The following is a 104,405-nucleotide window of genomic DNA, read 5'->3' on the forward strand; positions in this document are numbered from 1 at the left end:
TCTAATTTAGTTACCATAACAACTATTTTTTCTTTGGTTTCTAAAATTGGTTTTTATTTCATGTTTTTCTTGTAGTGACCATCTTCATGTAAAATTGGTTTTCGTTCTTAGTTCAAACTTTAAATATCCTGAATACTTGTGGTAAGAAAATTACTGGAATAAATCATTATCAACTTATGTTTACGAGTTATTGTAAACTTATTTTTATGATAGAAAAAAATCAATTTTACGTTACATATTTAATTTTTTTTCAGATAATTTTATTCGTGGTTGAACTAATAAAATGTTAGATTTAGAAAAAAAGAAATATTTGAAAAAAAATTAATTTATTCTTTTCAGTTTAGAGTTGAGTACACTAGTTTTAGTACTTTTTCTATTAAAACTCAAATTTTTGACATGCATAATGAGAACTCAAACATGAAAATTTAGGTTAAATTATAATAAATACCATAAATTGATGTAGATGTTAAACTTTATAGTCACATGTTATGAGAACAGTTCATGCAAGTGTATTCAGTTGTTATTAATTATGTGGCAGAACTAGTTAGATCAGTAACAATCATAATATTAATAAACAAAATTAATCTCTAATAGGTGAATTAGAATAAACTGAAAAGAAGAAAATTAAATTATAATAACTCTGCAAGTTTATCTACCCATTTAGGATGGTGCAAGTGTGATTCTTAACTTTTAAATTTGCATTTATTTTCTTCTTCTGTTTGATCTTTTAATATCAAACATTTAGTTCAAATACTCAATAGTTATGTAACTGCTCAAAAAATTTAAGTAGAAGTTTTTATTAAAAGCATTAAAATATGAAATGCATTTTGTCTGTGAATTATTAATCAAATAATTAGTAAAATTATTAATTAAATAATTATAATTTAATTATTAATATTTATGAATTATTATTATAATATTTACTAATTACATAATTGGTAAAATTAATATCATTTATTATTAAAAAAATAAATAGTTATACTTTTACAAATTTAATTACAAAAAAATATTAAATTATTTATTTGATAAGCATAATTTAAATAACTAAAAAATTAACATAATATAATTTTTTTAAATAAATTAAAAACTAACAAAAGGAAAATATGACAAGAAAAAAAGAAATATTTTGTTTTGTTTTTTTGGTTATATTAAAAAATTAGCCTCCTAAAATATTGTTCCATAACCTTTTAATTAATTTTTTTTTCATTTGGTTCTATAACCAGCTTTTAAAACTTGATATCATTTTTTATAGCTTTGGAAAGTGATAAATTTTTTAAATATAGTATAATTAGAAGTCTGAAGTTTATAATATGAATATTTCTGAATAGGAAAGTACATAAACATTCATGTCTTGAATTTATATAAATAATTTCCTTATTCTCCAAAACTCTCATCAATTTCCAATCAGAGTAATCAATGACTCACCCATTAAATTCTTCATTTTTCCATACAGAAAGTATTCAAAATTCAGATTTTTCACAATCTTTTAGATGTTAAAGTTTAACTTTTGTTTAATATTGCATATTATTCTGCACTTTGAATTTGACATTACTGATTAAATTAACACCATCAACACTAAATGACATACAATATTTTGAATTAAAAAAAAAAAAAAAATGAATAGAATACTAATTTATTGGAATGTAAACTTTATGTTTTCACTGTTGACAGTGTCAAACATATCAGCATCCTTAAACCTTAAACTAGTTTCAGCTAATCTTGCATGTTAAACTGGTTTAAGGTCAATGGAAACATAACAACATACTTTAGCAGCACAAAATGTTTGATAGTTGGTAAACAAGCACAAAAGCACCTGAAAATAACGAACTCAACTTTGATTTTTTCTTCAACAAAGATGCATTGATTCAAAATTCTGGTAACACCCCAGTATTCATTTCGTATCAGTCTCTACCATTCTGCATCTTTCTTACAATCAATGCCAATTTTTCTCTTTCTGCAAAGCCACTTCTAACTCCCCTTTAAATATAACTCTTCCTTTGCCATTTATCACACCACAAATCTCTCTACAATCCTCACAACCTTTTCTTCTCTTTTTTGTTTTGTCATAAAAAGTGCAGACACATGAGAATGTCTCCACAAAGTGGTGTGATTCATTCACTTTTCATCACCATGTTTCTCTCATTTGGGGTGTGTTTTGGTTCTTTCCTAGAAGACACTTATCATCTAACTAACTACCAACATTACTCTATCAAACCAAATAATGAACATTTTGGTAGCATCATGAAAAGGGCCTATGGATCCACCCCTTCTGCAAGGCCTCAAAGAAGGATCAGTGTTGATGACTTTGGAGCCAAAGCTAATGATGGAAGAGATGACACTGAGGTAATTAATGAACGTTACAGTCTAACAAATGTGCTCAATTCTATTCAGTTATGAATCTTTCTTCTTCCTTAGGCATTTGAGAAGGCATGGAATGAGGCATGTTCTAGAGGGGGTGTTCTTGTAGTCCCAGAAGCAAAAATCTACCATTTGAAGCCAATAACTTTTTCAGGACCATGCCATCCCAACACTGCTTTCAGGGTGAGATTAACATTTTCAACCAGTTATTAGTTAGAGATTAGGTGATTTTACTTTCTCTCACAATTTGCTTCTTCATGTTGATTAGGTCTATGGAACAATCAGAGCATGGCCTGTAATATCAGCATATGGAAAACAAAGACTACTATGGATTATGTTTCAGAATCTCACCAATCTTAGAGTTGATGGTGGTGGCACCATCAATGGCAATGGGAGAAAATGGTGGGAGAACTCTTGCAAAACCAATGAAAACCTTGTAAGTTATTCAATTTTACTATAAATGACTCAAACTCTTGAACCATTCTCATTGTTCTTTACATTAGTAACAATTGTGATTACAATCTTTCCCTTTAGGAGAAATCTTGTACTATTCCACAAGCTTCCATCATTTGAATATTACTATAAAACTGTGGGAGATCCAAAATCGATTAAAAATAACATTTCATAATATATATATATATATATATATATATATATATAAAAGTAATTGAAATCTATTCTTGAATCTATTCACTGTATTATGCAAAACTGATACATTATACCAGAATCAAACTCAGATTGGTCCTATAAATTCAGGGTAATGTTAATTAACTGAGTCACATTTGTTAATTTTTTTACATTACATTTTAAATCAATGAATAGTGCATATCTGTTTGATGTTATTTAAGTCAAATTTCTTGTGATTTTCAATTCTGAACATTTTTTTTGTCTCTTTGTGTTCCACAGCCATGCAAACATGCCCCAACTGTAAGTTCATGTTCTTCTCTGTAACATGATGTTTCACTTTACGTGCAACAATTTGACACGTTGATGCACATTTCTCTGTTTCTATACAAAAAAATTTCCTTAAATTTGGTTGAAATTTGTTGCACAGGCTGTGACATTCTTTGGATGCAACAACTTGATAGTGACAAACCTGAGGTTAAAAAATGCACAGCAAATGCATGTAAGGTTTCAAAAGTGCAACAATGTCACAGCTTCGAATTTGATCCTGAGAGCACCAGGGAACAGCCCCAACACTGATGGAATTCACGTCACAGAGACAAAAAATATAATGATTAGCAATAGTTCCATTGGGACAGGTGAAAACCAAAATCAACACAAAATTAGAAAAAAAATTAAGACTTTTAAATTTTCTAACTTCGTTTTTTCACTGTTTTGTTGAAGGTGATGACTGTATTTCAATAGTGAGCGGGTCCCAGAATGTTCGAGTCACAGATGTTACATGTGGACCAGGGCATGGAATCAGGTTTGTAGTAATACAACAATCATGCTAGAACAAATTATAAAATAGTATATATGCATCAAGAATAGGGATTTTCCCCCAAGTGGAATTTCACACTATAATGAAAAAAATAGATAAAGTTTTTAAAAATTACAAAATAATAAGTTGTGTTAAGTACAATTCAATTGATTATATTGAAGTCGTGTTATGTTAATACGATTTTAATTTAAATACAATGAAGTTGTATAACTTTAATATGATCTATTTGTAATGAAGTTGTATCATATTGACACGATTTATTTATTTTAATAATTTTTAAAATTTTATTTATTTTGATAATTATTAAATAAATTTCAGAAAAAAATCTTCATAAATTTAATAAAGATCAAATAGTAGTTAATAATAATAATATTATAACAAAATTCAATTAAAAAACAAACATTTTTTTCTTTTTAGTAATAAAAAATTATAATTGGATAAATATTAAAATAAATACAAATAAATGAATATTAATTTAGGAATTTAAAACAATATGGTATCACATGAAATAAGGATGGAAAATATTTAAGTTTGAACAATACCTATAACTACAAGTTTTTCCATTCCTAATCATAGTGTTAGTGTAATAATTTATATGATGAAAAATTTAAAATTGATCTTATTGTGTTCAAAAACTCGTTAGACTAGTTACAAAGTAAAATATGTTGTAAGAAAAAAGGAATTGAAGCATGTTATAATATTTTCTCCTATATTTATACACCTTGTATACATTTGAATTTTAATAAGTAATAGCAATAAAATTAGTCTATTTTAGTAGATAAAAGAAAGTGTCAGGAAAAAAAATACAATTATAAATTATTATTATTATTATATCGAAAGTTCCGTGAATGTTTCGTAATCGATGAACACTTTTCTTTATTAATGTGGGAAAATAAGATTTGGAGTTATTCATATTTTTCGTAAAGGGAATACATGTGCGGATAAACTAGCTAACTTAGAATTTACTCATAGAGACTCATTTCATTTGTTATAATAGGTTTTCATTTAGTCTATTATTAAAGTTCTTTATGAATAAGTATAATTTACCTATAAATCGTTTTTGTTAACCTATGAATTTTGGTCTAATCTTCCATATTTTTTTAATAATACTTTTTCATGTGATAACAAATGATTGTTGTTATTTAGAGTGTCAGTATAATTGAGATGAAAACTTTATTAAAAAAATTATATTAATAATAGTGTTAGAAAAGTTAATGGTGTATTATTGTGTTGCAGCATTGGAAGCTTAGGGGCTGGTAACTCAAAAGCTCAAGTGTCGAATGTGTTAGTGAACAGAGCCACCATAACAGGAACCACTAATGGAGTTAGAATCAAGACTTGGCAGGTATACAGCTTTTTAAATTTCCTTCTAAAAACTGCAATTCAACTTACCCACTTCAATTTATTTTGGATTTTTACAAAGTTCAAAGAAGTTCTTCAAGAAAAATTGGTAATTCTTGACAATTTAGAACATGCACAATGCCAAATTTTGTGCACAATAAGACTATTACTTTAGGAAGTTGACATGAAATGCTTCAACTAACCAAGTTTGGCAAGTTTACACACACTCCACCAATTCCTAACCATCTTCTCACAAGTCAACATTTTTTTTCTCTTAAAAAGTTGTGTAGTTCAACTTTCTTGTATCCTTCCTCTTAACTAATCTCAACCAACTTTTCTTTTTTGTTTTCATTTGGGTTTGTGGAATGACATGGCAACTACTTTTTGGAAGTTCTTTATGCTAGTAATGCATGAAAAGACATATAACATTTTTCTAAACTTTAACTGAATTTAACTGATTAACTGAATTTAATGATTGCTAGCTAGTGAGTAAGGTCTAATTCAAAGAGGAAAAATAAATAGTATTTAAGAAAACCTCAAAATTAAAGGTACTTTCAAATTAAAAAAAAATATGGTTTGAAAACTCCAAGACTTATATACCATTCTTGAAGGGATGAATTTGGAAATAAATATATAATAAATGGTAAATTTTTAATTAAATGATATAAAAAATATTAAAATAATAGTATTGGGAGTTGTAGTGTGACTGTATAAAAATTGTGGGTTATCAGTGTATCATTACCCTTACAAAAATTGAGATTTTTTTTTCAGGAAATTATATATTTATGGTTAATTCGATAACGCATTCTCTAATAAATCCAATAAATTTTCACTATAAACATATTAAAAAGTAAACTTTAAGTTAAACTCAATCTTACTAAGATATGTGTCCAACTGTCATTATTTCTAGACGATGCGGATTTGCCAATATAATTAGTCACAATTAAAAAAGTTTATCTTCAGATTATGAGAGGTGTTTAATCAATGATCTTACATAATTTCTCTATGACAACACAGGGAGGTTCTGGATATGCAAAAAACATAAAATTTGAGAATATAGCAATGAGAAATGTGACAAATCCCATAATTGTAGATCAAAACTACTGTGACCAGGAGAAGCCATGCAAAGAGAAGGTGAGTTCTGAAGCTCTGAATCAGCAAAGAGAGAAACTGTTTGCATTGCATTAAGATTGAATAAGATTTCACAATCACAACCATTTTGGTAAAATTTCAGGTCTCAGCAGTGCAAGTGAGCAACATTGTGTACCAAAACATCAGAGGAACAAGTGCTTCAGAAGTGGCAATAAAATTTGAGTGCAGCAAAAGTTTCCCATGCAAAGGAATACACTTTGAAGATGTGGTCTTAACACCACATGGCCATGCTGCCTCTAAAACCATTGCTACATGTCAAAATGTTAGATATGTTAATAGGGGAAAGTTTCTTCCTCCATGCTCTAATTCATGATCACTATACTTATAAGAATTGTAAATGAGTATATACATCTTAGTCCAAAAGTTAATCATTGGTTTAATAAAATTTAGCACTTAGTTTCAATCAGTATTAGACATTTCATATTGTTTTGACATGTTATTAGTTGATCTGGAGTTTATCCGATATCGAGTGACCTTAGTTGATGTGGAGTTTATCCGATATCGAGTGACCTGATAAGATTAATTTTTTTTTTAGGATAGACTCAAAATAATTTTGATAATATATTAAGAAATAGAAACTTAACTCAATCTTATAAAACCGATTCATATAATAAAGTTTACACTCATTTATAAATTTTGAAATGTCCTTATTTTGAGTTCATGTTGAGATCTTAAAAAATTAATAATAAAATAAATAAATAAAATAATGTAAAAAAATACACACCTAAGAGACATCACCTCAACTTAAAATGTATTAATAATTATTATATATTATTAATAGATAATTTTTAAATTAGTATTTAAAATTGAATTTTTAGAGCATTGGAAGTGAAAACCTTTATATTAATTCAATTTATTTTTCTTTTACTTTTTATCGTTATTTTTATATTCTTTTAAAGGTAACATTATTTGTTTTAATTTTTATGTTTTATTGTTTCATTATCTTTCTTTAAAAAATATTTTTATTTTTATTTTTGAGTGTAATGTTTTTATTTATAGTATTAGAAAATTGAAATAAAAAATATGAATTTGATCTAAAAGAAAAATTAAATTAATTTCAATGACTTGCTCTTCATATAGGTTAATTATCGTTTGTAAAAAGATATAAAAACAGGTTCAATTCATGAAAAAAGTTATTCAACAATTAATTATCTGTGTAAATAGTGTTTTGGATAGTTTTTTAGAGGATAATGTAGTTTTATAAAGAATTTGATATGTTTTATGATAAAAATGTTTTATTTGAATAGTTTTTTTTTTAAATGTTACAGCTTTAAAAGAACATATTAACTAATTAAAATTAGATAATTTAAAATTCATCTAAAAAATTAAATTTTTGAATTCTTTATATTTCTCTATTACACGTGTTTTTTTTTATCTTTGTATTTTCTTATATATTTTAGAAATAATAGGAATTATTTTTCAATTAATAGATTATTACATATGTTTAATATTAAAATAATTTTTTTTATTGGATGGTATTTTAAATAATTTATTCAAATAAAAATTAATATCTAATAAAGTTAAATTTGTTTTGTAAATGACGTGTTAGGAATCGTTAATAAAAAATCACAAAAAATATAAAAATACCATCACATCTTTTGTGACAACCATTGTGAATGACAATAATAAATTGAGATATAATCTTTTACATAATTTTTAACCTTTAATTTTTTTGTTTTGTTAACACTATGAATAGTAAATAAAGTAATTTTACTCTGTGTATAATAATATAATAATATTTTTAAATTAAAAAAATAAAATATTAATTTATTAAGGTGTGAAGTATATGTTTTTATTATTGAAGGTGTTAATATATCAACACCATTACTTAATTATTTATTATATTTTGAAAAAAAAACAAAAATTAAAGTGAGGAGCTGAATTTGAATTATAAATTACCCACCAAAACTTCTTTCTTTCACTTGCTTTCTCTGCATTCTCTCTGCTTTCTCTGCATTCTCTGGTTTCTCTGGTTTCTCTGCTTTCTCTGCTTTCTCTGGTTTCTCTGCTTTCTCTGCATTCTCCATTCTCCATTCTTTGCATTCCATGATGGAAATTTCTCCAGTGCTTAATGTCTTTGTCATTGACAATGACCTCAGTGTTTTAGAATACGTCAAGAAAACATGCCCCCCCTCTCGCTATCACGGTAATATTCTACTCATAATTATTTCTCAAAAACAAAGATTCATTCTTTTTTGTTATGGTAATATTCTAGTCATAATAATTTCTGAAAAACAAAGATTCATTCTTGTTTTGTTTTGAGTTTTGTGCAGTTATACCCTGCTTTGAATCTGCGCTTGCTGCCTATTTTTTGGGGCAAACAAAGGAGCCTATTGATTTGATACTCATTGAGGTTCACATGCCATTGATCAATGGCTTTGAATTCATGGAATTTCTCAACAAAAAAAAAATTAATATTCCTCTCATCAGTATGTAACAGTTGTTTATACTTTTACTCAACTTTTCATTGATAAAGAATAATTTGAATTTGAAGTGTTTTATAAGTTGCAGTGATGTCCGCGGATGGTAGCTGGCCTTCCATAATGAAGTCCATTGAAGTTGGAGCTTGTGATTATTGGGTCAAACCCTTGTCTGAGCAACGGCTGGTGAATATGTGGATAGATGTTGTGAAGAACAACATAAAAGATGAGGAGCAAAAAGATATTGGTAGCCAGAAAGATGATGACAGAACAAGAGTGGTTGATGATTGTGATGATGACAGAACAAGAGTGACTGATGATTCTGATGATGATGACTCAGACAGTGCTGATAGTGTACAATGGTCAACAGAACTTAATTTTTTGTTTCACCAGGCTCTCATAAAAATTGGATTGGAAAGTATGATTCTTCCACAATTTTTTCTCTCTATGTTCATCAATATCTGTATTTCTTTCTTTGGTTTATTTTTCTTGCTTGATTATTTTCTTTTAGTATCCAAGCCCGAGGATATTCTTGAAGCTATGAACGTGCCAGGTTTGGAACTAGAAGATGTTGAAAGTCATCTAGAGGTTAGTTTCTACCTTCAATTGATGTTCTAGTTTCATAATAACCTTTCCTAACCTTGCCATTACTGCGAATTCTCCACAGTTCATGAGAAATCTATATGGTGTGAAAGCTTCTGATGCAACTGAGATTAGCAGCCAATCTTCTGATGAAACAATGGATGATGAAACCATCACAAAGCCTGCGCCTTAATCTTCTCATTGTTCACTCAATTCAATATTAGGACACTTTGTAACTCACTTGTGACAATCTACAATACTTTTCTTTATGAATGTGATTAGTTCATCTCACTCTTCACCTTTCATTTACATATCATAACAGTATTTTATCTTTGATTCTGCTTGAGAATATATTATTAATTTAATAGGATTCTGTCTAGCAAAGGGGAGATTCAATGATGAATTTTGTTTGGTAAAAGTGGATTTTATATAATCATTAATTTTGTTTAGGATGTTACTTCAAACATTCTCACTGTCTCCCTTTCTCATATCAAACTTGTCTCATGTTTTTCTTTTTAAATAACATATAAAAAGGTGATATAATTACCCTTGCAACTTTGAAACAAATATAAATATAAATATATATATTTATATAATCAAACCTCATGCCCCACCAAGTTCAAATGGAATAACTCACAGGTTTAGACTTTTCATTCTCTCAAGTTCAAAAAAATTCATTCCTATATATATGTGTGTAAAGATGGGGATAGTTGCAGTTCCAAGTTCTTTCTTCTCTAGCAGATAAAACTGTTACGTTTTTGAGTAAGGGTGTGTTCTTTTGGTCTTTGGTTTTTCTCTTTCACACACACTTGTACTTTTGTTGTATGATTACATTGTAAGAATGGAAGGAGAGGGAAAGGTATCAGCAGAAAATGAGCAACAAAGCAGGTTCAAAAGAATATGTGTTTTCTGTGGTAGTAGAGCTGGATACAAGTCTGCATTCAGTGATGCAGCTCTTGAGCTTGGCAAATTCATGGTATTCTCTATACTACTTATGCATACCAATTCATCAAAGAATATTGGGTTGTTTCCCTTTTGTGCAATTATTCTACTTTCATGAGTTTTGCATGCTCTTGTTTACTTGTTTTTTTGATTTGTGATGATGAAGGTTGAAAGGAGAATTGATCTGGTTTATGGAGGAGGAAGCTTAGGACTAATGGGTTTGATCTCTCAGACTGTGCTAAATGGAGGTTGCCATGTTGTTGGGTATATATATTTTTTTCTTCATAAATATATTACATTAGATGCTAATATTATTAATTCACATATAGACCTTAAACTGTTTATGTTCTATTTGCTAGAGTGATTCCAGAAACTCTTTTGCCTCGTGAGGTACCATTTTTATCTTCAATTTTATGATCATATATGTGTCTATTTGAATCTGAATTCTTCCACACCAGAGGCTAACTCTAGCCAAATCCCACTTTTAGGTGTCTGGAGAGACCTTTGGAGAAGTGAAAAGAGTTGCAGACATGCATGAAAGAAAATCAACCATGTTTGAACATGGTGATGCATTCATAGCACTTCCTGGTATGTTAAAACCATAAAATTGCAGTGTGATGTTTACCATCAAAGTTGAAGTTTTCAGGAGGCTATGGAACCATGGAAGAGCTGCTAGAAGTCATAGCCTGGTCTCAACTAGGAATACATGACAAACCAGTATGATTACTGTGCTCATCTTCAATCAGAAAACATATATAAAAACTTTTTGTTATATATTGTTGTATATTGTGTTAGTGGTGTTTGATTTGTATAAACAGGTGGGGTTGCTGAATGTGGAAGGATATTTCAATGGATTGTTGGAGGTATTTGATAAGGGAGTGGAAGATGGTTTCATAGACAAGTCTGCAAGGCATATTATGCTCATAGGAGACACACCAGAAGAACTCATAAACAAAATGGAGGTAATTAATTAGTGTGGTTTGGAGATTATTGGAGTGAATGAAGATAAGAAAGAAGAGAGGAATGATGATTTTTGTTTGTTTGTTTGACAGGAATATGTTGCAAATAAAGTTGGAAGAGTGGAGCAATTATGATCCAAAATCTTCATCATCAGACCAAAATCACTCAAGATCCTCTGAACTACCCTTTCTTCAGCATGAAAATTGTATGAATATATTTTCATCATCATCAACTTTTGAATGTCATCCAACATAATTATCTCCTTTTGTGATATAAAAACTGCTATGTTTATGGAACCATTTTTTTAGTACTGGTCTAAAAAAAGTAAACATATTTTATAATTATTTCAAGACATTTTACGTGGGTTATTTTTCTCAATTAATTAAAAAACAACACTTAATTCAATGCAGTTATTTAAAGTGAGTCAATTATAGCTTGTTTTAAAATTATTATAATTCTTATCAATTTTTATGCTACGCTAATTTTTTTTTTCAAAATAAGCAGTTCAGCTATTTCTAATCTTATTCTTATTTAATTACAAGGAATTTCCCTTCAAATTCTCAAAGAAAGATATTAAGATATTATTTTTATAAAACTTCCAATAATATTCAATAATTATAACAATAATTTTCTGTTACTATACGATAAAATTATGGAAGAACTATATCAAAACTATATGGAATATGTAATTTATTATTATTATCTTAAATTTAAAATACGAAAAGAAATTATGAAGCATTTGGAATCATCCTGTAAAAAGGTTGAAGTTCGAGTTTAGTCATGTAAAATTCTTATTCTTTTTTATTTTTCCAATTTTGAAATACATCAAATTTTCTCATTCAAGTATTATTTAAATCTTTTGAAATACATCAATTATAAAGTATTATCGAAACAAATTAAAAGTATTATATTTCAAAAATGGGATAAAATTAATTGGGGGTAAAATTTATCTATTTTTTTTAAGGTTTTAATTTATGATAGTGTAAATTTTAGATACTAAGATTACTGGTCCTCTCCTCCCATTTTGTACCATCTATATATTAAATCAAATTAAATGCGAAATCCAGATTTACGTTTAAATTGAAACCACTTTTACTAATTTTCGTGCTTAAAATTTAAAAAGTGAATTTGAAACTAATTTATTAAGTGAACTTTAAGTTATAAAATCGGTTTTATAAAGTGAAGTTTATACTCTAGTCTTATACACTATGAAATGTCTTTGGACTTTAGTCTAACTCAACCTTATAAAACCACCACATAAAATGAGATTTGCATCCACGAAAAAAAATCAAACAATTTCACACACGAACGAACCTTCCTTTCAGCTCTGACAATGATCAATAAAAAATTTATTGCCAATCTTGTGGGACGAATCTGGGGCTCAAATCTTAGCCAAAACTCAATAGACACAGTGACTAACGTTTGGTAAAAATTTCAAACAAAAACACCCAAGGAGTAAGGCGTAGTAAGTCCCTGACCAAGAGTGAAGAACACTGGTTTTCCGAAAACAAAATGTCCTGACTTTTCTTCCCCGTATCTTCTAATTGTGATTCGTTTATGGATGTGCCTCTTTACATGGGTGCAAACAACATATGAAAGTACTTGTGTGAATTTTTTTCAGCGCAATACGGACGCAGAATAAAAATTGCAGAAAGTAGGGTGAAATTTCACAAGTTTTGGAAGAGGATGATAGCCTTGGGTTGAGCGAAAATTTCTAAAAAATTCTCCCAAAATAGTTTTTTCCTGAAACTCCACGTAAGAATCTCCATTGAATTCGAGACAAAACGTGACAAATTTCAAGTCAAACAGATAAGTATTCACCAACGAAAAAAATCAAACAGTCTCACGCAGAACGAACCTCTCTTTTAGCCCTGGCAGTGATGAATACAAAATTTATTGCCAATCTTGTGGGACGAATCTGAGGCTCAAATCTAAGCCAAAACTCAATAGACACAGTGACGAACGTCTGGTAAAATTTTTACACCAAAACACCCAAGGAGTAAGGCGTAGTAAGGTTCACAAGTTGTAAAAAGTAGGGCGGAATTTCACGAGTTTTTGTAGTGGATAGCCTTGGTTTGAGTGAAAATTTCTGAAAAATTCTCCCAAAATAGTTTTTTCCTGAAATTCCACGTTAGAATCTCCACGGAATTCGGGACAAAACGCGACAAATTTCAGGTGAAACGGATGAGTATTGACCCACGAAAAAAAATCAAACAGTTTTACACACGAACGAACCTTCCTTTCAGCCCTGATAATGATCAATAAAAAATTTATTGTCAATCTTGTGGGACGAATCTGGGGCTCAATTCTCATCAAAAACTCAATAGACACAGTGACGAACGTCTGGTAAAAATTTCAGACAAAAACACCCAAGGAGTAAGGCGTACTAAGTCCCAGACCGAGTGAAGAAAACTGTTTTTCCGAAAACAAAATGTCCTGGCTTTTCTTCCCCGTATCTTTTTTTTGTGATTCGTTTATGGATGCCTCCTTACCTGGGTGCAAACAACATATGAAAGTACTTGTGTGAATTTTTTTCAGCGCAATACAGATGCAGAATAAAAATTGCAGAATGTAGGGCGAAATTTCACAAATTTTGGTAGAGGATAGCTGAGGGAAAATTTCTGAAAAATTCTCCCGAAATAGTTTTTTCCTGAAATTCCACGTAAAAATCCCCACTGAATTCGGGACAAAACACGACAAATTTCAGGTCAAAGGGATGAATATTGACCCACACAAAAAATCAAACAATTTCACACAGGAACGAACCTTCCTTTCAGCCCTGGCAGTGATCAATAAAAAATTCATTGCCAATCTTGTGGGACGAATCTGAGGCTCAAATCTAAGCCAAAACTCAATAGACACAGTGACGAACGTCTGGTAAAAATTTCAGACCAAAACACCTAAGGAGTAAGACGTAGTAAGTCCCAGACCGAGAGTGAACAAAACTGGTTTTCCGAAAACAAAACGTCCTGGCTTTTCTTTCCCATATCTTCTTTTTGTGATTCGTTTATGGACGTGCCTCCTTACCTGGGTGAAAACAACATATGAAAGTACTTGTGTGAATTTTTTCAGCGCTATACGGACGCAGAATAAAAATTGCAGAATTTCTCCCTAAATAGTTTTTTCCTGAAATTCCACATTAGAATCTCCACTGAATTCAGGACAAAACGTGGCAAATTCATGTCAAACGGATGAGTATTGACCCACGAAAAAAAATCAAACAGTTTCACACAGGAACAAACCTTCCTTTCAGCGTGACAGTGATCAAAAGAAAATTTATTGTCAATCTTGTGGGACGTATTTGGGGCTCAAATTTCAGCAAAAACTCAATAGACACAGTGACAAACATCTGGTAAAAATTTCAGACAAAAACACCCAAGGAGTAAGTGGTAGTAAGTCCCAGACCGAGAGTGAAGAAAACTGGTTTTCCGAAAAAAATGTCCTGGCTTTTCTTCCCCGTATCTTCTTTTTGTGATTCGTTTATGGATGTACCTCCATACCTGGTTGCAAACAACATATGAAAGTACTTGTGTGAATTTTTTTCAGCGCAATACGGACGCAGAATAAAAATTGCAGAAAGTAAGTCGAAATTTGACAACTTTTGGTAGATTATAGCCTTGGTTTGAGCGAAAATTTGTGAAAAATTCTCCCGAAATAGTTTTTTCCTAAAATTCCACGTAAGAATCTCCACTGAATTCGGGACAGAAAGCGACAAATTTCAAGTCAAACGGATGAGTATTGACCCCCGAAAAAAAAATCAAACAGTTTCACACGCAAACGAACCTTCATTTCAGCCGTGACAGAGATCAATAAATAATTTATTGTCAATCTTGTGGGACGAATCTAGGGCTCAAATCTCAGCCAAAACTCCATAGACACAGTGACGAACGTCTGGTAAAAATTTCAGCCAAACACACCCAAGGAGTAAGGCGTAGGTAGTCCCAGACAGAGAGTGAAGAAAACTGGTTTTCCAAAAACAAAATGTCCTGACTTTTCTTCCCCATATCTTCTTTTTGTGATTCGTTTATGGATGTGCCTCCTTACCTGGGTACAAACAACATATGAAAGTACTTGTGTGAATTTTTTTCAGCGCCATACGGACGTAGAATAAAAATTGCAGAAAGTAGGGCGAAATTTCACAAGTTTTGGTAGAGGATAGCCTTGGTTTGAGCGAAAATTTCTGAAAAATTCTCCCGAAATAGTTTTTTCCTGAAATTCCATATAAGAATCTCCTCTGAATTTGGGACAAAACGCGACAACTTTCAGGTCAAACGGATGAGTATTGACCCACGAAAAAAATCAAACAGTTTCACACAGGAGCGAACCGTCCTTTCAGCTCTAGCATTGATCAATAAAAAATTTATTGTCAATCTTGTGGGATAAATATGGTGCTCAAATCTCACTCAAAACTCAATAGACACAGTGACGAACGTCTGGTAAAAATTGCACACCAAAACACCCAAGGAGTAAGACGTAGTAAGTCCCAGACCGAGAGTGAACAAAACTGGTTTTCCGAAAACAAAACGTCCTGGCTTTTCTTCCCCGTATCTTCTTTTTGTGATTCATTTATGGACGTGCCTCCTTAACTGGGTGCAAACAACTTATGAAAGTACTTGTGTGAATTTTTTCAGCGCAATACGGACGCAGAATAAAAATTGCAGAAAGTAGGGCGAAATTTCACTAGCCTTAGTTTGAGCGAAAATTTCTGAAAAATTCTCCCAAAATAGTTTTTTCCTGAAATTCTGCGTAAGAATCTCCATTGAATTTGGGACAAAACGCGACAAGTTTCAGGTCAAACGGATGAGTATTGACCCACGAAAAAAATCAAACAGTTTCACACAGGAACGAAGGTTCCTTTCAGCCTTGACAATGATCAATAAAAAATTGATTTCCCATATTGTGGGACGAATCTGGGGCTCAAATCTCAGCCAAAACTCAATAGACACAGTGACGAACGTCTGGTAAAAATTTCACACCAAAACATCCAAGGAGTAAGGCGTAGTTAGGTTCACAAGTTGCAGAAAGTAGGGCGAAATTTCGCAAGTTTTGGTAGAGGATAGCCTTGGTTTGAGCGAAAATTTCTGAAAAATTCTCCCGAAATAATTTTTTCCTGAACTTCCACGTAAGAATCTCCACTGAATTCGGGACAAAACGCGACAAATTTTAGGTCAAACGGATGAGTATTGACCCACGAAAAATATCAAACAGTTTCACACACGAACGAACCTTCCTTTCAGCTCTGACACTGATCAATAAAAAATTTATTGCCAATCTTGTGAGACAAATCTGGTGCTCAAATCTCAGCCAAAATTCAATAGACACAGTGACGAACGTCTGGTAAAAATTTCAGACCAAAACACCAAGGAGTAAGGCGTAGTAAGTCCCAGACCGAGTGGGAACAAAACTAGTTTTCCGAAAACAAAACGTTCTAGCTTTTCTTCCTCGTATCTTCTTTTTGTGATTCGTTTATGGACGCGCCTCCTTACCTGGGCGCAAACAACATATGAAAGTACTTGTGTGATTTTTTTCAGCGCAATACGGACACAGAATAAAAATTGCAGAAAGTATGGCGAAATTTCACAAGTTTTGGTGGAGGATAGGTTTGGTGTGAGCGAAAATTTCTAAAAAATTCTCCCGAAATAGTTTTTTCCTGAATAGTTACAAGTTGAAGAAATAAAATAATGTTAAAGTTAAGAAAATAATGATATTTTAGCAAGTTGAAGGAAGTGGTGCATGCATAGCTTAATAATGCTACTCTAATATAAAATACTCAATACCTATATACTGACCCATTTGAAGTGGAGTTGTCTACCAAATATCACTATATATAACTCAAAAGTTACACTTATTTAATCATAGACATTCTTAGATATCTAATTAATAAGAAACTAAGAAATAAGAGTTGAGCTAACCATAAAACTACACATAAAATATCAAATCATGTGATTCAATACGATTCAAGTGGTCGACATCCTTTTATTATAAAAAAAATCTATTATAAAGTATAGTAAAATATGTTATAATCTTTATAAATGCAAATATCTAATAAACATGCATAGCTTAATTCCCAGCCTCCTGGTATATTTAATTAAACTTTGGATGGTTTTGTTGAGTCCATTTGACATGCTAATTAAAATTCTTAGCGTTATGAAAGTTATTGCATAATATAATTCCTTCCAATGAGAAGTGTAATGTTATGCAATTTTTTAAGACAGTAGGTAATCCTCTAGTTGGAGAAGATTCCTCTAAGTGGAGAAAGAGAGATTTTGCAAAGTATTTGTCAAAAATTTTCCTCACCTCAATTTGTAGCTTGGGCTCTTATTATAGGAATATGGATGAAGTGCATTAAAAGTTGTGATGATATATAAAATAAATCTTTGCTGATGTTCAAATCTAGAGATTAATAATAGAGTTGATTTTAAGTGGATTAGTGTCATTCTTCTTACTATTAATTTTTAGATTTTTTTCCCAAATAAGTATCAATTTTCGTTTTTATTAAATATATTCTTTGAGAACTTATTTTTAAGTATGAGTTTAGTTAGGTTTCTAATGTTTTTGTACAACTTTTCATGTGATGACATGATTGTTGAATATTGGAGTTCGAGCCTCATTGGGATGTCCAAATTTGTTAATAAAAAAATATCTAATAACTTAATCATAAAAGACTTTAATGTTATTCTACTAACAAACTTTAACATAGCTGGTACATCTCATGTTCCTAGAGTTATATTGAATAGGTGCTTCAACATGTCTGTTAGTATATATTTATGTTTTATTTATGGATTATAAATCTTACAATTAGTGATTTGGAAAATGAGCCTTCCAACTCATTATTTGGCATGCATGCTAGAGGGCATAGGTTTCACAAGACTAGTAGTATTAAATACACTAAACTTATTATGACTATAGTTCTAATTTTATTGGCTGTCCTCATTGGTAAAGTTGAGATACAATTATTCTTCACTCTTGCATACTCACTGCTTCTTATACCTGTACAGCTTTTTAATTTATTATTTCATTGTTAAGTATTTTAAAATGAGTTATTAACTTTCACATAACTGTTTTAAAAATGGTATTCAAGGAAAGAACATTACAAGCAAACCTGCAAAATAATTAGTTTGCTCAAAGATATGCAAGCAGCTACTGCTGCGATATACATGATTTTGGCAGAGCCGGGTTTTACTGAAGACACCTAAAAACGGAAATATGATTAAAGAATATCCACTACATTATCTAAAGTCAAAATGAGGGCCTATCCACATGTGCTAATACAAGTGTAAAAAAGGAACTGGCTGTTTGAGAAGATTGTGCAGTTGAATCCCATCAAAAGCATTTCCTGTGAACAATGGAAGGCCCAGTTTCATCATAGTCTGCCTTGGTTACATGTTGATTTTGAGGAAAAACTACTTTGGCAAGTATGGCACCTCCCACCCATGCCGAATATACGGTTAAATTTTCTGGCATGTATTCTGGAGGCTGCAATATGCCAGAGATTACCCATCAGAGGAAACATAAATTGGAACATGAATAACGATATTGAAGTTTATGGACAAAACTAAGGGATAACAACGAACTATTATAAAGATTAGCCAGCAACTATTTATCCCCAGAAAGAGAGGGAGCAGGGGATTGCTGCGGAGAACTGTTTATTGGTCTAAGCATGTGAATTGCAAAGGGATGGAAAGAAAACCAAGGATAGCTAGCAACACATGGATCCCATATTTCATTACGCACCAGATTTCAAGAATTAGTGACCACAAAAGTTAAACAAACTATTTCAATGATTAAATACTCAAGTTAACATAAATATGATGTCAATGAGATGTGCTTGTCAGATTATTTACTTGACAAAAGAATTACCTTTACTAGGGTAGGTCGAATGGCAGATGAACTTAGGCTAGATTCCTTCTGAAATCTTTCCTCAAAACCTACAGTAAGAAGCAACATTGGCAGTTAGCTTTCTCATAAAAAGCGATCAGATTACTGAGATAACCCTCCTCTTGTCATGAACATACTGAACAAATTGATGTCTAACATGACATTGATTTCCTTGTTAATTAGAGAAAACCTAAATTCCATACGCAACTATATGAAAGAAGTTATTGAACAATGCAATAGAAACTGCATTTTGTGCACATCAAGGAACCACACATACAGAACTGCACAAGAAGAGCGAGTTGCAAGATAAGTTTTTGTTCTGTCTACTATTTGGTTATGAATGCACAATATGAGAAATTGTGTTCATCGTTTCATACACATCAGCAGTATAGGAAAGAACAAGATAAATTTTATGTATAAATATGTTTTGTCTCAAATTTGTGATAAGTTTAGTTTTAGTTCCCCAAATTTAGAGTTGATCTTTTTAACTCCAATAATTTGGAAAAAACTTCTTTTACTCCTTTTCGCCTCGAATATCGCTAAGTGTTTCACTTATATAATTAATAAATTATAAGTTGTTTACATGATAACCTACTGCATGATTAACTTCCTGTCAAAGTTCATTGTAATGACATTTTGGTAGAAACCACTAGACAAAAAGACAAAAAACAAGTTTTTTTATAAGAATTAAAAATATCAATTTTAAATTTCAACAAGCAACAACAAACTCCCCATAAGTTTGAGACTAAGATTATAATTAAACTAAAATTTTATTATTATAGTTCTGTTGTACTCATATTAACGAAAAAGAAAACACAGGATCTTGTATACTAGATTCAGCAGAGCTAATGAAATAATTGTTTACCAGTCATAGCAGAAGTGCCACCACAAACCACAGTATTTTCAAGAAGTTGGCGATGATTATCAGATGACACATTTGAAATAGTACGAACAAGCTGGTCAATAATACCATGAGCCTCTAAACCCAATAGACATGGCTGGAATAAAGCTTCACCAATGGTATATCTTTCTCTTCCAATTGTAATGACCTAGACAAATTAAAAAATCAGGATTCCAACAAGTCATAAAATATAGAAGATCTAAAGTAAGAATGAGAGAGTGTACACAGTAAGGTAGAGAAACATGGCAATCATAGGTAGTACAGGTGAGCAAAATAAACCAGAAAGGAAAACAAACTACTAAACTGAACCCAAAAACACTGTATCTGGCAACCAATTTCATACCATGGACTTGGAGAGAGTTATATTTGTAGGTCAGCAAGAAGAAAGACCTGCTATTTGGAGAGATTATTCTAGACAAAATAGGCAGGACATAGGGTGGTCAATTAGAGGTGGTGTTCCTGTGAATTTGTTCCGAGGAGATTTTGCTCAGATTATTGATTTGTATATGTACTTGTGCTCTTTGTTTCTCATTCAATAATACTTATTGAGGCTAGACTCCTTATTCTGGTATCTATCAGCTAACCAAATTGCATTCAGTTGAATATTTCAGAAAACATATCTTCTTCCTAGTTCCTGCATTTAACTAAACAGCTCCTAACTTTTAACTCTTCTTTTATTCTTAGTATGATGAGCTTCTGCTATGTGGTATAAAGTCATTGTTCCCATTCAGATCTGCCACCACCACATTCAACAGTTTGAAGCCCCTGCCACCACCACATTCAACAGTTATCCCACATAATGAACTAGTCTTCTGGGTTGGACTCACCTCTTAAGCTTAAGCCCTAACACAAACAATTCTTCAACCCACCTTTCAATTTTGCTTTCCATTAGTACTAAGATTGTCAGATCTAAAGTAAAACAAACTTGGTTGAAGAACTGATCAAATATATCAGAAACAGGAATAAGTAAATGAAAAAACATTGAGTAAAAAACATCAGAAACAAAGAGACATGCCTGTCCGTCAGGCAAGGTATGTGTCTCCGCAGGGCAAGAATCTTGAGTCTGCTGATAAGCTAATTCATCTTCAGCGCAGCATGAGTATAGCTGTTTTATTTTTTCAACATCAGAGATGCTGATATTCACTCGTGGATTGGATTTGCCAAGTTCTTGAGCAAGGAAATTAGTTAGATCAATACCTCCAAACTCAAATCTTCTTGAAGCAATGTGGTTAACAGCACCCTCAATCACTGGTGCAATATCTGATCAGGCAAGCCAAAAAGATCAAGTTGTGGACAATTAGTAAGCTCAGATTTTGAAAGAGAAACATTCAGATTTCTACTCATGCTCTTAGATAGCACATACAATAGTTATTAGATCACCAAAGATGGCACGTAGAATAGGCAGGGTAAAATGAATACGCAATTGCAGGCAATAGTTCAATTTTTAAGTTATCCTTTTGACACTTTTTGGCTTTCAAGAGCTGACAGACAAAGTCCCAAGTGATTTATATTTGACCACTGACATGATATGCAACTATACATTATTTTTATTTTACTGCATTGCAATACTGAGATTTGACTACAACAGGTTTCTAGTCACCCACCATAGAGCTGTTGGGGCACAAATATCACATGAATATGCGATAGAGATAATACATACAACCACATTCAAATTAGACAACTTGATGTACAGCAAGAAAATCAAATAAACCATCTTTCTTTATAATTTTTACTTATACAATTCAAACAAAACTTGAAATCCCATTCTTTCAGATATGATACCTATTTTTCCATGACCAATGTCAACTGTGCATCCAGAGATACGTCCTACAGAATATAGTGACAACACTGCTTGTTCAGAAGCATAAAACCCTGATATGTTGAATGTTTCAAACATTAGTTGCACTAACTGTTCCTTGTTAGCCTGGAAAACAATAATATATATTTATTAAAGTGTAATATATACATCTGTTAAAGAAAACATTGAAGAAAAGTTAAATTAAAGAGAACTACAAACTTGTAACCCTCAATTTGGATTTCAAGGAAAGTACAACGAATTACAGGCATGTTTGGATAAACCTTTCTATAAAAACTTTTAGGAGAAGAAAAAAAAATGAAATAAGCTTCTCTATATGTTAAAATTATTTTATGAATAATATCAAGGTTGAGAGATAGAAAGAATGAGATTTGAAATTCATGTAAAATGAATTTTTAACCCAAGTGCAATTTAGTACAATCAAGTATATATAGCTAAATAATCTGTAACAAAGCTAACTGAATACAATCAAGTATATAGAGAGCTCTAACTAACCTGTAACCTAACCTATATACTTAGAAGGTTATAAGAGACAGCTGTACTGCTTCGGTGACAGTAATACCTACTGCTTTACAGAAATAGAAAAGAAAACTTCTATATATATTGTAGAGTAATTACAGTTGAAAACATGAGCTAAAAATCATCTTTTACTCAAGAAAATATAAGGGATCTTCTATAAATTAACTTATACATAAACTGATTTAGCTTAAGGAGAAACTCGCTTCATTTTTTTCTAATTCTCCTCTTGTAGAGAAGTGCTTTTGGAGGAGTTTATCCCAACAGATGCTATATCATATAGAAAGCTTATTATGTAGTTGAACAAAATCACAAACTAGAAACGCAATTGTTTCCTAATAACGTAAATATACACACAATAACAAATATACACGCATACACTCCAGAGACACATTAAGACCCTATTAGGATAAAAAAGGCATATGTAGGTACTTGTTGAAATTAAGCTTGTTAAATAAGCTCCACTGTCAAACCTACGACAGGTCTAAAATAAGCAAAATAGTAATACACACTACAAGAAATGCTGTTGTACGAATGGAGTTTGCACGATTCTATACAGTAAATTCAAAAAAAAAACTATCATAGAAACAGCTGCCGCAATCTATTGTTTTCATAAGCTTTAATTCCTAACTGTGTCAAAAATTAAATCATCCAAACAGGGCCAAAAATAGTTAGCAAGTGCTCAATGCGGCATATAGTCCCAAACAAGCTAAAAATAGGGTCAACAAAACGGGACATATTTAAATCAGTAATATTTTTTTAATGACAATTAAATGCATAAACTTCTAAAGTCAAACCTTCGGATTACAAAGTGGATCTGTGAACAGTATCTGCCCTTCATTGCCAATTTCCCATCCAAGGCCAGTATACAATACATAATGCAGCAAATCCTCCATGGCATCCCAATCTCTGACATAACCTCGGCAAACCGGATCCACGGCAACCTCGTCGAATGTTGGGTTATCGGTCACTGACCCATCATCGAGCATTGACTTCATTTGAGAGGGAATTATCTGAACCAAAAGAGCCACAATTAGGGACCCACATTGGCGGAGGACACAAAATTAACACAAATTCCATAACTTTTGTTGAGAAATGAAAATAGAAGCAAAGGGGAAAACGTATTTTCAGGTGAGAATTCACGCCATACCATGGGGGGAGTTTGATCGGGAATTGCAAAACCGGCTTTGAGGAGGCTGGAACCGGGGTCTACCACTGCGGCTTCCATGGCTCTGCACTAAAACGAAAACCCTAACCCTAACCCTAACCCTAGAATTCGGTTTTGTAGAAGAAAGCTTTGAGCACTGAGCTGAAACTGAATAGAGAGAAATTGCAGAAGAAGAAGAAAGAAACAAATATAGTTATTAGCGCGTTTTAATTTGAATATGAATATGATTTTACCATTTTTTATTTTTTATTTTCTTACAGCGGAAGAGTTATATCACTATATTTTTTTATTTATTATTCTAAGATTTCAAATAATTTTAATATATTTAAGCAAATTTTAAACAATGTAAAAAAAATATTTTTATTTATAGAAAGGGGAGTAACTGGCATTTATGGAATTAGTGGGATGGTCAAGCTATTTAAGTTGAAAGATAAGAAAGTAAAAAAACATGTGTAAACTAAAAGGTATATCGATTTTATTAAATTTATACTTATATATTATAAATATGGGTATTGATATTTTAGGATATAAATTGCGTAATTAAAACATAATAAATAAATAGCTTTACAAGAAATAAAATATATAATAATGTAAATAAAAATGTTATAAATTTATATTATCATCAAATTATTAACAATTATACATGACAAATTTTTTAATTAGTATAATAATTATCTTAAAAGTTATAGTGAAGAATATTTATAATAAGTTAACAGTGTTAAATTGTTAGTGGACACCAATTGAATTCATAATGCATCCTCATATTTTTCTTCCTGCACCCCACAATTTTGTAAATCTTAAAATTGATATTTACTTTTTATTTGAAATAAGGATCTGAGAGTGTGCTACGAATTCATCAATCCATAAGTGAATTATATTGCTTTTCGGATGAGAGGGTATTCCAAAAATAAAGTTTGCATAAATTGTTGATTTCCAAATTGTTGAATCTGGAAACCTAATTTCTATTACGAATTGGTGGATCTGGAATAATTTCAGTTATGGATTTCTGAATCCGAAATGCATATTTTGTAACATTACCATTCATGTACTACCAGAAGCACCAATCCAAAAGGTTACCAGAAGCATCAATCCGAGAGATTACCGGACGTGCCAATCCAAAATTTTAGTGGAAGCGTCAATCCAAAAATTTACCGGATTTTATAATCCGAAATGCAAAATAATAAATGTACAGTTTTTATATAGGGACAATTTTGTCTTTGCACAACATTGTGAGGGTGCAGGAAGAAAAATGTGGGGGTGCAGGAAGAAACTGCCTTCATATAAATGTATTTAAATTGAGATGTAAGATATTTTTTAGTTATTGATCATTTAAAAAATATTAAAGCTCAATATAGGGATAGAGATAATGGAGAGTGTATTGAAAAATAATCCATTAAGAATATAAAATATTAACATAATGATAAAAGGATGGTCACTTGAAATGGTTGACATGCAAATATTCTTTGCTAAATGTAAACCTTGTGTAAGAAAACTTGTGTTAAACACATGTATAATGTGTTATCTTATATTGTGTCTCATAAGTCTATCTCATAAAGACACAATTCTAAGCTTTTGTATTGGACATTTCGGTTGAACTTAATATGCATATTGTGCCTTTTGTCTAAACTTTATAAATTAGATTACATTTAAAACTTGTTTTCATACTCAAACTTTTGATACATCAAAACATGATATTGTTTGTTATTATAAAAAATAGTGTCTTAAACATGACATAAAATAAGAGTCTATATGCCTCAACAACACCATGATTATAAGAATAGAGTACAAAAGCTCAAAAGAGATAATTACATGAATGATTAACAATGAATTACATACACACATCAATCTACACACCTTCAAATTAATTAGACTTATGTATATATGTAAAGTAGCTACAACCGTAACTAAAAACATAAAATAAAAACCTAATAACCAAACAAATCATCTAATAACAGTTTCTAATAATAGTTTTAAACAAAGGCTAACGCTTAAGAAAATAGACTATGTTCACTAGACAATCTCTATCAAACACTAACTAGATAATTTACCAAAAAGAGATGAAAAGACAAGATAAAACTCCACAAATATTATAAAAAACATTTTAAAGGAAATATGCTGATTTATTAGAACTTAAAATACAGAAGAATTTAAAGATAATAACATGCTACTAATATTAATTAATACAGTTTAATATACATTTGAAAATAATAATAATAATGTTTTGAGTCCTAGAAAAAAATTCTAAATTTTAGTTCTTGCTCTTACTTTTAAATTTTAAAACCAATTATTTTAGTCAATTTTTTAAATACTCCAACTTTTTCCGGTCCAAAGTTTTTCTATTTAAAAAGAAATAGGAACTAAAATCAATGCTTTAAAAGATAGGACCTGAATTTAAGAAAAAATTCAGGAACTAAAATATCATTAACCAATAGTAATTCTTATAGTTTAAAATGAAATAATTTAATTTCAATTTGAACATGTAGATAGTAATATACATGTAATAACAAATTTATATTTGGCAAAAAGTAGAATCTTCAAAAATAATCTGTCTCAAAATTATGTAGATATCACTATTTGAGTAGTGACATGACAAGAGATAGAAAATAAAAGAGTGAGTTGATTGAGAGAAGAAACACTTAGCAAAAAATGAATCTGACTCATCTAAGACATCCATGTATAGCTATTGTTCTAAAAAAACTTTTATAACAGATCTAAATCATCTAAAGTGAACAATTTACTTCAGAGAATAAAATAAATAATCTCAATCAATAATAAGAAGATCAATAATTGATGTCATATAAATGTACAAAGCAGATAATACATGTGTTAGCTAGCTTTGTTTATTTCAGAAGAGTCAAATCCAACACATGTAAGGCAAATGAATAACATCCATAATAAAGCTCTCGATTCTGAGAGAAGAAATAATGGAGATAAAAGTTCCTTCGAAAGAGAGGGTAACCCTTTGTCATGACAGAAATCAAAAGAAAACACAGGAAAGAACAAGGGAAGTTCTATTTAGAAAAACATACAATGTACCTTTCCTACCATTTTGATCCTCTAATTGGAGAATACAACTTTCACAGTCTTGTGAGGAATCGTGCTATGGCAGCAATGATAGCCAGAGGATTCTCCAAATGAGCAGCATGGCCAGAGTTGGGAATCTCAACAACCTCGTGTATAGCATTCCCATTTTCATGCTTACTCCCCAAGCCAGAACACAATGCTTTCATCATTTTCTGAGCAATATTTCTAAATTTTGTATCCTTTTCTCCATGAATGATAACAAGAGGTACTCTACAATTTGGCAAATCTTCCCACATTGACCTGCTCTCTCAGGTAACGAGAAATTGTTAGTTAAATGATGGCCGTATATCACTCAAATATATAAATTAAGTGGTGCAGATAATACAAATTACTGATTCTTATAATTGGCTTTATCTCACAACCTTAGATATCTTCAATCCTCTTAAGTTTGAAAAAGAATAAATTCTTTCTTATTTCACATTACATACATTGGATATAAATACAAAATAGAAGTCCACTTTGGACCCGTAGCAAATAGAGTCATTTGAACTATAGGTATCCCATCTATCCCATTTCTCAATTTCTTTGTATTGATATTAGAGATATAAATGTAAACATTCAGTTATTAAGCTGGTTTAGTTAGTTAGTTATCTGTTTTTCTGCCATCATTAGTATATTACTGCAACAACCTCGTCTTGAGCCAATATATGCTCAACTCGAATCTTCTTTCTCATTCAATGCAATAATAATTCTTTTTCTTTTTGTTAATCTTTTCTCTGTTTTCTCTCATACCAATTCAAGGTCCCTCCGTTCCGCATCCAAATATTTTCCCAATTCTATAGCTGAAAAACTTGATACTTCCAATTATTTTCATTGGAAATAACAAGTTGAATCTATCAGATTTGTTGTGTAAACCCAGTGATTTCTCCACGCTTTCTTTCAGATGATGATGACCCTGCTTCTGGACTTATAAACCCAACCTATGAAGAATGGGAAGTGCAAGATCAAATCTTGCTTAGTTGGTTTCAATCGACGCTTTCAAAGTCGATCTTGTCTCACGTTCTTTGATTTGTCCACTTGTACTAGGTATGGGAACAAATTCATGATAACTTCTTTGCCCAACCCAAGGCACATGCTAGACAAATTTGCTCCGATCTATGTGCCACCTCTCTGGGATATATTAAATCAATTGCTGATGAACTTGCCCAAATTAGAAGTCTCGTCCATCATGAGGAATATGTTGACGCTATTCTAGAAGGTCTCCCGTAGGAATATGCTTGGTGATTTTTGTAATTGAAAGTAAGTTTGAAACAGTTCCAACAACGGAAGTTGAATACTTGAATGTTTTCATTTATATCTCTAATAAATGACCGTCTCTCTTTTCAACATAGAAACTTTATTGAAACCACTAATGCAATCAAAGCACCTGCATCAGTTTAGGACGTTATAAATGACAAAATTTGGGTTCAGGCCTTGAAGTAAGAAATGGAGGTAATAGAAAGGAACTCAACTTGAAATGTTGTTGATAAACTCAGACAAAATAGTTGTAGGATGTAGATTGATATACATAGTGAAATATCACTAATGAGAAATAAAAGTGATTCAAGGCAAGACTAGTGGTAAAGTGATACTCATAAACTTATGGGATTGGCTATGAGGAGAACTATGTCTTTGTGTGGCAAACAATGAGTACACTATAGTATGAATCACTTTCATCCTAACCGCCTACTTTGGATAGAACCTTCACTAGTTTGATTTTGAAATGCTTTCCTGCATAGAGACCTAAAAGAGGAAGTCTGAATGGAGATACATCCACCCAAGATTTGACTTTCAGTGAAGAAAATGAGATGTGTAGTTGAAGAAGGCTTTGAATGACTTGTGCTTTATTTTCAACCACTGACCATAATTTGCGGACATTGTTTTCAGCCAACAGTCTGTTCATGCATTCAAACACAGCTCTTTATTCTCAGTTTTGTTCTGTACATGTGTAGTAGTGTTCCTTTTTAACATGTACTCCACTCCCCTAATAGCTCTTTAGTTTGTTCTAACTCCATTTGTTTTCTGCTTGCGTTTGTAGTATGTTATGTCTTTTTTATTAATTCCATCATCGTATCCGGATGGAGGGTACATTTTTTAATGGTGATCGGCATGTATAAAGTATGATGTATATACTACATATTTCATGTTTTTATTAATTTCTCTGTACAAAATTGAAGAAATTGGGTCAATGAATATGGTTTTGTTGCTCCAAACATCCTAAAGATATTCAACTGGATGGGGAAGAAGACACTGATAGAGATAAATGAAGCAAAGGAAGAAAAAAATAGTTAAGCTTAATTTGCTTACAGATGCCTTCCTATGCTTAATCCAGACAACATTTGTGCAAGACTCTGCACATCATCATGCTGCAAGCGACTAGCAATGATTCGATTGGAGTGGGGATGACTTCTTAAGCTGTTTGATGATACAAAAGTTGACTGAGATACTAATAGAAGGATTACATCACAATAGGATGAACTTAAATCCCACATAGTCTAAAGATTAGAAAAAAAGGGTTACCTTTTCCACAGCTCTCCAGCATACCAGGAACTGACAAAAAGTTGTAAGCCATGTGTAATGAATGTGCATGCTCTAGAATCATCTTTAGCCGCACGAATTTTTCTTGATAATTTATCATTTAATCCAGGGCTTCCAGATATTAATATGACACCCTTTATCTGCATCATATATGCTCAAATTGTTTATCAACGGTCTTGAAAACATTAAAACGAAGTAATAACATTGAATATAACCGCTATACCTTGGTGCCAAATTTGAGAGCCATAAACAATGCAATCCTGGCGCCCATTGAATACCCGACTAGTGTAACCTTTGCTGGAGCTATGTGGTGAATTAATTTATGCAATATATCAGCAATTGTCTCCAGCGACAGCCATGGCTCCTCACCAACACCCTCTAAGCCATGTAGTATTGATTTTCCATGACCAGGAAGGTCAACAGAAATGCACTTTGCTGATCCAGAAAAGGTCTTCATGATATTAATCCAGTCTTCACCAGTTCCAAGAAATCCATGAAGAAATACCAGCACGTTATCCTAAATTTGCTAAATAAATTAAATCAGATCTATATGAGGGAGTAAAATTTTACTTTCATGAATATACATACAAAGACGGAGCATGTTACCCATATATACAATAGATTTGCTTGTAAAGTCATGGAGACTTCATCTAAAATCTAGCCATAATACTCTTCATTACTGTAATCATAACATTGGGCTTGTATACTTACATTTGCTATATGGCCAGTCTCACGAACTTCAAAAGAACAAGATACATTGTTAAGCTCTACTCTACATTGGTACCGACGAACTTGCTCCTGAACAATAACATATGAGACAACTTTCTTGTCGACTTGAAAATCACGTACATATCGACTAGCACTTGCCACAGACGCTTCAACAAAACCACTTTGTGGATTACGACAAATAGATAGAGGATTTGGTGTTACATCTTCCTTAAGCCAACGGTAGGTTCCAAGACCATGTGCTATAGTAGGTGCTGGCACATTATCTAACACTTTGAGTTTACCTAAACTCAGTATTTCAAGATAACTAGAAAACTGAGTATATGCAGAAAGACTAAGACTGCTTTCAAATGCAGAACTTACAACAACCATCTTCCCCATATGGTAGGCCCATTGAGCAATTAATGCTGCATTCTCAAATCCACCAACAACACTTGGTTTAATAACCTGAAAATTCATTGCAAAATTCTTAATAAAACAAAGAGTTATCATTTCATATTGACAAGGACACAAACTATTATGCAATTCTGATAAGAATATTTTGTTTCATCTAATTGGAGTCATAATGATTGAACATATCAACATAAAAAGAAAATGTCACCACTCTAGCTTGTTTTAGAGTAAAACTTTATTTTCTCCATTGACAATCATCAGAAGGAATTACACATAGGGCTGAAAAATAGGAAATCCAATAAATATGAAATTTCCTCAATTAGAAGTTTTCTAGGCTAGAAAGAAGGAAAAATATGTCAATAACAAAATCTGATATAATAATTTCAGATCTTTCCTATTTATAATTATTATTTCCTACAATCAAGAACAGTGGATATTCATCCTAAAAACAATTGCATCAAAAATTTAATGCAGTCCTACTTGACCTCAATAATAATTAAGCAATTTTTCTAGTTTGTTCTAATCCTATAGCTTGAATAAAACGGAAAGAGTATTGCATACACGTAAATAATAAAATATCTTTGAAGATCCAAAAGGGTAGTGTACTTTCTTTATTCCCTATTTCTCACAATTTCCTTTTTTTCTGTTATAGGGACAACTTTTCTCAATAATAGAAAGATGGGAAAATGTAATTAGTGTTGCAGAAATTAATAAAAGATAGTCCTCTTTCAACTATACCATAGCAGAATTACTTTGTTAATTTATATTGAATAAATAGGATAAAATTCTCTCAATTCCTTAGAAAAACAATATTGCAGTTTGTTAATATAATTATATTTTTTTATTTTGTTAAGACACAACAACAAACAATACCTACATGATGTAAACCTAGTCTGCCCATAATATCTTACAGAAATTTTTATTTACTTACAACAGCAGATATTGCTGGATGAGTAAACTTCACTAGCTTTTCCATGGGATTTTCTTGCATGCTATCTATGGTTTCATCTAGGGCAATAGATAAGCCACTTTCTTCACAAAACTTGAGAATATTATCTTCATCCTGAACAGGCTCCTGTAAAGGGGATATTTTAATCAAGTTATAAACAAACATGCACCAACATATAAATTGGTGGAAACCATATAAAGAAAAGCTGAAGAGTGAATGCATAAACTAAAAAAAAATGTCTACTTTCTTAGTCTACCTCAATATACTGTAGGTTGCAATCCTTAACCAAAGAGCTGAATTTCATAGCTTCTTCATAAGTCCAGTTTCGATTAGCATCTGCACGGATAATAATCTGGCAACCCACTTTCTTTCTCACTTCTTGTATTATTGCTGCATCAAGCATTGGATCACCCCTGCGAGCAACCTGCATATCAAGAGCATTATAAACCTTTGTCCTTCTCTAGATACCCTAACAGTTGGTATATATAAAACATAGTTGAGGGCTTATATGTGTAAGCAGATGAACTAAAGAATGAATACTAGATCACCTTCAGCTTAATTGCAGAAAATCCTTCCTCAATTAGTTTGGCGGCCACATTAGCAACTTCAGCTGGAGATCCATTTGAATCAATCAATGCACAAATCTGAACATTTAATGACCTTTCACATTTGTTGTTCTCATTTATTGAGGGATGGAGTACGTTCAGCATGTTGGAGCCTTTTGCATCAGCAATGGCATTGAGGATAGCCATTTCCAAACCACATCTAACACTTGGAAAAATTGAAGATGGCTGCATCACAACAGCAGGATCTTAAATCTGTTCGTCACAAATTGATATCTTAATGTCATGAAAGAAGTTCCCCTAACATTTTAGCTGAAACGTTACAAGGCACAATATGGAAAGATTTTATTTGTATATTTATTCTATAATCAAACTCTTCATACAAAATCGCTTTGTTAGAGAAGAATTTGATACAACATGAAAAAACTCATTAACAAAACATCTAAACTTTTAGGTGTAGCCCCAATAGTGGTTTTTATTTGTATAATATATTTAGCTGTTCCTAAACAACATAGATTAGACAGCTTACCATGATGCCCAACTCATGCCATATCCAATATGAAAATGAACCCTTCAATAGAGAGAGGAAGCAACTAACATCAACATGTTCCATAACATGGATAAGAAACCTAAGTTGATATTCGGCATCTACCAGATTTTCCCTGTGGATGTGAATTGGTGCAACCTGTTTGGTGTCAGTAACACAAGAATTTGTTCAAGAAAGTTTAAGAGAAATTAAGAAAACTGAAAAAGGAATTAGATAAAATAACAATAAAATGGAGGTGTACAAAAAATTGAAAATTGAGGACTCACAAACCACTCATTTGGTTAACATAGATGAGGTTCAATTGTGAATAACAGTCACTCTTGACCTGAGTGAACCACATGGTTAATAGATCTTGCAACTGTAGATGTATATTTAGGACTGTTCATATCACACTTGATAGATTAAGTAAATTTGAAAGAAACTTTACTCAAAATGAATATGTTTGTTGAGAAGGAGAACATAGTTGCAAAATTTTGAGTTACACTATATTGTTTAGGCCAATAACATAAATATAGAATCAATCTAATTTTAGTTGATCCTAACATCATAAATTACTATATTTATAGGATTTGAACATATCAACAAGATTCTAACATTCTCCCTCAAGCTCAAGTATATCAAGAAGGTCATATTCACCAAGCATGTGAAATATGTAGTTAATATGAGGACGCCTTAGTGATTTTGTGAATATATTGTCTAGTTAATCATGGGAATTAGCAAACTAGGAGATACTTCCCCAAACATCACTTTCTCTCTACCAAAGTGACAATCAACTTCAATATGCTTCATCCTTTCATGGAATATTGAATGAGGCAATATGCATGCTGGCCAATTTATCAAGTATAGAACAAGATATATGAAGAGTATTAAAATATGAAAAGAACAATAGGATAAATCCCTTGTGTATATTGAACACATAGGGTTATGTTTATATAGAAAAATGAACATATGGGCTAGTCCATTACATAAATAAAAATATCTAACAATATATGATAATATCTCATAATATTTCATAATATCTAATACTCCCCTCAAGCTGGTGCATATAAACCATATGTACCCAGCATGTTACAAATGTAATAAATCCTAGGTTCTTGTAAGGGTTTAGTAAAAATAGTTGTTAATTGATCATTTGAATTAACAAACTCGGTCTTAATATCTCCCGATATAATCTTTTCTCGAATGAAATGACAATCAATCTCAATATGTTTGGTCCTTTCATGAAAAAATGGATTTGAGCTAATATGAAGAGCAGCCTGATTATCACATATAAAAGTCATTTGAGTCACCTCTCCAAATTGAAATTCTTAAGTAATTGTTTAAGCCAAATAAGCTCACAAGTAGCAAAGACCATAGCTCTATATTCTTCTTCTGGACTAGATCTCGCTACAACACTTGTTTCTTGCTCTTCCAAGAGATCAAGTTATCACCAATGGAAACAGCATAACTGGAAGTTAATGAGAGTCATCCGAGAGAACTAAGGAAAAAGGGGATGAAGCACGTTGTGAGACACTACTATAAAAAGAACTGCGACTTTGTTTACCTAAATGACATGACTCACAAGACAAAATAGAGACTTTGGAGAAACTTGGAACAAGGTGTTGCATCTTGGCAAGACTAGGATGACCTAGCAGAGCATAAATGAGAGATGGAGAATCCATAATCGTGCCAACATGTGTAGATGTTCATAGGTGGTAAAGACTAAGAGACTCACATCCGGTGCCAATCATCCGTCCCGAACTCTAGTCCTGTAAACAAATAGAAGCTTTGGTAAAAGAAATAACACAATCAAGGGAACGAGTTAGACGATTAATGGATAAAAAGTTAAAGGGAGACCTAGGAACATAAAGAAAACATTGTCAATGGATAAAGAAGGAAGAAGATGAATAGTACCAACACCATGGGATGAGACCCTAGAGCCATTGGTCATGGTAATGGATGGTAAATAATCGGAGCTAGACAAACAAGAGAAAAAAAGATTTATTACTAGTAATATGATTGGTGGCACCTGAGTCAAGAATCTAAGGACCAAGAGTATTGGAGTAAGGCCAGCAAAAGGTGTACTTGAATGTGCAACAGAAGCAATGGAACCAGAGTTCTGACAATCCCTATACCATTTAAGAAATTCGTTGAAAATAGCAGGTTGGCCTAAAATATCAAATGAAGTAGGGTCCATGGTAGAAGGTTGCATAGGAACATTTTGGGCAATTGCATCAGATCTAAAAGGACAACCATGTAAGGCATAACATCAATCAATTTTGTGGCCAAGTTTGCCACAACGGTCACATTTGTGACGCCCTTTGTCTGGCTTGGAAGGACGAGTGTGATCATAACGCTAAGAGATTAAGGCAGAAGAGTCACCAACTGGAATAGGTATATTAGTGATGTGTTTACCTGCACACGCAGAAAGGTAGAACGAGTGGAAGTAAAATTGGGAACAACAGGAGATTCCAAAATCTGATCACGAACATGAGAGGAAGGCCACGTAAGCCCAATAACATGAAGAAATTGGACCATTGCTCTAGTTCTTGCAAAGGACTAGATGCAGGAGGCATTAATTCATTAAAATCATGAAGAACATGTAGTTTGCCCAAATATTCAACCATTGTACCATCAAGACGACGGTAAGGAGATTTTGACACACACCATAAAGACGTTGAGTATCATTGGTGTATAATAATTTCGTTTGTTCCCAGACTTATGAACACATCTCAAAAACACGAAAAAAATTGTTTTAAAGATGAGTGAAATGTAGAATTAATAACAATGCATAATTAAGCATTAATTTTAAACAAACGGGAAGCCTCATCTGCAACAACATTGCGAACCATTAGGTACGATGATCAACATAATCTTGACTATTAAGTCATAATTTAATATCGGAGGCCCAAGTGTCATAATTAGTTCCATCCAACTTGTCAATAGAAAGATGAACATTGACATAATTAGTATAGATAGATGGATTGGGCATAGTGGCAGCCGAAGAAGCCATAGATCCAATTGTCGGCGACATAGTGACAGGAGACGGATTGGGCCCAGTGGTAGGACACAGATCCATAAATCTAGTTGCCATCCAATTGGTGACAACACCTCCGACGAGTTTTTGGTGAGATTTTCGCTTCGACAAGTTTCCGGCGAAGGTAGCTCTAGCAATGACGAAGGTAGCTCCGGCGACAACGGCGGCAATGGGTGGCGGTTGATGGTGAACAGTGGGTTCACCAAAAAAAAAAAATTGAATCCTAACCCTAAGCTCTGGATACCATGTTAAGAAGTAAAGAAAATAAATATAGGATTGATATCCCTTGTGTAAAATACACACATAGAGGTGTTTATTTAAAGATGAAAATAATAAAAGAATCAATAACATAATAATATAAACTATGGGCTAAGCCCGTTACATTCAACACTCCCTATATCGGAATATGACCTTTTCGAATGGGTTGTGGATCGAACTAGATCAATACCAAAATTTGAAGATGTGCAAAACAGATGCAGCCACATATGTTGAAACCCTTGAAAGCAGAGTGTTTAATACCAAACATGGTTCTCTCCCTGTATCGGAATATGATAGATTTTTGAATGGATTGTGGATTGAACTAGATCAATACCAAAATTTGAAGATGTACAAAACAGATACTGCCACACATTTTGAAACCAGGGGAGAAGTTATACAGTGTGAACCATAAATATCCACATAGGCTAAACCATAAATATCTAGTCCCAAGCTTGAGATGTCTAGTCTTCAATGTGAAGGGGCATGCTGCAGATGCTACATCCACAAGAGATATGGTCGAATTATATATATATATATATATATATATATATATATATATAAGTGAGTGGATACGTCACCTTGCAAATCAGCATTGTGGAGTTGAGTTAAGCTAAAAGTTCACTTTCTAAGAGTAACAATTTGTATATCTTTAGCAAAGCTATGAACTCTAACTATGTAAATACATTTTATATGTAACTAATCAAATCGATAAAACATTTTAGTTACAAAAATTAAGCTCTTCTCTCATCTTCAGTTTCTTAAGAACTGGTTGATATTACAAACCAATACAAGAGATGATATAACATTAGATCACTACCAACCTCACCATAACCAACACTTCCATCTTCAAGCTCTAAAGAAAGAATAAATCCTTCTTTATATAATTCTTTGCTATTACCCACAAATGCTGATGTTGGTGGAGCTTCAAGCGCAATCCTGCCACAACACCATTTCATCCAATCCAAGGAAAAGAATTAATAGAAAGGAACATTAAAATAAATTAGCCATTACAATTTGTGTAATGCAAACACTCACCTGTATTTAGAACATTGTATTTTGCGAATTTTGTATAAACAAAACTCATCATGTACAGAGCCTTCATTAAAAACCCATGAGAGATAACTCATGGTGTCTTGAGCAGTTTGGAGTGCGAATTTTTTCAAAATGCTGAATCAAGATACAAAGTTGTCGGCAAAGAGTTGACAATCCATTACGTCAAAATATTAAACAATCAAAAGCCTATATAAACCTGTGGAAACTGGCATTGGCATCAATGGAACTCTCAATTTCAATCATACAGTCTGTTTGCTCATGCTGACCTACACACAAAGCTTCTTTAAGTTCTTCCTTTGTCGTCACATGTAAATGTTTGATGCTGCAAATGTATTGTTTTTTCCTTAGCCAAAATGTAGCATTATTAAAGCAAAGACTGAATATTGTGTGCGTATGTGTAGATAGATAGATTATAACATTTCTGCTTAGAGAGAACCAACCCAAACAACTATGCATTTTAGGTCTAGTCATCTATTCAACTGTATATAGCATAGCTTTTGCCTTTTTCTGTTTAGATTTTGGCTTCGTGTCTCTTTGAATAAGTTGATATTGACGTATAGTTACCTTATGACTTTACCGACCCTCTATCACCAGAGGCTCAGCTCATGGTACTATTAAATTTTTCACATTGCAATAAAACTGAGAATTTTCTATATACATAAGATATTTTTGCATACCTTCTTTGCTTTAAAAAACTGTAAACCTTAAGAGTGATGAACTAATTATTACACAACCCATTTTGTCTCACTGAAAAACCACATTGGAACAACATAAATTTTCACTGCGTGAGGAAAGTCAAGATGGAAGCATCAATCAATAACTCCCCAACAAAAGGCACCTGCAATTCTAGAAATACGCATAACTTCCCACCTCCCATAGTGTAGTTTGATCATAGAAAACAATTGAATTCTAAAACAAAAACGTCACTTCCACCTAAGATTAGTAAACCATCCAGCAAAACCAGTACCCATATTAGAATTCTTCAAATCAAATGACCCATGTTTAATTTCTACCTAACCAAATCGAGGGCCCAAACTCATCAACCTTTGCAGTATATTCACAACAATTTCCATCAACAGTACTTCATTTTTAGCATCCCAAACACACCTGCCAACCAACTTAAGCATGTATACCAACCAATTACTCACGATGTAGCTTCAGACCTTATGAACCCCAACAACTAGACTGTAGATTTAATACAAAGCAGTGGTTGCCCTTGCCAATCGCAGAATAAGAAAGCCGATTGTGTGACCATAGGTTTAATCCAACACTCCAAGATCTGAACTTAACTAAATTCAAAACCTTTTCCACCAAATAAGTTATTTTCATGAATTTGAATTTTGTAACTTATGATTATTTCCCAATCCCTTACAGCTTCATACATACTCTTTCATAGGTAAAATCTGTTTTTTTGCATGCAAACAAAATTAATTATCTTAAAACTACTTTTCAGTACATTTACCTAAAGAAAAACGAATTATGATTATAATCTATTATAACAATAATTGATTATGCATATAAATGATTATTGAAATAATCTAATTATTGAAGTTGTCCCAAACACACCTTTAAATTGGATATGGCACAAAGAAAACTAAAATATCAACGATAAAAAACATTTTCCACACAATTCATGCCCAAAGTTAAGAATCATACCCATGTGCCATGCATAGTTCACGTATTGAAATGTTGTGAGAGGTGTAGAAGTATTCATGCATTATGCTTGTTTCAACTTTATCGGCCAAAGGAAGATTACTGAAAATTGCTCCTCCATGATTATTAACCACAAGAATTGTCATCGGTTTCCGAAATTTCCTAGTTAGCATATTTTCAGAACATTAGCAATGGTTCATGAAAGTAAAAGTTGCAATAGGATAGCTTTGTTGAACAATATGTACCTTAATAGATAATAAAAAATATATAACAAAAAAATAGACACTATCAAGATATCTCTAAAGATAAATGTTCATACCATTATGCAAAAGGTCATATACCTAGAAAAGTTTATTAAACCTACAGCACAATTATTAATCCCATATAGTGAAGCAAAGTGACCATCTTCAAAAATAGTGGAATGGCCACTATTTTAAACTTGTCAAAGCTGATCGGGGAGGTGAATTCAAACCCAAAACAAATACATCATTGAACTACAGGTTACTCAAATGAATTACTGCCCTCCTAAATGAATCAATAACTTCTCTTACTTATACTGAACCAAGTATATCTAGATGACATTGTTTTCAAATATTTGTGTAGACCTTGGCACGATGCTATTGTCATCAAGCTGTCCAGGAAAAATATTGGTAAGAAAGAGAAGATTTGGAGAAGCAAAGGGGTTTAGATATCATCAATGTTGACAACAGATTTTTTTGGTTAAATTTGATTGTGGATAGGATAGATAAGGCATGCCTACAAGGGGATCTTGATCATCTATGATCATTATCTTGCAATTAAAATGTGATTGCTGACACAGTTTTATGAGAACTTTTAGAAAAAGACAATAAGGATGAAAAATGAATTAAGTTTCTCCAGCAAGTTAAAATAAACTTTCACACTTTAACTATTATAGAAGCTCTCTAATCTACCCTCTCCAAAAACTAATGTGTATAAGTCGATTTTAACTTCTAAGAGAAACTTAATAAATTTTACCTTATTTAAGCAAAATTTCATTTAAGCAGGGCCTTAATCATGTGGTTTTAATTGCTTAGTCATGCGGCTTTTAATGTCTTTATTGGATTGCAGGACTTTAGTTTTGTGCTGAACTAGCTGTTATGGTGTTTCTTTTATTGTAACTTTAATGCTTTTTATTGAATGTCGGTAGCCACATCTGTACATAAGTCCAAAAGTTTTATACTGTACTAGAATCATGACTTCTCATCTCTCGGTTGCTCATATATCTAACTTTAAACTGACATTTCCAATATGGAAATTTGGGGTCTAGTTGCAAACTTTTAGAGTTTAGATTGATAGCTAATCTTCCCGCTTTGGCAATGTTATAAACGTTGACACCTTCAGAACAGAAAGAATATGTTGTAAATTTAGGATTCAAACCCATGGCCAGCCATTCCCGAAGTTACAACTTTTACAATTGTCCTCAGGTAGACTCTCAGTGTTTACTTACTAGCAGAATGTTCACTAATTTCTTTAAAGTTAGCTTAAACATGCACAAGCCTATCACAAGAATGTTTTTGCATTTTTCACAAATTGATTGTGGTGTCAAAATTCTGCACCCTAACATACATGGGGTATCCTGGCTAGAAGGGATCTAAAACATCATATTCAAGCTCTTAATACACATGGAATAGGTCAGTTATGTTATTAACTGCTACAAGTGCATGGTGCTAGTTTTCTGTTCAATTTAGTTTTTGACATTTTTTTTTCTTTTGCTTCAAGTTTCCCATTTAAGACTTCTGATATTGTGGTGGTGAACTTGTATCCATTTTACGATAAAGTCACATTAGCTGGTGGCATTGAATTTGAGGATGGAATTGAAAATATTGACATTGGTGGTCCAGACATGATTAGAGCTACTGCAAATGTGGTTTGTTTGACTGAATACGCCAAGCCTCGAATAAATTTGATCTCTTGACACAATACAAATCTTTATTTTGTCATGAAATCATAAAAGGTTTTCTAATATGGCTCAGAAAATATCCGTTTGGCATATACACTTGAACAACTTCTGTGGAAAGTATAAGAACTCTTGTTTATTGCATACAGTCTTTGACCTGAATTTATTAGTTTTTCTATCTAATTACTTGGATTTGGATTGAATTTTTAAAATTCCACCCTAAACCCATGCCCAGCTTAACAGAAGAAATGTTCTTGGACCGTCTTTACTAATGTACCATAACTTTGTTTCTTAAGTCTTTCACCAAACCACTAAATGTGTTCTCACATGATTTGGAGAGAACCATGTGTATCAACTACACCAAGGAACCTGAATATAAAAATAAATAAATACAAGGATCCAAATTCCCCTACTTAAGATGAGACTAGTAACAAGTAAAAGTACACAACAATACACTAGTAACAAGCATTACCAAAAGAATACATAAATATTGTATGAAATGAAAAATTGGTAGATAATTTCCTACCGCTGGTTCAAAATTGCCAGGCCATTTGTATCATGCAATAAAGAAATATCTCCAACTACACATAACACCTGAATGAAATTAAAATAAACTATTAACATTAGAAAGGAAAATATGGTAAACTATTGAAATAAAAAATAAATGGAGAAAACAAAACAACAAAAGATGAAGTTTTTAAGAAATATGTTCTCATAAAAGACACAAAAACAGGCACCAGAATCACAAATGCATGTAGAACTATCACCTTGAGAAGACGTGTTAGCAAGCATAGCACAAGGAGGGGCTACATTAGCATCCTGATTGAAATTCTTTAGATTGGGGTTCACCTAGGTGAAAGGTTCTGGTGTTGGACTAAGAGGAATTGAACCGTGCAGGTTGTAGTGTTGAAGGATCATATAGAAGAAGAGACTCATGGGGTTGATAATGTATTAGCCCTTTAGAAGCAAATGATGGGAGTGTGACCATATACTTTAAATAGATTTGGCATTGAAAATTGGAAAATGTCCACCACAACCTTTGCCAGGATCACCACCACCACCATGACCATTGGTTGTGTCGCCTCGACCTCCACCATCACAAGCATAGCCACTATTAGATGTAACGGGCTTAGCCCATACATTTTGTATTTTTCTTATCTATGAATACATAACCCTGTGGGCTCAATACATACAAGGGATTAATCCTATGCCTCTTTTTACTTTATTTTAACATGGTATCTAGAGTTAGGGTAAAATCCTTACCTTCCTAGTGAACTCATTGTTCACCGGTGACCTTTTTCTCCTGTCTTCATTGTTGTTGTTTGGCTCGATGACACCTCCATTCAGATTATGCTGACCAAGTGACCACCAATCAAAGCTCCCACATGCCCTCAAGCGCTTCTCCAAGCCTCCCCATTGCCACTGCTTTCTGCCGCGCGCGGCAGTGATCACTAATGTCAAGATCATTTTGTTGTTCTCGTTTTGGATCTACCCCTGTCATCCTAATCGGAGTTTCTTTGTTTTTTTAGGGTTTGTCACTCTCCTCTATGGTTTTTCTCTCTCTTCTAAATCTATGACATTATACCTTATTTATTCATCTATATTAATTATGTCAATGTACATCTATCCATTGACAAATTGGAAGGAACTAATTATAATACTTGGGCATCACACATTAAACAATGGCATAAGAGTTAGGATTATGTTTGGTAATCTTTCCCAAAGTGTGGCCAATATTGTTGAAAATGAGGTTTGTTGTTGATTGAAAATTGATGCTCAATTTGAATTATGCATTGCTCTCAAGTCTATGATTCACTCTTCTTTAAAACAAAAATTTTGTGCTTATGAAACATGTTCAAAAGTTTAGGAACAGACCAAATTATTGTACACCAGTGATACTAAACATCTTTATGGTGTTTATCAAAATCTCCTCAATATTGTTGCTCTCAGACGTCTTAATGGTACAATGGCTGAATATTCAAGTAAAGTTCATGCTCTTCTTCACGATTTCAATGATTTATTGCCTCTTGCCTCCGCTCTCTCTCGAGAACTTGAGCAAAGGTCAAAGTTTTCAATGTATTTAGCTTTACATGGACTTCCTGATGAGCATTCACATGTTCGTGATCAGATTTTGGAATCCCATATTGTGCTTAGATTTACTTTAACTTGTTCCATCCTTTTCCGTGTGCTAAGTAAGCCAACAACTAATATACTTGCTTCCATTGATGACTCTTCTGTTTTGGTATCTCAGCACGATGATCGTAATCGCCCTCACAAGCCGAGCAAAGAACGTCACAAGTGTGAAGATTGTCACAAGCTAGGCCATAGAATTGACATGTGTTATGCCTTACATGGTCATCCTCCTCAATCTGCTGCAGTGTCCAAATTGCTCATTCACAATTGTCTACTTTGGGTCCTACTTCATCTGATACCTCAAGACAGCCTGCTATTTCCAATGAATTTCTCAAAATGGTATAAGGATCGCCAAAAATCTAGTTCCACTGTTTGTATTGCACACACCGGTACATCTTTTGTAGGTCTCACTCACTCCAATCCTCTTGGTCCTTAGGTTTTAGACTCAGGTGCCACATATCACATTACTAGTAACAAATCTTTTTTCCTTCTCTGTCTACTTCGGGTTATTTACCTTTTGTTACCACGGTCAACGACTCTAGGGTCTCATCACAAGGTGTTGGTACTATTCATCTTCTTCCTTCTTTATCTATTGATAATGTTATTTATGTTCATGGGTCATCATTTAACTTATTATCTATTAGTTGTCTCACCCTTACAAACAAGGTACCCCACCCTCTAAAATTACCATCACAACCCTCAGTATCAATCCTTTGTTCAAGGTTCTCATATAGGAAAGCAGCAATGGACATACATTGAGCTAACAATATCCTCAAACAAAGAAATGCTACTTATGAAAAATTCCTTTTTAACATAAAAAAAAATCCCTATTCTAAACTCTAATAGTATAATCCGACGGGACAGCTAACAACAGAAATCATCAGCTATATCTAAAATGGGTATTTCTGAAAATATAACAGTTACCTTTTTGTTGCATCCTTCAGCAAAACCAATGGCTGTACTAAGTAACCCATCTATACCACTAGCACCCCTGTTAGCAGCCACCCTCACCAAGTTAATTGGTAGGTCTGAGTTTAACATTATTGATGAAACACTTTGATTGCACATAGACCAACTGCGCCCATATAAATTTGCATCCCGGATAGGCATACTGTTACCAAGAAATAGAGCAGACTCGGAGGTAAGAGCTTCTGACATCACATGAGCAACATAAGGTTCAGTAAGGGAGCATTCTGCAGTAATTTGAAATTTTATCTCCCATTCAACCTACAAATTAAAATGTTATGAGAAAATGACATAGCTGTATCCAATATCAAGGAATAATTATCAGCCACAAACAGAAATCATGAAGTGTAGTTGTCCAATGCCATTCTAAAAATTTTAAAGGAGAACATTGGCAATGGTGGAAATGCTTTCAACTGATTTCAAACTGCTAGATACGATACCACAGGAATACATCAGATTAAATGTAAAAGAAATCATTGCCACATTACCATAACAAGAAGTAACTTTTCAATATTAGAATCAATACCATTTTACTCAACAATTGTAGGGAAATGCTCCACATGCTCCTAGTATGTGAAACTGAAGCTTTAAGTAAGCAGCCCACAAATTCAAAAATTGAAGTTTGTAGACGGTGAGTTATAATATGTGATGGATCATGACGATGAGGATGTGTGTCAACCATAATATATGAAAAAGGAGCACGATCCTCAAGAATTTGGCAGACTCTTTTGCTAGTTAACCTGCTTCCTATCTGCTCCAAATAAAAAAGGAGTATGGGAACAAGTGAAAAAGGCAAAAATATCATATCAAGAAAAGAATATGAAGAAACATAACTTAAAAAAGGAAAGTGAAAATTGTAGAAGGAAATAGAAGGGGAATTGGAAATTTTTTGTAATAAGTGGTAATACCTGAATAACCACATCAACGTCTAACCAGCCCTTGACAGTATCTGAGAGAAGAACATGATCAAGATTATCAACAAACATAAAGTTTCTTTCAATATCAGGAAAAGAACATAAAAGCGTTCTCAACCGCAACCCTGACAAGATATCTGCTACAACAGGCCACTGAAGGTGTTTAGCCAAAAGCAGAGCAGCCCACATCTCATCTTCTGTGTGGATTGCACCAAATAATAGAAGACTATTCTTGGATCTTTGAATCAGATCCAAGACTTCAGACATTTCACCAGGAGCATTTGAACTACTAGTATGAGACAATCGCATATGAAGATACTTGGTAAATGGTTCAGCATTAGTCATCCAGAAATCTAACCCTGTTAAACAGCTAGACAACCATTTGCAGGGACTGCTTTCCAAAGGCTCTCTAAAAGAGCAGTTGATATGCACTGGACCACATGGTGAAGAAGTTGCCCGATGTATAGCGGAATCAAGAGTGGTAAGTACCATCTTTGCAGGAATTTGATCTGTGGGTGCAGGGAGATTAAAGAAAAATCTCACAAAAGAACCAAAATGGTTCACCTGAAACAGAAATTCAATGTGTTGCCTGAGTAACCAAGGAAAACATGAATATAAAATATTCCTTTATTTAGAACAGCTAATCACTTGTAATGGAAACTACCTATATTTGATTTAAAATCATCATAGGCTTTCCAAATTAATGCAGTAGATGTAACAGTGAATTATAATATTAAAAAATATACAGAAACAGTCCCTCTTTTAACAAAATGGTGAGGTTGTTGCACTGTGATTGTTGAAAGAATTATTAGAGTTCTTCAGAGGGAGAGAGAGAACAAAAGAGAAACACAAATAGAACTGGTACTACTGAAAAAATCACGGGTTCTCTTTTATATAGAGAAAGAAAAGGAACATAGCCGTAAAAATGCAACTAATAAAACAGCTATAACCAATATTATAACAAACTTAATACAACACTCACACCACCACCATCCGGCAAACTCAAGGTGGATGATAAATTAACAGGAAGAGCAACCACATTGATTTGTCCCCGAATAAACATGAAATGGGTCAGTTAGCCAAAGGTTAGTTAACTACTTGCTCAGCTACATAAAGCTGATGACATCAACTATTAAGTGTATGTAATTATTTTTCTTTCACTTGTAAAGAAAATAATTCCTCTCAATTTTCAGAAATTCCAAGAACCCTATACTCCTCCCCCTTCATCCTAATTTAACATTGTACAATATGCATGTGTCTGTACTCATGTCTACTTATACAATGATATTTAAGAATATAATGGCTTTAACCTGATCAATTGCTTGGTTTGCTCCACAATCCAAAAGCTCTGGAGGTCGATCTGCAGTAAGCAAAACAAGTGGCACAAAATCTTGACTTGCCTCCACAACCTGCAAATTTTCAGTCATCTAATTAGATAAAAAATATTACTTGTGTCATAACAAACTTGATTAACATATCCCTCTAGAGAAATAAAACTACAAATCAAGTTTATGTAAATAAAAGTAAAAAATAAGTGTCAAATATTTAATCATATATTAAATAGGGAAACTTACATATCCATTATTTAGGGATCCTGTATAATCTTGTATCCTAAAATATAGCCTTCATATTATTATATTGTTAAAATAAAATCATCAGTGTTAGTCTAAATAAATAATAGTTTGTGTGAACAGCTGTTAGATGTTACAGCTTCCAGCTATTATTAGCCATAGCTTTTTTATGCAAGCAGTGAATGTAGTCTTTGCTGTAAGCGGTGTCTATAAATAAGCCTGTACTCCTCTTATTTCAAGTGTGCCAAAATAATAAAAATTTCAGTTTGTTCCTCTTGTTCGTTTTATCTAATAATCAGTGTTAAAACGCACAATTTTTGTACAATTATTATACCCGAAAATCCAGAAGTTATTATCTATCATTAAATTCCAATAACGCGTGTATTACCAACAACATAGAGAATGGAAACAAACCAAATCACAGGCATAAAAATTATTAAATCATTATACATTCAACAGAATTCATGACAATAAGGAAAACCATGTCAAACAAGCAATACTAATGAAACTTACAGCCGGAAGAAGGTTAGAAACTGCTGTGCCTGATGATGTTATGACTACTGCTGGAATGTGAGATCCTCTTCCATATCCAACAGCATGAAATGCAAGTGAACGTTCATCGAAGCATGAAATACAAGTGACCAATTTGTGACTTGCAGCAGCAACAGCAAGAGGGGAAGATCTAGAACCAGGAGCAATACAGAAATACTAAAAGAAAGAATAAATCATAATTGTGTTAATATTAGCACATTTATAACAATTTATCAGATCATCTCACCATCAAACCGAGTCTTGTGCATTCTTCAACAATAAGTGATGCCCAAACAGCATTAATATTGGCACTTTCTTTCAGTGAGTACGGCAATTCATTGGCATGATCCAACTGATAATAGAAGAGAGAAATATAGCAAGGACAAATTTCAGACAAACTTACTCATTCTAGCAATTATTAAATAAATCTCCAATGCACCACGAAGTAGAAAAATAAATAAATCTTAAATAGCATTACAGAACAAGAAATAAATTGGATAATTTATTTTTTCTATGGTAAAGAAATCAAATTTCCCAAATAAACTAGAGTGTCTAGCAACCATCATAGCTAGATATATGGAGCTTTTTAGATATAGATCATTCAGTAATCATTTAAATTTCAAAAAACTTGTTATTATCATAATTGAACATAAGGAATAATTTTTTTTTCTTAAAAATCCCAACTCAAATTTGGCTTTCTTGAATTCCAAACTCTTTTATTCCATCAATTTAATATAGAGAATATTTGAACTTAATTGCTTTATAAGTAATAAAGCACTAAAAAAAACCTCTTATAATAATTTGATCAAATGCATTTAGTACAGTGAGAATCTATAACATGTCTCATCAATTGAACACATTAGTTCTTCCCTTCTTCTCCCCTAATGTTGAGTCTCTCACGTGTGTTTTGGTGTGTTACATTTCACCATTCTCATAGTCCCCTTCATGATTAGACTCAAGAGTTGTCAAATGGTTCTTTATTGCTTTACACCTCAAGTTTGTCGAGTTTTTGTCCTAATAGATGTAACTTTCATTAAAAACTATCCTTTGTTAGTACTCAACTTCAAGGGAAAAGTATTTTGAAAGTGGACTTGGTGGGGTAAAATTAGGATAAAGATATCCTCAATATCTCCATAGTAATTAGGAGGAAAATATCTTTAGGATCTTCTTTTTATTTCAGCAGATTCTTATTTCCTTATTTTAGAGGGTATCGTTGCTACAAACAAAGGTGATGAGAAAGTAATAGGTATAGGTGTGATCGTAATCAATACAATAATTCTTTATTTCCCTAAATAGTTCAAGTGTTTATCTTAGGCTCATTACCTCTTCCATCCTCACAAGATTTCTACGTTCTATCTTTTTGTAAGTAATAAACTGATTGATTTTTGCTAACTAACTTTTCCTTTATACTCTAGCATTATATGGCTATATCTGGATAAAAGATAAAGCATTATATATTTGCAATAAAATTACAATACCATATTATTTGAAACAGCAAGGGTTGCGGATAGCCTAAAACAAAATTGACTTGAAGATGGAGACTCTTTCTGCAATAGAAGTGAATGAAATTAGAAATGTTCAATTACGCAGAAGAGTGAAAAAAACATACACTTATGCAGGAAAAAAGTAAATTTAATATTAATAAAAGAAAAAGTGAAAATATAAAGGATGAAAAATTTACTGGAAAAATAGAATACCAGTTCCATGATGTCACTCAGACATTCTCTTCCTCCAGGTGCAATAGTGTTCATGTAGACCTGGTAATTTATGTAGATCATAAATAAACAACTTGGAGAAAGTTTTTGATAGATCAAGAAATGTTTGTCGCTTAAAAAAAATATTGGAATATGAGCATTACATGAATTAACAAAAAAAACATGAGCTCATAAATGTAAACACTCAACAATAAACATAAACCAATAACAACTTTAAATTTAAAAAATTAACGAAAGGAAGGATATACATACTATTGAATTTCAGAGAAAGATTTCTAACTCAAACTAACTCAAACCTCGTTAACTTTCACACTCAGATATTGATACCATGTTGAATTTCAGTGTAAGATATTTAATAATATCTAACACGAATTATTGCTCCTCGACCGCTGCCGCTCACTCTCACAGCCACTGTTCCTCTGTTTTTCTCTGTATGCTGCCTTGTTTTATAATGGCATGAAGGTGCCTTTTTTTATAATGGCATGAATTGGTGAAGGTTTAATAATAGGATGGATTACCTCGGATAGTTTATTAAATGAATTATCAGCCTATGTGTAAGTATTGAATATTATTTTTCATATATCAGTGACTCTTACGAGTCGAATTATGATCCTCGAGTTTAACAACATCGCATCCTTCTATAGTCCCTTAAATTTTAAAAAAAAATATCAATTTAGTAATATATAGTTTTAGTTCTTAAACACTAAATTTGAGGATTAAAAACTCATTTTTAGTCCTTCAAATTTAATGTTTATAGATTAAAATGGTATTGTTTTTAATTTTGAGACACTAAAATAAACTTTTTTTTTATTTTTGAAGACCAAGATTAGGAATACCTTAAATTTCGCAGTTTAAAAACATAATTATATTACATTTTTATTATATAATATATTATTGATAGTAATAAAAAAGCTAAAACATGTTTTTTGTTCCCCAAATTTGGGTCACTTTTATTGTAGTCCTCCAATCTAAAAATTACTTTTTAGTCCCAGAATTTCAAAAAATGCTCTTTTTGATCCCTAAACACTAACACTCCTTGTTGACATGGCTATCAACATTCATGTCAGCAACTACATATCTAACTAAAATAATGGTGAAGAAATTTATTTCTTAGATTTTTTTGGCTAAAATATCATTTTAATTCCTCGAATTTAGGTCAAATTTTATATTAGTCTTCCAAATTTAAAAATAATTTTTTAATCCCTCAAATTTAAAATTGATTTTTTGTAGTCCCTCAAATTAAAAAAGAAAAAGTGAATTAGCATCTCTAATTCCAGACTAGTGTGGAACTTTTGTTTCCCAAAATAAAAACTTAAGTCAAAATTCAATTCATGACACTGTGACAAAGAACAAGAAAGATAGAAGATAAGAAGGGACTACATTGTGGTTGTAGAAGTAAGAATGTTTAAACATGGTTAAAGTTGACTTTCTCAAATTAAACACTATTAATTACTTCAATAATATCAACTTTGAAAATCAAAATGAATTATTTCAACATTAGAAGATTTAAGAAACCAAAAAAATAAATAAAATTTGGCACACTAAAATAAAATTTGATCCAAATTTTAGAGATTAAAAATACTTTAGCAAAAGAAAATTAAAAAGTGCATTTCCACTTCATTATTTTAGTGACATATGTCATTGTTGACGTGCATGTTGATAGCTACATCAACAACGAATTTGACACCGTTAGTGGCAAGGGACCAGAAAGATCATTTTCTGAAATTTGAGGACCAAAAAAGCAATATTTAATTAGGAGGACTAAAACAAAAAATTAATAGAATTTGAGTGACAAAAAACAATTAAATTTTAATAAACCTTCAAAAAAATCATGTCATTCAATTAAATCCACGTGGCAAATGTTGAGTTGGCCTTATTTGCCACATCATCAATGTCACTAACATCGTCTAATTCCAAACTCTAAAAATAGCCTTACACAAAATCAAAGAACTCAAAAATAATTTTTTTTAAGAGGAACTAAAAATAGCCCCAAATTTGAAGGACTAAAAACATTTAAATCTAAAGTTTATAAAAAGTTCTTCTATTAAACTTATCACTAAATATGGGATGTTTTCTATATCTCTTCATGTTAGCTTGACATTTGAGGCAGAGGTTATGGAGATTATTCATGCAATTGAGATTGCTCCCTTGAAGATTGAAGAATATATGGATGAATTGAGTGGAGACTTTAAAAGATATATATTTTCATATATCACATATTTTTAGAGAAACAAATAGATGTTTTGATAGTCTACCTCCTTTGGGATTACAAATCGGGGTTATTTTTGGTAGGAAGGTGTTCCTCCCTTTATTTCATATGATTTCCTTCGTATATATATTTTCTACAAATACTGCAAATGATTGATACTAACTGGTGTACAAACCTAGTTACAATTACAGTTAATATAATGATGAAATGGCATTCTAACTTTTGATTAGTAAAAATGATACTATATTAGGCAGCAACTACGTCCAAGATTACATAGCTGAGGCAACTAATCTAAATATGCAAAACATATTACTTTCCTACTCTAAATGTCATGTGTATGATGTAAAATGCAACACATTAGCAACTTCCATAACAAAAATTTGGAGACTATTAGGATACTATAGTAAAGCAACAATCAAGTTGTTCTCCACATTGCATCAACTTAGTTCTCCACAAGATGACTAAACACAGAAATTGATTGTCGCTTTGAGTTATCACTAACTTATTTAACTCAATGACCAACTAGAAAACTTGTTCACTAAATCCCTGAAGGACTCTCATATTGACACATTTGCAACAAACTCGATTCAAATATTGGCAATTAAGTAACAACTAGTTGTTTCAAGAAAAGCTTACACATTATGGAAGAAATGAGCTTATACCCTTGGAATAGATCTATCTTCAACCAAATTGAGTTTTCTGAGAGCACCTCTAATGCATTTGGATTTCCATTTGTCAATAGTAGACCAGACATGACACATAACCTAAACCATAAGAAATATAATATCAGGCATGAATACAGATGGGAGCTTATTTTTTTATTTTCATTTTTTTCATAACACAAGAAGAAAAGGATCCACTAAATTAAATGAAACAAAGTGAAAGGCCCAATGAAACCATAATGAAAGGTTTCTTTTTCATTGAAAAATAGAAATAATTCACTGTTCAGTTTTAAGAAACTGACAAAAAAAAGAAAATATAATTCACTGTTTACCTTAGAATTCCAAATTATTTGAAAAATGATAGAAGCAAGGAGCAATGTAAAATACATATATGGTGATATAAGTTTGTATATTGAAATACAAAATGCAAAGATAATGAATTATTACAGAGAGGAACGAAAATGGATGAGGAGAGAATGAGAAAACAGTAAGAGGATGAAAGGATTTGACGATTGGTTTTGCTGAGTTCTTTTGCCACTCTCTTGCTCATTTTTGTGTTATTGAGCACAATTTCTTCCTCTGTAAAACCAGTTCCCAATCCTATCCACTTTTATCAATTTCCCAATATCAAAACCGGTTCCTAATCTTGTCAAAATTTAATGAGCAACAACGATGCAATCTTGGATTTATATACTTAAATGTTGGTATTTTCCCCCAGTCTAGTCTCATCTCGGTACATAGTTCATTAAATTGGGTATGCTAAGATTTTGATATGTAAAAATTATTCATGAAACCTTTTGCTAAAGCTGATAAAAAAAATGAAACATTTTTGCTAAAAGCTTCTTTTAGGAGTGTTGGTCACTGACACTAGCAAAGCTTATCTGAACAAGTGGTCAGACTCTTCTGAAGAGAAGTTCAATTTCAATACAAGGTAGAACGGGCCTACATTAGCATTACTCGCACTTCATGTCCATAGGGTATTAACAGTGAATATGTGTTATGTAAAACCACTCATGAACTATACCTAATTGCTTACAGTTTTAGTTGGTTATTAACACAACCCCGAAGGCTCGCCTATATTATGTTAGTATTAGTATAATGAAGGTAAAGGTAAATATACAAAACAAAGACCTAAAAGATATCATAAAGACAAGTCGGGCACCTGGTCTAGAGAAATTTCAAGCAAATAATAGGCTTCTTGAAAAGTAGAGTGAGAAAAGTCATCCCATGCTAGCGTCATTGACAGAATGGAAACACTTTCCAGCTCATCCAACTCAATCTGCCATGACAAAATTTGCAGCCAGAAACGGAAGCAGCAAACAATATTATGGGCATGTTTTGAGGAAACTCCACTGTAAGCACTTCTATAAGAGAAAAATTATAATAGTTTCTCCATAAGCTAAGACTAGTTTATACATGGGATAAAATTCAGATTTTGGAGAAGTAAATCAGAAATAACTTCTACAAACTAGCTCATGTATAAGCTAAAATTAGCTCATGTATAATATGTCATTTTTCTTTTTCTTTTTTTTCTGAAAAGGCTTATGGAGAAGATTCTCCAAACAAAGCCCGTAACAATGACGATATATTATAAAGAATTACTCAAAAGCGCTATTAAAGAGTTGATTAATACCTGAGGGATGAAAAACCAAAAAGAACCTTCCTGGTGACTCACATTACCATCATCCAAATTAACATCCATAAAACCATAGGCCATTACATTGGCGGAATCAGAAGACACATATCTGCAGAAAGAAAAGTCTGTGTCAGTCCTTCATTGCTTCATAATTCTAACCAAATAGAACAATGCAGTGAGTGAGTGAGTGAGTGAGTGAGAATATTAAGAGAAAAATACCTATTGACGAAAGTGCGGTGGTCTGAGGTTGGAGGGAGAAATGAAACAGCGGCACCGACGGCACAAACGCCGCGAGTTCCATTGACGTAGAGCGACTTAGAATCGGCGTTGGTCTTGGAGAGGTAAACGAGAGGGAAAACGGAGGAGGAGAGAGGTTGAGAGCAGAAGAGAGAGAAGGCCTTGGAACTGGGAGGGACGGCGAGCTGAAATCGGAGGAATCCAGTAGAGGAAGGAGGCCTCTGCAACTTCAACGTGTGGAGTGCGTCCTTCAATTTCTCGAGTCCTTCCTCCAATGTCAACGCCGGAGAGAGAGTCCGCGTCACGCACTGCTCGAAGAGCACTTCCTTCTCCAGAACGTCGCCGTTTAGAGGCACCGGTCCATCAAACCTCACTCCGGAGACTCCGGTAGCCTGACTCCGGGTGCGAGTGGCGGCGTTGGCGGTTGGCATTCCGATTCCGAAATTATTAGCAGCAGTCTGAAGCGTAAACATTTGGCTGTTGCAAACTCTCCATCTTCCCAACGGCGACACCGCCAAAATCATGGATAACGGATAAGAAACTCAACTCACTCTCACTCTAACAATCACTCTCTACCCGTTTATTTTCCACCTAGTACATAAATTTGATGCTTTCTTTTCTTGCACTATATCATTTAACACACCATCCAACATAAAATTTAAAATTCAACATTCTTCTTAACTTCATCTTTGTTTATGAAGCAGAAATTCCAAAATTGATTGTTATGTATTCTAAAATTAGATATTTGAAAGGTAATTTGTAATTTTCGTCTTTCATTTAAGCTTATATATGAGTATATTTAGATAAAAGTGAGTTATGAGTTTTTAAATTTTGTGTTCGATATGCTATAAATAATATTGAATATCGAAATTTATAACTCATTTATATTTATCTACAAATCTTATATCTGAATGATCATTTATTTTATTTATATAAGTTTTTCCTATAACTAAATCGGATTTGCAAGTTTAAAATTTTATGATTTAATTTATCGATATAAATATTTAGAAAATAAAATTTTTTAAACCATTAAAGACAAAAACAAATATTTTACATCATTTTATTTGGGGATGAGACTTGAATTGATAGAGAGAATCAACTAAATTTGATTTTACTAGTAAGAACCATAAAATGTTTGGTTTTTTTATATTTATATTTTTTTACTTTAACATATATATACATATATATATATATTAATTAGACATAAAAATAAATAAAAAAGTTATGCACGTTTTTTATAAATAAAAATATCATTAGTTTTATTCTGCATTTTTTTTTCCATTTTTTGGTTGTAATACTGTGGCTATCAAGTCATTTAGTTATGTCATCTAACATGTAATTAATTTATCTAACGTAAAATCCCCTCATATTTTTCGTAACCTATGTTTTAAATGTTTTTCAAAAAATTTAATTTCAGTTCCTCGATGTTTATTTTCTTGGTCCTTCGTCTTTTCATGAAATTAAATTTCAAATGAACAAAGTCTCTAAACTTTGTTATAATTACTTTTAATCTCTCTCGTCAAATATCTTACTATTTATTTGTTTATTTGAAATCATAAAAGTAATATCATGCCAAAAATATTGTTAATATATAGATAACTACATTGATTAATACTTACACAAAAGGTAAAGTATAAATTTTATATATTACAGTAATTGTATTACTTAATGATCACAAAAAATAGAGCTTCTATTGTTGTAGCTGGCATTTGTACTTTTTAAGTTTCTACATTGATTGTTTATTAGTTCATTACAATTTAGTTTCGTACAAGTAATAAAATATTATAATATTCTAATTAATACAATTGTTTAAGGGTTATATGTTAAAATTAAATGCATAAGAAATATAGAACATTTAATATATAAAATATTAAATATTACAAAAGAGGTTTTATAAGTAGGACATTTAGGATTAATTATGTAACTTAATAGTACAACATAAATAAAAGACACAGGAATCCAGATATACATAATATATAACCCTAACATTTATATTAAAAGTTCAATAAATAAAAAATTTATCTAACTCGGCTAAAAAAAAAAAACTAATTACACTAAAAAATGTTACTCATTATTCTCTTCTTGTTGGATGTCATTAGAACAATAGAGATTAATAATTGAATACATAAACATTCATTCATGTTATTATCCAATAGTCATCTACACAAAAGTAAGATACAATTATACAATTTTGAAATGTGTTTACCTTTATTCAAGAATCAATAATACTCGCACAAATGATGACTCTCATCTAGTATGTAGTAACTACAGTCGAATAACTCAGCTTGTCCATTACACTGAAATGAGAAACAAGTGAAAAATTTTATTTACATGGAACTTTTAAATAAAATAATTATTGCATGTACTAAAAGTTGTCTAACCTTAGAGTACATGAATTGCAATGATCTTATTATGCTCCCTCCACTTAAAATATTTGTGTCACAACTCTAGTTATAATAAGGACATGTGTTAAATCGAAATACACTTATACTTGTCCAATGTGACGAAAAATAATAAAGTTACCATTGTAAGTTTTTCATTTCCTAGTTGGGTTTTCTTTTAAGTGAACAAAATCACACTATTATGTAATTCGTGGATATAATTAGAAGCATCTATCAATGAAGCCTACATTGAATAATAAATAATTAGTTATATAATTAGCATAATTAAAAGAAATACAAGTTAGAAAACTAACCCTTCAATTAATAGATCCAAAAAAATGTCTTTGTGAGTCACTCATTTATGTTTGCAAGTATTGATAGATCTAGACCTTTGTGTTCTCATATTCCAGAATGGGTTAAGACTTAACATAATTTCTATAATTTTGTATCATTTTGAGTCATTATAATATCATCAATATAAATGAAAAGTAATGCTACCCCTTTTTTTCTAAATATTTAGTAAACAATGGGTGATCTTCTTGACTTTGTACCTTTTGTGAATCTTCCAAACCAAGCTTTAGGGATTGTTTTTGTCCATAAAGAGCATTTCACAGTCTACACATTTTATTTTTTCACTCCTTCAACTCCAAGTGGAATATTCTTGTAGATTCCTTCTTCCAGGAGAAAGACATTTTAACATGATATTGTCGAAGTTTAAGGACAAAATATCCTTACAATATTCATTTTAGCAATTGGTGCAAAAGTCCTGTTCCATATATACATCCTTATTTGGAGTTCCAAAGATACATCTTCGTGGATGATTAACACCTATTTATATCAACAAAAGACTTTTTTTCTTGCCATCTAAAATAGTTTCTTAGGATTTCTCATCCATATATCTATTTTTTAGTTGTGATTATTGAAAAGTATTTGCTAGTCACACTTCCTAAACTTCTATTTATGTTACTCATTATTCTCTTCTTGTTGGATGTCATTAGAACAATAGAGATTAATCATTGAATACATAATAAACATTTCATTCATGTTATTACGCAATAGTCATCTACATAAAAGTAAGATACAATTATAAAATTTTGAAATGTGTTACCTTTATTCAAGAGTCAATAATACTCGCACAAATGATGATTCTCGTCTAGTACATGATGTAGTAACTACAGTCGAACAACTCAGCTTGTCCATTACACTGAAATGAGAAACAAGTGAAAAATTTTATTTACATGGAACTTTTAAATAAAATAATTATTGCATGTACTAAAAGTTGTCTAACCTTTAAAGTACATGAATTGCAATGATCTTGTTCTGCTCCCTCCACGTAAAATATTTGTGTCACAACTCTAGTTATAATGACATGTGTTAAATCGAAATACACTTATACTTGTCTAATGTGATGAAAAATAATAAAGTTACCATTGTAAGTTTTTCATTTTCTAGTTGGGTTTTCTTTTAAGTGAACAAAATCACACTATTATGTAATTCGTGGATATAATAGAAGCATCTATCAATGAAGCCTACATTGAATAATAAATAATTATTTATATAATTAGCATAATTAAAATAAATACAAGTTAGAAAACTAACCCTAAATCCTAATTCGTGGGTATAATTAGAAGTATCTATCAATGAAGCCTACATTGAATAATAAATAATTAGTTATAAAATTAGCATAATTAAAAGAAATACAAGTTAGAAAACTAACCCTTCAATTAATGGATCCAAAAAAATATGTATTTGTAAGTCACTCATTTATGTTTGCAAGTATTGATAGATCTAGACCTTTGTGTTCTCAGATTCCTGAATGGGTTAAGACTTAACATAATTTCCATAATTTTTTATCATTTCGAGTCATTATAATATCATCAACATAAATGAAAAGTATTGTTACCCTTTTTTTCTAAATATTTAGTAAACAATGTGTGATCTTCTTGACTTTGTTTGTAGCCAAATCCCTTTGTACCTTTTGTGAATCTTCCAAACCAAGCTTTAGGGATTGTTTTAGTTCATAAAGAACATTTCACAGTCTACACATTTTATTTTTTCACTCCTTCAACCCCAAGTGAAATATTCTTGTAGATTCCTTCTTCCACGAGAAAGACATTTTATCATGATATTGTCGAAGTTTAAGGACAAAATATCCTTACAATATTCATTTTAGCAATTGGTGCAAAAGTCCTATTCCATAGATACATCTTTATTAGTTGTGATTATTGAAAAGTATTTGCTAGTCACACTTCCTAAACTTCTATTTACATTGTTCTTTCCTTTATTCTTTTATTGCCAAAATGCCCTTTTATCTAAAAAAATGTAAACCCAAAGTCCTATCTTTACACTAGACTTTGGTTGTCCTCTCCACCCCTTCTACAAATTTTATATATTTCTTTATTAAAGATATGGAAATTTTACCTTTATTTCATTGCATTGCAATTCTATTAAACTTAATTGTTTATATAAACTATTTTTATCAGATTCTTGATTTTATGTATTCAAAATTGAGGTATGTTTTGTTATTTTTTGTCATTCTAGAAAAATACCCTCCCACAATGTTCTAGAATGGTCCTTTTTGGAGAGAGCTTCAAAAAGCAATTTATGATTCTCTTCTGGAAAGTACTTTTCATAATCATTGCAGAAAGTGTTTGTGGAATTGTCCCAATGAGTAGTTTTTTCCCCAAAAAAGAGAGAGTGGGTTAAAGGGATGAGTTGATTGATTAGTGTAACTCCCATGTTGAAAGGTTGATACTTTGGTCATCAGTCTCTACTCATATGAGAAGAGAAACAAAAAAGACTGTGAAGGGTGATACTTGTTTTGGTTCTTGAACACTTGGTTTAGCACATATCACATGCATGTTTCCTAAATCATTGATTTTAATTTCTTCTTTTTCAGTAATGTTTATGACCAAAATGCTGTTCTATACAAGATAGAACTTGAGATTATCTATGATACTGGTTTGTCGCAATTTTGACAATGCAATTCCATTAATCTGTCTGATTCTCTCCCTTGACAGCTGCATCATTCCTCCTATCTCCTTGAAAGTCAGAGGGGTCTCTCCATTGAGTCCATAGTACAATGTCACAATCTCTGCTTCTCTCTTGCTAAGTGTGTTAAGAAGCTTCATCACTTCCTGCTTCATTAGTTGCCTTTTAACCATCTTCTCTGGAGTCATGTCCTCTGGCCCTGGTATAATCTCCTGATCAGAGTTTTGATGAACAAGTTAAACAAATAAGTACACTCTTCAATCCTAGTTTTTAAATTTAAGTTTGACTTAAATTTAAATTTGTAAACTGAGTTAGCAAAATTAATTCAAATCTAGCTTTTAAAAATAGATGTTTTTGGACAAAGTTTAATGTGGAAATGTAAACCAAGTTTGTATCTGAGTCTGCAAAAATGTTCTAAGTCTAGCTACTACAAGACTGAAATTTCAGACTAGTAAAATGTGCACTCTAAATCTAACTTAACCTTATAAAACCAACTTATAAGACGAATTTTGCATCCATTTATATATTATGAAATATTTTTATCTGTGATCTTCAACTCAGACAAATTTTAAGAAACAAATATATTTTTGAGAATATTCAGACATGTCATAAAACTGAGTTTAGGTCCCCAGCTGATTGGGAACACCAAACGGAAAACCAATCAGTAGTTGATCAAATAAGTTATATAACTTACATATGAAGTGAACAAGTTATTAGACCTGAAGTGTCATGTGGCCACAATCAGTTACAACTTTGTCCAATGAAATTGGTTTTCTGCTCTTTTCAGAAACAAGCCTAATGGTGGAAGCCTTCACATTGAGCACTTCAGCAGTTTCATCGTATGTGGGTTTTCTCCTCAGTCTTGAGCTCAAGATATTGTTGGCCTGAGCAACTTTGGCCACCATCTCACTCTTTCCACTCTGTAAATCACAAACTAACCAACCATTCACAATAACTAGTCCACTTCTTAAGTCTTACTGTGTCAAGAGCTGCTTTAAAAATGTCATGTTATGCTTCATAAACTAATTTGTTACTCAAACACTTTGGATGATGAATAAGACCAAAATGAATCAAAGCCTCACCGGTAATCTCACTAATCTGGACTTTCTGGCTATAGCTTTTATCATGGCTTGCTTAATCCACCAGTAAACATATGTGGATAGTTTATATCCTCTTTCTGGCTCAAATTTCTCTGCTCCTCTAAGAAGTCCAACGGTTCCTTCCTGGAAAAATAATTTAGCTTACTCATTTAATTTAGTTCCCATATGTGTAGGAGATTCTGAATTTGGTTCTAATACACAAAAACTTATCAAAACCATTCATGTGTAGAGATCATATTGAAAATTATTCTTTGACACTGTATTATAAAGAAATGTAACTATTAAAAAATGAACTTTAAGTCTAACTTAACCTCATAAAACTAGCTTATAAGATGAGGTTTGCACCTACTTATATACTATGAAATGTTCTCATTCTAGTCGATGTGGGATCTCCAACAATAACAAATAGTGAAATACTAAAAATGAACATGCACCTGAATGAGGTCTTGAAGGCTTAAACCTTTGCCTAGATACCCAGCTGCAATAGAGGTAACTAATCCGCGATAATCATTGGCTAATCTTTCTTTAGACTCTCTTGCATTGCACAATGCCTTATCCAGACTAAGTAAGGACATTATTGGGATTGCAGAATGCTCTTCAAGCCCTTTGGTTATTAGCTTAGCAACTTCACTCTTTGCTCCCTGCTGCTAGTTATTATGCAATACACACAAACATTATGGTTCCTTTTGAAATGAAAGTCACCATCAAAATTTCTAGTTGTAAAAACTGTTTTATTTTTTTATCTAAAAACATTTATGAAAAAGCTTTTCATACATATTTTAGATATGTTTTTCCAACCACAGATGTGTAGTGTAGAGTTTATATAAAATTGAATAGGTACATAAACAGAAGAAAAACATCTTAGAAAGAAAATTATGCTGCTAAACAGTGTTCTTACTTGTGGTGTTTGTGTTTTATCCGAGGATACCCTGAGATCTAAACAAAGTTCTGCTTCTTCCCTTGAGCTCAAATACCAAGATTTTCTAAACCCAACTATGCTCCCATTCTCATTGTTTCCAATAACAGACACCTCTGTCTGGACAGAAGCATTGACCAGTGTAACTGCTTCTGTTGATGTATCACTGTTGGTAGCAAACTTAGTAGGTTGAAGAGAATGGTGCATTGGAAAGGAGGGAAGGGAAGAAAGAGACATGTTGGGGATGAGCATATTCTAGCTTAGGCCATGGAACAACTGGGGCAGATATTTCAAATTTAGTTTCTGCTGTGTGGGGCAAGATGAAAGGCATGAAAAAGTATCTACTTTTGTGGATATCATTCACACAATTATGCAGTGTGCTATAGCTACCATGCTAGGCCAAATTATTCATAATCACATTTGTCTCTTCTGTTCCCAAAATATGGCAGCTTAAAATCAAATAAATGATTAAGTATATTTTAGTTTCTCAAAAGTTTCTCAAAAGAAATAAAAAATGTTAACGTTGAAAATTAGTTTAATACTATAATTAAATTATAGATCAAGATATATAATAAGTTTTGTTGACTTTTAAAATAATTATTTTAAAAACTATACCGAGAGCAATTTGTGTGTAGGAGGCATTTTCTTTGTAAATTCAATGACTTGTAGAAGCTTATATAGTTATTTTTTTCTCAAACTATCTAATATTTTTATGAATTGAGACAATTTATGTGGTTTGATATCATCATTGGTTTTGTACATATATTAAAGTATTTTTTAACCGCAAAAAATGAACCACTAGAAAATTTATAATTAAAATTGGCATGTCACATTAAACCAAAAAAAAAATAATAGGTGACAGAAAAAAGTTGAAGAGCTGTGAGAGGTTAAGAGTAAGAAAAAGAGAATACATAGCAGCCCTCCTTTATCAATCTCACAATTTCTCAACAGACACTTACTGGTTCAAAGTTTCAAATTCATTTTAGTTTTCACCCTTCACAGTGCTAAATCAAACTCAAATATGGTTTCATGTTTCAGTTTTCAAAGACTAGTTTTCTAATCCTTGTCCTAATTCACAGAAAAGATAAGTTCGAAAATGAACTGAAGGATGAATAGAAGATTTCAGCACTAACAGTTTGGATAAGGAGCTCTTATTCTTACAAATATGAACTTAGTATATAACATTATCAATTACATTCTAGTCTGACTTATGTAGGTTATGGAGGATATACAAAGATGCAGATGATAAGAAAATACAAACTGAATAGCTTAGTAAATCCAATCCTGTTGCGATGGTAACCATTTTGCTTCTCTCAAACATCTTTACCAAAAGAATCATGACAATAACATGTCCCACCTTTGTCTTCAATTCATCAAGTGAGCATATTTTCATCCACCTAGGCCTCTCCTAAAAAAGATAAATAATATATTCACTTTCTTTTCCAATATATAAGAATCATGTCAATTAATTAAATGGAAGTTGGATAATATTTAGCATTGAATGATGCTAGAAAATGAAAGAAAGCTTGCCAATAAATATGCATAAAAATGAAAGATGGTGGATTAAGAAAACTTCATTTTGTTTATTGATGTTGGTTGTTTTGTGTTGAGATGAAGATATTTGATTGGCTAGATTATAGGTTTGTATGATCAAATCTTTCTTAATTTAATATTGATTTATAGATTTTCTTATCTAGCTCTTGTAGGAGTAAAATACTATAATAACAGTGTATCTGTATACAAATAATACATGACTGAAAATCATGAAAATCATAGAGTTTGAATTCTATTTTTCAATTTTTTGTTGGATCTCTTGGATACAGTCAGTTGTATGCTAAAGCAATGAGTGCAATTTTAGTATTTTTGAAATTGCAACTGAGAAAAGGCTATAATCTTCTTTGGATATAAGTGGTTGAATAGCTTTAAATCATCTAAGCAAGGAAATTTTTACTCACATTTTAAGGGAGGGAAAACATCCCAGGATTTCTCTTGGTGAGATAATGTACCTGATTTCTTAAATCTTGTAATCTCTAGATAGATTTTCTCTGCCACATTATAAGTTTTCTTGGTAGGTTTTGGCCTATGCCTTTACTTCCTTACATTAACAACAAGGTCACTGACTATAACTTTTCTCCATGTTATTTTTCTTACACTGAAAATACTAAGTTGCTAAAATTTCCTAAATAAATGTAATTTGGATGTTCTTGATTATAAAAATATAAAAGAAGTGTGGTATAGTTATTACCTTCATAGCAAACATTCCAAACAAAGAGGATCCTGTAAGGGCACGGTCTACAGTAGGTGGAACATCAGGAGGTATATTGCTTATGAACAAACCGTATAAGCCCATACCAAAAATCAACATAACTGTACCAGCAAGATAAACATCTGCAGCAGCAAGTCAAAATGGCTAAGTGCAAGTAGTAAACATAATCTTATCTGAAATTGAGACCAAACACAGAACCAAAAAAGGGCATGAAAACATAATTTCACTATACAATTTGAATGAGGTATAACACCTTTATACATTTGGAACTATGTAGTTTAAGGATGATTTAAATGTTTTTCTCTGATAATGTTCCAGAAAATCTTTAAGTGGCTAACACAAGTTTGATAATTTAAAGCAAAATATAATACTTTATTTGTCTTTTTCTTTGATGTTTTGATGATCCAAATAGAGTAAATACAAAGCAATAAATTACCAATTGCTTCAACCAAGCGCAGAACCATCTGTCCAGTGTGAACTCCTTTAACACAGCTTGTCCAATAGACTTTGTATGCATCAATAATATAAATACAACCCTAAAATGATACAGTAATGTTTGTCATCATCATTAACTGCAAACTCAATTATATGTTTAATATCTGAAATTTTATATAAATTTGATTTTAGCCTACCCATTTTTTTTATCAGTTCCTCAGTTTTAATAAATTAATTAATTTCTAAATATACAATACAAAATATAATTTATATCTTAAAATATAGAATCTAAAATACAAAATTTCATTTCGAATAGAATCTAGAATAAACAAATTATAAATTTTAATTTCCAAATTTTATAATTGAGAATGTTTTTAAATTTTACATTCTGAAATTTAAAAAAAAATATTCAATAAAAATGTCAAAAGATAATTTAGGTATTAGAAAGATGTAGGGTATTGAGAGAGCTTACATTTAGAAAGCACAAGAGTGAGCCTGCCAAGGACCCTCCAACAGCAAATAAGGCCAAGAAACGGAAGTCGAAAATCACCTGCTCAACATAATCAAAAACCTTTTAATTACAAAATATCATATTTCTCATTAATTATAATCATTTTCTAAAATTAATTTTACATAATTAAATATATGAAAAGAAAATAATAATAATTCATTTTTAGCATCTTCTTTTAATATTATTTTAGATACTTTTTAAATTTACAATAATTTTATTAATTCTAGTTACACATGGTTCAACATTGAAACTTTTAAAATATTGAAATACATGTATGTATCAGGATATAAATTAACCTATATAAGAAAAAAAAGGTACTAACTTAACATATATCGAAGAAATCCATTAATTAATGTAATTGAAGGTCATGCATTAATTAGAGTCAGGATATTCTAAAAATATTGAAAAAAATAAAAAATAGTTGAAAAAAAAATTAAAATTATTTACTTTCTCTCAAAATCAAAATCCCTAAATCTCTAAATTTATTATGGTTCTTTTCTCTCTTTCACTATTTTAGGTTTTCAATTAATTTTTTTTTTCTACTTATTAATGTTATTTTTAATTCACCAGGTTCCGAGTTTTGTCAAAATCATAATACAATTTGGGCAATTGCTTGCTCCACCAAATCACTCACCCAATTATGGGCGAAAAGACGAAAATATCCTTAAAAAAGTACCTTCCAAAAATTTTTTCAAAACACAATAATTTCTTCTGAATAAATTTTTTTCATAATGTATTATTTTCAGTTCTAAATTTTTTTATCCGGAATGAGATTTTGATTTTTGTTTCTGGAAGACAATAATCTTTTCTAGATCTACTTTTCTAGAATGCATTATTTTTAATTTTGGATTTTCATTTCGAAATAAAGGTATTTTGGAATTTTCAATTTGTGTTGGGTGCAGGGAGTAATTGCCTTTACGAAATAGGATAATGTGTTTCTTTGAAAAATATAAATTACTAAAAAATTGTTGGTTTATATGAAGAATATAATAATTCTTATTTTCTCAATCTCCACCCTCAAATGCAATGGCAATGGTACAATGAAAGAGTGTATTTTTGTCTTTTTCTTAATGTTAGTATGGAAGTGCAATTAGTAATAGCGGGGTGTGGGGTATGCAATAATGAGAATATGGAGTACAGGAAGAAAAAACCTTATTTTTAACTCACAAACTCGAATTCCGTTGGCCCACCAGCACTTAGCCGGATCAGACCGAATAGCACGTTTTTAGTGATATAAATTTTGTATGACAATTACTTCTTGCACCAAATAAAATGGAATAGGTAAAAATACATTTTGTTTGTATATATAACGTGTTAAAAGAAAATTTGAATCTAATTAGGATATAAAAAAGCATGATCCAAGTTATTTAAGAAGATTAGGTATAAATTAGAGTAGTTTTTGTTGGTATCTATGAAAAGGCTAAGAGAGAAAGAGAGAAAGGTGGAGAAATACCCTTTCAATGGAAGACTCGGTGGCTCGAACGAACCTAAGGAGGGGGCTGCCGTTGGGGCTGGCGAGCGCGTAGTTGAAGTCGGGGTCGGGGGGGCGAGAGGAAGAAGGAGCGGTGGCGGCGGAAGTGGCGGCGGAAGTTGCAGAAGAAACAGTCTGCGGTGATTTGGATTCGTGGGAGGAAGAGCTTAAGGAAGCTTTGGGAGATGAAAAATGAGGGCGAGGATGGAGAAGAAGAGAGGGAGAAAAGAAGGAGAAGGAGTTGCAGAAGAGAGCCATTGAATTCAATGATTGGGATTCCATTTTAAAATATCCTCTTCCTGCATATATATCATTGCTAATAATTCAACTTTACTGTTTCTCTGTATTTTTTACACAAATTAATTATTTCATCTTCCTAAAACATTATTACATAAACAAAATCTTTTTTCCTACCACTTTATCTCATAGATTTTTTTTAATCGGCATTTTGTTTAGATATCAACACTTTTTGTATTTTTTTTAAAAAAAATTGACGTTATTTTATTACGGTTTTGGAAGAAATTATTTTTAATAATTTTGAAATGTTTTATTTACTTTTCGTAACATTTTTTTTAAGACCGTGCATTCTCTAAGTGTATCACCTCCTCTCTCCATGTTTTAACAAAAAAAATTATTTATGTGAAATTAATCCGACAAAATACAATTTAAAGTGTAAAAACTAATATACAAGTTTCTAGAAAAGTAAATCTTGAAGAAAACATTTGATTTCCAAAACAGGTTCTTTTACCATTGGGGGCTTTTTTTTTTTTCCTTTTTTACCACCAAAATGGGCACGTTTAAAAAAATTATAAAAATGGAGTAAGTCGTGTCAATCTGAAGTCGTGCAAATTTGACACGACTTTGATCACATCATATTTTTTTAAAATAAATATATATTATAATTATTTAATTAAAATTAGAATTATAAGTTATGTAATATTTGAAATTAAATTGATAAATAAATTTTTTACGAAGAAATAAATACATAGGTAAAGAAAATTAGAAAATTAATAATCAAACTTGGAATTAAATTTTATTATTAAACCTGTCGGACAATTGTTTCTATTGTGACATTCAGTTCTATAATCTATAATGTGAACATCTTTTTAACTTATTTGGAATTGAATTATCCACAAAAATAATTCTCTATTTATTTTCTAAATACAATAACACTTCTCAAATAAATATATTACGTTACCGTCAATCATGATCGATACACGATTATCATATTTTTTTATTGCTTAAAATTAACACCCTTGAAAAATTATGTATCAAATTAATTTAAAATATTACATAACTCACTACTCAATATAAAAAAAAATGACGTGGACAAAGTCGTGCCAAATTGGAACGACTTCAGGTTGACGTGTCTAAGTCGTACCGATTTAGCACGACTTCTGCATATGAAGTCTTGTGGCACGACTTACCCCTAATTTTTTTGAAACGGACCCCATTTTTAGGCAAAACAAAAGCCCCACTCTGGAGAAAAAAACCTCCAAAACACCTAATCCAAAATGTGAAAGTTTTGCCGCAGCCTTTGCGTTTTTTCAAGCACTAGATTATAATCTATTATTTACATCCAAATAGTTATTTACCAAAACAAAAGGTAAAAGTATATATATTTTTTAGTAAATTATATTAAAATCCCTTCTATTTTTTTTTCCAAATTGTACACTATAAATTATATTACACTCATACTCCTTATATATAAGTATCAACTATTTGAAAAAACATTACATGGTGCAACCTCAAAGAGATCATTGTAAATGTTAAAGAAGCATGAGACTATGCAATCTGAAAAAAACTTGGGGAATGCCATCACAAATTATTCTATTTTATTGTTTAACAACTCATTTGGAACAAACATGTAGCTCAAAACTCAATTGTTGAGATATTGTATTACCAGTGCCAAGCATGGGAAAATAACACATGAACACTTAGGTTTCTGCAATGATATTCTCCAATTTAACAGTTGATCAATTTATTTTGCAAAATACTTTTCATAGAGAGCTTGAGAGATGGCTAGAGCATCTCCTTTGGCCTTTACTGGGTAGAGCTCATTACCTTCCTGCCATTTGTTTGACTGTGAAATCCATTGTTTTCTCCACTCAATCAGCTTGAACTTCTCATTTTGTCTCAAGCTCTCTAACAAATGACTAAAATAAGTTGAAGCTCGAGGGAGATAGTAGCTTTCCACAAGTCCACTCCAAAACTTGTTGGCTAATCAGAAACCAGACAAATAGAAAACATCAAAAACAAGAATTAAATTGGAATAGTGTAGCAAAGTTTAAAAGGGCAGCTTTTACCATAATCATGGAGCTTACTCTGAGTAGTGGCATTGGTATCAAACCACATTGTCACTTGTGTCCTAGCATTCCATTCATACTGTGGAGAAAAGGTAAACGCATTAAACCATCTCATTTTCTTAGTGGACTGATACCTCAATGATAAGCAAGATGAGAATGACTTAATTTATGAACAACCAATGAATGAGAAATAAAATGAAACTTTGTATTGAAGGACAACAAAAATGTTCCCAGTAAAAACGCAATATCTGGAGGTGGATCTCTTGTCAGATGGAGATCCAACCCAATCTTCATCTGAATAACCACATTATCACAGTAGTGAGTAGAACATGCTAACTAGATAAAATTGAAATCATTAATTTCAACAAAATCCAAATGATTTGCTGAAAACAGGTGTCACTGTGAAGGATTGTTTGTAGGTAAACACCTGTCTCTTACCTGCTTTATCTCACTTGGATTGACTGCCAGTTTCTTAGCACTCTCAAGCCAAGTTCCAAGAAGAAAGTTATCATCCGAAGCAAGCAGTACATCAATATCTTTTATCAGTTGAAGGAACTTATTGCTGTGAAATTGCAAAGCTTCAATGTTCTTCTTCTGAAACGAAGAAACTGCCTTGTAGTATAACTGGTTTGCAAATTTTGATAATACTTGCCGTGTCAAGTCAACCAGGTCATACCTGTCAGAAAGATGACAGCACTTTTGATATAGTTGACCAAATCATTTTCTCTTTTTATCTCTCATGTTCATTGTGTGTGCATGGGCAAAGTTTTGTGCAAAGCAAAGTTTGACTTCTTCCCAATATAGAGCAAACTGGGAATTCACCAAATTTTGTCAGGTGAGACCTGAAACTTTATTCCTTCCTTTGATGAACATAAAACAGCACCAAACTTATAATCATTCCATTCATGAGAAGTGATTGACTTGCTTACTTTACATGGATTTCTATTTTCTATATAGATCAATGCACAAGTTTTGATCCTTAAGCTAGCATAGTATATTTTTATACCTCAAGAAAAGACCATATGATTATAAAATATTTATTCTGTTACTGACATTTTTTTCACGCAACATATCACTTTTGCAGGTTGGTCTAAGTTTGATGTCTTTTTTAAATGAAAATAAGGATGTTAAAGCATCAATGCACAGGGTATAATCCTAATTAGGTTAACATTTTTAGAAAGTGAAGTTTAAGTCTAACTCAACTTCACATACCGACTTTTAAGGTGAGGTTTGCATATACTATAATTTGGACATATCTCTAGTCCATGTGCAATCTCTAATATACCCCTTCACGTTAAGGATTGGACATCACAAGCCTGGGAATAGAGGGAGACCCAGTAGCAGATGACACCATAGGCCCAAACAAACCTAACTAATATAGACTCTAAGACCATCTTAGAAAGTATTAAGCTAACTCAATCTCAGAAACTAGCGTAAGGTGAGGTTTACAAACACTTATTCTATAATTTGGTTGTATCTCTAGTTGATGTAAGATCTCCAACAAACATTATAACTTGTAACAATGATCTGCAGCATTCCTGATAGCATATATAAAGGAAAAGAAATACAAAAGTGGGGGGACCCACTAGGAAAATCTCAAATGTGGAAGACCATCTCAACAAATCATAAGAAATATGAAGGAGAATTCCTTCCCACCAAATAAAATCAACACCTCTAATTCTATAATATAAGTTTGATGTCTAAAGTAGTGCATTATCCAACTATTGCTCTTAAATTGTTTTCCTGAACACTACTATTGACAAAGTAATTAAAAAGATTAATCTGGTATCATGACATGCAGAGAAATTGGTCTACCTTAGTCAAATATGGATGATGTGGATGTTTACAAAGTAGAAGTGATTTATTACAAAGAAAATTTTAACATTATATTACGCTTCATATTAATAATTGATAAGTGATTAAACAGAAATTAAATTTTTAGTATATACTAAATTCAATAGATTACCTATATGTGAGACTTGTAGAAAGATTCTTCCCACCTGCTAGGAATAGCTGTAATGCCTTAATTACATCATCAGAGGGGTACCACAAATGAGCCCGTGGCTTATCAGAAGGTGTTTCCTGCAATAAGTACCTTGTATTTACAGGTCGCAACAAGTTAATCTTCTTCTGGTTGTTGGATACGCCAGTTTCAGAATTTGATGGGTCCCAATCAGGAAACATTACAATGAAATCATGATTATGGTCCTGACATAACATAATTGACAAATTGTCCCAATCAATATTCATATTAGAAACTGATTTCAACAAAAGGAACTACAATACAACTCTATTCCTTCCCCATTATGGTCCTAAGATCTCCCACCACCCAAACATGCACAGACATCCAAACACACAAAAAGGTAATATTTGCTTGAACAAGAATGTCCAACGTAAGCAAAGGACCTAATATCTCACCAAAAAGTTTTACACATCAAGACAAGTCATTGTTTAATGAGGTGGTTCAACATTGATTACATTAATAAGGAGATATCATATGATTTAATAGGAAAATATCTTAGCAAATATTTCTCATTATTAGGTATTGATTTTGTTCCTTATTATTGTCTCTTCATTATAAACAAGACTTTTGCAAACAACTCTCAATATGGTATCATATTTCTATGTTTTTTTTCACTTCCTCTTCTCATCCCCTCCCTGCTCTCTGCACAGTACCTCATATCTACCCAGTCGGTCACCAGCTTCTCCGGCGTGATCCACCACTCTCTCTCTTTCCCTATATATATATATTAGTGTTCTTATATAAAATTAGTTGTTGTCTAGAGATTCTTTTTTTTTTTATTTCATTCATAAAAATTTCTTAATATTATTTAAGTTAGTATATATTTATTCTTACATTTGTTTATTTTTACTATATTTTTAGGGTAAAAAGTTGGTTCAGTACAACAAGTATTGACATATTTCATTTTTACTATAGTAAGGAAAAAAAGAATAATCTTAATACAATTTAATTCAGTTAGTTTTGTTTGAATTTCGTTAATGGTTGAGGTATTTGAGCACAATGGTCTTTTTTACTAGTTAATGCTTTTGTACTAAGATTGTTAATGCTTAGTACTAAGGTTGTTAATGCTTAGTACTAAGATTGTTATTTTTTTCTTATTGTACTAAAAACAAAATATATGAATATTTATTGTATTGAACCAACTATTTACCTTATTTTTTATATATAAAATTAGTTGTCATTTAAGGCTTCTTTTTATTTAATTTTTTTGAAAAGCAAAAAAGTTAAAATTAATATACAATATTTATTATATTCTTTAATTTTTTATCAAAATTAGTGGTTGTTTAAGGATTTTGTTTATTTTATCTTTTAGGTTATACAAGTTATGTACCTGGTATCTTAGAATTCATAATAAGATTTGATTGACCATTCAAAATACATGAAAAACAATTCATGATTTGAATCTCTATGGTAACGGTTCCTTGGGAGGAAAAGAAAGGGATAAAAAAAACCTAAAATTTCTTATACCATACAAGGAAGAGTTGTCTGAATGTTGTGTGTCTAATGCAAACCACAGAGTATGTATTCATACTAATTTACAAAATCAAACTCAATAAACTCTTGCCTATTAATCAGAATCATTGATCCAAATTTCCTAGGATCTGTAAGAGATAATGAATAATTACATTCTAACAATATTGATATGGTGTTATAATGCAGTAAAAAATATATGGCCTTATGTATACTAAAATACTTGGTCAAATACTAGTGCACTATACTACTAGAACAAGCATAAGACAACTGACATACAAGAAGACTTATTGTAATTAAATAAGGAAACAAATCATATAAGGTACTCTGAAATACTCTATAAGATGCAATAAAGATATTATACGAGATTATTACTAAACAGAAATTAGTACGTGAAATACATACTGCAATTCCGTCAGTACAATTGTAAATTGTATGATAAAGAATCTCCCAAGCAGCCTCAACTTCATGAACAACTTTACCATATCGTCTATTGCAATAACTCTTGATCCACTCCTACAAGGATAATAAAGTTCAATCCACGTACAAAGGTTTCAATGATATGTACAAAATTAATTTCGACAAATGATCCAAACCTATATTTTAAATGTGCATCAACTTGGTGTAGTTTAGGAGAAAATAATGATTTTCTTATTCATTTATTAATGGAGAGTTGAAAATTGCAATGATGGCATAAATCAGCAGAATTGGTTAGAGAACATATTTTGTAATTGGATTGGCCTTTTTCTCTCTCCTCTAAGGTTTTGGGTTGCAGGTGGTGTCAATTCCTTATGTGGGTGTGACTCATGTCTCATTGGTGTTTGAATCTCCCTAGTGAATCTCCTCTCGAGAGACAACAGTGGTATCAACCCATACTTTTTCTATGTTTCTTATCTATAAATACATAACCTTGTGTTCATTATACACAAGGGATTAAATGTTGAAGTTTAGAGCTGGAAATTGCATTTAGCAAAGGCTAGAATGTTCTTTGGGCTAAATGTGATTCTCAATTTATTGTCTAGGTGTTAAAGAACAAAAGTATTGTTCCTGGAAGCTTAGATATATGTGGTTGAATTGCTTTGAATCATCTAAACATATGACTCCTCAATTTACTCAGTTTTGGGGAGGGAGAATTAGTGAGTTGATAAGCTTACTGACTTTGGTTCTAGATCCCAGGATTTCTCTTGCTGGGACTGATTTCTTAAATCCTGTACTCTTTAGGGATAGATTTCCACTGCCACGCTATAGGTTTTCTTAGTGGGTTTTATCCTAATCACCCCACTTGTTTGTATGAATTTTTTACTTGTTTTTATGTTACTTCGGGTGATGCCAATGACTATGGTTATTTGTGGTGCCAACATAGTTGGGAAGCCAAAAAACATAATGCTTTAACACACACATCTTCTAATAAAACAAAGTATAATTAATGTAATTGTTGAATAGCCCACATCGACTAGAGATAAGGTCAAATTATAGTTTATGAGTAGGCGTAAAACTCACCTTGTAAGCCAGTATTGAGAGGTTGAGTTTCGTTTGAATTCCAATTTCTTAAGATGGTATTAGAGCCCCCCTAGTCCTAAGCTTAAGCTGTCTAGTCCTCGGCGTATTGAAGAACTCACATCGCCAAAGTAGTGTATGTAAGTGGAGGTATTGTGCTACACTCAATTGCTACATATGGGAGTTGACCCCCACACTAGAATTATGGGATTTTTTGGCCTATAGTTCTAAGGCAATGGACTCTCCAACTACAACCGTTAGCTGTTGTATGATTACTTGAAGAATCTAATCTATAAAATAAGAACATAGGAAACTAATATTGAGGGATTTTATTTTGCAATTTTAAAGTATACCAATTCACATGGCTGAGAGAATTTTCCAAGCAAATTCAAACAACTGCAGTAGAGAGCTTATGAACATTACCGGAACTTCAACTTTCTTGTCACGAAATGCCATTTCAGACATCAACTCATAAACAATGGGATTATGCTCTATTCCTTCCATGCACATACCAACACCTACCTGCCAAAAAATGACCAAAATTTTTAAAACAAAATGTGCTAGTCATAAATCAACATAATCACTCAATGTTCCTTTTTTCAGATAACATCTGAAGATATTTTATACTAAAACAAAGATAGAGTTACCGGCATGCTTGTCCCATTTTGGCTTCTAGGTTCTAACAAATAAAATCTCAAGTTATGTTGATATCATAAATGCCAATATGTTCATGTGATACGGGAAATATTGCCAGTACCATTGTTGAGTTTGCACTGAAACGAGCATCAACAGGCCCAGAAGAAATTGCATCAAGTGTTCCATACATTTCAATATTGCCACCAAAATTATGAAGCATACACCTGATGCAGAGTGTGATTGAGAAAGCTTAACTGTTTGGAATATTGTAATCCTGTATAGACCAGTAACAAGAGGTAACAAAGCACTAATTACCAGATATAAGGAGTACCATAAAACTGAGAAGAAGATTTCCATATTGGTTTTACATCAGCAAACAGATCAAGAACAACCATCTTTCCCAATGGAACAGAATGTAAAAGGGCCTGCACATATTATCACTCAATAAAAAAAATCAATTTGAAGATGGAGGGTTGGCATTAAACAGAATTACCTTGCAGACTGAAACCAGATAGAAGATGCAAACAAAAGATTTATAATGCATAAAGAATTTGATACATCAGTATTACGGGATCTTGATACTACCACCACATAGAAATAAGAAGTTAATGGTCATTTTGCCAAAATGATTTAGTAACTGAAGAAACTAATCATCATATTATTCTGAAATTTCATAACACTCACAAGAGAAGCCTTATTCATCTGAGCTCATCTTATTAATCTATATCTAAGCACATCTTACTAATCTATATTAGGTTAAAGCCCACTGATGATTAACTGAGTTTTAATGATATTAACTTTCTCAAGGGAAATAAATATGTAATGGAGGTATCTCTCTAATCTTATGAGAATCATTCTGCCAACAGTGAGTTTATAATTAATACAAATAAGAAGATTTCACCGAGATGAGGTTACAATAACTTGGTTTTTTCCTAACCAACACTGCCTTTATATTCCAGCTTTGCTTGACTCTATTTGGGAAATTACACAAAAATTACAATCTGGAAAGGGTAATATTTTGACCATTTCAGACTTATTAGAGCATAGAGTTTAACATTGCATCGTAATGTTGTATTTTCGCTTCATTTACTTTGCAATCTTTCAACTCATTATATTTTTCAGTTTAGCCTGATAAATGATAGTTAAATAGTAAGTTAATTAGAGGCTAGTTAACTACTAGATCAGCCATATAAAAAGACGTCAACTATTTAGTGTGTCTAACCATTCGTTCACTTGTAAAGAATCAAGTTCTCAATCCTTTGAAAAATTATGAACCCTGATATGGTATCAAGAGATAGGTGCCATTTTTTGATCTACTTTTACACTCAATTTATTAGAGTATCCTCCTTTGGTATCCACAGTTTGAACCGGTGCAGCATTTGCACAACCATCTTGCTAATCCACATTCCTCTAAAGTATCAAATCAATTCCTAATCACGATGCAGATCATGTCTCCAATTCATATCTTGCTCGGGAACAAGACCAACTATTACTTTCATGGCTCTAATCTTTAATTTCACATTACATGCTCTCAAGTGTTATTGTCATAATAACTTTAGGATTAAATCCATGTGTACTTCCTTTCAAATGCTGTAAGTTTTACAAGTATAAAATTTATTTTCTCCATTGCTAATTTTTTACAGTGTCAAAAGAGTCTATTTGATTCCCTCATATATTTCTGTAACTAAGTTTGATTCTGTAATAATTTTGTTTACCAATATATCTAGTAATTATTTAGTTTCATGTATAATTATTCTGTTCTTTTTTTATTTTTGCGTCTTTTAGATAATTCATTGTCATCTTATTCTATTTTCCTAATTTAGGATTTAGTTTTCCCAGTAGGAAATCACCTGATGTAAATGCCCATTATTAAAAAAAAAAAGGAATACTGCAGTTATTCATCAATAATATTCCACATTTTCTACTTGGCATTAGAGCTCGATCTCTCTCCACTGATTTACAGCAGTGACTGACAATTCCTCAGCTATTAGCTATGATCAATATTTGCAGCCTCCAAAACACGAACAAAGGGTAGTTTTTGGGAGATTCTCATTCTGCCAAAACCACCTCTTTTCGGCTTAATGGGTAAAACTATCTCTGGTTGTTCCAATTGATTCTGGTAGATGAAGCTGGCCAGATTTGTAGGATAAACTCTAAGAGGGATAATTCTGAACCAAATCAGATTGTACATGTTTTATGAAGTTTTCTATCTATATCTTGTTTCTTTTTTTTTTCCACCCTATTTATGGGAGATTTATTTTCCTTATTTGTAGCATAGTTGATCTACATAAATACTGGTTGTAACCCTATTCTGATTTCAAATAGAGAAAAAAAAAAAATTCAACCTAAATGGTATCAGAGTTTTGGTTCTGACCTCCTTTAATCATGGAGAAGACAGTGATGACCTTGCTCATGCTACTTCTAAGGTCCTGTGGATTCCTTAACTCTTTGCACTAAAAGTTCCTCACACTATTCCTCAAATTGTCTGTGATAATATAGAAATGGGATCTCTTCTTTGTTTGTGTGTTTAACAAGCACCTGCAAGTCCTTCATTTTCACACATTTATCAATATACAGATTTCACCCCTCTAGAGTATAGAGTTTCACTCTGCATCTTCGTGTTGTATTTTCCCTTTGTCTACATTGTAGTCACTCAGGTCCATTGTATTTTTTAGTTTAGGTTCTACAACTATCTAACAATTGTCATTTAGTTAGAGGTTAGTTAACAACTAGTTCAGCTATATAAAGCTAACATCAAATGTTAAGTGTGTAATCATTTGTTCACTTGTAAAGAAATCATTTTCTCTTCTCTCTATTCTCTGAAAATTTATGAACCCTAATTACGCTACACAAATGAATTTCATATAGAAGACAAGTGGCTTAAGCTTCTTTGGTAGGGCTTATATACTCAAGGAAACGGGAAGGTATCTTGTCTGTTTCTGATGTCATACTTTAATTTGAGGTGGCTTCCAAAATGAAGAGTCAGAGTAGAAGAGCCAGCCCTGCAAATTCATATATATTTGTTAGATACAAATAACTGTATAAGGGAAATAAAAAATTTCACCAAAAAACTGGATAAATAAGATAATTGTAACTCTTCAGCAATGCGAGCAACTATAATATAAAGCATCCAAAGAAGAAGAAACAAAAATTAAATGCATCATGCCTGTGATTAGGGAGTACAGAGTATTTATGTTCTCTGTGCTATATTTATTTTGTAACTTTCCACGTAGTAGCTAGAACTACAAACCTTAGTAAAAAATAAATCTACTTCAGAAAACTGGAAATATAAATCTATACTGAGAAAACGAAAAAAAATGGGATTTAACGAAATTATAAATCAATGAAACTATATGTGTGATCGAAGGCCTATTGCCTAGAAACAATGTTGTACGTATTCACCCTCTTTGTCCGCTATTTGCCTAGTTGGGATCTTAAAAAAGTGAAAATGACTTTAATATAAAACTGTCAAGAAAAACTTACAAGAAATTTACACAGAATAACAAAAATAATATTTATAATAACATATTTGAACTGGGTAATGAGAAGGATATCGTTGAAGATAATGGAGGTATCAAGCTAGTTTATCTTTAAGGGTTAGAGAATAAGGCTCTTGTGTACTTTATATTCAAGATCATTTTAGAGCAGTTGTTCCTAGAATTGAGATGCCTATAAAATTAGAATTAAATAACACATGGTGTCGATGGGATTAGCAGCAGTTATGACAATTATTTGGCAGACAATAGGAAATACTCAAATTATAGGGTATTGTGATGCAGATTGGACTAACTATCCCATTGATAGAGGGCCTAACACAGGATATTATGTATTCATATTGTATTTTGGAAGGGCAAGAAACAAAATGTTATTGTCTGATCCAGTGCAGAAGCTGCTTATAAATATATGGCTGTGACTACTTGTGTAGATTAAACAACTCCTTCAAGAGATTGAATTGTCTTGATCTCTAGTCAATGCGGGATCTCCAACACACTCCTCGTGCCGAGACTACCAACTCGTGCGTGAGACTATATATTATGGGTGGTCTGATAACGGCCTGATGGGGGGTGGCCTAATAAGGCCAACAAACTCTCACTAGGATAGGTTCTAAATGGCTTTGATACCATATTAAGAAGTGAACTTTAAGCCTAACTCAACCTCATAAAACCGGCTTATAAGGTGAGTTTGCACCCACTATGAAATAATGTCCTAATATCTAGTCGATGTAGGATCTCCAACAATCTCTAATGACCAACTTGCATATATTATCGCTAAGAAATTGAGAGCCTAGAATTCAGTTAGGTTCCAAGCTTAGTGCATACAATTTATATGCTCCAGCTTGAGGGGAGTGTTAAAATTATGATTGTTATTGAATTGTACAACTTAGATAAAGCTGTTTTTTTTTTGGGTGTATGTACCTAGCCCAAGCATTGAGTGTTATAGGGTATATACCTTTTCCTTGTAATGTACTATTGTTATTGTATTGAACAACTTAGATAAAGCTGCTTTTTTGGGTGTATGTACCTAGCCCAAGAATTGAGTGTTATAGGGTATACCTTTTCCTTGTAATGTACTATTCTCTCTTTCATGTAACTTATATGCTCTAGTATAAGAGGAAGTGTTAGAAAAATATCACTTCCTATTGTATATACTGACTACTTTCTCTTAAACTTTGGAATTCAAACTCTCAAGTCTATTAATTGATTGTTTTGTTTAATTAAGTTCAGTTATGTATTTTAAGAGCTGTTATTTTATACAAGGTCAGACGGTAGGTAGTTATTAAGTTTTTAGGAGAAGTTACTATGTAAAATTTGTATAGAAAATACCCTGTGTGAAAGAAGTGGGGAGAGAAGTGCATGTGAAAGTTTTTCCATCAGTGTTACTCTCTGTAGGGATTGTTACAACTCTAGGGCAGTTCCTGATGTAATTTTCTGTTTAATTAGTGAGTCTAAATACCAAATTTCAGTCTTCTATCAGGTACATAAGGAATTAAAAGGGAAACCAGAAGATCCTGAAGCATACTTGCATTAACCAGACAGCATCCTTGTCACCTTTGGAAATCCCTTTATATACTGCAGCTCCAAGAGTTGATATATATTCCGGATCATTGGTAGGCGGGGTGTTTTCGTTAAATGTGTCACTGCAGTTAAAAATATAGTATGTATGTTGGCAACCAAGAGAATAAAAAAAACACTCCAGCAAGTTACAACATTGCATATGTGTGGTTAAGACTAATTTAAAAATGTCAACTACTTTGTGACAGTGCATGTTGAAAAATGGAAAATCCTAATTAGAAAAAAAGGAATAATAGATTGACATGGTAGATCATCAACTTGTAACCAGACTGTCCAAGAGAAAAAAAAATAGTGTTAAGTGTGGAATATAAGTGAGTCTACCAGTTGTAAATGTCCGTTACATCCCCATATTCTGTAAAATTAAAAAAAAAATGTCAGGATTGAGGTAGGCAGTGCCAAGGACAAGAGGAGAGAAAAAAGCACAGAACATTGTAGTCATCACCCAAAGACTAGCCTTTTATAGCAAACACATTCACCTTAAATTTAAAAAGAAGTAAAGAAAGTGATAGATCCTAGTATTCACACTAGTAGAAAAGTAAACAGTATAGAGCAATGTTCTAATTATAGGAATGTAAGAAGAGAGAGTAGAGGTGAGATTGAAAAGAAAACAAAAACTCACAACTCTTATACTCTACCTCAAGATCTAAGCCTCTTAGAATTACTTTCACAGATTCAATACTCCTTCATCCCCTCCCTCCACCATACTCATAACTCTTCCCATTCTTCCCACACTCACTTCTTTAAAGGCCCACCTGACAGTTGTCTCAGAGTCCTCCCATTCCCCTTAACTGATTTCAACACATTTACATGTCTCATCACAAAACCTTTAAGCAACTGTGCTTTTATTGAGGTTATATTACGATTGAAGTAAACAGTAGTGTAGGAATCCCAAAAATGACATGAATAGCCATATAAGAAAAAGTGGGGGAAAGAAAAAAAAAATAAACACACCTTTAATCTGTTTCCTTATGAAAGCCTCCCCTATTTCAACAAATAAAGGATCAGAGGCATCAAGAAGGTAAGTACAGCACCAGCGAGGATCACTGTCAACAGTATTCCTGGAAAACAATAATAAAAAGCCTCCAATGGTAATTACATGGTAGACATGAAGCTTTTAAACTCAAAAAAGGTCTTTATGAACAACAAATAAAAACAAACCAGTTACTAAAAAAGCATTATACACTAGGATAGAATAATGTTTACTTCATGCATTGTATTGCCAACAATTGTACGTGCTTTTATTTTAAATTTAAATTTCAAATAAGAATGATAGAAGGTTTAGGTAGGTAAGATCAAGATCAAATTATTCATATATGTTTAATTTTATCCTCCATTATTCTAGGGAATTTAAATACTTAAGATTAGGAATCAAACTAATGTGAGGTGGGAACTGTAGCTACCCGCCCTAGATGAAAATTCCACCCATAACCACTCCATTACCCTCAACACACCTCATCACACCTAGGACTGGACTTCTCAATCATGGAACTAGATATTTGTATATTGTCCTATAATGGTCCGATAGCAGGTAGCACAATAAGCTTAACAAACCTCACTAGGTGATATCATCTTAGAAATTAAACTTTAAACCGAACTAAACTTTACAAAATCAGTTTGTAAGATGAGGTTTACACTCACTTATATCTATAATTTAGTCATATATCTAGTCGATGTGGGATCTCTAACGCACATATATCCATGGATATCTCCCAAAATATATAAAAAAGAGAGATAATATTTTACACATTTGTACATCATTTTTCTATGATAATATAAGTGTATAAGATTTACATTTTTGCAAAAATAAAATTATTCAAATTATCTAAGAATCACTCCCTCTAAAGTATGTATTCAAATAAAACTAAACTCCAAAACATAAATTGTCTATAGACATATATATATATATATATATATATATATATATATATATTAATAAAAAAAATATTTAACATGAATGACATACCCACGGGTACATATAGGATGACATCCACCCATATTTTTTTACATTATCAGTCCCTATTTAGTCCGTGTTTGGATAACCACCAAAATTGATTCTGACTCCTAAAGTCACATCCAAAAACTAAAAAAGTAGAAGTAACCACTCGTTGCTTTGGCTTTCAACATGAAATTGAAATCAATTACGAGGAATTGAATCTAATCCAAAATTTAGATTATTCAAATCTGATTTATTTAACTCTCCTCTATTTTCTCTCTATCTTTTCCTCAAATTTATTTTGTAATTAGGGTGCTCAAATATTTCCTTGCCATCTCTGGCTATATAACTCAAGAATTTTGATCAATAAATAATAACAAAGATCATTTTCTTCTCCTAAAATTACAAGTATGTTAAAGTGATTCACAAATCAATGTTAATTGCATATAGTTTCACAAGAACTATTATTTAGGAAATCACACCAGATTTACATTTTGCCTACGAAATTGTGCTCATTTTTGTTTCTTAGGTTGTGATAAAATTGAAGGGAGGCAAGATAATGGAATTAATTTCTATTGTTTGGTGGGGGAGAAGGGAGTGAAAATAATTTTAAAATTAGAAAAGCCACTGTACTATTTCTCACCTATTTGCATTAATCTCTACCTCTTTTCTATCTCCTATTCATTTCATTTCATTTCAATAACACGTTCAACTTTCACTTTATTTCTCGCTTATTTTCATTCAACCTTTTTATTTTCATCCATCTTATTTCTCTCTTCTCAGCCAAACAATGGAGGGCTTAGTCTATTAAAAGTCTATATATAGATTTTCTACATGACTTAAGTACTGTACAGTGCGCACTCAATCAATTTCAATACACTTCTTTGGAATTCTTCAGCAAATCATGCAAGCTAAAAATTAACAGAAAAATATGATTGAAAAATGAACAAGCAAATAAAAGAGAAGTGAAATACCAGTCACCAAGTCTAGTTATTTTTGCCGAAGGGAATATCCTTTTCAAAGCGGCTGGAACATTCCCAGAGAAGGATGGAAGAACTAGAACAAAGTCAATGTTAAATCAGAGCACCAAATTTAGAAAATGAGGAAAACATTTCCAGACAGCAAAACCACTTTTCCCTCAGTGAATCTGGATGCCTCAGTGAAAATCACAAAGCCACACTCATATACATGTTAATATTAAAAAGAATGAAACGGAAAACAAAACTTCAGCTTTTATGGTGAAAATATACCTGGTGTCATCCCCAACTCCAGCATTCGAGAGATTATCTGTTTCTGTAACACCAATTGTTGATCTAACCAATTTTGAGATAAAGGCCCACCCCAGCTGTGAAATGATAGATCTCATTAGAAACCAAAGTACATTCAGTTCAGAAGTGTTATTATATATGATTTATTAGTAGTTTTTTTAGCAGTTTGATCATTTGGCTCTGTTTCCTATTTTTTGATAGTCATCCTTTCAATAAAAGACATTAGGGTAGGTGTTTTCAAAAATTTCATTAAACTGTTTATTTTTTAATTTTGGTTCTCTAAAGCTAAAATAAAAGAAAACAGTGCCAGACCCATTGTTATATTCTTTCGTACTGCAAATTTCCAGATTTGGAATCAAGGAAGATGATTAGCAATGCTAAGAAATGTGCAAAGCAATACATCTTTACAGTTCTAACAGTCCTGATGAACAAGCTGAGGTTGCAAGTATCACTTGCAGTTATTTCAGCTCCATGTGATAACCAAGTGTAAAATTGTCACAGCATAGACTAGGTCATCCAAATCTCCCAATAGCTAAAAAGGATGTTTCCAATTTGAAAATAGACAATAGTTGTAGCATCCAATATACAATTTCATTTCTTATGATTCTTAGAATGTAAGTTTTGAGTCTAACTCAATCCACAAAACCAGCTTGTAAAGCGAGGTTTATATCTTGGGAAGATGTGGGATCTCCAACATATTCTCTCACACCAAGGACTAGACATCTTGAGCGTAGAACAAGACTTTTGTAAGTGCCCCAACAGGACCAACAATCCTTGATAAGGTTGAATCTAATACCATCTTAGAATGCAAGTTTTAGACCTAACTCAACCCCACAAAAATGGTTTTGTAAGCTAAGATTTGTACTCACTTATATACTTTATTTAAGTCATATCTCTCAATGATGTAGAATCTCCAACAATGACTATTCCTTCTTAGTAAGTGGGTTTACGTCTAACTCAACTTCACAAAATCGGCTTGTAAGATAAGGATTGCATCCTACTTATATGTTATAATCAAGTTTTTCAACTATTGAAGTTGGAAACGTCTGTGAAGTAGAAGCCATGGAAACTGAAACTTAACAAGAGCAACAAGCAAATTGTGAGGAACAATGCACGAGATGTGAAGCAAAGAACAATTGATGAGACTACAATTAGCAAGGACGATCACATAACATTGAATAAAAAATGATCACATAACATTGAATCAAAATCGATCATAGAACCATGAGAATGAAAAAGTAGGGAACAATTGACGAAACCAAGAACAACGACCACAGAACCACAAATTAGAGACAATTGCAGAATCACGAGAACAAATGAAGAACCAAAGAACAATTGACAATCGCAGAAGCAAGCAAATTGTGAAGAAAAAATGCTCAAGATGCAAAGCAAAGAACAATTGACAAAACCGCAATCAACAAGGATGATCACAAAACATCGAATAAAAAAACAATCACAGAACTCTAATCGAAGACGATCGCATGAGATGAAGATGGATCATTGAGAAAAACTCTAGATGCCATCTAAGAGAAACTGAATTGAACTGAGAATTTTTTTAGTTTCATTCACACATATAATATTAGGAGTACATATATCAGCTACTTGTAAACACATCTAGATACATTTAGCTATTGTTTTGTAAAACTGACAGTTGTACAAAAACTAACAACTTATTTCTACTAACAGTGGCATAATAGCCCCAAAAAACTTGACTAGGATAGGCTCTGAACCATATTAGCAAATGGGTTTATGTCTAACTCAACCTCACAAAATCGGCACACCTCACTTATATATTATAATTTGACCTTATTTCTAGTCGATGTGGGATCTTCAACATTCCTCTATTGGGTATTCGGTATTTGTCGCATTAGAAGAAAGCATTTCTTGATGGTGACATGGATGCAGAACAAGTCTACCTAGGCAATCCCACCAGACCTTGAGTTTAAGAACAACAGAAACAAGGTCTGCAAACTTCCAATGATTTTGAAACTGTACCACCAAACAATAACTTCTTTTTGTTAATTTTTCTCCAACCATTATAATTTTCTTAATATTTTTCAATGTATAAAAATTTCAGCAGGGGCGTCCTCCTTTTTGCAACATGAAATATGAATGAAAAATGAATATGAAACTCAAAACAACTAAATTTGCTAGACCATTTCCTAGGCTTCTATACAATTGAAAACCAACGATGGGGTTTACATACTGTTTTCACCTACCCATGTAAGTTTCCCATGCGAGCCCAAGCAAGGAAAGCAGGTCCACCGAAGAAATTATTCAAGTCGACTGAAGTAATGTTAAAATCCTACAATTAGAAGACACTAGTCAAATAACTATTAAAAGAGGTCAAAATAATAATTAGTTATTCTGATGAGAATAAATGATATCAACAAGATTCAAGCAATGCATCTAAATTTTTGTAGGCGATCAGGTAAAGATTCCAATAATTACATAGTGTTAAGAGTCATGTGTATCTCAATGTGGCCATGTTTTCCCACACCGCTTCATATAATTCCTATATGTTATACAGCAGGTATACTCCCTCATTAACAACAATAATAGTAACAATAGTAAGTATGAAAAACATTAATAGTAAAGGAAGAAAAAAGTCCAAGAGCAGAGCAAGCAAAGCAGCTAAGAGTACCACTTTACCCCGGACATGTGATGCTGGTAAGCATTGCTCTTTAAACTTCTAGAACTTTACCAAATATTATTTACTGAACTGATTTTATACAGGCCTCCCAAAGTGTCTGGGTTATCAGAAGTTTTCTTTTATGTTAGGTTTAGAGTAAGTGAAAAGAGAGTTTCTACTATTCTCTGTACCGACTTACCTCGTACATAAGGTGCAGAATTCCATTATAACACTATACTATTAATCTATTTCTGGTCCAGTTTTATCATTTTCAACAACATATGCTTAAGGACATGCCAAATAAACACCCGTTCTCTATAATTCATCTAAGCTTAAGCACATATCGCATAATCAATCACAGTAACAAAACCGAAATGAAAACAAGCAACAAATCATACTTGATGCAATGCAGCAAAAGTTAGAATGAGAGGTTGGGAAAAAAGCAACAAAAAAACTGATATCACTAATAATAATTTGAATAAAAAAACTGAATTTCTAATACGGTAACATGTATCTAGGTACAAAATGATTTAATGAGTAAATACTATCTGATTGGGAAAAAAGCTTTATATAGCATCTTTGGCTCAGTTAATACCCTCAAACTAAGGGGTTCATTTTCTTAAACCCAGCTGTATCCAGATTGTTTCCAAACAAGCATGTAAATAGCACTTCACCTTAAAAACCTTTTGCCAAATTGTTTCCTGCCCAGTAAATGCCAAGGGTAGGTTCACCCCCTGAAGTGCCATCCAGTCTACCTCTTTTTCCCACCTTTCCCAGTCCCACCAAACATATGAATCTGCAAAGAACCAAGAAGAATAGTCAGCTTCTGATCTTTGCTTGTAAAGGCACATTCGGCCTTAATATGAGGAAATAATGTCAGTTGAAAATCCAATATTTGCTACACACAAATGGATTTGTAAGGTAAACATGGGAAGACCAACTCATCCAACTTAACAGTCTTACATTTACCAATCGGAGGAAATATAAGATGGTTATTTATATGTCTAAGGGAATCTAGCATTACCTTAAAACTTCCTTCTGATTTTTATAAATCTTGATAGGAACTTCAACAGCATTTTTCTTTAGCACAAATATGTTAGGCTACCGATCTGATCTTCAGAACGTACCTAATTTTATTTTTTGCAAGTGTTGAGGTATAGTTTTCCTCCTTTTTATTTTACTTTCTTGTATAGAAGTAGCTTGTGTTTTTCTTTCAACCAACTGAAAATTGTCAGTTACTTAGATCTTGAGATATAAATACATGTTGCAATTCAGTTGTAGGTGGGTTGAATTCATTTTCACACAATAACAGAATTTCTTGTCCTCCTCTCTATCTCTTTTTCTCAAACTTCATCCCCTTTTGGAACAACTGACTAACAAGATCATCATCACCCTTTTTGGAAACAAAGTTTTAAACATTGCCACTTGTTAGCTACTCAACTACATCAATTCAAATTCTCAGAATGGAAATGAGAGAAATGTCTTGGTCCTCAGAAAGTTGATTTTGATACTCACAACTAGAGGTAACAACATTTTGGTAATAATTCCATGGAACAGGGCGTTTAATCTTCACACCCTCATCTTTTAAACGGGGTAGTGACCCTGGTTCAGGGACTGAAGTTGTCTGAATGCCACCTGTCTTATCCCATGAGACATGAGCACCGCACCAATACTTAAGATACCAATGGAGACCAGATGCAATCTCAACAGCAGTGGTTCCTCTAATGCTGACAAATATACAAATACATGACAGTATCAGATTAATATTGAAGTACAGCAAAACAGACTAAATGTTCATATCCATGAGCAGATGATTACAATGCAGGAAATTTTACCACAGGTAGAACAAATCAAGAACCCCATTAGCATTATAACATGAAAATCAAGTTTAAATATACGAAATGAAAAGAGAAAGAAGAATCAAACCAAGTTGCAACTTGTAAATAAAAGAAATACAACCACCTCATAATGTTTAAAAAACTTGGAACTCAGGAGGAACAAAAAACAACATTAATCACTCATAATCTTAAGCATAAATTTCTCCTCACATACACAATCTCGGGCTCATTCTGGCTTGATTTCTTGTGATTGTTTATTAGAAAACAACTGTCTCCGCCACAGACATCCTGAAAATTGTAAAAATCACATTCTAACATTCAATCATAAAAAATGAGAGCAAATGCAGACTCTAACAAGTTGGCAGACTAACAAAGATAAAAGGGTCATAGGAAAAAGACCTTGGACACTATTTTGAACTCAAAACTGGACAAATGGGTAGGAAGCAGTCTTTTGAGAAGACCAACGGCTGCGGCTTCTTGCACCGATGAAGCTGCCCTTTTGGAGTCCAAGCGTTGAAGCAAAGGCTCCATGACTCCATACTTAGACAGTGCCACCGGCAGTGAAGGGATAAGAATCAGAATCAGAAACACAAATCCCAACTTCAACATTTTTTCTTCTTCCCACAAAGACAAAGGAAAATGTGTTGATACCTATGCCATGGTTTTTGGTTTAGACACCCAAATGGGTACTACGTTGACATTGGTCTCTGTGGGTATTGTCGACACGCACACAAATAAACAAAAATAATTATTTAAACAACAAATGTAACTACATTGTCTACATCTATATTTAATCTTTATCCACATTAATATATTAATCTAATGTTATTTGGCTACCTATGTTATTATTGTTATTATAATATAATTAATTTTTTTATTTGAAGAAAAATATAGATTAAACAAAATAAGATATATCCTCTCTTTTTTTTACATATAATATTTGTATTGTATGTGATTAACATATTAATATGACCGAAATAATGTTTGGTCGAAATCATTTTGATAAATCATATAAGAAACAATAAGTTTAGAATGATTTTAGAAAACCTTGTCGAATATATGTGGGAAACCTAAAACGATAAATAAATAAAAATAATTAAAACAAATTAAATACACTAATCAATTTGTATCTTCATCCACTTCTAAAATTAATCTTGAAAGTCATGTTAATCCAACACACTTCAAACAATATCCTCATCCACTTCTATAAATAGGTTGACACTATCAAGTAAAATTTAAGTTTTCAATAGCATTAAATAGTCTAACCATTGAATACTGACTTGAGCGTCAAAAAATATTTTGCAGGTACTCCCCATTTTGACTGAGACCTAAGAAGGAATCAAAAAGTAGGACAATTAAATCAACAAGGTAGAGACAAAGACACATTCTCGATCCCTACAAGAAAAATTGGCACCAATCATGGGATAGGGAAGAAAGAATAATGAAGAATTTGATGGTATCTACTACAAGGAATATGACTAACAACCAAAGATCTGCACACGCAAGAGTAACCAAGACCGAACACATGATTCTACTTTTGGCTCTTTATAAGGAAATGACCGAAATAAAGCAAAGGAATGTAGAAGAAATCAAGGAGATTAGAAGGGACTCACTTGTCAAAACCCTAGGAGGAAAAATACAAAAAATCGATGACTAAAAATATGTCCCCACGACCTCGAGCACCCCCAACTATGGTAACTCATACATTGGAGGCAAATCACAATTTCACACATGGCGACCACTTTAGTAATATTGGGAGGTGCTCGACGACACTCTTTCATTGACATAATAATGAACTTCAAACTTGCTCTTAATTGAAAAGGTTTAAGTATCGACCAATATGATGAAACAATCGACTTCGATGAATATGTTAATGTATATGTGACCCAAATGGGCCTTTACACTTTGGATGACATGGTGCATAGTCATGTTTCCCCTACATCTCTAAAAGGGGCAACGTTGAGCTGATTTACCCGTCTTCCACCATTCTCTATCGACTGCTTTGAAATCTTAGTAACCAAATCTAGAATGCGGTTTGGAACAAGTTGGTCATACCATCTAGCGTTGATTGCTCTCATCAACATCTAACAAGAGAAAGGAGAGTCTAGAGAGGTTCGGGAACATGCTTTGAATATCTAAAACCCAAGCTCAATGGTGGCCTTCCATTATATGGTGATTGATATGTCGGGAGCCAACCCCGATATTATCACACATAAATTCTCAATCTACAACGAAGCTAGGTCACAAAAGAAGAGAAAATTGGGAGAAGAAAAATAAAGTGTAGCCAAGGCAGAAACTAAGTTACTCGAAGTTAGATTCATCTAGGAAGCTCAATACGCGTGGCTTGCAAATGTAGTCATTGTAAAGAAAGCAAATGATAAATGGAGAATGTGCATATATTACACCAACCTTAAAAAGATGTGTCCAAAGGATATTTATCCTTTACCAAACATAGACCAACTTGTCCATGGGTAGTAGGGCACAATATTTTAAACTTTATTGATGCATACTCTTGATATGACAAATTCACATGCATCTAAGAGACAAGGAGAAGACGATTTTTATGATGGATAATGCTAATTACTTTTATGAGGTCATGCCTTTTGGCCTAAAAAACGTCGAAGCAACATACCAAAAACTAATGGACAAGGTCTTAAAGGGTTATTGAACGAAATGACAAAGTATGTGTCGACGACATGGATGTGAAGTTCAAATCTTGCTTCTGACATGTGGAGGACCACAATGAAGTATTTTCCACGCTTAAAAGAAATAACATAGAGAAAAGTGTGTATTCAGGGTGAAAGGTAGAAAGTTCCTTGATTGCATGCTCACTCATTGAGGGGTAGAGACAAATCCCAACAATTGTTAAGTTATCATTGAGATGAAAAACCCTAAAAGCCTGAAATAGGTGCAAAACTCATGGGAAGAAGCATTGCAGTATCTCAACTTTTACCGAAATTTACTAAGAAGAAGAAACTAATCATTCAATTACTGAAAAATGCCTCTAGATTCCATTGGAGCCCCAATGAAAAGACATATTTGCAAAAATGAAAGACTTTTTTTGCTTTTTCCCTAATTATCCAAAATTGTTCCCAATAAAGCATGTCATTGTATATCTCTCAGTCTTATAAAAACTCATTAGCACAACATTTGTACAAGAGATGAACAAGGAAATGAGATTGGTGTACTTCATTAGTCAAATTCTAAAAGAAGTTGAAACCTGATATCAAATGATTGAAAAGCTAACCTGACTCTAGTAACTACCCTCACCCAAAGAAAGGGAATATACTTTTATAATTATCCCATAATTGTCAAAACCAACTATCCAATAATCAAAAAGAAAAAATCAACTCCGATCTTACTAAACAAATGATCAACTGGATGATCAAATTATCTTAAGATGACATACGAACCAAGAAAACCCATAAAATCACAATCTTTAGCCAACTTCATAGTTGAACCCTAAACCCGAGTTGAAGAAAAAATAAAGAAAAATAACATTTGAAGAAAAAATAACTATAAAAAAATATTTTTCATAATTTTAATATTAAATTATATAATAATATATCATATTTGTTTATTTAACATATTTATCTATAATCTATAAGATTTGGACCATTAATTTATATTGTTGTTTTACGTTTAACTATATTTTGAAATTAAAAAATAAAATAAATTATTTTATATTAAAAATAATTGTAACTCAAATATTTCAACAACACAATATAAATTATCTACTATTTTTTATATAGCTACCATTCTTAATTTTGTTTTTCTTAAAAAAAATATAAAACACATAGTGTCTTTTTTTTCACTGCAACTTATAATTGTCGTGGCACATAAATTTAAATTATATTATTTACTACAATGTTTAAACTAAATAATAATTATTTAAATATTTTAAAGATGTTAATTGTAATTTTAAAATCTCATATAAATTTGGTTATAGTGTAAAAAGTAACTATGTAACTACAATAGAATTTTATATAATTTAGTTAAATTATTTTTATGATTTTCATAATATATAAAATATAAATTTAAAGTAAATTTTTAGAAAATTATATATAATTTTAATGAGAAATTTTTATTTAAATATAACTTATATTATTGTATAACGTTATTTATTTATTTTAAATCAAGTGCGTCAATGTATTTAATCTTTTATTACTCATCAAAAGGTGGGTTAAGTTGACTGGACTTAGCCCATTTACTAAGTGGATTAATAGGTAAGCCAACATTTTTAAGGGAAATTGCTTTCTGCACCCAACATTTTTGAACCTGCACTCAACACAATTTAAAAAATTCAAAAATACCCTTTATTTCGGAAATGAAATTTGGAATTGAAAATAATGCATTACAGAAAAGTAGATCTGAAAGAGATTATTGTGTTATGGATATAAAAATCCAAAAACAAAAATCAAAATCCCATTTCGGATAAAAAAATCCAGAATTAAAAATAATACATTATAGAAAAATTTATCTGAGAAAGATTATTGTATTCCAGAAAATGAGTTCCAGAATATAATTTTATATGTACTCCATCTTTTAAAGGTATTTTCGTCTTTTCGACTATAATTGGGTGCATTGCTATGGTGCAAGAAGCAATTGTCATTTTTAAGACTCGTCAAAAGATAAGTTGAGTCGACTTGATTCGTTTACTTGTTTTGATAGCTCTATATATAGGTATGAAACTTTTTTCACTCAATCTCTCGACTAATTCAACACATGTAGATCAATTCAACATGATTGGATAATAGAAACGAATAGAAATAATATTTTATTCTATGCAAATAAAAGAAACATAATAAGGAATCACTAACCATTGAATCTCAATAATCAAATCTCGTGAATATGTATTAAACTCAATTTTAATGGTCAATGAATCTCAACTAGTACAAAGAAAAATTAGAAAGGAAAATCAAAACATGCAAAAACTAGAGAATGAAAAACACATTTCACTTCATAATAATAAGATAAGTGCAAAGAAAATCATAATGTAAATTGTCACTACTACAAGAAAATATTTAAATAAAAACCAATTTTAAAGACAAAAAATAATTAGATTTTATATTGACTAAATTAGAAATTATTTTAAAAATAAATAAATAAATATTTCTAAATTAGTTTCTATTATTATTAAATAATTTTTAAATTGGTATCTAATTTACGATCAAAACTTTTGCTACCAAATTTAGAATCTAAATAATTGGTAGTTAAAACCTTGGTAGTGATTTTTTTATCAAAAAATTATATTTTGAAAAAGATATTTCAAAATAATTTTTTATCTCTCGAATTTTCTATTCTGAAAACACTCTTTTCTTATGGAATTCCTATTCTGAAAACACATTTTGCTTACATAACCCTTATTTCGGAATCTCATAAAATTGTAAAAGGATAATTTCAGTATTTTAAAGAATGTAAGGGTGAAAAAAGAAACTCCCCTAACTATGTGTCAAATATCTATGAATCACCATGGGAAACCACCTAGAATGTAACCAAAATCACAAACCAAACTCAAGGATACTATAAAGCCAGTAAAAATGGACACAATCAAACAACACAGGTACCACCGGAACAATGAAAATGGAAAAACACAGAGAAGAGATGGAAAACATATTTCTTATTTAAAAATTGGCGAGACCGTTTTTATTATTTCATAACAGTAATGGAGTGCAGGTTCAAATTTAACGGGTGCAGAAAGCAAAAGCCATAAAATTTTCATATACACTAGTATGGACAAAAGATTTTAGGTAATTTCTCTTCCGTAATATCATTTTCCATAATATCATTTAAAACATGCACACAACACAAAATTTAAAATTCAACGTCATCTTTGATTTTATTTTTCTTACAGATGCAGAAATTTGCAAGTGATTGTTATATATTCCAGATTCGATATTCAGAAAGTCATTCTCGTACTAAATTTCAAAGAATGACCATATCTGGAAGTGAGTTATGAGTTCTAAATTTTCATATCCAAAATGATGTGCTATAAATAGTATTGAAGATCCATAGGTAATTTATTTATGTTTGCTTACTAATTTTGACATCTGAAAGGTTATTTATGTTGTCCAAATAAATTTTTGGATAACAAAATTAAGTGACAAATTAATCTCGAATTTGTATATATGAAACTTTATGATTTGATTTACGGATTTGGAAGGCAAAATTTTTAAATCATTAAAAGACAAATTAAAAACAAAATGAAAATTGCATGGTGCTTATTGAATTGATATTAATATGGTTCAGGGAGAATCAGCCAAGATTTGATCTTAGAATAGGAATTTTATTGTTTTTGTTAATGGACCGTGTGTTATGGCCTTGTTAGTGCAATCCTCCTGTAGCACTATATGTAGGATTATTCTTATAAAATTAGGAATTGTCTTGTACCTTTCTTCACTATATTTCTGCAGTGTAGTTTCTTTGGTAGTAAAAATAGTAACAGCATCTTAACATGGTCCATAATAACCTTTTTAATAACGCTTTTTAAGAAAAAAAAAAACTCCTCAACCTTATACACAGAAGGTTTAAAATAATGATAAACTAAGAAGTATCAGACAAAAATTTAAAGAAAATTGAGTGTGAATATAATTACTGATGCACAGACAATAATGAATTTTGCATGGCAATACAATTTAATGGATATGATTAACTAGTAAAAAATTAGGATCCTCATATCAGCCGTTACTATGCTTACAATGTAATCTTGCTTCTTTCTGACTATAAAGAACAAAGTAATCGTAATTTATACCAATGAAATTAATTAATTCCCTTCAAAGATCAAAACCATAAAAACTTCATCACTAATGAAACATCTGCGTAGTGTGGAACACTTCTTCCCCTCACCTTCACACTTCACTCAGTGGGATATACATTAACCGTGGCAGCAGCATCATGGACTTGAATCAGTCTTGAGACATGTTTAGATTAAACTTTTACATACACATTCCTAAGAAAAATAAAATAATTTTTATTATAAGTTAATGCAATATAAACCATTTTTAAAAATTGTTTTATGTTAATATAATTTGTATATAAATGTTAAGATTTAGAGGCATTCTGACCTGCAGGATTCTGATAAAGCATGCATCATGTTGAAGGCGACTGTGTAGAGTTGCAATGTGTTACAAAATGGCCTCTGGTATCCCAAGCTTGCCACTGAGGTATAATTGTGTGGGAATATCACACTTGTGGATATTGGACACAGTTTCTGCTTTGGACATTGTTAAAGATTCTGTCAGTGCCAGCAAGGGCTCTAACAACAGACTTTGGCTCTCACTTTTTCTTTCTTTTTCCTTCCTCATTTCTTCTAGCAACGCTTTGCTGGTGTCGATACCTGAGAGGTATCCACCGTGTACGTAGCCATTAAATCTTTCACTAGTGTGCTCTCCAGTGAAGAAAATGCGACCTACTGGGGCCTGCAGTATATCAAGAGAGACAAATAACATAAGGGACAAAATACAGCTCAGGATCTCTACCCTACAAGGCACAAACACCATCTGTAATGTTCAAAAGTTCAAAAATTAAATATAAAGGATAAGCTTTGTTGGATTCTGCTTCCATGTTCAGCAATGAGCAGGGATACCAGAAAACAAAATGACATCAACTTCATGTATCACAGATAGAAAAATCAAAATAAATAAATTCATTAAAATACGTCATTAATGTGTTTTTACTACGATTTCCAAAGCATTATCGATGTAAATTTTGATAAAAACTTTCTATTTAAAATTTATTAATCAATAAATTATGTTAAGAAAGAAAATTAGGTATATAATAACTCCCCAGAACACCTTTTTTCTTTTGGGGTTCTGGAATGAAACTAAAAAAAACTCATACAAAATTTAAGGCCAAATAAATGAATTTGTTAGTGTCAAGGAAATATGATTCATCGGGTTAATGACACTCACAATTCACAATATATCGAGTAGGATTAATCTGTAGGATTGCTATCTGATTCAGTAAAAAGAAAATAGAAAGACAATTCCTTGGCATTGAATTATAGTTAGGAGAGACAATAAATTATAATAGCTAGTTGTAAGCTCCACGTCATCTATTGTTTTGTTTTTCATGCAAGGTAGTGTAGAATACAAAGAAAAGTAAATGAATTGAAGAGAGAAAAAAATATAAAAGACAAATATATAGCATCGATTGATATATTTAAACAGAATAGATTAAAAAGGAACTGTGACACATTTACAAAATATATAGAAGTTGAACTTGAAAAGCAAACCTTAATATTATGAAAAAGTTTATGATTGGAAATGATGGGGTAGTTGCTGTAGCTGCCACGCTGAAACCTGTTATTCCACCAGCGAGGAACGAGTATATCAATGGCATTGGGGATGCCGGATCCAAACATATCCCTAAGCACTGCCATAGCTTCTCTCAAGGTCTCTTCATCAGGTTGAGCTTCCACACGTTTTGATTCTTCGTTAGTCAATGTTACGACTAGGATATTGGAGCCAGGATAGGCGTTCTCCATGTGCTGGTCATAATTAAGCAAATCAACACATAAACTAAAAAGATTTGGATGAATGAACTTACAAACTAGACAACTATTCTGATTCAGAATAAGATATGGACAGGTTAGCAAACAGACTAGACAATTCAATCCCCAAGGTCATTTAAAAAATATTCTGATCCTGACTTCAATTATTTTCACTTATCATAGAAGTTCAGATCCAAAATCAATGCATCATTGCACAGGATTTTAATATTGACAAGAATAGAACAGATATCGTGTATTAAAGTTCAATAGTGTCCAAATCCTCCATTGTATAATTCAATTTTTGCCTATTATAATACTACAATACAGTTTGAAATATGTCATTATATTCTATATGAGAAAGAAACCCATCATAGCCGATGTAGTCCCCAATACGAAACTCATAACAGATGACTCCAAGAGAATACTAACATTAGAAACATCCGTAGAAAGATGATGAGCCATATAATATTATTTAACAGTGATAAAGATATTAATCTCTTTGTTCTCCCTGAGAAGATATAATCAATATGACCGAATAAGACAAATGGAAATAGCAGAAGCAAAAGTTTATTATCATGAGCACGTAATAAAGGTCAAAATTACAACATAAAATAAAAGTGAATAAACATGCACCTAAGCCACCTTGCGTAAATCAAGGAAGGGGGAAATATATAAGCAAAGCTATTTTTCCATATCAAACAAAAGATTAGTTTTTTTATCAATCAAGTCTATTATGTTGAATTGCGACAAGAGTAGACGGTGTTGAAAGCTAATTGCAAATAAACTCGTTATGAAGTTCAAGTGGAGCTTGCTAATGAGATTGATGAAATCCAGAGCACTGGGTTTTATGCAAAAATCATTGATTTCATAGAACGTGAGGATACTGGACATTTTCAGGGGATTGTTATTTTACAAATATTTAATGATTGACCAGAGTGTTTCACCACAGAAAGGGGATAAAAACAAAACACATAATTTTGTAGGCCTAATAACAAGTATGATAACATAAGTTATTTTATCGTAAATAGAGATAAACCAGAAGTTTAGAGATTAAGATCAACCATGTGACCCACATGCACAACGCATAAATAATAACAAGAAGGTATTATTTAAATCCTCAGAATGCCAATGGCACTCTATTTTATTTGGTGTATACTCTTCAAATCATATCAAAGTAGACACGTAAGCTCAACCTGGTCCCGAAGGTTAGGTAAGAGGCTAGTACTTTCACGGGAAATTAAATTGATAGCGGATTCTAATTGTCTTTGTCATTAAGATAATAAATAATTTCCCACAGAATTTGGCTTATAATAGAGCTGGTTCTATGTTCACCCTAATTAGTAGATGGAAAACACTACAAGCTTTGTCGAGAATAGAAACAAAACAGAAACAGAAAGCAAAAGAGACAACTTAGTAGAAAAAACATTAGGGGAAATGAACAGACAACCATTAATGAAAAATTAAAAAAGACCTGCCAAAATGTGTAGTAGCCTCTCCGCTCGTGAGCATAGATGAAGAATTCCTTTTCGGGTCCACTCGGCCAGAACTTATACGGAAACTTCAGAAAGATTTTAGTGTACACCATCACATCGCATTTCTCGATGGCTTCCAATTTCCATCTCTGTTTCATTATTTTATTCAGCATGGACATATTGAATCAGACAAGATTTAGCTCACGAAGACAAAATTGATAAACTAATAAAAAAACAGAACTGAGGGGACGTTTAGACGACTAAAGCCCACCTAAGTAGTATACGGAAAAGGCAAAGTACCTCAATCATAGTTTCCCTTAATAATTTAATTTGATGACCTCACATCACTGGTAATCACAGTTTGATCAAATACATTACGTGTTCAACATTTAAATTTACAAAATAGTGAGTCCTTAAGACATCATCAACTCTGATAAATTAAAGTCAGTATCGTATGATAGGTATAGAACTCTAAGAAGTTGTACTATACATATGTTTTCAGAACTTCATCTTGTGTTGAAGTTGGGAAAGATTATAGTAATAAAGAATCGCCCATATAAAGACTTGGTCTAGCTGTACAACACACAAGATGCTCATAGGTTAGACTTGAGAGGTTTAGGTTAGACTACAATTTTCTAGTACACAGTGCATTAGTCCATCCATAGGCTTCTAAAATCCATATGCATATGCAACAAAGTTAAAATCCACTAACGTTTTCTATGGTGTCACCTACCCCACTTAGTTAACTTTAAACCTTTCCTTTCCATTTTAAAAGTAAAGCTCTATTCATCAGGTTACAGCTAACTGTTCCACATAGCCATTTATTCATGCTAATTAACTATAGCTTGAATTAACTTTTTTATTTAGTTTGAATGCAATAATTTCCAAACCACTAAAAGATTAAGTAGCATCTTTCTAAAGACAACACAAGACTGCGCGCTATTTGAATTCACAACTACATATGCAAGTTGGTGTTCTCTTTCCACGTGTTGACCTAACCAAGAGGGTTAATAGACCACCAACGATGAGACTGTGGATCATTGATACCGTGGATCATGCGATCCCTGTTTTCTACATATGAAGACACCTCGAAAAACTTCTTCTGGCGTCATCAACCAGAGAGCTCAATTTAATACGAAACTAGCTATCTCTATATTTTCTTTACATTCCCAACCAATGATATTTAAGACTGTGGGGTCACAACCTGTTAAAAGAAGGGAAACTACTACTACTGTAGGGACCCGTATAGATAGAACCACACACTAGAGATTCCATTTCCACCATGTTGGTAGCAAGTAAATGCGTTATTATAGAATAGAATGACCTTGATTCTGAAATTAATGCCCTTAGAAAGATCAGTGAGATGCACAACACGTCCACATATTTTAGACCAATTACTAAGTTCCACATAATTTTATATTATAAATTTACTATGTAGTAGTATAATATACCAGAACACAGCTACGGATCTGTTTAGATATAAGTTGAAAGTGTTCTTAAAGAGATAGTTTTTTTTTTCATTAGAAAAACTCTTTAAAACATTTCTAGTTTTACTTAGGTATGCTTGATTACTCGGGGCTCGTGGGAGTGGAGGCAAAAAGGAAAGGAGAACAGTAGAATAAAGAGTAGACGTACGGGTAAGGGTGGATTGAAGGAGAGTAGGTCGCTTTGGAGAACACCAATGCTAACAGACAGAATCACGTAATTGGCTTCGTAAACGCAACCATCCTCCGTTTTCACCGTAACGCCACTTTTTGAATACTGCAATTCCCGGACAACCTGCACAAATTCATGCAAAAATAAAAAATAAATTTCCTTTCAGCTTAAATTTATCCATGTTAGTCAACTCTTATCTAGTACTAGTAAGTAAAATGAACTCCATGAGGACCATGACCCACAAAAATCATACGCAGTCAAAGGGAAAAGTATAGGAGTAGAAAAAACTGAAGTCCAAAACGCAATAAAATCTCATGAGAATCTGAGCGGTCTGCCTTGGAACCAACTAATAAATTCAAGGAGAATATTTATTTCAAAGGAATCTAGGCAGACTTGGAGCACGGACTGAGTAGTTGTTAAGTTATTGGAGATTTATGTAATTTACCCAGAACAGCAACAGTCTTAAGTCAGGTCCATTAGTTTCTGATCTTTTGAGCGATTGAGGTATTGCCTAATAAATGGGGATATTGACAAGACTCCCTTCTTCTGTGTTATTATTTGAGATGAAATGACCGATCACCTTAGGTTATTGCGATTCGGTCAATTCAAATAGTGTGGCTGGTAACAGAAATTGGAACTCCTGGGCCAACTAATTTATGAGATGTAAAAAACCTTTACAAGAATTGAAATAGAAGGTGGCATTATTTGTGGGTCAAACTTTACCTGTAAGTGGAGCTCTCAAAAGATTTCGGCATATTGATGTACGTCGGTAACACTAAAAAAATAAGCAGCAATGGTCAAATACGCCCTGAGACCCACCTGCTTAGTGTATGTTCGAACACTCAAATGATGACCTCAGATTTTTCACGTAAAAAGACAATAAAAAAGTTCCTGTAGAACAAACCCAGTGCTTGTCCACCATTCATACCCCAACTGAACAATGCATACATGAAAGATGTTACAGGACGTAACTTTTGCCATGATTTATATTCTGTTCACAACAATGGCACATGCTTGTTAATTTTTAGTGAACGATATTTTTTTCCAAAACTAACTTTATACTATTTCAAAATTCCGGCTATTTCCCCCCCTGTTTACATTCCTTTTACAAAACGTACATGTTAAATTCAACGTCAGATGGAACTCCACTTCTTCCAATTTTTTATTCGATTTATTTTAATCGCATATTATTTCATTCCATAAAGTAATTTTAAACATTGAATAGGTTGAATTTTAAACTGAAAATATCATAACAATTTAATGGGGATAATTATAAAAAATAATTGAAAGCTAAGTAATGATCAATGTAGGGTAATTAATCCTTTTAATGTTACTAGTTTGAACTTCAGAGATTCAACAGAGACATATATACGCTATTTGAAAGAACTTTAGTTTCTACTTTCAATATCTTTCCAATGCTTATATTATTTATATTCGTACAAGATTTCCTTATCACATAAATTTTGTAAAGAATTTTCGCCATGAATGTGTACTTGACAGTTGACCATGACTTGAAATGACTTTTTATTTTATACTCCACTACACATTTTACCCACCAAAAAAATCCAATACTTGAATGACAATAAAAAGATTTTGGCCAATAATTTCGCGTCTGAAAGCAATTGACATGGCTTTTGATAATAAAAAAACAAGACATTGGACAATGCTACAAACCACATCCACAATATTTTGATTTTCCTTCTAAAGAAAAGGAAAATGCTTCATAATTACTAAGATCAATATATATATATATATATATATATAATATAAATTAGTTCTACAATTAAGTATTTCATAATGCAATTAGCAGCTTTAGCATTCATTCAACTTTATTATATGATTTAGAAACCCTGTCGGAGCTTAACTAAATTAATTTATAATATACGTTTCAATTATAAAGTAGTCAAAAGCTTCACTAAAAAAGTTATGGGAGTTGACACCAGGAGAAGGGGCAGGAGATGAGTGACAGAAATATCGCAAATACACACGCAAAAAAACAAAAGCAAAACAGTTCTGAGAAGTCATTATCTACAAACTCCACAGTGGGACAATAGAGATTAAATAACAGACAACGAGACACAATAACAAAAGGGGAAAAAAACACAAGGCTGGGAAGCAAACAAATGCAGATGTTCACCAGGAAATGTAATTGTTACGCAAGCAGACAAACCAATAGAGTATTTCCAGGTAGGGGCGATGGAAAAGTCTTCAAATAAGAAAATTCTCATAGAGAAACGGCTTAATTATGTTATATGAAGAGTTGTGTTACCTTGTTGAGTTTGAGACGGTTGTCCAAGATTCTACCCTCCGATGTGAAGAGAAATTCTTCAGCCATTTTGTACAGCAAATAGTCGTACCCTCTTTCGTCAGCAACCAAAAATTCTCTCTCTCCAAAGTCTACGTAGGTGGATATTGGTTCTACCTCTGTGCATCCCAAATTTCCCAGTTTCAGAGCACAGTACACAGCGAAACAAACAAACAAAAATACACATGTTGAAGCAGTTTCGGAATCACAAACAGTATTTCCTTTTGTGTGCGACAACGAATTTGAATAACTACAAAATTTTCACTGGTTTTACGGAGGAAGCAAATCAACAGTGAAAAAGTGAACGGATCGTACCAGCCATTTCGAAATCATGCAGGATGAAATCAATGGCGAGCTCTACTGGCGTCTCCGGCGTCCTAAAAGGGGAAACGTAAAAAAGTGCATGAGCAACAAAAGAGGGCAAAAAAAAAAAAAAACAGAACCAAAACAATCCAAAATGAAAATAATTGAAGGCATGATTGATTATATATAACAACACATTCGCAAAATGACTTTTGCGGCTGAAAACGACGCGCAGAGCTTTACACTTACGAAGGCCGTTTCGATTCGTTATTATTTCTTTTACTATCATTACGATCATCACCATGACCATGACCATCATTTCCTTCTTCTTCCTCCTCCTCCTCTTCTTCTTCCTGGTTCCTCAACTTCTGAATCGCCGAGTCCACCGCTTTTTTGTACGAGTCAGCAGCGATTCCACTCGGAACGAGATTTCCGCTGCAACAAACAACTCAACACACCGAGTCAGCAAAAGCAAAACAGAGGACGCAGTGCAAACAACGTCGTTAGGCGGAATACGAATGGACCTGCGGTCGTAGATGTTGTAGCGCGCATTGCTGTAGTCGGAGAAGCATGTGCGGATGCCGAATTGCGCGGCAAGCTCCCAAACAGGGTTAGGCAGCGGACCGCCGACGCCGGCGATCCAACCAGCTCCAAGCTCCACCGACACGCCGCCAAAACTCTCCTTCCGGATCCTTCCGCCGACTCGATCCGACGCCTCCAGAATCACCACGTCCTCGACGCCGTTCTCCGCCAGCACCTTCGCCGCAGCGATACCTTGAAATCAAAGCAAACACAATGAGATTCCAGAACATTCCGTTCAGAAACGGAGTCCGTGAGCGAAGAATAATGAGGCGGAAGGAACTCACCGGAGATGCCGGCACCGACGATGATGACGGAGGAGCGAGAGGGAGAATCCATCATGCCGTTAAATCTGTTCGGTTGCGTTCAGAGAGAGAGAGAGAGAGAGAGAGAGAAAGAGCGTACAGTGTTTCTGTTTTTTTTGTTTTGTAACACCTGAAGAATTATAGCGGGAGTCGGTTTATATAGGTTTTATTTTTGCGGTTTTGTGATTAATTTCTTTTTAAACCCCATTTATTGTTGTTTCTGCTTTCGACTAAGATGCACGATGGACTCGTGTTGAAACAATGTTTTGCATTTGAATCTAGTCCAACAATCCGTGCTCCACGCCAACGCGTTTTCGGACTCAACACATCATGGTGTGGAAGTTGCTAATGCACTCACCCTAACTTTTACCCTCAATCTTTCTTTTAAATCCATAATAAATATAAATCAATTCCCAGGGTTAATTTTTGTTTGTACATTCAAAACGGTCAAAAATAGTGTATCTTTAACCAGTGTGTAACAGATATCCTTTTAATTCTTTTTATTCATAAAGGATTCTGCAATGTTACGTCCAGAACACAATGATCAAGAATAAGTGTATCCTTAACCAGTTTGTAAGATCTTACATCCAAAACATTCAAAACGATAAAAAATAAGTGTATCCTTAACCAGTGTGTAAGAGATATCCTTTTAAATTTTTTTTGCAGATAAAAGACTCTGCGATCTTAAGTCCATGACAAAATATCAAGAATGAGTGTATCCTTAACCAATTTGTAAGAGATATCTTTTTGTATTGCATGCTTTGGTATATATTAAGAAAATCAATCCTGACATCTCTGAATTTAGTCAGGATTTTGTCCTAATTGAGTGATTAATACTAATTAATCGATATTCATTAACTTGTAATATTATAACATTGTATCTAGATATATAAATCGAAAAAACAACCTATTTACCGTAACATCGGATTCGGTCCATCACCCTACAATTCTTATATACGTATGAAATACTGAAATATTATAGTTTCACTTTGGAACATTAATATTTTTTTGTTCACATAGAAAAAAAGGGTCAATTCTTGTGTTAAAACTCACATAATTAATATATTAGTTGAGTAAAGTTGGTTACCCATTATAGAAAAGTCCACACAAAATAAGATTTTGACATCAAAATAAAGAGGTCATGAAGTAATAAGATTTATAATATGAGAATAATTTTTGTTAAGTTTACAAAATTTGGACACTTGAAGATATCAAAATATAATAAACCCTTTTGAATGAACAGGTTTAAAAGAAGATGATAAGTGGGGTTTGATATTATAGAAAATGATGAGAATGAGAGAGTATTGAAAGTGTATACACCAAAACAAAACATTGGTATCTGAAGAACCCAATCACCTTGGACTTGGACTAATATTGTCTTCAATTATAAAATTCCAAAGTATAATGGCGTTGACATCTTCCATTGCCATTGGTAATGACAATTTCTTTTTGTATGGTAGAAGATAACTTATAATATCATTAACAACAGTGGTAAAAATTTATTCATAACTTAAGATATTGGTTAGAGGAATGCTCCCATAATGGGTATATGTTCAATGTTGGCATAGTGTATTTTTTTTATTGCTTGGAAGAATGTTAATTATTCCAAATAATAAATATCAAAAGAAAAAAAAAAGCATTTTGTAACATACACACTAATACGGACACTGATACGATATGGACACGAAGATACGTATAATATCTAAAATATGGAATACGAAGAAATGAATCTATATATTATATAATTATGAATTATATAAATTGACAATAAAGATTTACGTGCACAAGTATGTTCCAAAATATTTTTTGGAGATGTTTTCTATGACTGGTTCAAAAGAATTTGTTTTTTATTTTTATAATCATGATAAAAATTTATACAATAAATTTAAATTTTTTAAAAAATAATTTATTTTTTATTTTTAAAATTGTGTTAGAACTGTAATAAAATTGTCAGAAATCCAACAAATACTTTTTGAATTGGACACTTTACATATTCGTGTCCTACAAGTGTTATACGAGAGTCGGTGTCCAATATAAATATCTGACACTAACACGTCATTTAAAAGAAGTGTCTGAAGTTCATACTCTACCAATTAGAAATAGAAATATTGTAAAGATAATCAAAGTCAGAAACCTCATATTCTACCAATTAGAAATAGAAATATTGTAAACATAATCAAAGTCAGAAACCTGTTGTAAAGAAAAAGGCAAAGTCTACGTGTGACCATCTCAAAGCATGCACAACTTTAGAATTTAATTTCTTCTCTCAATATTTGGAACACGTCCGATATAAAATCATTTCAAAATTTTATTAAACTAATTATTTATACATGTGTATAATCAAGCATAAAAAGTCATAGGGAATTCTTGTATTGCATTATTAAAATAATTTTTCATATTTTATGAGAATTTTTCTTAGTAAGTAATTCACTTATATGGTAATTAATTACTTTAGAAAATTTGTTAGGAATTTATTGCAAAATTTACTGATTTTTTTAAAAGCTTTAATTAATTTTTATCATGAATTTAAATTTTATTAATAATTTTCTTATGAATTTTAAATTTATGAAGAAATTCAAATCACGATAATTTAAATAAATATTAATAAATATAATAATTTTAACTAAATCAACATTAACTTAAATAAATATGAATATTATAATTAAATAATACTAAAATCAGTTAAACAGACACCGACTCCAACTTATTTAATTTTATTAATTTTTTTATTCTAGTTTTAACTTATATTTAACTAAGCTAATTCTACTTTTTCATTTTGATTTTTTTTAAATTATGTCGATTAAGATGACACAAATTAATAAAAAAAATAAGTTTTAACTTTATATTTTTTAACCTAATAAAAAATATTATTTTTATCTTTAAAATCGGCTTAGCCGATTTTAATGACGTCTAATTTATATCGACACTTTTATTTAGAAATTAATTTATTATTTTTTATAGTCTATCTTTTTAATTTGAACAAAAAATTATATATCTTAAAAACTATTTTACTTATGGTGATTATATAATTAGTAATTTAAGAAAATATAAAATAATTTAAAGATACTATAAATAACCAACATATATCAATTGCAGAGTTTTTTTTTTTAATAAATAAAATTGAATACTTTAACAAATTACACGAAATAAGTGGCCAATTACAAATGTAACTTTCTTTTATAACTCTTTCATCCTTGATATGCCTTCTTTTTTTTTTCCTTTGTTTTTACTCAAATGATTTTGTGGTACGATGTTGTTTTGAGGTTGTCACATCAATTAATCTTAGTTTTAATTGGTTACATAATGCATTACAACGAGTTACACGTTTTATAACTTCTCATTCTAATTTACTTTTAAATGAGGATAATCAATTACATTACGTAACTAATTTTTATTTTTTTTATGTATAGTGTATCAGTCGAATCCGGACGATAAAAAAAAAAATTAATAATATAGTATAATAAATATGTAGTAAGAATGCAGTTACAATTAACGTTGAATGAGTCGAAGACACTTTGAAACGCAATTCCGTAATATCAAAAAACCACTACACACTACCTAAAGACTACTACACATATCTTGGCAACCGGTTATCTATCCCATGCGAGTTTGAAGACCCAAGTCAATCTATAAAAGGGACTTCTGAAATAGAGGAAAATGTACATTTTCATATCCTAAGAGTTCAAACTAATCACTAGCACTGACTTGAACGTCATAGTACAATGGCAGGTACCCCGCCGACCAGCGGAACGCACGCGAGAGAGGAAGAGTTTTAAAGAATTCAAAAACTATTAGCACGACAACAAAATGTATATTAAG

At 32.1% G+C, this 104,405-nt stretch overlaps 9 protein-coding genes across 15 annotated transcripts; 3 read left to right on the top strand and 6 right to left on the bottom strand.

Moving 5' to 3' along the window:
* Nucleotides 1-1,898: 1,898 nt before the first annotated feature.
* Nucleotides 1,899-6,698, top strand: LOC137836203 (polygalacturonase-like). Its single transcript, XM_068645050.1, has 9 exons — nt 1,899-2,343; nt 2,416-2,541; nt 2,627-2,794; nt 3,265-3,285; nt 3,413-3,620; nt 3,706-3,787; nt 5,039-5,147; nt 6,161-6,277; nt 6,378-6,698. Exons 1-9 carry the CDS (start codon nt 2,083-2,085, stop codon nt 6,606-6,608), a joined length of 1,323 nt encoding a protein of 440 aa, XP_068501151.1. The 5' UTR covers nt 1,899-2,082; the 3' UTR covers nt 6,609-6,698.
* Nucleotides 6,699-8,240: 1,542 nt separating this feature from the next.
* Nucleotides 8,241-9,566, top strand: LOC137836204 (two-component response regulator ARR14-like). Its single transcript, XM_068645052.1, has 5 exons — nt 8,241-8,441; nt 8,569-8,724; nt 8,807-9,133; nt 9,227-9,303; nt 9,383-9,566. The coding sequence occupies exons 1-5, from the start codon at nt 8,342-8,344 to the stop codon at nt 9,488-9,490; spliced, it is 768 nt and encodes a 255-aa protein (XP_068501153.1). The 5' UTR covers nt 8,241-8,341; the 3' UTR covers nt 9,491-9,566.
* A 438-nt stretch (nt 9,567-10,004) lies between these two features.
* On the top strand, nt 10,005-11,440 carry LOC137836205 (probable cytokinin riboside 5'-monophosphate phosphoribohydrolase LOGL6). The gene is made up of 7 exons (XM_068645053.1): nt 10,005-10,273; nt 10,406-10,503; nt 10,599-10,629; nt 10,728-10,827; nt 10,886-10,956; nt 11,058-11,201; nt 11,292-11,440. The coding sequence occupies exons 1-7, from the start codon at nt 10,139-10,141 to the stop codon at nt 11,331-11,333; spliced, it is 621 nt and encodes a 206-aa protein (XP_068501154.1). The 5' UTR covers nt 10,005-10,138; the 3' UTR covers nt 11,334-11,440.
* A 6,862-nt stretch (nt 11,441-18,302) lies between these two features.
* On the bottom strand, nt 18,303-23,937 carry LOC137834759 (actin-related protein 7-like). Its single transcript, XM_068642935.1, has 7 exons — nt 23,461-23,937; nt 23,108-23,323; nt 21,761-21,902; nt 20,994-21,238; nt 19,943-20,126; nt 19,060-19,127; nt 18,303-18,675 (listed from the first exon to the last, which is right to left on the bottom strand). Exons 1-7 carry the CDS (start codon nt 23,536-23,538, stop codon nt 18,523-18,525), a joined length of 1,086 nt encoding a protein of 361 aa, XP_068499036.1. The 5' UTR covers nt 23,539-23,937; the 3' UTR covers nt 18,303-18,522.
* Nucleotides 23,938-26,230: 2,293 nt separating this feature from the next.
* LOC137834760 (protein PHYLLO, chloroplastic) lies at nt 26,231-53,382 on the bottom strand. 4 transcript variants are annotated; one of them, XR_011084958.1, is made up of 26 exons: nt 52,712-53,370; nt 52,490-52,601; nt 52,019-52,135; nt 50,857-50,958; nt 47,968-48,027; nt 47,749-47,817; nt 46,518-46,622; nt 46,253-46,447; nt 45,479-45,577; nt 44,163-44,732; nt 43,781-44,005; nt 43,213-43,515; nt 40,682-40,749; nt 38,241-38,399; nt 36,781-36,906; nt 36,567-36,698; nt 36,353-36,467; nt 32,240-32,395; nt 31,696-31,938; nt 31,404-31,571; nt 31,130-31,273; nt 29,791-30,252; nt 29,303-29,550; nt 29,062-29,219; nt 28,849-28,956; nt 26,231-26,802 (listed from the first exon to the last, which is right to left on the bottom strand). XR_011084958.1 is itself a non-coding variant. In XM_068642937.1 (26 exons), exons 5-26 carry the CDS (start codon nt 48,019-48,021, stop codon nt 26,556-26,558), a joined length of 4,200 nt encoding a protein of 1,399 aa, XP_068499038.1. In that variant the 5' UTR covers nt 48,022-48,027; nt 50,831-50,958; nt 52,019-52,135; nt 52,490-52,601; nt 52,712-53,382; the 3' UTR covers nt 26,231-26,555. The 4 variants fall into 4 exon arrangements, 2 of the variants coding, with proteins under 2 accessions (XP_068499038.1, XP_068499037.1); XR_011084959.1 differs by having other exon boundaries at nt 29,303-29,605; XM_068642937.1 differs by having other exon boundaries at nt 29,303-29,596; nt 50,831-50,958; nt 52,712-53,382.
* A 4,590-nt stretch (nt 53,383-57,972) lies between these two features.
* Nucleotides 57,973-60,467, bottom strand: LOC137834762 (RNA polymerase sigma factor sigD, chloroplastic). 3 transcript variants are annotated; one of them, XM_068642939.1, is made up of 5 exons: nt 60,100-60,467; nt 59,636-59,845; nt 59,184-59,324; nt 58,821-59,021; nt 57,973-58,313 (listed from the first exon to the last, which is right to left on the bottom strand). In XM_068642939.1, exons 1-5 carry the CDS (start codon nt 60,367-60,369, stop codon nt 58,035-58,037), a joined length of 1,101 nt encoding a protein of 366 aa, XP_068499040.1. In that variant the 5' UTR covers nt 60,370-60,467; the 3' UTR covers nt 57,973-58,034. The 3 variants fall into 3 exon arrangements, with proteins under 3 accessions (XP_068499040.1, XP_068499039.1, XP_068499042.1); XM_068642938.1 differs by having other exon boundaries at nt 59,636-59,848; XM_068642941.1 differs by lacking the exon at nt 59,636-59,845.
* Nucleotides 60,468-61,237: 770 nt separating this feature from the next.
* On the bottom strand, nt 61,238-65,098 carry LOC137834764 (uncharacterized). The gene is made up of 5 exons (XM_068642942.1): nt 64,783-65,098; nt 63,291-63,368; nt 62,820-62,919; nt 62,363-62,505; nt 61,238-61,525 (listed from the first exon to the last, which is right to left on the bottom strand). Exons 1-5 carry the CDS (start codon nt 65,080-65,082, stop codon nt 61,316-61,318), a joined length of 831 nt encoding a protein of 276 aa, XP_068499043.1. The 5' UTR covers nt 65,083-65,098; the 3' UTR covers nt 61,238-61,315.
* Nucleotides 65,099-66,613: 1,515 nt separating this feature from the next.
* Nucleotides 66,614-86,246, bottom strand: LOC137834765 (alpha-N-acetylglucosaminidase). 2 transcript variants are annotated; one of them, XM_068642943.1, is made up of 19 exons: nt 85,875-86,246; nt 85,690-85,763; nt 85,153-85,364; nt 84,312-84,433; nt 83,225-83,310; nt 80,988-81,082; nt 80,712-80,793; nt 78,756-78,862; nt 78,126-78,156; nt 77,752-77,869; nt 75,684-75,734; nt 73,048-73,157; nt 72,854-72,956; nt 72,520-72,618; nt 71,005-71,115; nt 69,073-69,314; nt 67,545-67,782; nt 67,107-67,185; nt 66,614-67,020 (listed from the first exon to the last, which is right to left on the bottom strand). In XM_068642943.1, the coding sequence occupies exons 1-19, from the start codon at nt 86,082-86,084 to the stop codon at nt 66,782-66,784; spliced, it is 2,409 nt and encodes an 802-aa protein (XP_068499044.1). In that variant the 5' UTR covers nt 86,085-86,246; the 3' UTR covers nt 66,614-66,781. The 2 variants fall into 2 exon arrangements, with proteins under 2 accessions (XP_068499044.1, XP_068499045.1); XM_068642944.1 differs by having other exon boundaries at nt 67,125-67,185; nt 85,875-86,236.
* A 5,793-nt stretch (nt 86,247-92,039) lies between these two features.
* LOC137834766 (polyamine oxidase 1) lies at nt 92,040-100,729 on the bottom strand. The gene is made up of 10 exons (XM_068642945.1): nt 100,569-100,729; nt 100,227-100,476; nt 99,952-100,137; nt 99,715-99,776; nt 99,364-99,518; nt 97,074-97,217; nt 95,438-95,587; nt 93,709-93,963; nt 92,540-92,893; nt 92,040-92,424 (listed from the first exon to the last, which is right to left on the bottom strand). Exons 1-9 carry the CDS (start codon nt 100,621-100,623, stop codon nt 92,600-92,602), a joined length of 1,551 nt encoding a protein of 516 aa, XP_068499046.1. The 5' UTR covers nt 100,624-100,729; the 3' UTR covers nt 92,040-92,424; nt 92,540-92,599.
* Between the last annotated feature and the right edge of the window lie 3,676 nt (nt 100,730-104,405).

Source organism: Phaseolus vulgaris, chromosome 5 (assembly GCF_000499845.2).
Source record: "Phaseolus vulgaris cultivar G19833 chromosome 5, P. vulgaris v2.0, whole genome shotgun sequence".
Lineage (NCBI taxonomy): Eukaryota > Viridiplantae > Streptophyta > Magnoliopsida > Fabales > Fabaceae > Phaseolus > Phaseolus vulgaris.

Coding starts and splice junctions, on each gene's coding strand:
- LOC137836203 (XM_068645050.1), top strand. CDS start 2,083: ATGAGAATGTCTCCACAAAGTGGTGTGATTCATTCACTTTTCATCACC. Junction 3,286..3,412: donor CATGCAAACATGCCCCAACT/GTAAGTTCATGT, acceptor TTTGTTGCACAG/GCTGTGACATTCTTTGGATG. Junction 5,148..6,160: donor TTAGAATCAAGACTTGGCAG/GTATACAGCTTT, acceptor ATGACAACACAG/GGAGGTTCTGGATATGCAAA.
- LOC137836204 (XM_068645052.1), top strand. CDS start 8,342: ATGATGGAAATTTCTCCAGTGCTTAATGTCTTTGTCATTGACAATGAC. Junction 8,725..8,806: donor AATTAATATTCCTCTCATCA/GTATGTAACAGT, acceptor TATAAGTTGCAG/TGATGTCCGCGGATGGTAGC. Junction 9,304..9,382: donor ATGTTGAAAGTCATCTAGAG/GTTAGTTTCTAC, acceptor AATTCTCCACAG/TTCATGAGAAATCTATATGG.
- LOC137836205 (XM_068645053.1), top strand. CDS start 10,139: ATGGAAGGAGAGGGAAAGGTATCAGCAGAAAATGAGCAACAAAGCAGG. Junction 10,630..10,727: donor AAACTCTTTTGCCTCGTGAG/GTACCATTTTTA, acceptor TCCCACTTTTAG/GTGTCTGGAGAGACCTTTGG. Junction 11,202..11,291: donor AACTCATAAACAAAATGGAG/GTAATTAATTAG, acceptor TTTGTTTGACAG/GAATATGTTGCAAATAAAGT.
- LOC137834759 (XM_068642935.1), bottom strand. CDS start 23,538: ATGGAAGCCGCAGTGGTAGACCCCGGTTCCAGCCTCCTCAAAGCCGGT. Junction 23,324..23,460: donor CCGATCAAACTCCCCCCATG/GTATGGCGTGAA, acceptor CTTTTGGTTCAG/ATAATTCCCTCTCAAATGAA. Junction 20,127..20,993: donor ATACCTTGCCTGACGGACAG/GCATGTCTCTTT, acceptor TAATTTGTCTAG/GTCATTACAATTGGAAGAGA.
- LOC137834760 (XM_068642936.1), bottom strand. CDS start 53,253: ATGATTTTGGCGGTGTCGCCGTTGGGAAGATGGAGAGTTTGCAACAGC. Junction 44,006..44,162: donor ACGTTGATGTGGTTATTCAG/GTATTACCACTT, acceptor TATTTGGAGCAG/ATAGGAAGCAGGTTAACTAG. Junction 28,957..29,061: donor GCTGGAGAGCTGTGGAAAAG/GTAACCCTTTTT, acceptor ATCATCAAACAG/CTTAAGAAGTCATCCCCACT.
- LOC137834762 (XM_068642938.1), bottom strand. CDS start 60,369: ATGCTCATCCCCAACATGTCTCTTTCTTCCCTTCCCTCCTTTCCAATG. Junction 59,325..59,635: donor GCCTTCAAGACCTCATTCAG/GTGCATGTTCAT, acceptor TTATTTTTCCAG/GAAGGAACCGTTGGACTTCT. Junction 59,022..59,183: donor CCAGATTAGTGAGATTACCG/GTGAGGCTTTGA, acceptor TGTGATTTACAG/AGTGGAAAGAGTGAGATGGT.
- LOC137834764 (XM_068642942.1), bottom strand. CDS start 65,082: ATGGAATCCCAATCATTGAATTCAATGGCTCTCTTCTGCAACTCCTTC. Junction 63,369..64,782: donor CCGAGTCTTCCATTGAAAGG/GTATTTCTCCAC, acceptor TATGTTGAGCAG/GTGATTTTCGACTTCCGTTT. Junction 62,920..63,290: donor CACTCTTGTGCTTTCTAAAT/GTAAGCTCTCTC, acceptor GTATCATTTTAG/GGTTGTATTTATATTATTGA.
- LOC137834765 (XM_068642943.1), bottom strand. CDS start 86,084: ATGTTGAAGTTGGGATTTGTGTTTCTGATTCTGATTCTTATCCCTTCA. Junction 83,311..84,311: donor TTTGGCAAAAGGTTTTTAAG/GTGAAGTGCTAT, acceptor TTCTAATTGTAG/GATTTTAACATTACTTCAGT. Junction 67,186..67,544: donor ATCCAAGTGAGATAAAGCAG/GTAAGAGACAGG, acceptor TTTTCTCCACAG/TATGAATGGAATGCTAGGAC.
- LOC137834766 (XM_068642945.1), bottom strand. CDS start 100,623: ATGATGGATTCTCCCTCTCGCTCCTCCGTCATCATCGTCGGTGCCGGC. Junction 100,138..100,226: donor TACAACATCTACGACCGCAG/GTCCATTCGTAT, acceptor TGTTTGTTGCAG/CGGAAATCTCGTTCCGAGTG. Junction 93,964..95,437: donor GCTACTACACATTTTGGCAG/GTCTTTTTTAAT, acceptor AATTATGACCAG/CACATGGAGAACGCCTATCC.